The sequence below is a fragment of the Microtus pennsylvanicus genome, chromosome 10, assembly GCF_037038515.1.
Source record: "Microtus pennsylvanicus isolate mMicPen1 chromosome 10, mMicPen1.hap1, whole genome shotgun sequence".
NCBI lineage: Eukaryota > Metazoa > Chordata > Mammalia > Rodentia > Cricetidae > Microtus > Microtus pennsylvanicus.
In genome coordinates, this window is record NC_134588.1 from 98032730 (window position 1) to 98154625 (window position 121896).

General features: G+C 43.4%; 3 protein-coding genes across 4 annotated transcripts in view; 1 reads left to right on the plus strand and 2 right to left on the minus strand.

Moving 5' to 3' along the window:
* Smyd3 (SET and MYND domain containing 3) overlaps positions 1 to 8484 on the minus strand; it is a 556763-nt gene extending 548279 nt beyond the window's left edge. Inside the window, exon 1 of the mRNA XM_075989284.1 lies at positions 8224 to 8484. Within this exon, the coding sequence (XP_075845399.1) occupies positions 8224 to 8387 (164 nt within the window). The 5' untranslated portion in view covers positions 8388 to 8484. The remainder of the gene's footprint in view (positions 1 to 8223) is intronic.
* A 10509-nt stretch (positions 8485 to 18993) lies between these two features.
* Tfb2m (transcription factor B2, mitochondrial) lies at positions 18994 to 39672 on the minus strand. The gene is made up of 8 exons (XM_075989288.1): positions 39219 to 39672; positions 38275 to 38363; positions 36320 to 36470; positions 30786 to 30934; positions 26328 to 26417; positions 24629 to 24691; positions 23431 to 23591; positions 18994 to 19417 (listed from the first exon to the last, which is right to left on the minus strand). The coding sequence occupies exons 1-8, from the start codon at positions 39529 to 39531 to the stop codon at positions 19240 to 19242; spliced, it is 1194 nt and encodes a 397-aa protein (XP_075845403.1). The 5' UTR covers positions 39532 to 39672; the 3' UTR covers positions 18994 to 19239.
* Positions 39673 to 39694: 22 nt separating this feature from the next.
* Cnst (consortin, connexin sorting protein) lies at positions 39695 to 121448 on the plus strand. Of its 2 annotated transcripts, none has more exons than XM_075989286.1 (11): positions 39695 to 40012; positions 76571 to 77000; positions 88335 to 88522; positions 95969 to 95999; positions 97478 to 97564; positions 98009 to 98123; positions 100100 to 100121; positions 100283 to 100379; positions 103036 to 103916; positions 117323 to 117458; positions 119752 to 121448. In XM_075989286.1, the coding sequence occupies exons 1-11, from the start codon at positions 39815 to 39817 to the stop codon at positions 119955 to 119957; spliced, it is 2391 nt and encodes a 796-aa protein (XP_075845401.1). In that variant the 5' UTR covers positions 39695 to 39814; the 3' UTR covers positions 119958 to 121448. The 2 variants fall into 2 exon arrangements, with proteins under 2 accessions (XP_075845401.1, XP_075845402.1); XM_075989287.1 differs by having other exon boundaries at positions 39869 to 40012; positions 88338 to 88522.
* The last annotated feature ends 448 nt before the right edge of the window (positions 121449 to 121896 follow it).

The window sequence follows — 121896 nt, forward strand, 5'->3', positions numbered from 1 at the left end:
TGCTAGGCCCATTGGATAGGCCCACCCTTAGGTGGGTGGAGTAAACAGAACAGAACGCTGGGAGGAAGAGGAAGTGAGGTCAGACTCCCGACAGCTCTCCTCTCTGGAGCAGACACAGGAGAGACGCCATGCTACCCGCTCCCAGGCAGACACACGCCATGCCCCAGCTCCGACCCAGGATGGACTTAGGCTAGAATCTTCCCGGTAAGACCGGTGCTCACAGATTGTTAGAGATGGGTTGATTGGGATATCAGAATTAGCCAGTAAGGGCTAGAGCTAAGGGCCAAGCAGTTTATAAAAGAATACAGTGTCCGTGTAATTATTTCGGGGCATAAGCTAGCCGAGCCAGGCAGGCAGCTGGGGTGTTTGGGGACGCAACCCTGCCGCTGCCCCATATTACTACAAATGGCGCCCAGACGTGTGGCTAACTGAGTCCACAGAAAACCTGAGAAGGCTTAAAAATAAGGGAGAGAGAGTTTAACACAGATTTTTGCTGTATGTTGGTGGCGTGCTGTAGAGAGATTTCCTGATTCGGCAACAGCAGCAGAAAAAACGCTGTGTCATTTCAAAGCGTGGCTTCCTGGGGCTTTGCCACCAGTGCAAACTCTGGCTTTATGTTTGTGTTCCCGCTTGGGATCGGAAGGAGAGTGCTCTGAGACCTTGACGATGACTCAGAGCTCCCTGCCTGCTCCTGGGCAAAAGGCAGAATCAGGCTTAGGCAGGTGGAAGAGCATGGCGGATTCCTGCTGCCATACAGAGACGTGTTTTCAGACTGCTTAGTGCTCTGCGTGTCAGATTTGGATGTAACTTGGATGAAAAGAATTTCTGTGCTGCACGCTCAGTCTCAGAATTAAAGTGCTGAGTGCCGCTCCTACCTGGTAGCCCCAAGAGGCTTCCTGACTCAGCTTTAGCTGCAAAACCCTGCGGCTTATTAAGAGGTCCTGCCACGAAACACTTAAATGGTGTTGACGAAAAGCTGAATGCATGCTTTTCGGTTTTCAGCCATAGCAGGAAAAAAGCTGCGCCGTTTAAAAATGCCGGCTTTCTGGGCCATCCTGCCAGGGCAAACTCTGACTGTTTGAGGCAGGAGGGCCGGCTACCGAAAGAGGACTTGAGTGTTGTCTGTTGTAGCTCGCTGGCTGGCAGGGACCTTGAAATGCCAGTTATGGCAGTAAACATGGCTACAGCCAGTACCTCAGCCATGAGGCTGAAAAGCTAAGGAATGGGCTACATCTAGCCGGCAAAGCCACGACTTTAGTCCTACTGATATTGCTTGGTAAAACAAAAAAACAAAAAAAAAACAAAAAAAAGGAAGAGAGTTGTTGTGTGTACACACCTTTAATCCCAACACTTGGGAGGCAGAGGGAGATAGACCTCTGTGACTTCAAGGTGTGGTAGCACACGCCTTTAATCCCAGTGCCTAGAAGGCAGAGACAACAGATCTCTGTGAGTTCAAGGTGTAGTGGCAAACACCTTTAATCCCAATGCCTGGGAGGCAGAGACAGGCGGATCTCTGAGAGTTCAAAGACAGCCTGGTCTACAGAATTGTTCCAGGTCAAAGATATACGCTCAAAAAGCAAAATGTTAACTTAGGAATGTCACTGCTTAGATTCTTAAGTGCCTAGTGATTTAAAGGCGCAAATCAAAAGTGCTCCTGGATAGTAAAAAATTGCAGATTCACAATAGGACAGATTCAGACCACTAAATGAGTCACACTGTTGGATGAATGTACGTAGGCTTGGGAGAGAGAAGAAAAAGAATATAGAGAATAAAGTTAATGGTTAAAAAAAAAGGTAAAGTCTTTAAAGAGACAGAGTACAGATAGTTAAGAGATTAAAAGAAATAAAGAAAAATAAGCTACGTAAAAAATGGAAAATTCACAGAGAGTCTGGATTATGTACATTGTGTTTTCTTTAAAATTTTTGACTGTAAAGGAGCTAAGTACAGACAGACATTTCATTATATGGGCTGCCAAGTGGAACCAGAACGGATATCATGAGGGTATGATTTCAGAATTTGGACCTAAGGATATGATACTTTGGAAAAGAGATTCTTCTTTTGTTTTTACAGAGGATGAGACCCTGTTCATTTCTTCTATTCCGATTTGGTATGATGGACCACGTCCTCCTGAAGGGTTGCTGTGAACATCTTCAGAAAATTGCTTTGCTCAACTGCCAACTGAGATGAAACTAGCACACAGGTTATACCATGAAAGACCTAATTAACGACGCCCCCATTCAGCAGGAAGCAGTTTGGAGAGAAAAAACTGCGCCCGTGTTCCCAAATATGGTTTATAAATGTTCTTTTACATTTAAAGGGGGATATGATATAGGTATGAATAATTTGCATTAGTATAGATTTTGCTTTATTGATAGCATTGATAATAGTAAAGCTTGTAGTCATGTTGGTTAGATTTTCTAGATATATAGAGATATATTTTAAATAGACATTCTTCATGTCTTTCAAAGATTACAGAATAGGACATTTAATGTTTTAATAACTGAGGACTTTTCATGACAATGAGACACTGCTCCTGGCAGCACCAATCTACTTCAAGAAGAAGATGGGCATCGCAGAGGATCCTTATGGAGTTTGATAGCCATTTGGGCAAGAAACTGTTCTTGCCTGGACTGTTGCATAAACTGGACAAAGAGAACCCGCAGAGAGAGGACTACTGAACTTGCCTAAGGTGAGATGATCTTTCGGGGTTCCTGATTCATGAAAGAGTCTGCAAGACATTCTTCAGGACAAGCAGATAGTGACTGCCTTTGAAATTTCCTGCTTTGTGGAAATGTCTGCTGCAAACTATGGGCCTGAAGGCTGAAGATGGATGCCCCAACGGTACAGAGGAACTTTGGGTGACTGTCCAGGCAGCAAGATGTCTCTGTCATTTCTAGAGTTTTAAAAGTTGCTTTTTTTCTTGTTTGCTTAGATAGTATTGTATCTTTCTGGAGTCTTCGATGGAGTTAAGAATAGTTAGTTATAGTTTTCCTTAGTTATGATAAAGATTATTGTAACTTTTACTTGATAACTGTTTTGTTATATGTAATTTTGCTATGTTAAGGTTAAAGCCTTCCTTTTTTTGTTTAAACAGAAAAAGGGGAAGTGATGTGGGAGTGTCATATATCAATCTGTTGATTTCATTGGCTAAGCAATAAAGAAACTGCTAGGCCCATTGGATAGGCCCACCCTTAGGTGGGTGGAGTAAACAGAACAGAACGCTGGGAGGAAGAGGAAGTGAGGTCAGACTCCCGACAGCTCTCCTCTCTGGAGCAGACACAGGAGAGACGCCATGCTACCCGCTCCCAGGCAGACACACGCCATGCCCCAGCTCCGACCCAGGATGGACTTAGGCTAGAATCTTCCCGGTAAGACCGGTGCTCACAGATTGTTAGAGATGGGTTGATTGGGATATCAGAATTAGCCAGTAAGGGCTAGAGCTAAGGGCCAAGCAGTTTATAAAAGAATACAGTGTCCGTGTAATTATTTCGGGGCATAAGCTAGCCGAGCCGGGCAGGCAGCTGGGGTGTTTGGGGACGCAACCCTGCCGCTGCCCCATATTACTACAATGTACCATGTGTGTATGTGTGCCATGTGTGTGTACCATGTGTGTGTACCATGTGTGTATGTGTGCCGTGTGTGTACCATGTGTGTATGTGTGCCATGTGTGTATGTGTGCCATGTGTATGTACCATGTGTGTGTGTACCATGTGTGTGTACCATGTGTGTTTGTGTGCCATGTGTATGTACCATGTGTGTATGTGTGCTGTGTGTGTATGTGTGCCATGTGTGTGTGCCATGTGTTTGTGTGGCATGTGTATGTACCATGTGTGTATGTGTGCTGTGTGTGTATGTGTGCCATGTGTGTGTGCCATGTGTTTGTGTGGCATGTGTATGTACCATGTGTGTATGTGTGCCATGTGTGTGTGCCATGTGTACACAGACACCTGCAGAGAGCAGAAGAGGGAATCAGATCCCCTGCAGCTGGAATCACATGTGGTTGTGAGCCACTGACACTGGGGATCAAAGCCAGGTCCTCTGGAAGAGCAGGAAGTGCCCTTACTTAGCCTCTGAACTATTTCTCCAGACCCTAAAGTGAAATTTCACATTCTGCATTTAACCAAAACAAACTGAAAGTAAACACAATTCATTCTTCCATCCATCTTTTGTATCAGCAGCAAGCTAAAACTGTGTGCCACAGCAGAGGAAAAAAACAGTATGAATGATTTCAACTCGCAGCTGCAGTGATTCACAATTTCATCTGTTTCTTTCCCGTTGCTAGGCAATCACTCTACCGCGGAGCTATAACCTCAGCCTCTTCGTTGTCTTTTCCACTCACTACAAGAAAGCCAGACACACTGGTACATGCCTATAATCCCAGCACTTGGAAGATAGACGCAAGATCAGGAGTCCAAGGTCATCCTCAGCTACATTGCTAATAGCAAGACATCCTGAGCTATAAGAAATCCTGTCTAAAAATAAAACCAAATGTACAAATAAATAGGTAAATATATACTAATCAAAGCACTAATTAAATGCAAAAAAAGCAAACAGAAAGCAAACAGGACCTTTTAACAATCATTTCTGAACATTAATGAAGTAATTATAAAATTGTTCCTTTGTTCTATTTTTATCCACTCCCCCTTAATGTTACAAAGTCCATGTTTTATTATGTAATTGTGTAATAAGTCAAATAAAAGACAGCAAGGTTTACCAGGCGTGATAGCATGCCTTTAATCCCTGCACTAGGGAGGCAGAGGCAGTCCGATCACTGTGAGTTCAAGGCCAGCCTGGTCCTCATAGTGATTTCCAGGACAGCCAGGGCTATAGAGAGAGGCACTGTTACAAAAAAACAAGAAAAAAAAAAGATTTTGCAAAATAATTCTACCAGAAACTCATGTTACAAAATAAGAGTTTATGTATTCTCTGCATTAGGGCTATGAAAACTTAACAACATATCTTCTTCTTAAGAGGTTTTACAAGTGATGGTGGGTGGATAAATAAATAAATGGCTTCCCGTACAAAGAGAGGAACACAGAAATTTATCCTACAGCGGCGGGCATTTGGTAGTGATGGCAAACCTCATTACGGATGTACCAGCATTCCACTAACTAGATTTTCAGGCTGCGATGATTCTTTAGGCAACCACAGAAATGAGCGTGTTCCCTGAAAAGCCTGCTATAACACAAATGAATTATAGTATACATATCACCTAGCAACCCAAAGTAAGCACACATCAATTGTTTTTATAAAGAATTGATGAGCAAGTATCTACTAACCAGCAGGAAGGACACATCATTTGTTTATAACACTGAATACAGGCTGCCTATCTTTTTGTTTGTTTGTTTTGTTTTGTTTTTGTTGTTGTTATTTGAGACAGGGTTTTTCTGTAGTTTTGGAGCCTGTCCTGGAACTCTGAAACTAGCTCCTGTAGACCAGGCTGGTCTGCCTCCTATCTTTTACCCAAGATCAGTATACTTTCTCAACTTTTCTGTTAGCTGAGGCACAAGCAGTGACCTACACAGCAGGCTTTCTTTGGGTCCACCAACCAGTTCCCAGATCATGACATGGAGACTTACTATTGGTTATGAATGTTAGGCCTTATCTTATGCTTGTTTCACTAACTCTTATAACTTATTTTAACCTATTTCTCTTCATCTACATTTTGCCTCAGAGTTTTTGACCTTTCTTACACACTGTATATTCTACTCTGTGTAAGGTTGGCTGGTGGCTGCCACAGGCATATCTCTCTCTCTCCTCCCTCATTCTCTTCTCTCTTCCCTCCTCCTACTTACTCCCTCTGCCCACTAGTCCCACATAGCTATTGGCCGTTCAGCTTTTTATTAGACCAGTCAAGTGCCTTAGGCCGGCCAAGCAACACATCTTTACATCTTTAACAAATGCAGCATAAATAAATGTAACACATCTTTGTCTAGATAAAGTAATATTCCATAGCAGGCCAGAGCTCAGCTAATCCAACAAAGACAGCAAATCACTAACAATAATTATTTTCCCAAAAAGCAGCAGCAGGGTCCCTTGTCCGCGGTACTAGTGAAGTATGCTGCACAATCCACTGACTGCCATGCACCAGAGGAGGCACTGCCCAGACTCTGGCCCAATCACGGCTGTGCAGCTCTGACTTGGTTTCTGCCAACCTTCAGGTCCAGGTTTCTCCCAGCCTTAAAGCGGAGCACTCCCCCATAGCATTTCAAGAAATTCTTTTGGTCGTTAAATCACCATGGTCCTCAAAAAAAAAAAAAAGACAAAATGATGTAGTTTGGTAAACCAAGAGGCACTGTTACCCATAAAAGGCTCATGACTTTATTCTGGAAAATGGGCAGTTCCTTGTAGCTTACGACTCAAGACCAGCTCTGAGAACAATGATATGCGTGTACAAAAATGTCATAGTGAAATCCAATACTGCATACAATTGAAAAATATCAATAAACTTCAAATTTTAAAAGAACATCTCATGGGCTGGAGGGATCTCAGAGGCTAGAAGCACTGGCCACTCTACCAGAGGACCCAGGTTCAATTCCCGGCACCCACACGGCAGCTCACAACTGTCTGTAACTCCAGTTTCAGGGGGTCCAACACTCTCACATAAATATATATGCAAGCAAAATATGAATTCACATAAAAAAATTTTTAAAAAATATCTCAGGTTGGAGAGATGGCTCAGCAGTTAAGAACACTGACTGCTCTTCCAGAGGACCCAGGGTCAATTCCCAACACCCACATGGAAGGTCCTAACTGTCTGTAACTCCAGTTCCAGGAGATATGACACCCTCACACAGATGTACTGTACAGATTTGCAGGCAAAACAGCGATGCACATAAAATAAAAATAAATAAGTCACTACATTTTTTTTAAAAATGCCATCTCTAGTAATTCCACTACTAATTTGTCACGTTTATGATCCAATTATTCTGTTCCACCCACTGAAGCACAGCAGTGAGTGTCTCCGAGGAGGCCTCCACTGTCTTCACCACTTGTTACAGGACTGAGGCAGCAAGCCCTCTGCTGCAGAGTGCAGTGCACCCACATTCTGAATACACTCCAAAGTGTGTAGCAGAATGAAGAGTCCCGCTTTCTCTAGTCTGTGAGAAGAGGTGCGTGCATCTGAGGCCAAGTTTAAAAGGAATGAATTGTTTTAAGTACACGGACTTCAAGCTGCCCTCCTCAACAAATCATGTCTGTGTGTGTGCCTGTGTGTGTCATTGCTATCATTACTCCAGAAAATAACAAATATTATGACCTGCTAATTTTAAAACGCAAACCAAAGTCCTCAAATGTAAACCAAACAAGAATATTGTAGAAGCCGGCAGTGATGGCCATTGGCTTTAGGAGGCTGAGGCAGGTAGCCAGCCTGGCCTACAGAGTGAGTTCAAGGACAGCCAGGTAAACACAGAGAAACGGTGGGGGAGCGGGGAGAGCCGTATTGTGGAATGAATGGTGAAGCTAGACTTCCCCACCTCTACCTACTCCAGCCACAGACGGATGGGCCTGAAGGAGTAGTGGTCACATAGAAAGTCAACCTACCTATCTGAGTCCTTACCCCCAGTGCAAAGTGGGAAGCCGGCTTGTGCTGACAAACTACAAATCCTATGGACACACATGTATGTTATACAATTCTATAAACAGTAAATCACCTTACACTGACACTATGCTTCCAGACTTGCAAAACACTGTCACATAAACTGTTGCATCTACACATAGGTGGTGCATTACGTTTGTCCTTGTAGCCATTACACGGCGAAGCACACTGCAAACCCTCCGTAACTTACGCTAAGAGGATATGTATTCTGCTCTTTTGTTACACACTGTAATTCTCATTTGACCGGCTCTTTAAGGATGTCTCATTCATCCTCCTATGCTAAGCCACACAAAACTCGGACCATCAAAGTGCACCCTAAACAGCAGGCTTTTCCCTCCTCCCGCAAGACTGATCAGGTGAGGCCTCAATTCTGAACCTGACGTGCACACCCCTGCTCGTTCCTTCCCGCTCCCACCCACCCCTGCCACTTCTGATTTCCACAACCGATGAAGCTCGTTGCACAAAGTATAGATGTTTTATTCCCCAGCAAAATTATCTACTGCCCAACGCTTCTCCTCCATCTGCACCACTGGCTCCCCGCAAATCCTGCAGCAGCCTGCGGTGCTGTACGTATCCCACAGAGACGACCCCGAGAGGTCCAGACCCACACACCCCTCCGTACGTACCCCAGGAGACAGCGATCGCAGACGACGCCACGACTCCCCTTGCATACAGTGTACGCCAAGGGATCGGAGCGGAAGAGCAGCTCCCCGGGGCGCAGTGGGGCCACTGCACGCAGCCCATTTCCCCGGTCGGCGGTCGTGAACTTTTCCACCTTCAGTGACTCCATCCTTCCACAGATCCGCACCTCAGACCCGCACCGAGTCCCTCAGCTAAGAGTCTCGTGTTTTCTGACTGCACGCCTGCGTCCTGCGCTTGCGTACACTAGGGGGCGGGGACGAAGGCGGGTAGTTCATGTGAGCATGCGCAGAAGGGCCTACTACAACCTGCCCTGGATGATGTCTTCCCGTATATTATTGTGCGATTCTTTTTCTTTTTTTCTTTTCTTTTTTCTTTTCTCTTCTTTTCTTTCTTTTTTGAGACAGAGCCTCAATGTGTGTAGCATATGCAGATCTGGAACTCACTATATTGACCAAGGAACCTCTCTATTTAGACCTAGAACTCACAAGGATCTGCCCACCTCAGCCTCCGCAGTTCTGGAATTCCAGGTGCACTCCACCACACCCTGCTTCTTGTGCTCATTTTAATGCATAGGGAAAAGTTGATAGGACAGTGGCCATCACCTGCTATTCACCACCTAGAAGAACAGTTCTCAGCGTTTGCTGTTTCCAATCACGCCATCTGTTTGTGTACGTGCTCATATTGATAAACCATTTCAGAGTAATCTTTGTTGAACCAATTGAAAATATGTTGCAATCAGGTCTTGAATTAGGAGATCCTTCATCTCCACCTCTTCAGCACTGGGATTATGGGTATAAAACTACCCAGTAATAGTGAGAACACAAGGCGTACCTAGAAATGTCAGCATGTTCGACCGGGTCTGAGGTATGAATTTAGCTGTTAATGATACCACACCTAGATTTTGTTTTTGTTTTTAGAAACAGTGTTTCTCTGCAGCTTTGGAGCCTGTCCTGGACCAGGCTGGCCTTGAACTCACAGACACACCTGCCTCTGCCTCTGCCTCTGCCTCTGCTGGGATTAAAGGCCTGCTCCACTACCGCCGGGCTTTTTTTTTAAGTAATGTGAGCTCTACACATTTTTTATGAATTAGGTCACACTCTCCCCAGAGGAAATCCAAGGAGGAAAAGCAGTCAGGTGGCCCTGGGGACTCAGCAAAGTAGCCTAAGGCAGTATCACAGGTAGGCTGGTCCTTGGACAGTTCCACCTCTTCTTTGTAGGAGCAGATAACACTGCCTTCTTCTGAGTGGCTGCCACAGCTGAACTCACCAATGAATTTTTTTTAAGACAGGCTCACTCTATTAAATTGCCAGGGTTGTCCTAGAACTACCCGCGTAGACCAGGCTGGCCTTGAACTCACAGAGAGCCACCTGCCACTGCCTGAGGGTTGAAACTACAAGTGTGACAATCTTTTTTTTTTTTTTTTTTTGGTGCAGTGACTCGGATGCGAACCATAGGTGTGACAATCTTGCCTACCCACCAAGGGATCTTGTACACAGTTCTCCAGGCCTCCTGGCAATCCTGCAAACCCACAACCTGAAGACTAGCCTCAGTAACAGAGAAATCCTGTTCGAATTTTTTTCTTTTGGTGATTTCTTACTTTACACCGAATACTCTGTTAGTTTGTTTCTGACCACATCTCACTGTGTCATCCTGGCTGACCTGGAACTCTCTGTGTGTAGCAGGCTGACTTGAGTCACAGATATCTGTCTCCCCCAGCCCCTGCCTTATCCAAGGCATGTGCCAGAAATACTCACTTTTTTAGAAAGTAAGTTTTATTATCGAGTTAGTGTGTGTCTGTGATGGGTGTCCATAAGTGTGAGTAGGTGCATGCCAAGGTATGTGTGTAGAAGTTAGAAGACAATGCTTTAGAGAGGTCTCCTTCGATGTTTACGCCCTGAACCATGTCCCCAGCCCTTAACTTTCCCACTTACACATGTACCCACTGTTTTGTGATCTGCTTTGTGATCTGGATTGCTTCGTTTTGTTTTGCTTGGGCTGGGACTAGAACCCAGGACTCCATGTGTCCTAAGCACATTTGTTATAAGGACAGTCTCACTGTACCAAAGAAACAAAAGGACTCAAGTGGATCCTTCTCCATCAGAGTTCACAGCACAGCACTCTCAGTCTCTGGAGCAAAGAGTAGAAGCAAACCAAATGTCCATTTACAGGGGCATGGAGAGAGAAAATGTGGATGTGAACATGCAGGAATATTGTTCTGCCTTTAAAAGGAATTAAACTGTGAGCTGGAAGGGTAGGTAACTCAGCAGGAAACGTACTTACGACCCATTCTGGCTGCCTTCCTTCCATCCCCGAGACCCACAGAGTAGAAAGAGAGAACCGACTTGCACAAACTGGTCCTGTGGCCACCTTACACAGTCTCTCGCACAAAAATAAATGTAACAAAAATGTAAGTGGTGAGATCCTAACATATGTGACATTAAAGAGAAACCCTGAAAACAGGATGCAAGGTAAAATACATGAGCTGCAAAGGACAAGTATTAGGAATCAGAACAAACAAAGGCAGAGACCTAATACAGTAAACAATAGCACTCAGGGTGGGAGCTGGGATGGAGGGAGGGAGGGAGGGATGGAGGGTCATCAAATCAGCAAGTGCGGGTGGATTTCCATTCAAAACAATGAAAAAGTTAGGGGAACACAGTGGGACTGGATGTACAATGAACTGTTCGTACTTAATTGTTGGGCTCACTAAGGTCCTTGTACCCACAGATCAATAGGAAAACCAGGAATGTTGAGCACAGAAGGGCTTCTTCTTCTCAATAGAGGAGATGAAATACCCGTTTTTCCTGCCCAGAAGACTGCGAGTGGATTCCTGTTTATTTGTTTACTTTTTGTTTTTTCTACACAGGGTTTCTCTGTGTAACCTTGGTTATCCTGGACCTTGCTCTATAGACCAGGCTGGCCTCAGACTCAGAGATCTGCCTGCCTCTGCCTCCCTAGTGCTGGGACTAAAGGCATGCAACACCACACCCAGAAATAGAGTTAATTTCTTATGTCTATTTTGTCTTCTTTATTATTTTGTGTACATATGCGAGCTATGTCTGCATGAGTTCAGGTCGGAGGACAACTTTTAGGAATCAGTTGTTTCCTTCCTCTGTGGCATCCGGGTACCAGTCGCAGGCTTTGGTTTTGTAAGGCAAACCCCTTTAAGAGGAGTCATCTGATGGCCCCAAAATATGAGATAGTTGAGCTCTGGGAAGATGGTAATAAAGTACCTGCAAGGCAAGCCTGAGGCCTTGAGTTCAGATCCCCCGTATCCAGACAAAAAGAACCAGGCAGTTAATCAGGCCTGTAATCCCAGTTTTGGGGAGGCAGAGAAGGAGAATTCCCACCCCACCCCCAAGAAGGTGGGAAGTGATTGAGGAAGATATCCACATTGACCTCTAACCTATATACAAACACAAACACACTCAAACACACATGAGCCTGTGTGCCCAAGTGTACACAAGTGTACACACCCACATGAACACGTCCATACACAACACAGAAAATAATCACAAAATTGAATGCCCTCTTGCTCCCTTTCCAGCATTCTCACTCAGTTGCTCTTAATGATCTGATGAAAATCATTGGCGCATGGAATAAACCTCAGTTCCCCATAAACCCTAATTGTAAGTTTAATACACTATGTTATTAGCGAGAGGTAAATTAAATAGTAGCTATAAATGTTTATAGAATCAGCCAGTGATCAGAGTAATAAACTGAGTGAACAATTAACCAAGAATTACCGAATTATTTCAAAACTTTTTGATATACTTTCTCAAATTTTTCAATAATGTAATGTATATTTACCACAAATGAAACACAAAGTTCTTCATTTTTCTAATAATCTTAAGGTCCAGTTTTATACCTTGAAGGTCATCAGTCATAGATGTCACTTCAACGGCATGCTCATTTCAGTAATTATTCTTTTCTTTTTACTCACTATTTTAAAAAAATCTCCAAATTCAACACAATGCACATCAAAATCCCAGCAAAATTTTTCTTTTTTTGGTTTTTTCGAGACAGGGTTTCTCTGTGGCTTTGGAGCCTGTCCTGGAACTAGCTCTGTAGACCAGGATGGTCTCGAACTCACAAAGATCCCCCTGCCTCTGCCTCCCGAGTGCTGGGATTAAAGGCGTGCGCCACCACCGCCCGGGAAAAATAAAATCTAAAAGAGTTGTTTATGTGGTGGTTTAAGTAACAATGGCCCCCATAGACTCACATAATTGAATGGTTAGTCTTCAGGAATAGTATTACTTGAGAAGGATTAAGAGGTGTGGCCAGAGTGGAAGATGTGTGTCACTGGATGCAGGCTTTGAAGTTTCAGAAGCCCAAGCCAGGCCCATTGCCTTTCTGCTGCCTGTGATTCTGGATGTAGAACTCTCAGCTACCTCTCCAGTACCTTCTCTGCCTGCATGCTGCCACGCTCCCTACCATGACGAGAATGCACTAAACCTCGAAACTGTAAGCAAGCCTCGTGGAAATGCTTTCTTTTACGAGAGCTGTCATGGTCATGGTGTCTCTTCATAGCAACAGAACATTGACTAAGACATGGTAAAATATGGTTCCCAAAGCTCAGCTTCATGGTGATTAAGAATTGATAGTTGCTATGTAGACTTGCTGTATAGATCAGACTGGCCTAGAGCTCACAGAGACCCACCTGCCGCTGCCTCACAAGTGCTGGAGTAGAGAAGTGTGCTACCATGTGTTTCAAGGCCCCCATCATTAGTTCTTGATCAACACCAGTGCTAAGATTTGGGCAACCACAATTTTTCAGTGGTTAGTGATGTCATAGGTTGCTATCACAGGGTATAACCGAGTTAAGAAAGCTCAGGCAAGCCTCATGCTGATCAAGAGCAGATTAAAGAAACAGACACTAGGAAGATTAATATGGAAGTGATAAAATTGTGTAAATCATATAGGTATATTGTCATGGCTGGGCTGGGTGCTACACCCTTTTAATCCAAGCATTTGAAAGGATGAGACAGGTGGAGTTCTGTGAACTTTAAGGCAGCTTGGTTCTAGGCCAGCCAGGACTACCATAGTAAGATCAGACTCAAAAACAAAAGAAAAAGTGAGTCCCTCATCCGTGGCCCTATCATGCTTATCATAAGTATTCTCAAGACTCCCCGTCCTGGGTCAGCCTGGACCCCTGGCACTGTACCAAGTATAAAGGAGAAGAGCAAGCAGCCAAGGGTATTAAAACAGTGCACTCTTGAGAACAGCTAGAGGGCAAAGATTTTCCAAAAGACGTAACTGTTGTTCAACATGATCTAAAAATGTCAGCAATAAGAACCAGAGACCAGAAAGCTTGTCTGTGTAGAGAACCCTCAGCCTGGAAATCTCTCAACCATGAAAACTCCTGTACACTATTCCAGGAGGGCTTCCCTCATCATCATTGTAACACCCGATTCTGTGTTACACCCTCGGTGCAGCCACTGTACCACGTGCGAGTCGGGCAAGGGCCTGGAGATTGAAAGAACACACAAAGAGACCTGGGTCATTCGTAAGGAGATCAGCTGAATGCCATTTATTCAAACTTGGGGAAATCCTTAAGTACCTAACTGCTGCACAAGGATTTCCGCCCAGGCAGGTGGCAAATTACCATACCAACAATGGAGTCAATGCCCTACAGCTAATCACCAGGCAGGGCAGGGGGAGCACAGGAACAAACAGAATGCTTTAGTTAGCTGACCAGAAACTGTCCTCAAGATGCACCCCAGGAACAAGGGTAGACCCTGGCCCTACACATCACAATAGATATCACAAATGCCTGATCTGATTCTGTTACTTTTGTTTGCTCTCCTGATCAGGATACTCCAATTTGAAGATGTTTTACTATTTGCTATTGCCCTTTTTTTTTTTCCAGGCAGGGTTTCTCTGTGTTGTCCCAGATGCCCTACAACTTGCTCTGTAGTAGACCAGGTTGGCCTCAAACTCGGAGATCCACCTGCCTATGCTTCCCAAGTGCTGAGATTAAAGGTTTGTGCCACCACTGTTTGGTTGCTATTTGTTCTTCTGCTTACTAGATGCTCAATCAACTCAGTCACTCCAAATCAAAAGTATAGCTATTGTAGACCATTCCCTGTAGAGAATGGATGGATGAAGACAGAGTTAAGACATTTGAAGGGAAATCAAGGTTTAAAACATGTGGCTAGGGAGAAGACTATATAATACAGGAGAATTGTATAAGGATACAGAGCACTCAGGGGCTGGAGAGATGGCTCAGCAGTTGAGAGCACTGACTGCTCTTCCAGAGGACCGGGGTTCAGTTCCCAGCACCCACATGGCAGCTCACAACTGTCTGAGGATGCAGTTCCACAAGATCTGACACCTTCACATCAATGTGCATAAAACGAAGCTAAATAAATCGTTAAAAATAAAAAGGATACAGAGCACTCAGCATTTCTAAAGACATTCAACTGTAAACCAATGACAGGGCGGAAAACCAGGGGAAAATGGTTTGAACAAATGCTGCTAAGATGTAGAGTTTACTTATTGGTTATTTAGGTATCATAAATGTTGTTTTTTAAACTAAATCTCAACCTTATTATTTTTACCATTAAAGACTTGGAAGTCAAGACACTGAGGTGAAAACCTACTAGTTCAGAAAGACACAGGAGCAAACAGCTGACCTTCCTACTTTGCTGGCATCTCAGAGAGCTTCCCTTTCACCATCCCAAACCAAAAAGCCCACCAGACTTGAAGTCCCTCCGTATTATTTCCTGTGGGTCTCTCTACCCTTATTTCTGACTTCCTCCCACTCTGTTTTTTTTTCTGTCAAGTGGTTCCTGGCTCCACCTCTTAACCTAAGGTTGACTTTTATACTGATATTTTATTAATGTTTTAATAAATAAAGCTTGCTTGAATATCAGAGGGGTAAAGCTAAACCACTAGAGGTTAGGCAGTGGTGGCACACACCTTTAATCCCAGGATTTGGGAGAAAGAGGCAGATGGGTCTCTGTGAGTTCAAGGACACCCTGGGCTATACAAGATCACTGCAGAAACAAACCCAGGTGGTGATGACTCACATCTTTAATTCCAGTTCTAGGAAGTCATACACCTTTAATCCTAGCATTAGAGGGAATATAAAATGGGAGGAGAGGCCCAGGCTGCTTAGTCTTCTTAGTCTGTTTAATCTACAGTCGCCCAGTCTTGATAGAGGTAAGACTTCTCTAGTGGCTTGACTACTTTGCTTCTCTGATTTTTGGGTTGAGCCCCAATATCTGACCCTGGGTTTTTATTATTCTTGCTAGATTTTATTAAACACAATCTTGGGTTTCACAGTGTGATCAAATATCCCACAACATTCCCCCTCACCTTTTTGTCTAAATAAAAGGAAAGATTTGAACTCTAACATAGTAAAACTATATACAATAAGAATAATTATCAAACAAGAATTACATTCACAATGTCTAGTCCATTTATCTTTGACAACTTTGGATAAAGACTTCTATTGTTTATCCCATCTTGGTGAGTCCAAAGTTTTATACCTAAATCACTTTCTATAATAACATGTCTTACCATCCAAAAATATCATTTTAGACCTTAAAACATTTTCTTAGACAACTTAAGCTTTTATGTTTTTCTTTCTTTCTTTCTTTTTTTTTTTTTTTTTTTTTTTTTTTGGTTTTTTCGAGACAGGGTGTCTCTGTGGCTTTGGAGCCTGTCCTGGAACTAGCTCTGTAGACCAGGCTGGTCTCGAACTCACAGAGATCCGCCTGTCTCTGCCTCCCAAGTGCTGGGGTTACAGGCGTGCGCCACCACCGCCCGGCTATGTTTTTCAACCTTTATAAACTTTACATCTCTTTTGTGAGGTCCTCTTTTTAATTTGGTAACAAAGAAAAGTACAAAACTATAACTATCTAGTCTTCAGTCTCATCAAAGACTCAAGAAGGACATAGTTCCTGATAAAATAGGAAGTGCAGAGCATACTACTTCCAAAACTATGGAAATGATAGATACAACTGACTACCTAGACAGTCAACAAAGGTTCCTCTACAATGTTGGAATATCCCAATTTGTCCTTTAAGCCCAGAATATCTTAGACTTTTTTGTGAAGTAGGAGTTTTGAAGGACTGGCCTACCCTGCCTCGACAAAGTTCACAAGTCAATTTCCCTTGTATCCTGCTTGTTCAATTTTTACAGCATACTGTCAAAAGTTGAGGCAACGGCAGTTTCTTGCCCAATGGCTAATTGTCCTTATTGTATATAGATGGTAATAGATGTTATAGATGGTTGTGAGCCACCATGTGATTGCTGGGAATTCTGGAAGAGCAGTCAGTGCTCTTAACCACTGAGCCATCTCTTCATGTTTTTAATGTCTTCAAATTTCTTTAAGTTGTTTGGGATATCATAGTTCTAAGGCAAACAGATAACAAACCCGCCCTAATTTTATTCTCTTGCTGTGATAAAATAGACCAAAAAAATGCAACTTAGAATATAAGGGTTTATTTCCATTTCAAATGCCCGGTTACAGTCCATCATTGACTTACATAACATCCATAGTCAAGAGCAGAGAAATGAACACACACCTTCTCCCCTAAGTTCAGCTTGATTTCTCCACTGTTACACAGCTTAAGACCTCTTCCCTAGGGACTGGTGCTACCCAGTGCCTTGTGTCTGGAGTCCCCTTTAGGCATGCCCATCCACAGGCAAACCAAATGTAGACAATCCTTCATTGAGCCTTTCTTCTCAGGTGACTCTACAATGTGTCAATTTGACATTAAACCTAACCACCATACAGCCCATAGATAAAGGTAAAACCAAGAACTGAAGCTTAATGTGTAGGGAAAATGAAGCGTCAAAGTCACCATAGCATCTGAGCTGCTCAGGGACTGCCTCTAAGGCCAGTCCTTCAAAATTCCTGCTTTACAAGAAAAGTTCTGTCAGATATTCTAGGCCTATAAGTTGAAGATGGATGTCCCAACATTAAGGAGGAATCTTGGGTAGACTATGTAGGCAGTCAGCTGTCTCAGTCATTTCTATAGTTTTAGTGGTTTGCTCTGTACTTCCTGTTTACTCAGATATTATATACTTCTTGAGTGTCTGATGAAATTAAGGACTAGATATTTAATAGTTAAGGATTTGCTTGTTACCAAATTCAGAAATGAAACTCACAAAAGTAGTGTAAAGTATATAAGGTTGAGAGACAAAAAAGCTCAAATTGTTTATGTAAGAAAATGTTTGAGGTCTAAAAATAGTTTGGAGTTGGGGCTGGAGAGATGTCTCAGCGGTTAAGAGCACTGCCTGCTCTTCCAGAGGTCCTGAGTTCAATTCCCAGCAACCACATGGTGGCTCACAACCATCTGTAATGAGGTCTGGCGCCCTCCTCTGGCGTGGGAGCATACACAGAGGCAGAATGTTGTATACATAATAAATAAATCTTTAAAAAAAAAAAAGTTTGGAGTTGGTAAGACAAGTTAGGGTAGAAAGTGAATTAGGTACCAAACTTTGAACTCACCAATATGTGATATATAATGGAATATTTTCTCTGATTTGCCAAGTACAAATGAACTGAACATTGTGAATGTAATTCTTACCTGATAATTGTTCTTAATGTATATGGTTTTTCTGTCCTAAGAGCTAAAATCTTTCCTTTTTATTTAGACAAAAGGGAGAAATGTTATGTGATATTGTGACCACTTCAGATGTTCCCGAGACTGGCAATAAAGTTTGCTTTGAATCAGAGTGCAGGGTTAGCTAGCTACTAGCTGACCAAAATTAACCATAGAGGTTTTGGAGTATTGAGGACAGATAGACACAGGAAGTAGACAGGTGGGGCTTAGAGAAGGACTTGGTCCTTTTTGGACTGAGGAATGAGAGAGAGGCGGGAAGAGAGAGGTGTTGTCACTGGTTGTTTTTCTGCGGCTCCTCTGATTATTCAGGTTTTTACCCTGATGCCTGACTCCTGAGTTTTTATTGATAAAGATCAGATAAACACTCCATCTGTTCCTGACCCCCACCACCCCCCAGACAGGTCTCCAACTCTTGTCTGCTGAACCCTTCCATCTTAGCCACCACTGCAACTCTAGGGGTAGCTCCTCAAATTTCAGTTACAGACAGAATTACTCACTGATAGCACACTGACTAGATATGATAGAACTAAGGTAAATAAGTTTGGGGTCAATTTAATATTTCACTTATGCATTTAGAGTAAAAAAATTATATCATGTAAAACCTTTTTATTTCTAAAAAAGTTTAAACAATTACATTGTATAGTACCTGATAATCCATTACAACAGATAGAAAGATAAACTCATCCTTTTCTTGAAACAAGTTAATACTGTTTTGTTTGACAGGGTCTCTTATTAGCCAAAGGGGTCTCACATTCATCCTTACTTAACACTGGCACTGAACTGATGGGTCTGCTACCTTCCAAGTTCCAGGACCACCATGCCTGGTCAAATCAGCTCCTTTCCTAAGCTTTACAGCACAGAAACTGGAAAAAATGCAAGCAATTGGCAGTGGTAAAAATTGCAATATTTAAAGATGTTTGGCCAAAAGACTTTTTAAAGAGAGGAAATTAAATTACAACTTGGAATACCCTGTACCTACTTAGTTTATAGTTCAGTAAATAGATTTTTTTTTCAAATTTCCTGTGCTAGGAAGCAAAACCAGAGCCTTGGACATATTAAGTATGTGTTCTACCATTGATCTATAGCAGAGAGTAATATAAAACCAGAACCTTGGACACATTAGGTATGTGTTCTACCACTGATCTACTGCAGATAGTAATATTTTTAAAAAAACAATTTTATCTGATCAAACTGAGAACTTTATATTTTATTCAGTTTTGAATAAAACCACAGCCACTGTCTTTTCCAGTGTGTCAAAAGGTATCAACTTCAGAAGAAAGTAACAGCCCCATTTGTGCCAGATGAGGATAATTTCTCTTCTGTTGAAAGGGTGTTAACTTCTTGAAATTCAGTTTTCATTTGTCTCATAATTTCCAAATAAATAGATAAGCAGCTCCAGTTCATGGCTTGTAGACTGTTTGCCTAGGCCCGAATGTCCTCCAAGCTTTCACTGTAGATCCATTTAAAGATAGTGTCCTCAGAACGCTCTATAGTTTCAAACAGTCTTTTGAAGTCTTGAGGAAACATTTGAAGAATTGTCGCTCCAGGGTTTAGTCTCACCTGCCTCAGTACATCAATTGGCTCAACTGTGCTCAATGAACTGAAAACAAGCAATCAAACAAACAAACAAGTAAACATGATTAATCCCTTTTCACAACAGTTAAGTCTAAGAGAGTTGCCTCCTAAATTCAATTAAGATGACTAGCCTATATAATTAAATTTACTTCAGAATATATATATATATATATGTATGTATGTATGTATGTATATACACACATGTAATATATGTAAATCCTCTGTGCTGGGGTGACTCTGAACTCCTAATAGGTCAACCAGTTTATAATAAATGTAGACCTCTGTGTGGTCCTTTGGGACTGAACGGCTGTGGGACAGGGCAGGACAGAAACCTCTGTTAACAAATGGCGCCAATGTGGACAACTAAATCCACTTAAAACCTGAGAGAATTTGAGAAGGAATTCTAGACACAAAAAGAGTTAAGCACGGCTTCTCGGTAGCATTTTCTCAGGTGGGTTGTTTGCTAGAGGCACGCATGTCTCATTTAAGAGAAGCTTCCTGACTCAGCTTTAGCTGCAAAAACCTTGCAGCCCCTTTAAGAAGCTCTGCTACAAAACACTTCAATGGTGTTGATGAATAACCAATAGCAGGCTTCCTGGTGGTGGAAGGGAAGCGCCAGAGTTATGGCAATAAACATGGCTCCAGCCAGTACCTCTGCCATGAGGCTAGACTCTCAGAAAGCTAAGGAATGGGGTGGATCTAGCCCATCAAAGTCATGGCTTTAATCCCAGCTAATTTAATTTGCTAAATCACTTAGCAAATTAAAGACTCATGTGGTCAGAAAAAGAGAGATATACAGTAAAGATAGATTCAGACAAAAGAAACCTCTAAATGGTTTACAGTGTGTTTAAAAATATATGTAGGCTTGGAAAAGAAAAAAGGATAAGGTCCTTAAAATAAAAAAGAGAGTAGTTGGGTGTGATAGCACACACCTTTAATCCCAACATTTAAGAGGCAGAGGCAGGCAGGCTGGTCTCTATGAGTTCAAGGGCAACCTGGTCTACAGAGTAAGTGCCAGGATAGCCAAAGATACACAGAGAAACCTAGTCTGAAAAAAAAAAAGTTTAAAATAAGCCACATAAAGATGTAAACTACACAGAGAGACTGGATAATGTATGTTAATTGTGTTGTCTTTGAATGGTTTGATGGCTGAGGAAGGAACAACAGCTGCTAAAAGACATTTGATTACAAATGCTGCTGGATTAATAGAACATATATATTTTGGAAATGCTTTGACTTCAAACTTTAAGTCAAAGATATGTTACTTTAGAGAAGAGGTTTTTTGTTTCTACAGGAAATGAGAGGCTGTGAATTCATTCTTGGCTAAGAAAAATCAGGTTCCCTGAGAAATCTCCAATAGGAGTGGATGGTCCAGATGTCTGAGTTCTACATCCAGAACAGACTCAAAACGCTGAGATGATCAAGCCTCACAGGATACTCCAGTCAGGACTTGATCATAATCCCAAATTTTCATTTAGAGCCCCATAAGATTATCAGCACCCCCAATAAGCAGGAAGTAGCCTAAAAAAACCACACTCCAAAAAATGGACTATGGATATTTTTCTTTGTTTAGAGTGTTGGTTACAAGTTGTTATGGATAATGGTCAGGAAGAAAGCTAAATATGGGAGATTAGATTCAGAATTGTTTTGAAAAAAAAAGGGGGGGAGTGCTGTAGAACAATGATCTTGTACTTTATAAAGATTTGTCACTTGTATTTTAATAAAATGCTGATTGCCCAGTAGCCAGGTAGGAAATATAGGTGGGGCAACCAGGCAGGAAGTATAGGCAGAGCAACGAGAACAGGAGAATTCTGGGAAGAGGAAAGCTCAGCCTGCAGTCGTCATCCAGATGCATAGGAAGCAAGATGAGAAAGCTTCACTGATAAAGGTACCAAGCCAGGTAGTTGACACAGACAAGAATTATGGGATAATATATGTTGTAAGAGTTAATAAGAAGCCTGAGCTAATTAATGTAGACTTCTGTGTGTTTCTTTGGGACTTAACAGCTGGAGGATCTGGGTGGGACAGAAACCTCTCAACTCTCAGGTATTGGGATTATAGGTATGTACTACCATACTTGGCTTGGATGAGAAATATTTTATATAAAATGTTAAGCCACAGCCAGGCAATGGTGGTGCACACCTTTAATCCCAGCACTCGGGAGGCAGAGGCAGGCGGATCTCTGTGAGTTCAAGACCAGCCTGGTCTACAAAGGGAGTTCCAGGACAGGCTCCAAAGCTACAGAGAAACCCTGTCTCGAAAAAACCAAAAAAAAAAAAAAAAAAAAATGTTAAGCCAAAATCTTAGCACTCAGGAGACTGGATAATTGTTCCTAAAATTTCAGAGCTAGACACCGATTTAAGTTTAATGTAGTGTAATCAAACCTCACAAAAATTCTAATTTACATATTATCTTTTTATTTTTTTGATAGGATCTCACCACATAGCCCTGGCTGGCATGGAAACTCACTGTGTAGATAAGACTAACCTCAAATTCACAGAGATCTACCTGCCTCTACTTCCCAAGTGCTGGGATTAAAAGTGTGCAACAACCTATGTGTGAGGCTTTTTAAAGATGGTTTCACTCTATATCTCAGTCTGATCTGCAATTTACAACACAGGCCTTGAACTCATGTGAGTGATTCTCCTGCCCCTGTGAGTTGAGATTACGGGCTTACTGTTTATGTGAAAATAGTGTGGTGTATACATCTATATACCTATAATCCCAGTGCTTGGGAAGTAAAGGCTGGAGGGTCAGAAGTTCAGTCATCTCTGACTGTACAGAAAGTTAGGCTAGCCTGGGCTATATAAAACTGAATCTCTAAATAACTAAACAAATAAATTAACTAAAAATAAACATTTCTAGCTAACAGTCTCATTAAGGCTATATGGTAAATGACTATTAATTAAAATAACTATTTTAACACTTTTTCCATCTTCTGACAACACTTTAAGAACTGCTAGTTACAAGGCGAATGGATAACACATCACACTGACTGGAGAGATGGCTCTGTGGTTAAGAGTGTGTGATGCTCTTCTTGGGGACCTGAGCTCAGTTCTCAGCACCTCTGTCAGGCAGCTCTTGTGACTCCAGCTCCAGGGATACAAATGCTGTTCTGGTCTCCAAAGGACATAGGAATAGCACAAGTGTGCACAGACATAAAAACAAAATAAACATACACTGAACAATGATGTGGGATACCTCTCTGTATGTTGTAGATATGTCTTATTACCATTGGTTAATAAAGAAGCTGCTTCAGCCTTTGGCAGGGCAGAATATAGCTAGGCGGAAAGTCCAAGCAGAGAGACAGGGTGAAAGAAGGCAGAGTCGGGGAGATGCCAACAGTCACCAGAGGAATAACATGCCAGACCATGACTAGTAAACTATGTATGGGGCATGTGGCAATATACAGATGATTAGAAATGGGCTAATTTATATGTAGAGCTAGTCAGTAAGAAGCCTGAATCATCTGCCAAACAAGTGGTCAGAGGGAGGTGTAGAAAACATAATGCAAGGGGCTGGAGAGATGGCTCAGTGGTTAAGAGCATTGCCTGCTCTTCCAAAGGTTCTGAGTTCAATTCCCAGCAACCACATGGTGGCTCACAACCATCTGTAGTGAGGTCTGGTGCCCTCTTCTGGCCTGCAGACATACATACAGATAGACTATTGTATACATAATAAATAAATAAATAAATATTTAAAAAAGAAAAAAGAAAACATAATGCACAACAGGGAAACGGGTATCTTTACTCACTGCTTTTTAAAATCTTATCTTATGGGTAGGTGTGTGCGTGTCGTGTGTGTGGCACCCACAGAGGCAAAGCAGGGGGTGTTGGAGCCCCTGGAACTGGAATTACAGTCATTTGTGAACTGTTTCTCAATCATCTCTCCAGTCTAGAAGAAAGTATTTTTAACAGGCAAATGAACATGGGCACATCTTACTCTAAATCAAGATGTGAAAAACCACCATATAACACAGGAGAAAGTAAACATTAAATCACTACCTTTACAGTTTGTCTTCATTGAATTTCTACTTACCTTAAATGTTGTATTATTGGGGCACTGCGCTTCCCAAAGCAGTGCTTTACCATGTGGAAAAATATATCATAATTCAACGGACTTAAGTGTTCTGTAAATAAACCTTTACGAGGAGTCATTTGAATAAAATACAGATTTTGTTTCATTGATTTTAATGATTCCTAGACAGAAAAGAAATAACTTCGTTAGTCATAAACTATTGCAGGGTAAGCACTGACCTTTACTCCTCCAAGCCACTTGCACATCCCCAGTGTCTCTGGGTTTTCTTACTGAAGGCCTGACACTTTATAACCTGGGTCATGTCAGAGTTCTGAGCAGAAAGTAACCTAGAAGGACGAGCTTTTTATTCTGTATATGACTTGTTTACATTTGCCACCAGAGGTGATGTGAGGGTCCTTCTCCAATGCTCAGCCATGAAGCAAACCCAATGTGTGTCTAGCAAACCACTCACCACCTCCTGGACTGCAAGCTCAGACTGAGTCCTTTATCTAAAACAGACAGCTAAAGTGTATTGCTGTGGAATAATCCTCTCATACACTGTAAAGATTTGTCACTCAAATTGGTTTAATAAAATGCTGAGTGGCCAGTAGCCAGGCAGGAAGTATAGGCAGGGTGACCAAAGTAAGGATGAAGGGAAAGAGAAGGGCAGAGAGACACTGGCCAGAAGCCGAGAAAGATGGGCATGCTGTGATGAGAAAAGGTACTGTCACATGACAGAGCATAAAGAGTAATAAAACTTAAAGTGTAAGAGCTAGTTAATAATAAGCCTAAGCTATTGGTTGAGCATTTATAAGTATATTAAGTCTCTGTGTGATAATTTGGAAGCAGCGGCTGGATATTTGGGACCAAGTGGTTCCAAGACAGGAAACTTCAGCCTACAGTGTACTGGAGTTGTAGTTATAGTAAAAATCAGAGCCCAGACACAACATCAACATGAATCAAGTCGCTGCTATGTTCAAGGAAAACCACTAGCAGATACAAGAATACAAATGTATTATTGACTAGCCTTTTCCTTATCTTTTTCTAAACATACACTTATTTACTGTGTGTGCAAAGATAAGCATGCATAACTTTATTACTGAAAAACTTAATACAGAAAAGATAATCCTTTTTTGTGGGGTAGACGTTTCTCTAGCCTCTGAAGACAATCTTAAAGAAAATAAATGTGATACATGGGAATAGCATCATTTGTTCTTACCTTAAGCTTTGTCTTCTCTAAGTGCCCATTTTCAGTATATATACTAAACGACGACCAAGGTTCCTGGAGGAAGAAAAACAGACAAGATATTTCTTTCTTTCCGTAGATCTATGTGGTACGTGTGCACATGGGCATGTGTGTGGAGGGTGGAAGCTGTTTTCAGGTCTTTTCCTCTATCATTCTCTCCACATTAGTTTTGAGTAAGGGTCTCTCACAGAACCTGGATCTTTGGATTCTGTAGGTCTAGCTGGCTAGCAAGCCCCAAGGATCCTCCTGTCTCTGCCTCCCCAAGCCCTTGGGCTCTTTTTTCCATGGGTACTGGGAATTGAACTCAGGTTCTCATGCTTGTACTGTAAGCACTTTACCAACTGAGCCATCTCTTCTACCCCAGGGCATCCTTTCGCTTACATAGATTTCAAATGAGGCCGAAGGCTCCTCAATTCTGTTAGTTCTCTTTAGTCAAACACCACAAGTTATTACTACCTCCCCAAAAAAACCCAAACAAACAAAAAAACTGAAAAAAAAAACCCCACATACCTATGCAAATCTGGGTATGGTGGTGTACAATATAATCCTAGTATTTAGGAGGTAGAGGTAGCTTGGGCTATGAGATCCAGTCAACCCCACCCTGTTAACAAAACCAGATAAAAAAACCAAACCATATCTAGGGGCTAGGGCTGTAACTCTGTATTTGAGCACTTGTCTCTATGTTCAAATCCAAAACCCCCACACAAATAAAAGAATAAATCAGTTCAAATCCTATCTGGTATTGCTAAATAAGTATTAACAATGACTATTTGAACTACAATATCCAAACAGCATATTTTGTGTAACAGGTAAGAGACTGGGTAAAGCTACATATGATGGTATACATCTATAATCCTAGCACTTAAGATACTGAGACAGGAGGATGGAAAGTCTGAGGTGAGCCTGGGTTATATAATGAAACCCTGTCTCATAAAACAAGGCAACGTGATATTCACTATATTAAGGAAAAAAAAAAAAACAGAAGACCAAAATACGTCCTGTATGTCCTACAGAACTACAGTATTGATTCCCAAAATTTCCTTTTCACAGAGCATGTCTCAAACAAGTCTCATTCTCTTGTGTTTGTTTGTTTGTTTTCTTGGGGCAAGGCTGTGTAGTCCTGGCTATCCTGGGATTAGCCCTGTAGATCAGGCCGACCTCTGTCTCCCCAATGTGAAATTAAAGGTGTGCATTATCACCACCCAGTAAGTTTCCTACTTTTATCATGAGCTAGTCATATTACTTGTTTTTTTTTTCTTTTTTTTCCTGAGATAGGGTTTCTATGAGTCATCCTAGTTGTACTGGAACTAGCTCTGTAGACCAGGCGGGCCCCGAACTCACAGTGATCCGCCTGCCCCTGCCTCCCGAGTGCTGGGATTAAAGGCGTGCAGCACCACTACCTGATTGTCGTATTACCTTTATGATTAGAGAAAAAAGGTGCCAAAGAAGTATCAACATTACTTTCCTTTCAATAACTGGTGGTAGTATATGATTTTAATCCCAGAATTCAGGATGCAGAGGCAGGAGGATCTCTGTGAACTCACACCAGGTAGATTTAGTTTTATCTCAAAATAAAACTAAACTAAATATGTTGAAAAATAATAAAATTAAGTTTTTTAATAAATTAGCCTCTGAGTTATAAAGTTGTCCCAGCATCGGAGAATTTACTCACCATGTGAATAAACTTAATATCACAAGCCACTTGCCAAAGCACACTCAATACCTGGTATAAATCTGGCCTTTTAGGAGTTGCTATCAGTTTCTAGTGAAGAAAAAGAAAAAAGACAAAATTATGTTACATAGACTCATAATCAATATCAAATGTCAGATCTTAACTTTAACATCTTAATAGCATCTAGAAATTTAAATTAAAAGATGAGAATTGATCAGGTGTGGTTGCATACACCTCTGAACTTAGTTCTCAGGAGACAGAGGCAGGAGGATCTCTGTGAGTTCTAGGACAGACAGGACTACATACAGAGTCCCTGTCTCAACAAACCAGACAGATGAGAACTAAGCACAAAACATTAAACTTAAGGATGTTCAATCAAGAGTTTTCTTTTTTTGAAAACATATGGTATCAACATACAAAATTGACTGTATACGGGCTAGGCTGGTTAAGAGCACTTGCTGCTCTTTCTGAGGACTGGAATTTGGTCCTGGCACAGTCAAAATGCCACTCAGAACTCAAACTGTGAGCTATTAAATTGTGCTTCAAGAATTGTTGAGCCTGTAACTCTAGCTCCAACACCTTCTAGCCTCTGCCAAGTACACGCACACATGGCATAAATACATGCATCTAAATAAAAATGTAAACAAAACAAAACCACAGGCCAAAACGATGGCTCAGCAGTTAAGAGCACTTGATGATCTTCCAGTGGACTCAGGTTCAATTCTCAGCACCCACATGACATGTTACAACTGTCTGTAATTCCACACCCTCATCTGACCCCTCAAGCACTACATACATATGGTACACAGACATTCATTCCGGCAACAATCATACACATGAAATAAAAATAAAATCTCAAAATAATTACTACATATGAAATTGCTTTTAATAACGTGACTTTCAGGGGGAAATCTTATTTAAAAAAAGCAAAAGTAAAAAATGTATAATGACCAGACATGGTAGCAAACACCTTGTAACTGCAGCACTAACGAAACTAAGGTAGGGTTCCTTTGAGTTCAGGGCTGGCCTGGGCTACAGAGTGAGTTCAATATCCAGCCCATATTACAGAGCAAGATTGTTTCAAAACCTACAAACATAAGTAGGAACCCACCAACACAGTTCCTACACTATGGATCTAACAACAACACAACATAACAGCATGTACTATGGAGAAAGATAGGTATGTTAGAATTACGCGCATCAAGAATTGTTATGGCTGGGGATGGTAAGATGGCTTACTGGGTAAAGGTGCTGGTCACCAAGCCTGAAGGCCTGAGGACCTGAATCCAATCCCTGGGACCGACATGGTAGAAGGAGGAAATGACACTTCCAAGTTTTCTCCTGACTCCCACATGGCTAACAATGATGTGCACGCATGTGAGTGAATATGAGTGTACACACGCGCACACACACACAAAATGACTTTTTAATAAAAAATAATTCTTAATCGTATTTTTGAGATGGGGTTTCTCTGTGTGGCCCTGGCTGTCCTGGAACTCACTCTGTAGACCAGGCTGACCTCTGTCTCCTGAGGATTTATGGGGCATGCCACCACCATCCCAGCAAAGCTGACTCTTGCTGGACATTAAGGATAATGTCATTGTTATTATTGTTATTATTCTTATTATTAATGGAAGGTATCACTGAGAAAGGATCTCACAGAAAAGTCCATGTTAAAGAAGCTGAAAGCAAGACAAAATTTTGGGTCTCACATAGCTCAGGCTGGTCTGAAACGATTGGGGATAACCTTGATCCTGAACCTTCTTCCACTACCCCCAAGTGCCTCCCAAATAGTTGGACCACACACACTGTGGTCAACTTACAACCTGAAGAACATTCTTACATACCTTGCTCTCATTTTTGGTTTATATACTGTATATGAATTATGTATTATGTATGCATGCATGCACGTACGTATGTATGAAGGGTCAGGTTTGACTGCTCTCATTCTACATGGTTAGCCAAGATATACTATCTGGGTGAGGAGACATTCCCTCATTTCTTACACCGCATTCCTACCTAGGGATCCATTATGGACAAATGGACACTGTCAATTATACTGGAGCAAAGCTCACGCACAGGAAGCACTGTGATCCCTTAGCAGATCCTAACAGCACGACTCAGGACTGCAGGACAGCTCCTCACTCAAAAGGAAAAGGCAGAGAGGCTGCTGTCTGTGCACTCCCGAAGAGCAGACTAAAAGTTACACCGGAGCCACCGTCTTGAGCTCCGTGCCAAGGTGAACCCATGCTGCTTATCTGCTTCTCCCGGAAATCAGGAGCAGCCGAAGTTCCCAAACAAGCCAGGGACCACCTGCCAGCATAATGACGTCCTTCTGTATTAATCATTATAAAGGTCATCTGAAAGAACACAGTGGTAACCAATTTGCTATCTTTCTATTGCTCTGCATCTCTATTTCTGTTTTAGAAATATTAATTGTGAAATGATTATCTTGTTTTGGTTTAGCTTTCTTCAGTTCTCCACTGTCTATAAAATCAACTTCCTCTGCTGTTTTCATTGGGACGTGAATTTCATTTTTAATGGAAAGAAGTGTTGATGTACCCTCCTATCAAAGATAACGTCAGTCAAGGTGATGAAAAACCAAAGAGGACAAAAGATGTTCACAGACTCTGCTTCTGGGAAGATATGCAATGATTGGTAAGTAAATAAAAAAGATGTTCAACCTAACTAGCCATTAGGAAAACGCTAACATAATGAAACTCGACTTCATCCAACTATGAGAGGGTATCAAAAATACAAAGAAAAGGTCAGCGGGACGACGCGGCTGGGTAAGCTTGCTGACTTGTGTTCGATCCCTGGACACCTTTGACTCCCATACATATGGTGTGGCATATATGCATTCATGCTTACACACTAATAAGAAACACAAAATTAGCTGGCTGTGGGTGACGCACACCTTTAATCTCCGCACTTGTGAGGCAGAAGCAGGTAGATCTCTGTGAGTGCAAGCACAGCAAGTTCAGGACAGCCAGGGCTATTACACCGAAAACCCTTTCTTGAAAAACAACAACAAAAAAGCCCTACAAATCAAAACAAACAAAAAGAACCTCAAAAAATTAAATAAGAAACAAACACAAGTATGATAATGGAAAAATTCTGAATACTTGTATCCTACTGTTGGAAAAGTAAAATGTATCTACAAAGAAGGTAGCATGGCGCTTCCTTAAAAAGTTACATGTAGAATTACCACATGACCTAGCAATCCTAGTTCTACTTATATGAACTAAATCACTGAAAGCAAGGGCTGGGGAGATAGCTCGGGTGGTACAGTGCTTGCCACAAAAGCATGAGAACCTGAGGATGACCCTCAGCACCCACAGAAAAGCCAGGCACAGCAGCAGTTCACGCCTGTATCTTATCAGGAGGTGGAGACAGAAGGATCTCGGGGCTTACTGGCCGACTAGTCTAGACAAATGGAAAACAGTCCTAGTGAGGGCCCCTTCTCAAATAAGTAGATCAATGAATAAATAAAATAGAATAAAGAAAGAAAAAAGTTTATATCCACCTGCACACCACCCTGTCACAACCTGAAAGCAAGGACTTGTGTATGTGGCAGTTGTTTTTTTTTTTTTTTTAATGTGGCAGTTTCCCCTCCAGCCCCCCTCCAACCTCCCCCCTTTCCCCCCCCAGGGACAGGGTTTCTCTATGTAACAGCCCTGGCTGTTCTGGAACTCACTTTGTAGACCAGGCTGGCCTCGACGTCACAGATATCCGCCTGCCTCTTCCTCCTGAGTGCTGGTTTTAAAGGTGTACACCACTACTGCCCGGCTTCTGCGGAAGCTTTATTCATAATATTTGAGAGGTGGAAGCAGCTAAGTGTTCTTTTACGAATGAATAGATACAAGTTACTGAGTTCATACAGCTGAATAATATTCAGCTAAAAAAGAAAAAAAGGAAACTTCAACACACTATAACACAGATGAACTTGAAGATATTATGTTAAGTGAGATAAAGCGGCCACAAAAGGACAAATATAGGCTGACTCAAGCCAAGCTCACAGACGGTGCCAGGAGAACGGTTACTAGAGCCTGAGGAAATGGAAGCATGGGGAGCTAAGTGTTCATTGGAAAATCTAAAAATTTTTGGATAGGCTGGAGAGATGGCTCAGTGGTTAAGAGCACTGGTTGCTCTTCCAGAGGTCCTGATTCAATTCCCAGAAACTACATGGTGGCTAAGAACCATCTGTAATGGGATCTGATGTCTAGAAAGACAGAACACTCATACACAGAAATAAAAAATTTTAGAGCTAGACAGTAAGTACTGGATGTGTAATATAAATATATTTAATGCCACTGAACTAACTGTACATTGTAAAACAATTGAAACTCTCAAATGTCAGGGACCCCAAATAAAAATTCAGCTGAAGTTCCTCGGAAGACCACAGCATTCTCTACAGTACACTCTCACAGCAACACAAGTTACCTGTTCACAACCCACCTGAAATTCTTTTTCCGTAACAAACAGATTCAGCTCTATTCGTCCGTATCTGAATATAGAGTCACAGGAATACAGATCGAACAGAGTTTTCCAAAGTATTCGTCTTTCGTATTTATTAGGTAGGATTCCAAATATTTTTATAGGAACACCTGTTAGGGATACAAGCACAGATGTGCATAAGTTTCTTAAAACTTTTTCCTATGGTCACATTTTACTGATGGTAACTATTTCAGTTAAGGATCCAAGATGGTAGATGCCATGTGGGTATGACACGCTAGAATCACCAGGGAGATAACACAGCAGCTGGGTGACACTGGAAGACGAGGTGGGCAACTCCCCCGCAAATGTCTAGTTTAGAAATGAAGTAAAATGAGAAACTGTGCGGGGCTAGGGAGAGGGCTCAGAGAGAGGTTTACCGTGCAGGTGTGAGAGCCTAATTCCAGTCTACCTAAACAGGTTCCAGGTTCAGTGAGAAACCTGGGGCGATGGAGGAGGACACTCAACATCAAACTCTGGCTTCCACATGCATGCACATTACATGTGCACAAACAAGAATATGTACACATACATAAAGAGGAAAAAAAATGAAAAACAGCATTAGCTAGTTATAAGTCAACCCGACACAAGCTGGAATCATCAGAGAGGAGGGAGTCTCAATTGAGAAAACACCTTCATAAGACCAGGTTGTAGACAGGCCTATAGAGAATATTTTTAAAATAGTGATTGATGGGGGAAAGGCCCAGTCATTGTGGGTGGTACCATTCCTGGGTTCATGGTCCTCTATAAAAAAGCAGGAACAAGTCATGAGGAGAAGCCAGCAAGCAGCACCCCTCCATGGCCTCTGCACCAGCTCCTGCCTCCAGGCTCCTGTCCCAATTTCCTTCCATAAAAAACAGTGATGTGTAAATGTAAGCAAAACAAACCCTTTCCTCCCCAAGTTGCTTTGGTCATAAAGTTTCAGCACAACAATAAAAACCCTAACTAAGACAGCTGCCTATGGCAATGACAGGAGGAGGAGATGCTAGGATGGAGTAGCAAACCCCACCATTTTCAAGATTCTAGGAGCTGGAGAGATGGCTCAGCAGTTAAGAGCACTTAGTGCTTTTCTACAGGACTCCAAGTTGGTTCCCGGCACCCACCTTGGGTGTCTCACGGTGATCTATAATTCCAGCTCCAGTAGATCTGATGCCTTTTTCTGGCTTTTGAGGGCACCCATATGTACGTGCACATACTTACATACAAGCACATTAAATGAATAAACAAAACCCTCCCGCTGAGCTACCAGCTTAGTCCTGTCTCTAATTTGCCCCAATTTTCCCCCAGAAAGAGTCATGGAACTAGAGTGGGGGAAGAAATCTGAATTAGAGCCATGCAGTATTCAGTGAGATGGTTACCTGGTTGAGAGTCTTTATGAGAACACAGACGCTTTTGTCGGGCGGCACACCCTAGACACCTGGAAGTGCAGCCCAGGAGCGGGATAAGCATTTGAAACTGGACTCCTGAAGGCCTACCTTAGGCGTGACGTTATGTATGAGCAGACCTGTGAAGGATGCCCAGCGGAATGAGCTCTGTGACCTCATGTGGAAGGATACCCTGGACAGCGACAGGTGTCCAAGTGCAGGGCAATAATCAGGTGAGACTGCAGGCAGTTTCTCTATCCCCAACCAGCTCTTTCCCTTCACGCTCATCTGTTTAACACTCAACCACGATTTAGCAGGCTAATTTTGTCCTTCTACCCTGCTCTCCACTCTTCTTTATTTCCACAGGTTTGTACAAAGCACACGGGATATAAACTGGCTTGTGGGGTCCCTGTGTCTCAGCCTCCGAACAGCTGGGACTCGTTTAATCTTTTAGGTTGTTTGATAATTTGTCTATTTTTAATATTTATTTTCATTATTTCAAAGTTATGCACAGATGTATGTTTCTGCACACATGTTGGGTACAGGTGCACAAGGATTCTCCTAGAGCTGTTAGTACAGACAGCTGTGAGCTGCCCACGTGAATGCTAGGAACCGAACTCGAGGCCTCAGGAGGAGCAGCAAGTGCTGTTAACCACCCATCTCTCTAGCCACTGGATTTCTTTACCTCTACTTAGTCTAACCTTAGCTAAAATTACTTTACTGAAATCCTGCAGTTCCTATTTTTACCCTTTTATTTCCCCCTCTTCTTTTCTCAACAACTCAATACTAATCACCAATCTTTACCTTTTCATACATACTCACTGTGATTAATATCTTAATACAGACAGCATCAGTGTTCCTGTACTTACTAAAATGATTGGCACTTAAAAGGAATTGTGTATTTGACTCTATTATACGTTCACAGTGGGCCTACCCTTTGACAGTGATTATCTCTGCAGATACTGTTCTACTTTTAGGGGTACACTAGGGATTGCAAGTATATCCAAAGAAATCAAAAGAGGATACTAACAAATTCCTGCACAAATTCCAAGAGAACACAATGGCTTAATGAAATAAGGTTAAGTAAGGATATAAATTGAAATTCAGTAAGTAGATAGAAATACTTTAAGTCAAATAAAAATCTCCATGGGAAGCCTGACTGGTAGAACAGACCATGTGAAGATGCACTGTCTGGGCTCAAGACAAAGGAGAAAAATTGGAATATTCAGAAAAATGATACAAATAAATTAACTGGAAGGTATCAACAGAACATGTGAGATCTGCAGAAACTATAAAAAGGACCAAATCTACAAATCATGTGCATAAAAGAATGATTCATGCTAAAGGCACAGAAAATATTTTAATTAAAATCATAGCAGAATCTAGGGAAAGACATGCCCATTCAATTAATAATGCATTTAGAGCACCAAACAGACCAGATCAGAGAAGAACTTTTCCACTTCATGTCAGTCAAAATGCTCAGCTGGGTGGTGGTCATGCTTTTAATCTGGGAAGCAAAGGCAGGCTGATCTCTGAGTTCAAGGCCAGCCTGGTCTGCGTAGTGGGTTCTAGGACAGCCAGGGCTACACAGAGAATCTCTGTCTCAAGAAACCAAAACCAAACCAAACAAACAAAAAACCCACTCACTATAGAGAACAAAGGAAGCTTTTGAAAGCTGCAAGAGAGAAATGGCAGACTGCACGTAAATGAAGCCAGCAGAGTAACAGCAGATGTCTCAACAGAAACTAAGACAGGAGGGCTTGGGATGACATTTCAGTCTCTAAAAGATGACAACTGTGAACCCAGAATATTGCACCCAACAAAGCTTTGTCAACACCAAAAGAGATAGAAAAGCATTACATGATAAGAGCAGACTAAAGGAATCATAGCCACTAAGCCAGCCAGTCCTACAGAAGATGCTTGAAAGAATTCTTCAGACTGAAAGAGAAAGATAAAACATCTAGGAGGCGAAAGGAAAGAATAAATACACTAGAAACAGCAGTTAAGCAAAGGAGAGAAAGAAAACACCACAAGATCAATAAAATAGCAGGGATAGATACTTTTCAATAATAAAACTAAGTGTTAGTAGCCTAAATTCCCCAATCAAAAGGTATAGATCAGTAAACTGCATTTAAAAATAGGACCTAAGTCAGGTGTGGTGAGCATACCTTTAATCCCAGCATCAAGACAGAGGCAAATGGATCTTTATGAGTTTGAGGCTTAGTTCAGACCAGTCAAGGCACATAGTGAGACCCTTTCTAAACAAGAAAGCAAGCAAGCAAATAAACAAACCAAAATGCCTCCTCAAGAAACCAAAAAGCGGGGGCTGGAGAGATGGCTCAGCGGTTAAGAGCATTGCCTGCTCTTCCAAAGGTCCTGAGTTCAATTCCCAGCTACCACGTTGTGGCACACAACCATCTGTAATGAGGTCTGGTGCCCTCTTCTGGACTGCAGGCATACATGTAGAGAGAATATTGTATACATAATAAATAAATAAATATTAAGAAACCAAAAAGCAACAACAAAAACAGGATCTCATTATTTGTTGCTTCTAAGAACCAGACCTCAGATCAAAGACAGAGAGATGCAAACCTAGGGTGAAAGAATGGAGAAGGTGCTCCAAGCAAATGCTCCTGTTCTGACAGACAGAACAGACTTCAAACACAAACAAGTTGGAAGAGATTAAAGGTCACTTTGTACTGATTAATGGAACAATCCATTAAGAAGGCATCATAATTTATTATTAATGCATTCAAACTAACTACAATGCACAAGGCCATTTTTTTTTCAGTCATAAAAACAAAAGTTATGAGCTGGGCAATAGTGGCACACGCCTTTAATCCCAGCACTCGGGAGGAGGAGGCAGGCTGATCTCTGTGAGTTTGAGGCCAGCCTGGTCTACAAAACCTAGTTCCGGGGCAGCTAGGAATGTTACGCAGAGAAACCCTGTCTCAAAAAAACAAAAAATAAAACAAAAACAACATAAAAAAAAAAAGCAAAGTCATGTCATTTGCAAGGAAATGGAAGAAACTGGAGATTATCATATTAAACAAATTAAGCCAGCCCCAGAAGACAAATATCTTGTTTTCCTCATATGTAGTTATTAGATTTTACATAGGAACATAAAAATCATGTATACATACTATGATCTGAAAATAGAAGCAAAGCTATAAGAGAATGAAGTATAGTAGCATAACAGGTGAGAGGGGGAATATGGGGAGGGGCTGCAGAGATGGCTCAGAGGTTCAAGCTGCTCTTGTAGGACATTAATCAATTCCTTGCACCCACATGGTGGCTGACAACTGTTTATAACTGTCTAAAATTCCAGTTCCGAGGATTCAAGCCCTTTTCTGGCTTCCATGGGCACTACATGAATATGGTGTATAAACAAACATACAGGCAGAACATGTATACATACAAAATAAATCTTTAAAAGAATTTTAAATAAAAAGGTATGTGGTGGTTTGGGAATAGCACTATTAGGAAGTATGGCCTTTTTGGAGTATGTGTGGTCTTGGAAGTGTGTCAGTGCAGAGGTGGCTTTGAGGTTTCATATATGCTTAAGCCACACCCAGTGAGACAGTTCATTTTCTGTTGCCTTTGGATCTACATGTAGAATTTTCCAGCAGCATGTCTGCCTGAACAATGCCATAACTCCCAGCCACCATGACCCCATCATGATATGATGATAATGGACTAAATCTCTGAAACTGTAAGCTGCCACCTCAATAAATGTTTTCCTTTATAAGAGTTCCCACGGTTGTCATGGTGTCTCTCCACAGCAATACAAACCCTAAGACAAGGTGATATGAAAGGAAATTTATATGAATGACACTTATTTAAACATATATTTACAAGAAAATTATTGTGCAATACAGTCTCATGTACAATGAATATATACAAATAGAACTCAGTAACTAAGCCTCCCCCTTAGTACATAACTTATCCTGTACAGAAATAAAATGGTTATTCACAAGCAGAAAAAAGGAACGGCACACTTAGTGTAACACCACTTGCTTATTAACAATCTAAATCTCTCTCTATATTGCATGTACATCCAGTAAACAAATGAGCCACACTGGCAAAGAAATAGCTGTTTATAAAGAATTAGCTTTAGTGAATGACAAAAATTACCTGCTGTCCAAGGAGCCGCTTTTATTCCCAAATCCTGAAAAATGACCTGTGAGCTGTATTCTGGTTTTATTATTTCCTGATGTCTAGGATCCATCTTAAAGAAGTCACAGTGAACCACTTGCAGCTCTCCTTCCATACACTTCCTTAAGGACTGAAGAGACGAGGAGGGGACATTAGAAGTTCTAACATGTACACCATGCTACAAGTCAAAGCTCTACCCCAAAAAATAAGAAAAAAAAATTCAAAAATTAGCTGAGCACAATGGGGCATATCTGCAATCTCATCACTCAGGAAACTGAGACAGGAGAATGACAAACTCTAGAAGGGCCTGGGTTACAGAATAAGTTTAAGACCAGACTACATAATATAGTGAGATCTGGTCTTAAAATCCAAGGGCTGGTATGTATAAAGCTCAATGACAGAGCCTACACCAAACATGCACCTCAAATAAGAAATCCAACGATCCTATGTGAAGGTACAAATATTCTTAATGTACCACGAATTTAACAGAGGACCTAAAAATCAACTGCTGCAGAAAAAAACGACCAAAGGGCAACAGCTTTGAAACAAAAGTAACCTTCCCTTGGACCTGTGGAGATCAGAAGTACAGTACTTACGTAGCACACATAAGGCCCTGGATTCAACCACAAGTTCATTAAAAAACAAAACCAAGCCAGGCATGGTGGCCCAGATCTTTAGCCCCAGCACTCAAAAGATAGAGGCAGGTGGGTATGGTGAGCCTGGTTTACACAGGGAGTTCCAGGACAGTTAGAACACACAGAGAAACCTTGTCTCAAAGAAAAAAAAAAAAACCTGAAATTAAAAAAAAAAATTTCAACAACAATTTTTCCTTTCTTTTTGTTAATTGCATTAGCTATTTATAAAGCTGTCTCCTTTGGAGGGTGTGGGAAATGAATGTTAAAACTGGGCTTCCCTAGGTAGCGTTGGCTGGGCTGGAACTCACTATGTAGATGAGACTGGTCTCTTTGGGTGATTCTTCTACCTCTGCCCCCACATAACAGGTACTTGCACTTGGGAGGCAGAAGGAAAGAGGCGGTCTGTGAAGCTGAGGCCAACCTGGGCTACCATAGCCTAAAAAAAAAATCTTAGTAGCCCTGTCCGGTCTGAAATTCCCAATGTGGGCTAGGATAGCCTTGGAATCTGGTGCCTCTGCCACTGCGCCAGACTTGTGGGATTAAAGGCACGCGGCACCTAGCCTGCCAGGCTGGCTTTCATCACTGGGGTTTGTATCAGACTTTGTGTGCGAGGCCAAATAATTGTTCTACCTCTGAGCATAACCACACCAAAGGCCAAAAACAACTCATTACTCAAAAGTTCATTTTTTAAAAAATTCTGTCTTTGGCTATCGTAGCTATTTCCACAATTTTTTTTTGTCACACAGAACTTCATAGTCAACCAGTCATTCTCCATGCTGTCAGGAAACTGGCACAGACAGGTGATCTATCTATCACAAGGTAGGTCAGAGACTAGCTTTACAGGCAGCTCTCACAGGGACAGCTAACAATCATCACAGGCTGCGGTTTGCCTGGCCAGGAGGGGGTCCTAGTTTCCGGGACTATCCTTGGGGAATAGGAGTTCTGGTTCGATTTGAAGGGGAAAAAGAAAGAAGTAAAGAAATAGGGAGGTAGAGACACCTTCTTTCTGAAGCTACGTCTGCAGGCTTCCAACTGTCTTTTATTTCAAAATACTCAGCATGTCAATGTGTCAAACTGCGAGGTATCATTTTCTGGGCCCCAATAGGAACTAGAAAACTAGCAAGCTCTTAGTTACTCAACAAGCGCTGAAGACACAATGGGTCCTATTCTTTGGAGATACCAGTCATGGTCCCTAAAAGTCCATAAGAAGAAACTGTGCTTAATTTCACTTCTTTAACCCACTCAAAGTTAGTGGAGAGAACAACAAATTACTTTAGGAACTACATTTAGAAAATATACCTTTAAATGTGGAATAAAAGACTTTTCACTTTCAAAGGCAACCACTCTAGCACCGGCTCTAAGTAATGCCTCAGTCAGGACTCCAGGACCTGGAATATTAACAGAAAAGTTTTATTTGCAAAATAAACAACATACGTAGTCTCTCTCACTATGTGGACCAGGCTGGCCTCAAATTCATAGAGATGGGCCTGGCACTGCCAAACTAATGCTAAAATTAAAGGTGTGTACCATCAAGCCCATCTTAATATTTTTCCTTTTTTTGTTTTTATTTTGTTTAGTTTTGTTTTATTTTGTTTTTTGAGATAGGGTCTCTCTTTATGTAGCCCTGACTGTCCTGGAACTAGCTATGTCGATCAGGCTGGACTTGAACTCAGAGATCAGCTTGCCTCTGCAGGGATTAAGGGTTTGTGTTACCATGCCCGGCCACAGTCTCTTCCAAAGCAGGGTTTTACACAAGTTTTAAATCTCACAACACTCCCAGATATGATTCTTTTTACACATGTAAAAAGATGATTAGGCACAACATCCCAACAGGTAAGTAGCAGAGCACTGCCGGCTGTCAGTGACAGCAAAACTTAACACTCCTCAAAAATCCCACTATTCCTTTGAAGAAAAACCAGTATATGAGATTGCGGCTTACTTCTGACTCATGGACTATCTGAATGTTTCGTCATAAAAACTACTGTCTAGTCTAAACGGAACCGACTTTCTGTAAGAAGTGGTGCTTAAAAAAAGAAAAAGTACAATTAGGGGCCAATGAGAACGCTCAGAGGGCAAGGGCACCTGGCGTCCAGCCTGACAGCCTCATTTCCATCATTGAGGCCCACAATGGTGTAAGGAGAGAAGTGACTCTCGCTAGGTTTTCTGAACTAAAACACAATAAATAAACATAACTTAGAAAATCAGGGGTGTAAAGGTTAAGAGCAAACTTCTGCTCATCTCACCTGAGTTGCACTCTAGTATAAGTTGACGGGATGGTTTTTGGAACCCCAGCAGGTGTCGTGCCAGGTTCCTGGCCAATTTCTTACTTGCTACGTGACGCGTAGGCTCGGCTCGACCCTTGAATGCATAAAAGGGTGACTCCTCTAAATCAGGATCAAATAACGGCTGCAGGTAGAACTCAGAGAAGCCACGACAGTTCCTCGCTTGCCAGTCCTTCCGAGTCGCAGCTCCAGACCCCAGAATGCATGAGCGACCGGGACCAGCCAGCACTGACAGCGCCAGCCGCGGAGGCAGCCCCATCGCCGCGCCCCACATCCTCCTCTATCGTCCGCCACAACCACCAGTTAGGGCAGCTTCTGCTTAGAACAAGGAGCACGCCATCCCACGTGCAACATCACACCGGCACACCAGGCCGGGCGGAAGAAAACACTACACACAGCGCATGCGAACGCCGGAGCATCAACCCTTTCTTCACTCGCTTCCGCTTCCGCCCAGGCCCCGCCCCCAGACGCCTGTGAGTGGACTATCCGGGTGTGTCCGAGTTGAAACTCTATGGTCGCCCCGCACTCGGCGCTGCCTCTCTAGCCTCTCGCACTCTATGCTCCTCGGTCCAGCGGCCAGCCGGGAGGGGCGCGCGGGGGGAGGCGGGGCGGGGTGGCTGGAGGTGTCCGAGCCTCCAGAGCCGCGGGAGACCAGAGGCAGCTGTGTGACAGCTCGTCGGCCGCCATGTCAGCCAGCGGGGCTGGAAACAGACCCGGCTCCCGGCGGTAGTCCTTGCGTTGCCTCGGATGCCCAGGTGAGACGAGCAGCCGGGCTGCAGGGGATCTGCCGGCTCGCGGCGGCCGCGGTGCTGGGGACAGTCGCTCGTTCCTCCCCGGGCGCTGTCCTCCCGGGAGTTGCAGAGGGTCCCTTCGAATCCGCCCCCTCTCGGCTCTCCCGTTTCCCCCGCTTTTCTGCGGGTACGCTGTTGTCGCGCATCGCGCCAATTTCTCCGCGCGCGCTCGCCTCCCCGGGGATCCTGCGGCTTCTACTCCGCGTCGGTGTCTCCCAGCTCGGTGGCCCGGCGCCTATGCTCGCTTTCCTCCGGGTGTTTTTTATTTGCCCCCATACCTTGTTTCCCCACCACCGCCACCTCTTCGGTCGCTAGGAACCGCCTAGTTGTCTCCCTTCTTGTCCTCTCTCTGGGCCAAGAATTACCTTTTCTTTTTAATATGCATGTTTGCAAGACTTAAATAAGGCTGAACAAAAAATAAGATTCGAAAGCTTAAAATTCTGTCCTACGTTTCAAAGGATTAAAGCCTTAGGGAGCGTCTTTATTCGTCTGTGTAAACTTAGTTAAGCACATTGTACTGTAGAATGCAATTTAAAAGGCCGATTGCAAAGACTAAAAATAGGATGCTCTAATGGGAATTTTGGCAGTCTTTGGGGCAGTGTTAAAAGATCCGATTCTTTGAGAGTGATTTCAGTGTTTGGGGCTCGGACTCGGAGCTTTACCCATTATCCTTTCCAGCAAGGCAGGAAGCTGCGGCCAATCAACTCCCTAGTTTAAAATATGTACAATCCTTTCTGCTTACTCTGTGGCAGCATCATTGAGCTTGGCATTTAAATGCACAAGGAAAGAGTTACTGAGGAATGTGTCACCTGCCAAGTAGCCCGAAGATTATCCTTAGCTGATGAAACTCAAGGACATAAAGAATTGACACCTGAAGATGGCCTTTTTTGAATAAGTTAGTACACTGTAAGGAGCTATTAACTGTAGTGGAAATCCCGAGGATTCATTCACTAATGTTAATTTTGCTAAGTTTGTTTGTTTGTTTAATATAGTCAGGCATGGTGATGTAAGTTTCTAATCCTAGCGTTAAGGAGGCTGAGGCTCCACGAGTTTAAGGACCACCTGAGATGTGTTCTGGTTTCAAGGTTAGCTTAGGATACAGTCAGACCATATCTCAGGAAAGGAGAAAAAGAAAGATGATCACCCCCACCCCAACTGAGCATTTTCATAAACTCAGAAGTAGTTTAGTAACCCTCCCAAAGCAATATTTAACAATTGAATATAGCAAAATGATTTTTAAAGGTCTATTTATTTATTATGTATACAGTGTTCTGCCTGCAGGCCAGAAGAGGGCACCAGATCTCATTATAGATGGTTGTGAGCCACACTATGGTTGCTGGGAATTGAACTCAGGACCTCTGGAAGAGTAGTCAGTGCTCTTAACCTCTGAGCCATCTCTCCAGCCCCAGGAAAATGTGTTTTTTTTTTATATGAGAGTAAGGACAAAATTCACTTACAAAATTTATCCTTGAGTTTTGTGCGTTTAAAATAACCAAAGATATATAGTGTAGCTCAGTGGTAGATCAATTGCTTAGCATGTTTTAGGCCCTGAATTCCGTACCTGACACCACAAAAGGTAAATATACTTAAAAAATGTACATTTTTGAAAATCTCATAATTTTGGACCACAGCCTAATCAGTCCTAAAGAATGTAGGGCAGTGTTTATTTTGCTTTTGAGCAGTTGATGGAAGAGAAGTTATTTTTATTTACCTTTTCCTCTTCTCCTCTTCTTTGTTAGGGGCCAAACCCTGGGCCTAGCACAAGCTAGGCAAATGATCTGCCTCCAAGCTACCTCCCTAGTACCTTGTTTTTGTTTGTGTGTCCATGCGTGTGTGATGTCAGATGACTTCCTCAGTTGCTGTCCAGTTTACATTCCTGAGACATGTTCTGTCCCTGAACCTCTTTCCCTAAGAGCCTCTGTTAGGCTGGCTGGGCAGAGAGCTCCAACGATTTGCCCTCCTCCATCTCGTAAACACTGAGATTATAGATTTGTATCTTTGGGGATCAAGAAACAGGTTTTCATGCTTGCAGATACTTTGCTGATTAAGCCCTCACCCTTGGTTTTTTGAAAGATTGACTGTGGTTTAAGCCATCATCCTCCTGCCTGGCATGTGTCATGTGCTCAGTTGTTTCCATTTTCATGGTGTTAATGGTTTACTTGTTTGTGTTTGCAAGTGCTTCACTAATATAGAAACCAGCCCCATCCCTGGGACCCAGATACTAAAAACGAAACAGTCATTTCACTTTTAAAATGATTTTGGGGGGTTGGGGGTTTGAGGCAGGGCCTCTCTGTGTAGCATTGGCTGTCCTGGGCTCTATAGACCAGTCTGACCTCAAACTCAGAGATCTGCCTGTGAGTGCTCAGATTAAAGACTCTCACCACCATCGCCCAGCTTAAAATGAATCTTATACTCAACATTTAGACTTTCATTTTTAGACAAACTTAGCTAAGGAATTTGTAGTCAGATTCTTGACAGTTGCAGGTTTTGTGTCCTGTGCTATTTTTGCCCCCCTTGAAGTAATTTTTTTTCTAATAGTGCTTTCTCGTTACTTTGTGGCTGTCTTTAAATTGTTTTTCTTATTAAGTTACCATAATCAAATTGCTTGAGAAAGGAAACTACTGGTTTTTTGCTTGGAACTTTTAAATGAGAACTGAAATTGGGAAATACTGAATGACAGTTCTGGTTTGTGTCGGAATCAAGGCTGGAGCTGCACCATTCAAAAGAAATGGGAGATTTTTTTTTTTTTTTTCGAGACAGGGTTTCTCCAGGAGATAACTTTAAAACGTTTCTAGCAGTCCCGTTTACCAGGTGAATAGCCTTAGTGGCTTTAGTCCTCTGCGTGTCATAGCTGCCAAGACTCCCTGCTAGATCTGCAGTTCTGATGTGGTCGCCCTCATAGCCCATCTCGATTGAGACTGACCCCGGTGCAAATGGCCAGGAGTCACCTGTAGCCGATACTGCTCTCCCTCTTTGGTTGGCACATAGCCATAAGTTTGGTGTTTGCTGCTTAAAATGCCTTTCTACCCTGGGAGTCTGAGTCTTTCGGGATTTATAGAAAGGCCCTTATTTGTTTATTTATTTACTTATTTATTCTCTTTCTAAGTGCTTCCATTCTTAAATTGAGAAGGTTCTGTGCTGACCCTGAACTCTTGCTTCTCTAGTGAGCATTGGTGTCCAGGACTTGTTTGGGGAGTATCCTCAGATGAATAGAGTGCTCAGTCATTTCCTGGGGTGTCATTGTGACAGGTCTTTCTATCCATATGTCAACAGAGTGTCAGGGCTGTGTGAGTCTTTGCCTACTAAATCTCTTGGCATTGAGTAGGGAGAACGTGGGGCCTCATGAGACGCTTGACCTTTGTCGCGAAACAGGTAGGGTACCTGCTGTTTGTTGTTGTGTTATTTCCTGGACTGCTTTCAAGTATGGCTAATGGTTTGGGAGATGTGGTTCTCTGTAGCCTGGTGTTTCTTATCAAGGGCAAGGTAATTTTTCAGGCAAAATTTAGAAGGAAAGAGGGTATGGTATTTTGGCTTTGAAATGGGGGTAATGTGAGTTTATGTTTGTTAAAGGGAAATGTGGCTTCATATAAAGCTGCTGGTGCATCATCTAGGTGCCTACAGGAGCTGCTTTGCAGCAGGTGCGTTAATTCAAGTGAAACCAACCGTGGTTTAGAGCTGAAGTCATCAGGCTTAGAGCTGACCTCTGTGGGGATCCTGTCTTGGTCCGGTCTTGACTACCTTGTTCCAATACATTTCCTAATTAAGACTCCTTATAACTTAATGCAAGAAACATATATGAGCAGGGCGGTGGTGGCGCACACCTTTAATCCCAACACTCAGGAGGCAGAAGCAGGCAGATCTCTGTGAGTTCGAGGCCAGCCTGGTCTATGAAGTGAATTCCAGGACAGCCAAGGCTACAAGAGAAACCCTGTCTCGAAAGACCAAAAAGAAAAAAAAAATTCTGCTTCCCTGATCAGTAAACAGACTTTCTATCTAAAATCCAGTCTTTATAGACCAGCTCACTGTAAGGCAGCCTGTGGAAAGTTTACAGGAGAAAATACAGAACTGGAAAAAGTTTTTTGTGAAAGAGGTGCACACATTCTGATAGTGTTTTCATTTGCATTTGAAAATAGAAATTGATTGTTTATTGGTGTCTATTGGTTTGATAAAAAAGAATACCATATAGAACCACAAAGAGAAAATTGATATAGGCAAAAGGATACAAAGTATCGAATCTGCAGGTCGACCCGGTAGACTGAGCTAGTGCACAGCATAAGAGTGGCAGGGCGGAATAGTGTAAGCCTTGTGCTGAGTGAGTACATTGTAGCCATGCCTGGGTGCACGGGGATACTGATATGATGATTGTGTTTATTTGTTGCATTCTAATAACCACTAATACCACGTATCTTATGTAATACATATGTATCTTATACAATCATACTATACAGCTAAAATATACAATGTAATAAAGCTTGTTTTTTTAGGCAGGAGGATGGTAAGTTGGAAGTCTGCCTGAGCAAATTAGGCAACATAAGGAGAACCTGTCTCTAAAATCTAGCCAAAAATCTAAAAGAAGAAAATTAAAAACAAAAAAAAAATATTTTTTTTTCTTAAAGAAAACCAAGCTGGGTGAAGTTGTATACTCCAGTAGTCCCAGCTATGGCAGAGGCTGAGAAAGGGGGCTCACAAGCACAAACACAGAGTACTGGGAGGGGTGTCAGCCTAGACAGCATAGCTAGATCCCCTCTGAAAAAGAAGAAAAATTAAAACACATTGTTTCCTGCAAGTTAGCCCTTGTAAATTCATTTTAGTTATTTGAGGAAGAAAACTGATAGCCTGGCAATTTTTCAGTTTCTTTAAAAAGCCCCTTTAATGCTTGAAGAGCTTCCAAAAAGAGATGTTCTGCCTGAGAAGGTCCAATGTCTTTAAACAGCTATGCTGCTTTCTCTGCCATTGGGCCTTTAAGGTTTACATTGATACTGACTTTCCATTGTGATCGTCCCCATGGGAAAAACAGGTGTACTTTCAACAGGGGACACTTTTGTTTTTTAAGCAATTGGAGTATTTTTTAAAAAAAAAATATAGTATATTTCAAAGTTCTTAAGTTTTATGGCAGCTGAAGATTTCTGAAGTGTTGTAGGCATGATTTTGAAATTGCCATATTTGGAGGTAGAGACCTTGTCTGGTGGCCCCGCTGCACCAGGCTATCTTAGGACTTCCTGTTTTTTGTCATCACTGGCCATTTGGAATGGAAAGATAGTGTGTATCTATCAAAATAATGGCAATTCTGCATTTTCTCTATTGCACTGTCGAGTAAGAATTCTGAAACAGTAGCAAATTAGCAGTCTTAATTGACATTTGGGCATTGGCATTGGCATTTTGACAGTACCTATGATTGTAAGAATTAACACCATAGTCCCTAAGATGATATAACACTTTTAAGAAAGAGGCAGAGGCAGTGGATTTCTGTGAGCCCAAGGCTAGCGTCCTCTAAGTAAGTTTTTTTTTTTTTTTATGAGAATACCTACATTGTTCTCGCTGAAAAACTACCACCTGAGAGATCACTATGTCCTTTTTTATATTTAGCTGTGTTTGGAAAACTCAGCGTTATTAGGTGGTGGCATTCAAATTTGAATGAAAGCATAATAACCTCTTCATTTACTTGTAGATTTTGAAGTTAATGATTCCCTTTAAATATGTGTACCTTGCCGGGCGGTGGTGGCTCACGCCTTTACTCCCAGCACTCGGGAGGCAGAGGCAGGTGCTCTCTAAGATCTCACTTAGTTCAAGGCCAGCTACGCAGAGAGGACCTGTCTCAAAAACAAAATAAAATAAAAAATGTGCTCCTTGTGATTCAACAGAACATTATTTTCTGGGTATTTAAGGGTATTGAGTATATGTTTTCCTGGGTGTTTTAGAATTTTTAAATATCCTATACTTTAAGGCAGTTTGGCTCTGGTGTTTCTCGAGTTATATGCATGCCTAGTCCTTCCTAGTCTCTGTCTTTTGCAGGTGCAGTTCGTATTACTGTAAATTTAATATGATTTCAGGGTGAACCAAAAGTCATTGTTAAAGATTTTTCAATCAGGACTTACTTTTTAAAAACGGGTTTTATTCACTAAAGCTTAATGTAATTAATTTTTACCTTCTGAATGTACAAAGATTTTAGGGTTTGTTCCCTAAAATCATCGAATATGGAAAAGGTCTATTTAATCCAAGTATAAAGTCCATAGCTTCTAAGGATTCGAGAAAATATTCCACATTATTCCTTGCATACTCAGACTAGGTAAAAGGAGGAAGTGACAACTTGTTCTTAAAGCCTGTAATCTAGAATTTGGGAGGATCAAGTTGGCAGCAGCATCCTTTTATGCCACACAGTGAGTAATTTGTTGCGTTCTGTTTTGAGTGCTGAGAATTGAACACGGGAATTTTAAAAAACACTTTTAAAATTGCATTTATTTGTGTGCATGTGCGCAAGTGCGCAGGCCAGGGGACATACGTGCAACAGAGACACATATGGAGGTCAAAGGACACATATGGAGGTCAAAGGACACATATGGAGGTCAAAGGACAACCTGTGAGAGTTGGTTCTTTGCTTCTGGTTCTTTCTGGGCTGTGTGGGTCCAGGGGCCTTGAACTCAGGTTGTCAGGGTTGGTGACAGGTGCCTTTACCCCCTGAACTTCTCACTGGCCCAACCAGGAATTTATATAGTCTAGGCAGGAGCTCTACCACTGAGCTATATCCCTAGTGTCCTAGATGTTTTGTTCCAACTATTTTTAGGTTTGTTGTGGGTTTTTGTTTTTTTTTACTGTGTCAGAGATATACCTAAAACATTAGGTAAACACTGTCCAAAATAGAAACAACGTCATGTGTCTTCCCTACTTTAGTCATGTACTAAACATTTGAATCAGAAGAGGATGGGAGGTTTTTCTTCTTAATATTGCATTGAACCCCAATTTCAGGGTATTTAATTCATCATGGAAACCAGTCTTTTCTTAGCAAGAACAATCTGTTACAGAGTAACCTCTAAGCTGAAGAAGCATTTACTTCATAAGGCTGATTACTGTTCCTGCAGGTTCCCTCTTGGCTGACAGGAGTTTGTTTATTTTGATTCTTACAGCCCCAGCTAGGCTGTGGAGAGCTTTGCTTCTGTTCAAGGCTCATGGTCACTGACAGCCTCAGAAGGTTCGCCTAGGTAGAGAGCCAAAGTCCTGCTTCAGGGGCCCTCATCGAGGCTGAAGCAGCATCTATTCCAGGAATGTCTGCTTTCGAACCCAGGGCTCTGCCGTGCACGCACAATGCTTCCCTTAAGGCTCAGTGCCAGGGAAGCCTTGTTGGGAAGTTCCCAGTGGGCCTTGGCTTTCGGAGTGTGTGAGACCAGCTCTTGAAAAGAGAGCCTCAAGCCCACTGTGGCACGTTCTCTCTCCTGACCGGTGCCTGTTGTGCCTGCCAAGAGCACTCTGGCTTGTGTAAACTTTAAAAATCGTATTCACCTTGTTCCTCTCCTCAATTATAAAAAAGTAATTTTCCAAAGAGAAAAAAAGGTAATCGAATTTTAATGCAGGGAAAACCTGAGTATTGAGACAACTTATTTCTTGTCCCAGAAAGTTAAATAAAAGCTTATTTACCAGCCAGGGTCTGTTGATGTATTCATTGTATTTCCGTCTGTACTGATAGTGTAGTCAATTCGTCAGGAAGAGGGACACACTCCAGGGGACATGAGAGGACAATTCCAGCCCACCTATGCCAACAACACATCTTTTTGAGGGGAAAGTGAAAAGGTATCATCTTCCAGCAGTCCTTGGAAAAGAAAAGGCACTGGGAAGTGTTCTCCAGTATCATTTTTACTATTGGTTTTCCCTTTACTTAGAATGTGTATCTCAGGACAACCTGTTTTATTATTTTTCCCCAAAGCTCCTATCCAAATACAGTATTTGGGATAACTCGTCTTTTAAAAAGTGCCTTTTGTGGTTGTTGTTTTGTTTTGTTTGTTTTGAGACAGGGTTCACTGTGTAACCCTGGCTGGCCTGGAACCAGTTATATAGACCAGGCTGGCCTGTCTCTGGCCTCCTAAGTGCTGGATTAAAGGGAACTCCACCATGCCTGACTGTCTTATGTCCTTTATACTTTAAGAAATTTGTTTTAAACATCAGTTTTTGTCTTCTGTGTGTTTTGTAGTCAAGAGTCATTCTCGTGGATGAGTTTTCATGGAAAGTTTAGTTATTCATTGGTGTAGGATTAGGGTAAAGGATTTATATTCAAGAGCTTCCCAGTGTGCAGATGGAGCTGGAACTAGGTTTGCTTACAAGCATGCTCTGTAATGAAATGAAGGAGGTGCAAAAGCGGATCAGGCAGAAAGATTATTCTAGAATAGCAGATGTGGAGGCATTCCTCTGAGATGAGAGGAAATACTGGCTGCCGAGTAGCTTCCATTAGTTTTTTTCTGTGGTCCATTTGAGGCTAACTGTGAGTGGGGGTAGGCAGGCCTGGAGGGGAAGGTTCAGAGCAGCTCTGCGGTGGGCTTTGGCTCTGACTGCTGTATTAGAGAGCATATCTAACCAACACTGGGGATGCAGCTGAAGCTGGGTCGATGCTCTGCTGGTTCATACAGTCGCCATTTTCCTTAGCAGTGTGTGGACCAGCTGTAAGAGATACGGAGCTATTGGTAGTGGAATGTTGCAGATACTGAGATTTATTTGAGTGTGTCCAAGAGAATGTTTTGATGCTCAGTAAAAATTAGAAGGTGGGATGACATGAACTAAACTGAGCAGCAGACAGTAACATGTCGTTATGGATTTTTGAGACATGAAGAACTGTTTGTTCCACAAGTATGTGGAGCCACTGTTTTTATTGTGTGAGACAGAAAGGTAGTGTTTCCTGAAGATTAATCTGCCTCTGGTATGCGGGAGAGATTGAAAGGGATATGCGAGATGCTGAGAGCCTTTAATTAAAAGTAGAATTATCCTGGACGCTGTAATTTCTTAGCTCCCGAAACGATAGCACTAAGTTTCTGCTCCTTATTTGGAAGACTACGAGATAAGCTGATGAGCTCTCCACTTAGGATTTATAATACAGTTAAAATTGTGTTTGCCATATGAAGTATTATACTTTACCCTAGATAAATTTTAAGTAACCCTAATCCATGCAAGAGAACATATTATGCTGTACATACATTACTAAATCCGCCACTTTGGTGAATAACTTCGAAATGCGTAGGCTCATGAGAGATTCTGGGCCTGGTGAACTTGATGGCTGGTGTTGGTGCTGTAGGTAAGCAGACTGTCACTAAGTACGCTGGGATCATGGTGCAGACGCAACACAGAGCACTTTGTGTAAGTCTCTACCAGAACATTTGGTGAAAAATCAAGTCCCTCAGATATAGACCATGGCTATATCGCGGCCAGTGACAAGGCTCGACAGGCCAAGAGGCTTGCCACCAAGCCATGAAGACCTGAGTTCCATCCTGGGGACCAACGTGGAGGGAGCAAATTGATTCCCAAGGTTGTCCTCTGATCACCATGTGTGGTACTTGTGCATACACAAACACTCACTCACACACACACATTCACATTCACACAAGAGTAATTTTTTAAAAAGTAATTTGTTTCTTTTAAAACAATGATTTTTATATAAATTTGAGGTAATTTTTGTTGTTGATGTTGTTTTTCAAGACAGCCTTAGCTGTCCTGCAATTTGCTATGTATACCACATTGGCATTGAACTCACAGAGATCCACCTGCCTCTGCCTCCCAAGTGCAGATTAAAGGATTAAAGGCGTGCATCACCACGCTCAGTTTAACTTAATTTTTTTTAAGAAAGGAAATGTATATGGAACCTTTTTGGTTATTATAATTTATAATACAATAAGTAGTATATAGAATTCGATTTCTTTTAGCGGATTGTTATTATAAGACTATGTCTCACCATGTTGCCTGACTGGCCTGGAGCTTGCTGTTTAGACCAGGCTGGCCTTAAACTCACAAATTTCCTCCTGCCTCTGTCTCCTGCATGCCAGTTTAGCAAAAACTAGATGCTACTGTGTGTGTGTGTGTGTGTGTGTGTGTGTGTGTGTGTGTGTGTGTGTGTGTAGGAACAGTACCATGGTGTGCATATGAAGTTAAGGTCAGAGGACAAGTTTGTAAAGTCCTTTCTGTCCTTTTTGACCTTTATGTGGGTTCTGGGGTGGAACTCAGGACACGAGGCTTGTGCCTCATGCTTTCATCTGCTGAGCCATCACCAGACTGATCCTCAAATGCTACCTTTTCATTTTAGACTCCTCAAAACAGAGGGGAAAGTTTTGAAACAATTCAGGTGTGTTTGTTTCTGTGATCAGTTCACCTCTACCCTGGACATCTTCACTGGGGCTCTTGAGAACTGGCACTGTAGAATTTCCCCGTTCTGTAGGTTACGACAATTATATTGTGATTCTTTAAAATAGACTCCGATGGCCTAGAAGAGGTTCAGCAGTTCAGAGCGCAGGCTGCTGAGCCAGGTGTGGTGATATACACCTTTAATCTCAGGGCTCAGAGGTTAAAAGTATGTATTGCTCTTGCAGAGGACCCAAGTTTGGTTCCTAGCACCCACATCAGACGGCTCACACTTGCAGTTCACACCTCAGTCAGAGGATCCCACGCCTCTGGCCTCTGTGCACATAACCACACACAGACGTGTAGATGATGGTGATGATGGTGATGAGACCTTTGGGGTTTGAGAGGCAGATGGACTACTTATTAATGGGAAAGAGAATTCGTAGGAAATAGAAAGATGGGATCCAAGAGGTTTTGAACAGACATAGGGAGTATGTTGAGTGACGTGTTCCTCAGTTCTCCCAGGGGACCTGGACTGGAGTAGAAGGAATGGAACATGCATTGAGAGGCAAGCCTGGTCTTCCCGTAGTTTTCCGTCTAGCCAAGCTGATGTGTGTGCAGTTCCCCGGACAGCTCATTGTCTCTCTCTGTATTACTCACCATAGTCTAAGAAACAACCAGGATGTTTAATCAGTTGATAGAAGGATACATAAAGTGTGGTTGTGTCCTTACAGTGAAATATTGGGAAGAAAAGGAAATGGTGTGTTCATATTCTGGTTGCTTTATTTGTCAATTTGCTATGGTATAATAGTTACATTAGGAGTTATATGCATAAAGTATGGCACAACATAGATATACCTTGGCAACACTGTAATAGCTGAAAATAGCCAATCACAAAAGACTATGTATTCCATGAGTCCACTTATTTACTTACTTATTTTTATTTATTTATTTATTTATTTTTGGTGTTTTGAGACAAGGCTCTTTTATGTAGCCCTGGCTGTCCTGGAGCTCCCTATGTAGACCAGGCTGGTCTTGAACTCACCAAGATCCACCTGCCTCTGCCTCCCAAGTGCTAGAATTAAGGACATGCATTACTACACCTGTTCTAATTTTATTTATACGAAATGTCTGGAATAGGTAAATCTATGGGGACAGGCAGATTTGTTTTGTTTGTTTTGTTTAGGCAGGATCTCACACTATAGCTCCTACTGCCCTTGAACCCGTGTCTGCCCTTTGCCTTGCTGTGGAGATTAGTAAGGTTTGAGTGGGTATGGAAGGCTGTGGGGGACACAAGGGAGTAGGAAGTGACCGGTAGCTGGATGTGAAGTGAGATGAAAATGTCCTAGAATGGATTGTTATAGTTACCCCATTTCAGATATTTAAGCTGTATGATGAGAATTGTATCTTAATGACACTGTCATTGAGACAGTCAGTTGGAAAAAATACATTTATTATAGAGAATGGTAAAATCTAGAAAAGTACAAAAAGAAAAAAGTGAGATTAAAAAAATCCTTTATTTTTATTTCAGTGAAATCTGAGAGAAAATAACTTAAGCTTATTCAAGTTCAAGATTCCTAAAACTGCATTCTGATGAGGCATTTCAGTGATGAAGTCTACACATGTGCTTATAAATTTTACCAGCATGTGGTAAAATTAATAAACCATGTCTTTGACATAGCACCATAGCTTCTTTTGAGATTTCTTCATGGTCCTCAGAGGAGAAGGTAGGAGAAGAGTCATGTCCCGCGTTTCCTGTCCAGTACCCTGGAGCTGAAAGAGAGCTGACCGCACCGTGATCCAGGCTCAGTTTGTGAACTGTACTGACTCTACAGACTGCCCCAAGTTGACTTGATTTCATTGATGTGGTTCTGATTGCTTTATTTGTCCATTTGTTATGGCTTAATAGTTGTATTAAGAGTCATATGCATAAATAAGGACAGTTTTTACATCTTTCAAGTGGAATTATAAATGGTGTCAGTGCTTAAAGGAGCGTGGCAAGCATTTCCAGTAGAGCTATAGAAGAGATGCTTCAGGATCTCTAAGGAGCACTGAGATTTTACTGCCTGAGGAATTAAAGTTCACAGGGAGCAAGTGTCTTGCCCAAGCTGTTCAAACACAGTTCTTAACAGAGTGTGAAGCAGAATACAGCCCTCAGTATTTGGAGGCCACCATTCTTTTCTTTCCTGGCATGGTGTTGCTAGCATGGTGTCGCAGGCCTGTAATCAAGCTCCGTGAAGGCTCATGCAGGACAATCGAGTTCAGAGCCAGCCTGGACGACATTTGTTTTGTTTTTGTTCGTTGAATTTCCCCACGCCTTCTGCTTATTCCCAGCCCTTACTATAGCCTTTGCTGATGGTGTTTGTACCTGTTTGTCTCTTGAACTAGGATATTCTAGGACACTAGCTGCATGTGTCTCAACTCTGTTATCCTTTCCCCTATTAGTCTTCCTTCCCCACCTCACTCTATAGTGGACCTGGTAGAGCATACTCAGTAGGCACTCAAGGGATGTTTGCTAAAGTACATTAATTGTCGTGGAATATTATTTCAAACTGTGTTACATTTGTTTAATGATGCAAAGATGTGTTGCTTTCTTTTATGCTACATTTGGTTAACTCTGAAGCTGTGTTACTTTGCCTGTCTGAAACACCTGATTGGCTTAATAAAGAGCTAAATGACCAATAGCAAGGCAGGAGAAAAGATAGGTGGGGCTGACAGGCAGAGAGAATAAATAGAAGGGGGAAAAGAGAGAGAAAAGATCGAGGAGTGGATGGGGGTAGCACACACTTTTATTCCCAGCACTTGGGAGGAAGAGACAGGTGGATCTCTGTGAGTTCAAGGCCACCCTGGTCTACAATAACTAGTTCCAGTATAGCTAGGACTGTTACACAGGGAAATCCTATCTTGAAAAACCAAAAGGAAGGAAGGAAGGAAGGAAGGAAGGAAGGAAGGAAGGAAGGAAGGAAGGAAGGAAGGACGGACGAACTGAGTAGTAGTGGTGTGTGCCTTTAATACCAGCACTTGGGAGGCAGAGGTAGGCTGATCTCTGTGAGTTTGAGGCCCCAGCCTGGTATACAGAGTGAGGACAGGCTTCAAAGCTACACAGAGAAACCCTGTCTCAAAAAAAAAAAAAAAAAAAAAAAAAGCAAAACAAAAAAACAACAAAGATTGAGGAGCAAGAAAAGGAGGAGAGAAGGTTGTCTCTCAACTATACAGCAATACAGCAAGCCACGAAGAAATGAAGAAAGGTATACAGAAATAGAGAAAGATAAAAAGCCCAGAAGCAAAGGATAGACAGGATAATTTAAGTTAGGAAAAGCTGGCTAGAAACAAGCCAAGCTAAGGCTGGGCATTTATAACTAAGAATAAGCCTCCTTGTGATATACTTGGGAGCTGGGTGGCAGGCCCCCAAAAGAGTAGAGTTAAAACAACCAACAATAGTTAATTTTGCCGTTAGCATCAATCCATGGAAACTTGGTCTTTAAAATTTATGGGAGCGCCAACATGGAAACATTTGGCAGCCTCGTTCCAACATGCTTTACTTTGAAAAGTTTCAATGATTGAGTTAGGTTTTTCTGTTTGTAGGATTCATCCCCCCCCTTCTATTTTGATGGAATACTGCCAAGTTATATAACTTTTAAGAAGATTTTTCTTTTAAATTTTATTTGTTCATATATTTTGTGTTTATGGGTACTTTATCTGGGTGTACATCTACGCACCAGAAGAAGACATCAGACAGTCGTGAGCTGCCATGTGGGTGCTGGGAACTGAACTTAGGACCTTTGGAAGGGCAGCGAGTGCTCTTAACCACTGAACCATCTCTCCAACCCCTTAGGAAGATTATTTTTTAAGGTAGCTATTTTGAATCATAATAAGGAAATGAAAAATGCTAGAAAATCATTCAGGAGAAAATGCTTTTGTGGTTATTTTTTAAGGTAACTATTTTGAATCATAATAAGGAAATGAAAACTGCTAGAAAATCATTCAGGAGAAAATGCTTTTGTGGTGAGAAAATCTTCAAATCGGTTCTTTCTCTTTTCCTGGGGTGTGTGTGTGTGTGTGTGTGTGTGTGTGTGTGTGTGACTGAGAATAGAACCTGGGACTTTGCACATCCTAGGCCAAGTTACCTACCATTAAGCTATTTGTTCCTGGCTGTATTTTTTCTTTAACAGGGTCATGCAATGTTTGTAGCCCACCCCTACTTTGAACTCCTGACCCTCCCGAGTGCTGGAATTATAGGCATGTGCCGCCACACCCACCAACTCCTTTATTTTATTCCTCCCCCTCCCTCTCTGCCTCTCTTCCTCCTTTTCCCTTCCTTCTCACTCTCAATTTCTATTTTCGGTTAATTTGGTTTGAGACTAGAACTCAGAGTTTTCCCCCTGCCTCTGCCTCCCATGTGCTGAGGTTATATACTGCACCATTATACCAGCTTGGGTCTGGTCTTGAGCTAATTTTAGATTAAAAATTCTTCAGAAATCAATAATACTGATACTCTTTGTTTTCCCAGTCCCCTGTTTTATGCCTTGTGTTCAAATTCTCCAAGACTGGCTCCATTTTTACCTGGTATCACAAGTTGTCACTTTATTTTACTTGTTTGCCTTTAAAATGTCAGGAGCATCCTACTAATAACACTTATTTTACTAACCTTATTTGGTGTCACTAGCGTGGTCATTCTGTGTGGAACCACTGGCTTACAGTCTGTCCCTTTGCTTTCTGTCACGGTGTGGAATTGCCTAGGTTGCTTTTGTATGTCGTGGAAAAACAGTCAAGAATGGGACAAGGTGAGTGCTTCTAGTAAAACTGGAGGAGAAACAAATTAAGAAGCTTAGGTTAAAGTTGACCCTGCCCTAATTCCATTCCTTTATTTTAGAATGTAACTTGAAGCAGTCCCTTATTTGTAAGCTTATTCGTTCATCACGCATAGCACAGATGTTTGTAATTACAAACTCAGAATTTTCCCACATTGTGGTGTCAGGAAGCAGAGTGGGCTGCTATAGAGAAAAAGAAAAGAAAGAAAGCAGGGTGGGTCCACTAATTTAATTCATCTTAAAAGGAACTAATTCATATGTTCTTTTGTGAATTTGCTGCCTTGTCCAGATCATATTTAATCTTTCAGGAACGTAAGTACCCTATTCTCAAGCTTCCCTTGTCTCTCTGTTTCTCACCAGATAATATTTGTGGGTTTGTTAAATAAGTTTAAAGTGTCATCTTATGCAATATTTTTAGTTTTTGCATCTGTGTCCTTAGGTAAGAGGCAGTGAAAGTGAAATTTTACTGTTATAGCTCAATCGGACAAACATATATTTAGTACTTTTTATGCGCCCTGGGCTGTATTGTGGTGAGGATTGCAAAAGGCATGTTTCTGTTGCCATAAAAGCTTCAGTTCCAGTTAGGCAACAATAGCCACACATGCATGAAAGAACTTGAAAGAAACCCTACAGCAAGAAAAGAGCAAAAGTGAGGTAGTGCATCCTGCAGCCTGCAATACACTGCTCATTCCGTTTAAAAATAGCTATCTGGAGATACTTCCATGGGGACTCAGTATCAGCTGCGTCTCATGTTATGGCCAGACTTTGCTAGGGTCTATATTGTCAGTTTCCCTTCCTGCTTCCCCTAACTTGCCCAAACTCTTAATCATAGCTCACAGTCTACCTTGTTGGTTCTGGAACCTTCAACATATGGCTCACAGTCTACCTTGTTGGTTCTGGAACCTTCAACATATGGCTCACAGTCTACCTTGATTCTGGAACCTTCAACATATGGCTCACAGTCTACCTTGGTTATGGAGTCTTTGCATTCAGAGACTGGATTACAGGCTGCGGAGCTCTCTGCTGTGTTTAAGTCCTGATTCTCAGACCAACGTGGCCATGAACGAGTAACCTAACCTGTTACTGCCTCAGTTTCCTCATCTAGGGCATGGAAACGTTCATAACAGTTACCTACTTGGATTACTGTGAAAATAAATGATTTACGATGAGCATCGTACCGAGTAAGCACCTTAAAAATTTTGGGTGTTATTCTCTTCACTCTGATGTTGTGGTTACCCTTCACTGTGAGTTCTCAAAGAGGAATCCTAGTTTTAAATTAAATAGGAATGTGTAATGTATCTTGAAAATGCCAAGCATCTTTTGAATTACAGTAGAAAATTAACAATTTCACAAATGGCCAATCAGATATTTTAATACTGTAATGCATTATAAAATATAACTAAGACTGTCATGTTTCTGCTGGTTGAAAAAAAATCTACTGGGGTGTCTGGGAAGTTGGCTCAGTGGTAAAGGACTTGTCACACAAGTGCAGGGACCTGATATGTGATCCCAAGAACCTACATGAAGCCAGACATGGTGATGCATATCTGTAGTCCCAGAATGTCTGCCGTGAAATGGGAGGGACATGAAGCCAGACAGTACACAGCCATAACCCCAGAACTTCTGCAGAGACATAGGAGGAAACAGGGAGAAATCCTGAAAGCTCATTGGCCAGGGAGTTTGGCGATTCCAGTGGAGGACAAGAGGCCCTGTCTCAAGATAGAAGGTAAAGACTGACACCCACGGTTGACCTCTGACCTCACCCGTACACATACCATGGTGTGCATGCTTGTGTGCACTTACACACACCCTTTCCCATCCCTTCCCCCCAAATAAAGTAACTGGTCTCAGGGTTTCTCACTAAAAGAGAAAGTGTGTTCATTCTGCATCCATTTCTCGTTGCTGATATGGATGGAGCACAAGAACTCAGAAGGAGTGGCCATTTACGGGGGTCAATACTTACATCTGGGTCGATCCCAGATCTGAGGTTTACTTGCTTGCTTGCTAGATAAGCCTGAGCAGATTACTTTTTTTTTGTCTGTTTCCTTATCTCTAAGATGGGAAAGATAATAGAGTTCCTATGCAAATGGAGTAAAACATGCCCAGAATGTTAGCCTATCCCGAACACTCATTAAATGTTCAACAACTGTTACATGTTTCGACAGTTATTTCAGAGACTAGCATGTGGGGTATTTATCCAGTGGCCTGAGTTTAACTGGCCTGTGGAGTGAAAAGGACTCCCTGTATCTGAAGCAAGGGACCCAAGTAGAGCATTGGAACGGAATATGTCACACAGCACTAGGGCATCTCTGTTTTGAAAGTGATGGGATGGGTGGCAGTGTAGGAACCAACCCTTAGAAGGGGCAGAGAGCTTTCCTTTTGAAGACAGTCTGCCGTGAGCTCTTGTAACCACTTGTTACCGTGGCTCCATTCTGAGCCGGATACAAAGTAGTCCTGGCTGGTAACAAGGTGAGATGCCTTGTAAGAGCAAAGCACTCAGAAAGAGTGGTCCTTAATCAGCCTGTGCAAGGTCCCACAGGTAGCGCTACACGCTATAGAGGGGCTCACAATAAGAAAGTACAGAGTGCCAGGCAGTAGTGGTGGCACAGGCCTTTAATCCCAGCACTCAGGAGGCAGAGGCAGGCAGATCTCTGTGAGTTCAAGGCCAGCCTGGTCTACAGAGCAAGTTCCAGGATAGGCTCCAAAAGCTACAGAGAAACCCCGCCCCCTCCAAAAAAAGTACAGAGCAAGAGCTGGCAAAAGCAACTTAAAAGTGAGCCTATTGGGGCAGGGAATGGCATATTCAGGGGGGTTGGAGAGAGCTCAGTAGTTAAGAGCATTTCATGGTCTTCCAGAGGACTTGGGTTTAATTCCCAGCATCCACATGGCAACTCACAACCGCCCTTTCCTGGCCTCCTTGGGCAAGAGGAACACAAATGGTGCACAGAAATACAAAATATCTATATACATAATCTTTTTTTTTTAAGGAAAAAAAAGATTTCAGCAAAGCTATAAGGAGAAATTACAAAAGACCTGTTAAGCATGGAGATCTTAGGATAAGAGAATGTAACAGGACATGGTGAAGGAAAGCAATGAGAATGGGGGAGAGATTCGCAGAAATACTTGATATTTTTAGGATTGGAGTCCTGAGTGTGTGAATATGGTGAACTGCTGCTTAGAATGCACAGCAGGAAATGTCTTTGGTCAGGCATTGGGCCTTCCCAGGAAAGCAGAATTTTATAAATGCCCTGACAGCCGGGCCTGCTTACAAGGGTGTGATTAATCTTTTGTCTTTATGGGCTGCCTTATCCATTTCCCACGTGTTACCTGATTCCGTTCTTCTAACAAAGAAACAGAGACTCAGAGATCTGAGCTCCTGTGATTTAAGACTTCACAGCTGGCAGGCCAGGGCTCCTGTAGGTGACAAGAGGGAATGACTCCAAAAACAGAAGCTGGCCTCCTACTGACCCATCTTCTCTCTAGTACTGGTTTCTTGCTTTGAAATGCCTCTTCCAGGATCTGTGGATTATGGAGTGAGTGTTTCTCTCTCCCCTCCCCTTGTTTTTAAGAGAGTCTCACTCTATAGCTAGCCCTGACTGGCCTGGAACTTGTTATGTAGACTAGGTGCCTAGCCACCTGCCTCTGCCTCCCATGCACTGGGATTAAAGATCTGCAACAGCATGTTTGACTTCTGACTCACATTCTTATTTATTCTTTATTGGAGGGAGATGAGACAGCGTTTTTTGTTTTGTTTTGTTTTTTTCTGTGTAGCCTTGGCTGTCCAGGAACTCACTCTGTAGACCAGGCTGGCCTCGAACTCACAGAGATTCACCTGCCTCTCCTCCCAAGTGCTGGAATTAAAGATGTGTGCCACCATGTCTAACTAGGACTTAACCTTCTTTTTATTTTTTTTGGTTTTTCGAGACAGGGTTTCTCTGCAGCTTTGGAGCCTGTCCTGGCACTAGCTCTTGTAGACCAGGCTGGCCTCGAACTCACAGAGATCCGCCTGCCTCTGCCTCCCGAGTGCTGGGATTAAAGGCGTGCGCCACCACCGCCCGGCAGGACTTAACCTTCTTGAGAATGGTTATAAACTGTGCCTGTCCTGGAGCTAGCTCTTGTAGACCAGGCTGACCTCGAACTCACAGAGATCTGCCTGCCTCTGCCTCCCGAGTGCTGGTTTTAAAGGCGTGCACCACCACCACCCAGCAAAAATTTATATTTTTTAAACTTATATCATGCCCCTTCCCTTTTTTCCTCCAACCCCTCTCATGATCTCAGAGCTGACCACCTGGCATTGGTTAACCAACTGGGAGTGTCTTTCTTGGGAAGACCATTTCTCCTGCTCTCAGCGTTGCCAGGTTGCCCGTTGCTCCTTGTCTAGTGTTGAAGTCCTGTGAGCTTTACCCCTAATGTGTTAGCATGTCCATTGGTACCATCCAGGTCTTGTTTAGGCAGGCATGCGGATGAGTCTTGATGGGTATAGCCTCTATCATGTTTCTAGTGAAAGACCGGATAAATTCAGACCCCTCTAGCAGAAAGAGTAGAGCCAAAAAAATCTAGCAGGGAGAGAAGAACCAAAAATCTAGGTTAGCCGGTTCAGTGACTCTGTTTCAGGAACTAGCTGACCATAAAGTTAGATTATAATCTTGAGAATAACCTTGAGAAACAGGGAGTTACCCCCTTGTGATTATCACTAGTATTTTCGGAATTTTCCAATGACACCCTTTGGGTTATTGGGTTATGGTTTCTTCCCTTAAATACCCCTTCTCCCAGCTACTCGGGGTCGAACTGTACCTCTGTGTGGGAAATGAGTTTCAGCCCCAGTGCACTGGTTCCTGTCCTGTCAATAAACCTCATGTGATTGCAGCAAGGATGGTCTCTCGTGAGTTCCTGGGGGGGTCATGTTATCCCAAGAGTTGAGCAAGAGTCTCCCCAATCAGTGGGGGGTCTTTCACTAGGAGATGCAATCTTATAGCAGACTTATGTTCCTTTTGATCTTACCGTCCTTCCAGTCCCTCTTTTGTAATGTTCCCCAAGCTGTGGGTGCAGAAGTGTCTAGTAGATGTGTCCTTTGGGACTGGACACTGCATTTTGATTGGTTTTGGCTTTCTGTAATGATCTCTGTTGCAAAGAGAAAATTTCTTTGATGAGGACTGAGAGCTACATTTGTCTGTTTTGGCTTTCTGTAATGATCTCTGTTGCAAAGAGAAAATTTCTTTGATGAGGACTGAGAGCTACATTTGTCTGTGGGTATAAGGATAAATATTTAGAATATAGTTAGGGATAATGCTGGGTTAGTAAAGTAGTTAATGTAGGTTTTCCTCCAAGATCCATGACTTCACTGACCCTAGGTACTTGGCTAGATTTTCAGTAGCAAACATGGTTTTCCTCTTGTTGAACAGGCCATAAGACTGATGAAATCACTGTCGGTTACCAACAAGGTATGCATGCCACTGTTGATCCCTAGGGTTATTGTGCCATGCTGGTCATTATTGTGGTTCCGAGGCTTTGTAGCTGGGTAGGACTATTGGTTGTTTCCCTCCCTTGGAAGCTTGCATGGGGTCTTCTGGTACCATGACAATTAGTGCTCAGAAAGGAAGGAGACTTTCAGGTTAAATCCAGCTCAGACCTCTAGGGTAGATTTCATCCTTGACATATGTGTTGTTTACTTCCTTGCTGCCATGATAAAATACCTAAAAGAAGTAACTTTAAATTATGTGTTATTACCATTTGTATATATATATATATATGGTATATACATGTGATATTACCATTTATGTGTATATGGTATATACATGTGATATTACCATTTGTGTTGTATATAGTGTGTACATGTGACATTACCATTTGTGTATATATGGTATATACATGTGATATTACCATTTGTGTGTATATGGTGTATACATGTGGAAGGGGACCATATCTTTCTGTTGATGTGCTAAAACACACTGACAAAAAGCACTAAGAGGACAAATGGCTTATTTGGCTTATAATTCCAGGTTACAGTCTATCATTGTACAGAAGTCAAGACAAGAACTGAAGTCACTAGTCACAGCCACAGTCAAGAGTTGAGAGAGAGCCGGGTAGTGGTGGCACATGCCTTTAATCTCAGCACTTCCTGCTCTTCAGAGGACATGAGTTTGGTTCCCCGCACCCACACAGGGTGACTCACAACCACCCATAATTCCAGCTCCAGGGAATACGACACCCTTTTCTGCTTCCTGCACACATGTAGCACACATTCACACAGATGCATAAGTACATATAAATAAAAATAGTGCTAATGAATTCCTTTTCATGCTGTAGGCCTGTATCAGTTTAGAGTCTCACAGCCTGCTCCTTCCCCCTCAGCATCCTGCTCCGCAGGGCAGCAGTTAATGCTGTGCATCCCCTGCTTGCTCAGCTTTGTAGCTTGCTGGGTTGTCCCTTCTCTTGCTTCTCTCCCTAGGGTATTGGTACAAGTGCTGTGGGAGAAATGCCCACCTCAGCTGCAGGTAATGCAACGTTCACACATTGTCTCTGTCTCTGCCACGTTAGCATTCTCTGGCCAGACCAGAGATGGACAAGAAGGAAAGTTCGGGATCCTCGTGGCCATCTTAGAGAAGGCAGGGATGGGTACATCTGGCTGGTGCTGTTTCTTGCCAGGTGGCGTGGTGAACAGATGGGATTTCATCTGTTTCTTAGTAAAAGGCTGTGGAGGTCCAGAAATGGATGTCACCCTGGGATGCTGACTCCTCATGAATGTCAATCCCTTCATTAATAATTGACGTCTCCCCTATGTTGTCGTGACTGTTCTGTGGCTCTGGATCTTCCATTCACTGCTCTCTTTGGCATTATGCTCTGCCCGTGTTTTCTGACTGAAATCTTTCATGCCATTGGCTTCTGTTCTTATTTTCCCTCACCTGCCCTGAAGCCCAGGCTGGCTTTGAATTCTTCCTGAGTGTGTCATACCTGGCTCTTATTTCTTTTCCTTTGTGTGACAAGATCAGGTAAAGGCATGTGCCACTAAATCTGAACATCGAAGTCCCTCCTGGGGACCCACGTGGTGAAAGGGGAGAACTGAACTGACGTTCTCAAGCCGTCTCTGACCTCCACAGCTGCTGACCCCTTCACACACACGCTAAATGTAATGAGGAAAAAATAAAATTCGAAAAGCTTTAAAAATCCAGTAGACTTAAAATCTTTGCACGTTGCTACTGTCTCGCACAAGTAGCCTTCTCTGGCGCCTAGGGAGCGTGCCTGCCCTTCACCAAATCTTCTCAAAGATTTGTATGGGAGAAGGAAGTTTAGGGCAGAGCTTGAAGGTAAAGCTTATAATTTATTTCCTATTGAAGCAGAAACCTCATTCAGTTTTAGAGTGCAGTGTGAGCTGTTAAGGGTTGGCCTATCTCATCCTCACAGTACTCACAGTAAGTATGGTTTGTTCTTTTTTTTTTTTTTTTTTTTTTTTTGGTTTTTCGAGACAGGGTTTCTCTGTGGCTTTGGAGCCTGTCCTGGAACTAGCTCTGTAGACCAGGCTGGTCTCGAACTCACAGAGATCCGCCTACCTCTGCCTCCTGAGTGCTGGGATTAAAGGCGTGCGCCACCATCGCCCGGCTGGCTTGTTCTTAAGAGTCGGTTACAGTTGAGTGCGTTATTAACTGGGAGCTCAGTCAGATCACTCAACTTCCGGGATCAGAGTTCAGCTGCCACGTGGAGACTTACTTTGTTTTGTTTGTGTCCTCATAGTCTTTAATGCTGGCTGGATATGAGCTTTTGGGTACTAAGAGCACTAGGTGTAACACCTGGGTTGTGTTCACAGTTCACAGCAGGCGGCCTCCTGGATTTGGACCAGGATCTAGGTGTTCCCATTCCAAGGCCAACATTGTGTCATTGTTTTTCAAGATAAGGCAGACAATAGGATGCCAGAAGTTAGTGTGCAAACTTGCCTGTGAGCAACTCTTTGAAAGCAGATACTTGGTTAGACAGTGATACTTGGTTTAGGCCAGCAGGAGAAAAAGAGAAATGACAGTGATTTTTGTGAACAAAATTAAAACAAAGTTAGGAATCTTAGACCTGAAGGAATGAGTTAACATCAGAGCTCCGGAGGGCCGTGTTTCTGAAGTCTAAGTCAGCTGTTGTTCTCCTTAGGCTCAGTGTTGTATCCTTGAAGGAATGAGATGACATCAGAGCCCTTTAGAGCCGCAGTTCTGAAGTCTCTAGGTCAGCTGTTGTTCTCCCATAGGTCCATTGTGGTATCTGTGTTAGGCAAACTCAGTAACAACAATGGAGGAAATGAGTACTGACCGGTCATTCCTAGGTGGCTGAGAAGGTTTTATAGTGGATGTGAGGGAGAATTTAGCAGGAGGCATTGGGAAGGGTCCAGACTGAATTTGACCAGCAGATAAGGCCGTGAGAGAGGTGGGACAAGGGAGAGCTAGGGAGAAAGAGGAGAGGGGAAGAGGAGACGGAGAGCTGGGAACCAAGAGAAGAACCAGGAGGGCAAGTAGCCAAAATGGCAGAGTTATATAGGAATGAGAAGCCTGGGGAGGGAAGGGAAGCTCAGCCGTAGGGGGTGGAGTGAGAAGAGCCGGGAGGAGCCACAGGTATCCAGTGAGCCTTGGCCTGGATTTCTCTGAGCCCAGACAAACAAAAAGTTTTAAAATGTAAGAGTCTCTAAACAGTACAATCATAAAAGATTGGTAACATTTGTGCGATTCCTACAGATTAAAAAGAAATGTAGTCATCTCCTTTTGGGTGCAGGGTGCTGGAGAGCAAACACACCCAAGGCCTTAGGCAGAGAAGCGTATGCTGTAGCAGTGAACGGTGTCCACCCGTCCTCCTCTGTTAAACACGGATGAAACAGAGGCGAGATTTTAGAAATGGCATCCAGTTGTCCACGTGAAGAAGCAGGAAAAAGAAATGACTGAAGTTTTGCAGAATGCAGTATAAATGGAAGTTGGTGTTAAGATAGACTGACGACACTCTTTATCGATAGTTTCTCCTGTAGAAGGTTAGGGTGCAGATCTCTGTTAGCTACACTTTTGCACTTTAATTGCACTGCGGTTTGACTTAGTTGGTTTAAAGACAGTGTATACCATGGAGCATAACGGACACTCTGGGTCTATGCAGAATTCATCTCTAGACAGTGCGTATAGAAAGCAGAATGGAGCCTGTGGATTTACGGTAGTATTCCTCTAAGAGGGCTGTGGCAGTAGCCGCTACTTTTCCAGTTTCCCACGTTGGTTGTTTTATGCTTTCCAGGAAATTCCCAAGGCCCTCTCCTGACAGAGTACCCCATTTCTTCAGTATACACATCTTCTGTGAGTCTGTTTCTGGTTTTGTTTTCTTCCTGCTTTTGTTTTTGATATACAGCTTTAATGAATGAGGAAGTAACAAAAAGAAGACACCGCAATTCTGAGGATGACATTCTGAAAATAAACAAGTAGTAGAAATTAGTTTTAAAGGCATATAGCATCTGTTTCTATCAATAAGTATTTACATTGTCATGTTAGACTAATTATGATCGTCCACACCAGGAAATGCCGGTAGCATAGTTTGTATTATCAAGAATGAATTAGCATGGAATGAGTCACCATGAACCGTGACTGTGACACTCTCAAGGCAATGTCACAGAGCAGCATGGACCAATGAAATACAGCACAAGCCACACATGTAATAATTGTTTCTAGAGACTGCACTGTGAAAAGCCCCTCCCTTTTTTGGTACGTGTTGGAGTGAAACACAGAGTCTTGTAGCCCAGGTTAGTCTCGAACTCACAGTAGTCCTTGTGCCTCAGCCTCTAGCGCTGAGTTTACAGGTGTACACCTCTGTGGTGGGTTGAAAAAAAATGGCCTCAACGGGAGTGGCACTGTTAGGAGGTGTGGCCTTATTAGAGGAAGTGCGTCACTGTGGGGGTGGGTTTGAGATCTGTTTTGCTCATTGTGCCAGGCAGTCGACTTCCTGTTGCCTGTTAGATGTGAGAACTCTCAGCTCCAGCACCATGTCTGCATGTGTGCAGCCATGCTCCCCGCTCTGATGATAATTGCCTGAACCTCTGAACTGTACGCCACCCCAATTAAATGTTTTCTTTATAAAAGTTGCCATAGTCATGGTGTCTTTTCACAGCCATAAAAACCATACTAAGACAACCACCAAGCTTAATAATAAGCTTTTTAAAACTTACATTTATTTAGTGTGTGGGTAGTTGCTCCTAAGCTTGGCAGCAAGTGCTGTGACCCGTTGAGCGATCTCACTGGCCTTGTTTTTGAGAACTGTTGTACTGGCGCTGACCTCAGGCTGTGACCCTAGTGCAGACTCTACTCCCTGGGGTTGGAATTATAGGTGTATGCCTCCATGCCCAGTGCTTATCTGCATTTTTGTTTTTTTTTGTTGCTATTGTTGTTTAATTTTATTTATGGATGTATTTTCTATATGAGTGCTTGATCTACATGTGTGCTTACATGCCAGAAGAAGACATCAGACCCCATAATAGATGGTTGTGAGCCACTATGTGGTTGCTGGGAATTGAACTTAGGACCTCTGGGAGAGCAGTCAGTGGCTCTTAACCTCTGAGACATCTCTCCAGCCCTTGATCTGTATTTTGAAAATTCATACAATTTTCAGGTGTAAAAGGTTCAAATTCAATGTTCCACATATACTTGGCGCTTTCTGCTACTGAATTGATTTCCATTTTAATTTAGTTAAATAAAGTGAAAATGTCAGTTCCTGAATATCCTGTCACTCATACCACTTGACATGTATCACACCACCTCACTCATCACATATTATCCAGTACTACTTATGTCTTGCTTTTGATCTGGTAGTGTCATGTGACTGGTGTTGCCATTGTTTGGACATGCGTAGGCAACATCCCGTGAACCAACAAGCAAACTGTGTGAATTCACAGTTTCTCAGGAGCCATATGTGGTTACTGGCAGGGTTGAGATTATAAGTGAAGGAGCCCTGAGGGTAAAATTTAAGCTACATTTTAAGGAGAGGGGACTGATAAGCATTAGTATGTAGAACTTACGAAGACTACATTTTTTCATTCATTTAAAAAATTAACGTACATTAAATAGATTTCATTATGACATTTTTATGCATTGTTCTTATTGATGGTTCTTTTCCAGTCCCCTCCCCTGTATCCTCTCTCTTTTTCCCATTGGTCCCTTGCTCTCATGTCAAGTATATACTGTTATCCCTACCACCACCTTAGCATCTCTCATAGACAGACCTTTTTCTAGTTTCAGGACCACACACAACCACATACACAGGCATTAATACTGAGATGTTGGCCCCATGGGTAAAATGCTGAGGACCCGAGTTGGAATCCCCAGAACGTCTGTAAGAAGCTGAGCATGGTAGCACACACACTTGTAATCCAGCAAAGGGGAGATGGGAACAGGTGGATCCCCTGGGACTTGCTGGCTATCTAGTCTAGACAAACCAATGAGCTTAGGTTCAGTGAGAGAACTCTCTTAAAAAATAAGTGGAGGGCTGGAGAGATGGCTCAGTGGTTAAGAGCATTGCCTGCTCTTCCAAAGGTCCTGAGTTCAATTCCCGGCAACCACATGGTGGCTCACAACCATCTGTAAAGAGGTCTGATTCCCTCTTCTGGCCTGCAGACATGCACACAGACAGAATATTGCATACTAAATAAATAAATAAATAAAAAAAAATAAGTGGAAAGCCTCTGAGGAAAAGTCCCAGCGTCAACTCCTGGCCTTCACATTCTATATGTGCACCTACACACGCATTGAAATCTAGGATCCTGGTATGAGAGAAAACAGGCAGTACTTGTTTTCTTTTTTCACTTAACATACTTTCTAGTTTCATCCACTTTTCTGCAAATGTCATGTTCTCGTTCTTTTTTGAAAAATTCCTCTGGGTGTGTGTGCCACATTTTTTCTCGTCCATTCATCTGTTGATGGAATGAGGTGCTGGTTCCATTTCTTAGCTGTTATGAGTAGTGTAGCAGTAAGCACGAGCGTGCAAAATATCCCTGTGGTAGAGCTTAGAGTCCTTGAAGGATATACCCAGGAGACGTATAGTTAGGTCATTTGATACTTCTATTTTTAAATGGGTTTTTGTTGTCTTATTTAAGACAGGGTGTCATATAGCCTAGGCTGACCCTTATGCCTTTCCCTACCGAATGCTGGGGTCTTAGGTAAATGCCATAATACCTAGTTTGTTTTTAGTTTTTTGAGAAACCACATCCTAATTTCCATAGTGGCTTCACCCTGTAGGTAGACTTTTCTGTCCTGCCAGCCCACTCACAAGTAACTGCAGAGACTTAATATTAATTACAAATGGTCGACCAATAGCTCAGACTTATTACTAACTAGCTCTTATGACTTAAATTAACCCATTTCCACTAATGTAGGTATTGCTACGTGGCTCATGGCTTTACCCGTCCTCCAGCATGTCATGCTCCCTCTGCTTCTCCTTGTGACTCCTGACCCCACCCTTCTTTTTCCCAGTGTCCTGAGTCTGTTTCTCCTACATAACCTTTGCTGTCCAGCTATTGGCCAGTCAGCTTCTTTATTAAACCAATCACAGCGACATATATTTATAGTATAAAGGAATATTCCACAGCACCCAATTCTAGTCCTACTAACAATGAGTCAAAGTTATGAGAATTTCATTTTAAGAGGCATTATCTAAGTTTCCTATGTCCTACATTCTTTTAGAAACCAGTCTTCTGATGTCTCAGTCAGCCCTCAGGCTGAGATACTGTTCACTTGTAGGAACTTCCTGCTGACACAGTGCTTCAGTGAACACTCATTACTAAAATGTGAAATTGTGTTTTGTTTTGTCTTGGTTTTTTTTTTTTTTGAGACAGGTTTTCTCTGTGTCGCCTTGGCTGTCCTGGAACTCGCTCAGTGCTGGCCTCTAAGATCTACCTGCCTCTGCCTCCCAAATCCTAGGATTAAATGTGTGGACCACCATTGCCCAGCGTGAAATTGAAATTTTGTCCTGCATTTGAAGACTATTTGAGATAAGCTGAGTATGGTAGAACATGCTGTAATTTCAGCCTTCAGACTAAAGATCTTGAGTTTGAGACTAGCCTGAGCTACAGAGCGTATTCCAGGCCATCCCAGGCTACATACTAAGACCTTGTCTCAAACAAAACAAAACAAAACCCCAAGAAAGAAAACAAGCCTGAGCAGAAGCTAAATGAAACGGTATGAAATGCAGTGCAGAGCATGTCAGAGTGCTCCACGCGTGTGGCTTGAGACTTTCGGGTACAGGCGTGTGCTGGCGTGCTCCACGCATATGGCTTGAGACTTTCGGGTACAGGCGTGTGCTGGCGTGCTCCACGCATGTGGCTTGAGACTTTCGGGTACAGGCATGTGCTGGAGTCTCTGATGAGAGGGTGGTAGACTGACCATATGAGTGACCATTGTGGAATAGCGTGGAGGAGGAGCGTTTCTTCTTGAGCTGGTGAGGGATGAGCAGATCTGGACTTGAGGGTCATAGGGCAGCTCCTTGGCTCACTGTCTCCAACTCTTGACTTGCCTGTAAAATGACAAATTCAGACTTAGAAGCCAGCCTTTATTTTATTTATTTATTTGTTTATTTATGACTTTTTTATTTTTTGAGACAGTATTTCTCTGTGTACTAGAACTTACTCTGTAGAACAGACCATCTGGAACTCACAGAGATCAGCCTGCCTCTGCCTCCCGAATGCTGGAATTAAAGATGTGTGCCACCACCGCCCAGCCAACCCTTTTCTTATGATGAAACTTGGTGTGTGGAAGTTAGAGTATTTCAGTCTGATTTGAATGGATTAAAGTATGGCATTTGCAGTCTCCTTAAGTGTTTCTCTAAGGGAGTCACCAGCATGCACTTAACTGTGCGTTGTTCCTCACTTTCATAACACCTAATGTTTAATATCACTACATCTAGTCAAATGTAAAAACGAATTAAAATTTTATATGCGATTAAGTTTGCGCTTTTAACAAAGTAAAGTTTTCCTTCTTAGACAGTTAATTTAGAATGTTTGTTTGATATTTCTTCCTTAAGGTTTTCTGGCTTTCGTGTTTTGTATAGGACTTCCTTGAATATATTTGCTTGAAAGTCTTCAGCTGGAGAGTCAACGTGTCAGATGACTCACGCCGTGTACATATTTGGAATGCTATTCTGCCACAAGAGTCTGGAAACGGGCAGACTTACTGTCATGCTTTTAAAAGGCAAAATATGCTAGTGTCGGTGTGGTAGCTGTGATTCAGCGTTACTGCCGCTTTGGAGAGAATTGTTGTAGGCATAGGGGCTCTCATAGAACAGCCCTGTGTGTGGGTAAAGTAAGTTTGAACGCACATTCACTGTCCTGGTGGCCCCACGTCAATCGCAGTGTTAACCCAGGTTTTTTGTTTTGCTTTTGTGGTTGTTACACTTTTATTTTTCAAGTAGAAAAAGACAAGATCTCCTGAGTAAATTGTGAGTTTGGGGATCGTGGCAGGGGGTATAAAGGGAGGGGAATGAAGAAAAATATATAGCTCAATAAAAATAAAAAAAAAAGAAATTAGAGAAAAGATAAAGTAAACAAAAAAGTGAAAATATTTACACACCTATTTTAAGTCCACAGTTTAGCACTTTTATTTTTATAGCTTTAAAAGTTATAGCACAAAATCTTTAAGGATGGGGGGGGGGGTATTTCATTCAAAACAAAGCCTGATATATACATTTCCTCTGTACTTTATTTTTTTTTTATTTTTTATTTTTTTTGGTTTTTCGAGACAGGATTTCTCTGTGGTTTTGGAGCCTGTCCTGGAACTAGCTCTTGTAGACCAGGCTGGTCTCAAACTCACAAAGATCCGCCTGCCTCTGCCTCCCAAGTGCTGGGATTAAAGGCGTGCGCCATCACCGCCCGGCTGTACTTTATTTTAAATACATTAATTTTAAAATGATGCTCATCTAATTTTTCTCATTTAGTAGTAAAATACTAGTGTAACTTCTCATCAAAATAAAGTTTACCACAAATGTAAATGAATTTTTCCAATTGAAAATGGCCCTTCAGCTACCGTTAAATGAAAAAATTTTAATGTAACTTAAAGGCAAAAGAATTGGTAGTTGTCATTATAAGCAAAATCCCAAGACCCAGAGCAGTTGACACTGCTCCTTAAAACACAAGCTTTGAAAGAACCAGAGATGTTTTACTGAAGTTTTGTTTAATTCCAAAACTGGCAGAGTTTGCTAATGATTAGAATTCCACTAACAGCTTAGCCCATTGTTCAAATTAAAGCATTCCAATTGCAAGGCAGTAAGAATTCAGACAGGTGCCAGGTGGTGGTGGTGCATGTCTTTAATACCAGCACTCGGGAGGCAGAGACAGGCTGGTCTCTATGAGTTTGAGGGCAGCCTGGTCTACAGAGCGAGTTCCAGGACAGCTAGGACAGTTATATAAAGAAACCTTGTCTTGGAAACTACCCCTCTCCCCCCCAAAACAGAAGAATTAAAACAAGTGCCAAGCACTGTGTATTTGGTCCCTTTACCTTTCAGAACAGGGTTAGGCTGCAGATGGCAATCAGTGTCTGACTTTTCCTTTCGTAAGAAAATAGTAAAACCTTAATCCATGTGTCTGATAGCCATAGGAGCCAGAGCCAGACACTGACAAACGGCTCAGGAGTAGACTTAGTGAACATTCAAAAAGCTTACGTGTAAAAACACATGCAGAAATGGTGCAGAATGATACTCGGGGAGGACTCTGGTGCAGGGCGATACTCGGGGAGGACTCTGGTGCAGGGCGATACTCGGGGAGGACTCTGGTGCAGGGAGATACTCGGGGAGGACTCTGGTGCAGGGAGATACTCGGGGAGGACTCTGGTGCAGGGCGATACTCGGGGAGGACTCTGGTGCAGGATGATACTCGGGGAGGACTCTGGTGCAGGGCGATACTCGGGGAGGACTCTGGTGCAGGGCGATACTCGGGGAGGACTCTGGTGCAGGGCGATACTCGGGGAGGACTCTGGTGCAGGGCGATACTCGGGGAGGACTCTGGTGCAGGGCGATACTCGGGGAGGACTCTGGTGCAGGGCGATACTCGGGGAGGACTCTGGTGCAGGGCGATACTCGGGGAGGACTCTGGTGCAGGATGATACTCGGGGAGGACTCTGGTGCAGGGCGATACTCGGGGAGGACTCTGGTGCAGGGCGATACTCGGGGAGGACTCTGGTGCAGGGCGATACTCGGGGAGGACTCTGACTGGCACAGTGCTGGAGAGGAGCGCCTTATATGGGACTTTGAGGACAGAAAAATCAGCCAGGCAAACTGGAGTTAAGTGGCTTTTGAGCCAGGCCATGATGGATTATTAGGTGTCTCACAAAAATAAAATTAGAAAAATAAAACCTTAGAAAGAGCAAGAGACCTAGTTAGGAAAACAGTTTGAAGGCTTTTCTTTTAAAATTAGTTAAACTAATTGTGTGGCCACGAAAGAGTAGGAGGGATGTTGTGAGGCCCAAGGAAAGGAATGCTGCTGTTTCTGGGAGTGGCTATTTCATTTAGATGGTGTGGACTTCCCCCAAGACCACCCTGAAAGGCTCTCGATAGAAGGAAGAGGAAACCATTCATTCAGTGATGTAGCATTTTCCATAGAGGAGAAAAGCACCTCAAAAAAACTTGAACTTGGTCATTGGACGCATGTCTCTGTCTTGGGGTGGGTGGCGGGTAGGGACACTGGAGTGAAATGTCTTTTTAGTTTCATTGTCCTCAGAACACTATGGTTAAGAGTCTCTTCTTCAACTGTGTAACAGGACTTGAAGTGACCATCTGCTGGGTGATGGTGAAAATTGAGTCTGTTGTAGGAATTCTTCTAAGTTGGAGCCTGGTGTGTAGCAAAGCTTCAAATACATATCAACTTGTACTTACCAAGGAGTCGTTTGTTTTTGAGACAGGGTCTCATGTAGCTGGGCTGATCCTCCTACCTCTGTCTTTCTCATGTTGGGATTACCAGTGTGTGCATCATGCCCAGCTCACCCGGGATTCTTGTGTGTATGTGTTTGTGTGCTCATGCATGCTTGTGGAGGCCAGACCTCAGACTGTTCCTTAGGAGCTGTGTACCTTTACATCTAGACATACATGTACTTGCTGGAGGGACTAGGTTAGCTGGCCAGTGGGCCTGGATGATCTGCTTGCTTCTGCCTCCCAGCCTCCCACAGTGGGAATTAGAAATACTTGCAACCACACGTGACTTTTTTTTTCTTTCTTTATTTTTGGTTATTAGTTTGAAACAAGGATTCACTATGTAGCCCTGGCTGGCCTTATACTCAGAGATCTGCCAGCGTCTGCCTCCCCAGTGCTGCGATTAAAGGTGTATGCCACCATACCTAACAGTATTCCTGGCTTTTAAATTTTGGGTTCTAGGAATCAATTCATGTCCTCGTGTTTGGAAGGCAAGCATTTTACCCACTGAACTCTCTCCCCGGCCCTTACCAAGTAGTTCCAATCACTAGCTTCTAAATACCTTAGTCATCTGAAACAGATCATTCAGAAGAGATGTGTAAGGACTAGGGAGACTGAATGAGAGTGGATCCTCCATTATAAATTGATACCTCAATATTCTATAGTGAAGCCAGTTAGCATTGTTTGTCGTCCAAAGCCTGGTCATTTCTAGAATGTTTGGAAAGCTGTTTCTGTATATACAGTAAGGCTGAGCATCCCTTGAGTCAACCACCAGTGTGTGATGCTCATGAGTCCGCTTGGGAAGTGACATTTACTAAACATCTGCTGTGTGGACCAAGGACCCTCTGAAGTGACTTACCTGTCCTGTTACCTAAACATCACAAATGACCTTTTGTCAGGTGTCATAGATAACATGCCAGAAGGCTGAGCATTAGCATCACGAGTTCAAGGCCAGCCAGGACTACATAGCCTGGACAACATGGCAATATCATGTCTCAGATGAAAATTCTAGAACATTAGGAGCGGAACGATGAGTGGATAAAAGTGCTTCAGCCAAACCTGACGACCGGAGCTCACTGCCCAGGACCCACATGGTAGAAGGAGAGAGCCAGCGCCTACAAGTTATTCTCTGACCTTCATATATGTGTTGTGGCACACAAAGCTCATATAGAGAAATAGGCAGTCAGGTGTGTATGCATGTGCACACACAGAGACACTGTGTGTAACGTGAAAAATGGCTGGGAGCATGTAGCTTATTAGTGATACATTCACCTATAAGAGTCCTGGGTTTAATCCCTGGCATCACCAAGCACAGGAGAAATCGCAACCCTTTGAGACAGGTTCTCTACAATCCTACAGTCATACAGATGAGAAAAGGGAGTGTGGTTGCTAGGTAACTCACCTACTGTTTCCCACATGACTTATAAAATGTCAAGGATGCAGTTTGAACCTAGGTGTGCCTCTGTCCTCAGTCATTGTATTGAACTTCATAGGACCTGAACCAGGAAGAGAGTTTCAGGTCCAACTCTGCTCTGTTCCAGGATTATGACCTTAGTATTTTATTTCTCCATTTCAAACACAAGGTGAATACTTCTGGTGGAGCCTTGCTTTGAAGATCAGAGGTCAGACATGTGAAGTGGCTGCCACAGTAAGGGCTCCCTCAGCTGCTCTGTTTCTTCTGTCTTAGGTCCCCTTAGTGTGTGGCCAGCCTCTGGGTCTCATACAGTTAGAAGATAAAATCCTGTACTCAGACTGTAAACTTGCTACAGTACCTGCTGATGGTCTTAACTAGAAAGCAGCTCAGGCTACTTAAAGTAGAACTAGAAGTTCAGGTATAGAGGTGCACGCCTTTAATCCCAGCACTTAGGAGGCAGAGGCAATCGGCTCTCTGTGAGTTCCAGGACAGCCAAGGCTATGCAGAGAAATCCTGTTAAAAAAAACCAAAAAAACAAAACAAAACAAAAAAAAACCCAGTAGAAGTAGATTCAGTAGAGACCTGCTGTGCATGTTTTAGGGAAAATGAAACCAGCCAGATTTAGACATTTTTATGTTTTCTAAGAATGCCCTTATATATGAAATAATACATCTTAGTCACGAAATATGTTGCAAATATCAAATACATTTGTATAGGATTAATATTGTAGACTTTTGTGTGCATATATGTGATATATATGTTTATGTGGATGATATATCTGTGTATATATATTTTTGAGATGGGTTTTGCAAATCCAGTCTGGCCTCTGACTTGCTCCATAGCTGAGAAGGACAGTAAATTTCTGATTTGCCTCCCTCTGTCTCCCAAGTACTGGGATGATTGGGATGTGCTGCTCTGTCCAATCTGTAGGTCTAGGGATCCAAACAGGGCTTCTCATCTTCTGGGCAAGCACTGTACCAATTGCACTACATCCTCAGCCCTTGTTTATGTTTCGTTGTAGTTGCTTTGGTTTCGTTTGGTTTTTTGTTTTTAGGGGGTTTTTTTGTTGTTGTTGTTAGTTTTATTTTTTTATAAACTGTGTTTCTTTGTGAAGTCTTGGCCGTCCTGGAACTGTCTTTGTAGACCAAGCTGACCTCAAACTCAGAGACCCACTTGCCTCTCCCTCCCAAATGCTGGGATTGAAGGTATGTGCCACCACTGCCTGACTTTGCTTATGTATTTTAAAGAGAATTGTACTTTATTTGCAAACTTTTTGTTTGTTTTTCTTTTAGATTCTATTTATCTATATACTTATTTATTTTGTTTTTTTTCGAGACAGGGTTTCTCTGTGTCACAGTCCTGGCTGTCTTTGAACTCGCTTTGTGGACCAGGCTGACCTCAAACTCACAGAGATCCACCTGCCCCTGCCTCCCAAGTGCTAGGATTAAAGCTGTGCACCACCAACCGGCTCTGTTGTGATTGCTTCTATCTTATGTATGTGTTGCCTGCATGGGTGTGCATTATAGCTGTGCCTGGTGCCTGCATGGGTGTGCATCCTAGCTGTGCCTGGTGCCTGCCTGCACGGGTGTGCATCCTAGCTGTGCCTGGTGCCTGCCTGCACGGGTGTGCATCCTAGCTGTGCCTGGTGCCTGCCTGCATGGGTGTGCATCCTAGCTGTGCCTGGTGCCTGCCTGCACGGGTGTGCATCCTAGCTGTGCCTGGTGCCTGCCTGCACGGGTGTGCATCCTAGCTGTGCCTGGTGCCTGCCTGCATGGGTGTGCATCCTAGCTGTGCCTGGTGCCTGCACGGGTGTGCATCCTAGCTGTGCCTGGTGCCTGCCTGCATGGGTGTGCATCCTAGCTGTGCCTGGTGCCTGCACGGGTGTGCATCCTAGCTGTGCCTGGTGCCTGCATGGGTGTGCATCATAGGTGTGCCTGGTGCCTGCAAAGGCCCGGAGAGAGCACTGGATCTCCTAGAACTGGGGATACAGATATCTGTGAGCTTCCGTGTGGGTGCCAGGGATTGAATCTGGGTCCTCTGCAAGAGCAGTGAGTGCTCTTAACCCCGGAAGTATCTCTCCAGCATCTATTTATGTATTTTTTAATGAGTAAGAATTTCTGCTTATCTATTTGAAGATTTTTTTAAGGTACTATTACCTAAAGGGTGGGGGATTTTTTTTCTTTCAGAATTGTTGGAATAGTTGGCTCAAACCCAGAAATAATGCTAAGCAAGCATAAGTAATCTGGCTGGCATACTTTCCCTCAAAATGTACCTTTGAATGGTAAGATAAAGGATGGCTGATGACTAACTGGCTTTTGATCTTTTGTCATCTCTTTGGCTTGTGTTTCGAGGCCTGTTCTCATGTTCAGGCTGACCTCAGATCCCTAGGGTCAAACCGTTCTCCTGCCTCAACCTCCCAAGTCCTTGGGACCGTTCACCATGTCCCTAAAGCTGCACATTAAATAGCCTGGAGTTAATTATTATTGTCCTCTCTTTTGAAAACGTGGTCGTTTAAAATGATTTTGTTGGAAATTGTAAGGTTCGCCTCAGAGGGCCCAGTGCTTGTTCTTGGAAAGTAAAAGAAAGTGTAATGAACCAGCTGAGAAAATACCTGTGGTGAATCTTCCCCCATGTGCCCTTCTAGAAAATAAATAAATAAACAATATGGCTTGCCTTGTTTTCATTTGTAAATGTTGCTGCTGTTTAGCCAAAGACTTGCACCCGCTGGCTCCTACTTTCCTGGCCCATGTCCAGGGATAGCGTGAGTGATTGGTGTTAGCAGACAACCTGCATAGCCAGGAATTTCTTTCCTCAAGTCAGCAGCCCCAGCCATGCACGGTGAGAACCAACTAGAGCACCTAGGAAGCACAGCGTGCAGGCAGCCTTTATACTCTGGTTTAGTGGGACATCCTATGCATGAGCGGCTGGGAGAGCCAGTGTACTGACATGCAGAGCTGGTGAGACGTGGATGAGGCTGCAGGTGTAGAGGGAAGAACGGAGCTCATTCCTCCCCTGACATCAGTGAAATGAAAAGAAGCAGGGAAACTAAACCGCGCGTGTCCCCAGAGGCCACAGAACGAAGTAGCCTTTATTCTTTTGTCTTTGTAGGCATGGAAGGACTTTGATGAAACTTTAAACAGTTCCACAAAAGATGCGCTAATGGATGACAGCGACACTCCTGCATCCAGTCTTCAGATAGGACCGCAAGATGGATGCCATCCGGGTGGCAGCGTGGAAAGGAGAGTGACACCCCTGCCTTCTGTCGCAGATGAAAATGAGAATCAGCTTGACGGGGACGGGCCTGCGGCTCTGACCGGCAGTGGCAGCGCAATGGGAAGAGCCACGGTGTTTGACCAGGACAGTCTCAACAATAACGAAAGCTGCCTGTCCGGCTGTGAGGTAGCCCCCGGTGAGACTGCAGAACACAGTCCGTATGAAGGGCCCAAAGATGACCAGTCTTCCTTGGCACAGGACAAACACACACCTGGGAAAAGAAGTCCAAGAGCCAAAAGAGGCACTCCTAAGAACGTACCTCCAGGTAAGGCCTTCAGGGTATCTTACTGTCCTTTAGCAAAGTCAATACTTCTGCTTGCTCTTCTTCTCTCAGCCTTGTTTGCAGCAGCATCTGTAGGTCCCTCTGTGCGCGTCTTTACAAGGTCACAGTCTGTAGCCGAATCTTGGCGATTTAGTCTACTTCCCTTATAAAGCCCATGGTTGTCTGCTGCCCTAAAACTTTCCTTCTCCGTCCCCGTGGCCTTGGTCTCTGGCCTGTGATGTTCTGTGCTAGTCTAACTTCAGATGGCCTCTTTCTGCCTCACCCTGTAGGTGAGCAGTATCCATGAACCTATACCAACGCGTGTCTTGTACCAGTGTTGAGTGAGGCACCTGGTTTTGATATCTGCATATCTTTGGTAACAAAGTAATTCAAATTTTTCTTCAGAATATAGTTTGGCAGGTAAGAGTCCAGCTGTGGAGTTTCTTGTCTGACTCACCAGGTACTCGTGGGAAACCACTGGTGGTTTGGGGGCCTATTATTATTTGCTTGTTTGTTTGTTTGTTTGGTTGGTTGGGTTTTTGTTGTTTGGTTGTTGTTGTTTTGTTTTGTCAGGAACATGACAGTGCTGGCATGTTATCGGTTGGAAGTCCTTACTGGAACCCACTGTACCCAGGCCAGCAGTGTTTGCAAGAACTAAGCAAGTGTCTCCTCCTCCCTTCTGCTCTCTTTTCCTTTGGCTGCTAAGAAATGTAGTTACTCCATATCCTGGGTTTCATTTGTAGTTTTAAAAGTTAGAGTAAACTATAAATCTGTGGGGCAGAGCTCCATAGATTTGAGCTCTAGATGGGGTGGCTCGGTAGATGAAGTCCTTGCTGAACAAACACAAGAGCCAGCATCCAGATTGCTTTATTTTTCATTGTTTTCTTTTTTAAATTTTTATTTTTTTATTTTATGTGCACTGTTTTTTTTTTGCCTGCATGTATGTTGTATGAGCATGTCGAATCCCCTGGAACTGGAGTTACAGATAGTTGTGAGCTGCCATATCGGTGCTGGGAATTGAACTCAGGTCCTCTGGAAGAGCTGCCATTGCTCTTAACCACTGAGCCATCTCTCTAGCCCCCAGCGTTCAGCTTCTTGGCACCCACATAATATTGTGCTGGTCTGGAGGGCTGCATGCACCCCTGTGTTATTAGGTAGGTAGAGAAAGGATTCCTGGGCAAGCTGGCTGTACAGACCAGCTGTTGGCAAGCTCTGGGTTCAGTGAGAGACCCTGCCTCGGTAGATAAAGTAGAGACTGATTGAGGAAAGCACCCAGCCTTAACTTCTGGCCTGTCAACCTCTGTATGCACAGAGCTGCACATATATACCTGTACACACATGTGCCTGTTAATTGTTCCGTATTTAATAAAATAACTCATATTTGGCTCTAGTAAAGATAACTCATAACTTGACTGTTCATGTTCCTTTGTTTTTTCCGTGTTAACTTAAAACATATAATTTTGGTTAGGGAGTATGAATATATTTTTTGCAAAAGATCTGATGGTAAACATATGATATACACAGTGCTGTATGCATTAAATTGATTTATTGTGTAAATAAAAGTCAAGGCATACTGACTCTGTCTCCAGTCTGAGAGACAGAGTGCTGCCTTTAAGAACCGAAGCCTCTCTGGGGATGGTGGCTCATACCTCTAATCCCAGCGTTTGGGAGCTAGAAGTAGAGCTGCCAACCTTGGTTACACAATGAGTTCCCCACCAGATGACTGTAGAGCTAGCCAGAAGCCTCAATAAACCCCATACCTGTTGGCAGTCATTTCCTTAGGGCCATCCCACTTGTAGGCAATTGCTAATTTAATTATTTTTTCTCTATAGCTTTGTCCTCTCTGCACATACTGTTCTCAGTGGACTCACACAGGAGATGCTCTTTCTTGCTGGCTTCTTTCATATGACACATTTCCCTGGTTCACTCAGGTTGTAATATATATTTACACCCCTTCCTTTTTATGGCCAAAGTGCTCCATTGCATGGATGAACAGAGCGCATTTCTCAGACATTCATGCCTGCACTGGTGGGCATGCTGGTTGTCACACTTTTGTCTACTGTGATGCCTCTATGACCATGTTTTTATTTCTCTCTGATCAATGGGAGGTGGTTCTGCATGACAGGTAGCGTTCTGTTTGAGTGGCGAACTGTTCTCCAATGTGGCTCCACCAGTTTATATTTCCACAAAACAGGGGAGAGATGCAGTTTCTGTCCCTTCGCCAACATTTGTTAACGTCTGGTTTCTTTATAATAGCAAGTTGTTAAGACGGAGATATAATTAACAAGCCACACAGTTTGCCTTTTAAAGCATACGGCAGTGGTTTAATTCTAGCCACAGAACTGTGCAGCCGTCATCAGTATTGGACCCTGTAAAAGAAACTATACACCCATTAGCAGTCACTCCCCATTTCTCCTGTTCCTCAGCCCCTGGCGATCAATGGCTCATAAATTTCGTATGACTTAGCAGACAAGTTCAGATTAAGTGTCTAAAGATTGCCATAACAACATTTGGTGTTTACTCAGCCCTCGTCACCATGGTATCTACACATTAGGCAAAACAGTCCAGGAAACAGCCAGAAGCAGAGGTAGAGACTGAGGAAGGAAGCCTCTTCTAAATGGAGATGCCACGTGCAGCACCTTATCTTGCTTTACTTTTGCCCTTCACTAAGTATCAGCTGGTCCAAGACAAGAAGGGCTGGAAGCTGGGGGAGACAAAACCTGGAAAGGATCCGCAGCCTGGAGTCAGGCCGGTAGAGTTAGGAGAGCTGTGGGTTTGAAGCTGTGCTCTGCCTGGTGCTACCTCTGTGATCTGAGGTGGGAACTCAGTTCCTTGTCTCTGCTTATCTTCGAGGAAGCTGACACTGCACATCCTGCAGTGTTGTCCTCGGAACAATAGTCTGTGCAGCGAGCAGCCAGAAGGCAAGTGCTTGCTGTGTCACAGAACGTTCTTTGAGTGATATCTCTTAGGGAGTTCACGATTAAGAAATAAATCTGACTGTGAGTCTGCCTTAGCTCTTTTGTCTGTGCTTCTCTTAAGTCCTGGAGTTTCTCTCTCTCTCTCTCTCTCTCTCTCTCTCTCTCTCTCTCTCTCTCTCTTTGTGGTGGTGGTACTGAGAATTGAACCTGGGACCTTGTCCTATGTTTAGTGTTCGGTAGAAGGTACACACTAGCATGTTACTGATGTCTAAAATAACATCTGGTGATGCCATAAGATATGGACTCCCAGTTGCATCTTCTGTGTCTGACTTTGGCTAGAGAAGAACTTTTCTAACTGGCCACCAAAGCCATGTGTCTACTCAAGTCACATGTGGGTTCTGGGGATCCACATTCTGGTCCTCATGCTTGTCTTGTGTGACAACCATTTTATTCATCATCAGCCTTGTCTCAGAAAGAGGAAGAAAGGAAGAAAGAAGGAAGGAAAGAGAAAGAGAAAGGAAGGAAGAAAAGGAAGGAGAGAAAGAAAGAAGAAAGAATGAGAAGTCTGCCCTTGCCATCTGGGCTAAAGTGAGGCTGTCAGCTACAATGTTCTTCCAGCTTCTCGCCCAGTGTGTTGCCGTCTTCCTCCATCTTTCCAGCCAGCAATGGCTTGTAGAGGCCTTGCACATGCTGCTTAAACTCTTCTGCCCACGTCTTAGGTTATTTAAGGGCCCCCATGGTCCCACAGGTCCCACAAGGTGATCCAGAGCAACCTCCCTGTTCAGAGACAACTGATGAGCAGCCTTACATCCACCTGCTGCTTCCGTTCTGTGTAACATGAGGGAGTGTACAGATTCATGGAATCGGGACATAATCATTTTGGGGAGACTTTATTCTGCAACCCCTGAAAATGTTTTAACTAAGGCACAATGATAAGGCTTTACATAGCAACAAAGTCTTGTACTTTGTAAATATTGTCATTACATTAATTTATAGAACCACAGAGGACTGCTTAGTCAGCAGGCGTTTGTTAAGTTTTGCATTCTGCGCGCTCTTCAGCTGCTGCTGAACCTGCCTTTCAGTTTCTTATGTTTGGGTGAAGAGCTAAGTAACAAACAGGGGCTAACACTGCGCCTTTACTGCTCCACCCCGACTGAGAAGAGAGTGGGCGTGGTCATCCACACCTGTGTCAATCTCAGCAGCTGTGACTTAGCTTAGGAAGGACAACACTGCTAGGTAGTAACGCTGTTGAAGTCTATATTTGAACAGATGGATTGTAAGCCATGTAAATTACATTTCAGTAAAACTATTTTAGAAAAGAATATGGAGGCAGTGTGTGGGTGGGTTAGTGATCTGGAGAAACAGGATATAGCCCACAGCCCCACAAATGTAAAGATTCCTGCTAAAGGACAGTCCGATGTAACACATTTCCTCTAGACTGTGTAGAGTTCTGTTACATGTGTTTCTCTTTGCTTTTCTTCAGACTTAACTCCCGGCTTTCTAAATCTTCCGTTCTCATTTGATTTTGTTATTTCAAAGATAATCCTTTGTCAGGAGCTTTCAGAGGATTATAGACTAAGACAGAGAATCATTTTAAGAGATTTTTCGGTTTGTTTCCTTGGGGAATTAGTCTCTCTCCCTTCTTCTACAAAGAATTGCTCATCTAGGAAGTTCATTTACCTTTGAAAGTTCACTTATTACAGGTGCAGACAGTGCCCATATGGAAATCAGAGGGCCTCGTGGCTCAGTCTCTCCTTCCACCTTTATGTGGGGATTGAACTCAAGTCTCCAGGCCTGCTCACGAGTGCCTTTACTTACATCCTCCTGATTATATACTTCCGTATAAGGTCATTAAATTTAAGCATCTTGTTCACCTTTACGTATCCTAGAGAACCTCGAAACATTTTGTATTTGGCGGCTGTTGAGTTTAGTTTTCTTGGAATGGACTTGATAACATGGTGGAACTTAGCCATTTTGATATTAACCAAGTCACGTGCCAGATTTGAAAAGCTCTGTTTTAATTTCACATGAAACTTTGGTACCTGAGTTGTTTGTGGACAAGGACTTAAAGAACTTAGTAATTTAAGGCTTAGGAATTTGCATAACTAGTTGCATGCTTGGGCAAAGCAAGCCCCTTGCATATTTGTAGGTTTAATAAGACCTGTTGGAGTATTGAACAGCTAATCAAACGTCTAAGAGGAAAATTAGAGATTCCCAACATTGGTGCTAATTGGCATGTTCTACATAATTTAGACTCTAATTCCTGGCAATATTTGTGTGTACTAATTGTGCCATGAATACGGAATGAAAACTGCCTGCAGCAAGCTCTAGAAAGTGACAAAACTGGAGGGAAGCCTAGAGAGCAGGGGGAGGGGGGATGGTAGTACAGCTGTGTGGGGAGGGGCACCTGCTTTAAACCCCACCCCCCACCCCCCACCCCCGCAGGGTTAAGGACTTAGAGACCTGGCCATGAGAGCGCTCTTATCCGCAAGCATTTGCTAAGTGCTAAATCCCCTTCGAGTCTTCATAATGTTCATTTTGTGAAATGCTTTTTCAAATCCACTAAGCACTGAGTTCAGGATGATGTGTCCGATGTAAGGAGCCCTGTATTTGAAAGGAAAAAAATATCTTTTAAGTTCAAGATTAGCCTAGCTGAAGGAAGTATACTAAGGTAGACCCAGGCTGCAGCGCAGTGTGACCTGCTGAAGATTTTAATTAGAGCCCTTTCTCTTTAAGTGCTCTGCAAAGCAAACAAGCCATAAAAAGGCTTGAACTTTTGCTCAGGAAAAGGGCCCTTTGCAACAGCTACCAGCGAAGAATGAGAGGGTTCTTTTGGAGCCATCCAGTGTCTGCTGGGATGGCAGCTTATAAACAGAATTTAGAAGATGAGAGATGTGTCCTTTAAAACAGTCCTAAGTGTGGACAGTCATGTCTAGATTGTCACCTAAAGCTGGCACAGTGGTTCATGCCTGCAATCCCAGCACTTAGGAGAAGCAGGCAAAGGGGTCCCTCATGAGTTTAAGGCCTTCCTGGGTTACGTGGTGAGTCCCAGACCAGCTGTAGCTCCCTGGTGAGATCCTGTTTCAAAACGAAGAGTAACAAAAGATGCTACCTAAAATAAGGCCTGGTGACAGCTCCGGTGCCTGGGAACACCACATGTGTCATCTCCTTTATTCTTTATCATTAATTACTTTATTATCGTGTTAATAGGATAGCATGACCTCAGCCCAACCTCTTCACCACAACCCTGCTGGTGCCTGGTTCCCTGTGACAGCACAGGCTGTGGCCTGAGGGCATGGGAGGAGACCCAGCCTTGGAGCAGGTGGTAATTATGCCCTAATTACATATACATCCCTTTGACCCCGGGTCAGGCCGGAAGACTGTTTGGATTATCTTCCTAGTGCTGAGACTACTTCAGTGTGTTTAGACAGTGACTACAGTATTTCGACGGAGAGCACTCTCCTCTGTTTTCACGTCCATTAGAAGTTAGACCTCATGTTTATGCTTCCACCTGGTCGGTCTGCAAGATCATGGCCAAGATGGAAACAGCATTTCTGAGGGCCGCAGTGTGAAGAGTAAATTCCACAGTGGCTCAGAGAATCATAGCACAATCATGGAACTGGGAGTATTCTTTTTCTTTTACTATTTTTATTGCTGCAAACATAAATTTTCTCTGCTAACCACTCATTGCCTAAATGGTTCTGTTCATTCAGTGGCATTAATTATATTCTTAATGCGCTTAGTCTTCACTACTGCCTATTTCTAAACTCATCACCCAAACAGCGTGGATGTGCAATAGCGCTAATTCCCTTGTCTCTTTCGCAGTCTCCCTTGGAGTGCTTTCTTGTTTTTTCCCTTCGTGTGTTGTTCATAACTTCCTTAAATTTTTGAGCATTTTGGAGATTGTTAACTTAAATTCTTTGGTAGGTCTGACGTGTAGTCTTCCTCCGGGATGTTCTCCGCCATTTGATGTCTCTCCTTATGCAGGCCATTCTGCGCTGTTTCTTTGTACACTCTGAGATTTTGGTTACTGAAAGGGCCTGGTGAGCCCTGTGATGGCAGTGACTCTGGGAAGCAGAAGGTGGCACTTCGTAGTTTGGTTAGCTGGGGCTCCACTTCAGGGCTGTACAGCTTGGCTCTAGGCTCTCCTCTCACAAGCTGTCTGTGGTTCTGCCTCAGCTTTCACTCCCTGCTCCATGCAGAGCCTAGTTCATTGAGGTAAGCCAAGGTCTCCTCAGTCTCCCTACGCATTTATCTTTCCCAACACCTGGGGGTGGCTTTGTAGTTTGCCAGTTACACAAGCACTCTCAAACGCCCTGGTTTCTGGGGGGTGGGGGTAGCTTTATTCCTGGCTTTTCCTCTATGGCTTCAGATGTCATTTTGTGACCATTTGACTTTCTGATCGCCTGACAATATTTTCAACAATACTTGCCACTTTCCTGCTCTGGAAGGGTTCCTAATGAGGTAAACAAAGACAGTCCTTCAGATAACAAAGACAGGTTAGATAAAAGGGAGAGCGGACTGCCTCTTCTACTGTTTTGCTTTTGAAACCCTAATTCTCGGAATCCCACCACCACCGTCTACCCTGTCGTTGCTGGCTTCCTTGAGGTCTCGTTTGTCCGTGATAATGTTTTACACTCATGGGTTTTTGCCATAATCCAGTCACACTGTTCCCCCAGCCTGGAGCCAAACAGCCGCATCTGGGCTGTGTTCACAGATGGCAGATTACAGAAGGGGCATGGTACCATGGTGCAATCTGGGCATTTGAATACAAAAGCTGTGAGAGGATATCAGGGGGTTCTGCGGGGTGCCTCTTGACACCATTAGGCTGAGGCTCTAAGCTGGATGAGACACAGAACTAAATAAACTCAGTTAAGATAAGCTGCCCAATCTCTGCTCCAAAGTTGTTACAAATAATTTTTTTTAAATCGACTACAGTGGTTTCTTAGAATTCTGCTAAAATCAAGTATGAAAGCTCCATGAAACGTTAACAGACAAATGTTGAACTGTAGTCTCTGTGTCAGAGCTTAATAAAGTTGACAGGTGTTAAGTTAAATTAGGGCTTATGAATCTGCCTGTCAGCTGCAAAATGTATAAATAGCATCACCGAGTTGCTTGGTAGGTATTTAACTAAAACACACGTGGTTTTGCAGAGGAAGGTAAACAGAGATTCTCGTCTTTCGGCGTCTGGATCCATGTACAGCAGCAGAGAGGTTTATTTATACTGAATGGGACGTTATACTGAAGGGGAAATTGCAGTGGCAGGTTGTGTTTTGATTTTCTTGCTTAACTAGAAATGTGTTTTCACCAGAAAATTTTTATGTACCACAAAGAAATTTAGTGGTAATTCACGAAGCATAATTAATCTAAAAGCAAAGCATGTATAAGACTCCTAGGGCATCATTAAAAGTAGCAATATCAAAATTACCTTGAAAGACACACGGATAACCGCAAGCTTCCATATTGCAGTGTGAAAGCTCAGTAGCTATTATAGTCAGTTAGTACAGTAGAGGCTCATGTTGTGTTAGTCCGTAAGTCTGCGACTGTGCCAGTGCTTCTCTCTGTAACTGTTTCCCTGATAAAACAAGCTCTTGAAGGATTATTCAGCGCTGAGAAGAAATGAGATCTGAAGCTACGGGAAAATGCGAAGGAAACTTGAGTCCTGGCTAAGCAGAAGAAGCCAAGCTGGAAGGCAGTCACATATTGTATACAGGGAGTCCACTTGTGTTTAGACTGACGGTGTTGAACATTGAACAACCGGTTTAACTCTTCCGTGTGACTCTTTATGTGTCTGGTTTTGTTTGTTATTCTTGTATTTTGCTTTTTGGGGGAACATCTCTCATGTAGCCCAGTGTGGATTTAAATTTCCTATGTAGTCAAGGATGACCTTGAACTGCCCCTCCTGCCTCCTCCAAATGCTAGGGCCACTGGAGAGTGCCACCCTGTCTGACTTCCAGCATGGTTGTCACCATTTCTATTATTCGCTGCAACATTAGGGGTGTTATATTCGCCTTTAGTAGCCTTTGCCTGCAAATATTTTCTTAAAAAAAAAAAAAAAGAAAGAAAAGAAGGAGCCAGTCTCAGAGGTAACCCCGGCTGTTAAATAACCATGTGAGTGGAGCACAGCTCACGTTGTCCGCAGTTCTTACCAGCTCATTTAGTGCTCACATCATCTTAGAAGGTAGATGCTGTCTCCCCTGCACTGCAGAGAAATCAAGACAAAGCTAGGGAATCAGAGTTTAAGTAACTTGGCAGAAGTACAGGAATCAAGGGTTGTAAGCAGCCTACCTGGCTTCCAAGCATCCATTTTGGCAACAGATAGTTTGATCTCCCACCCCCATCAGTTTTTCAAGACAGAGTTTCTCTGTGTAACAGCCCTAGCTGTCCTGGAACTCACAGAGATCCCCCTGCCTGTGCCTCCTCCTCTGCTGATATTATTAAAGGCATGCGCCACCGTGCCTGGCAGATAGTTTTCTAATATGAATTCTTTGTCCTGTTGATGGCATGAAGCCAGTAAGGGCATATTTTAAGTATAACTCCATGTCGTTAGAATATTAATGTCTCCTTTATATGCCCTCAGATAAAGTATGTCCTTGTTTAGTAGGATGATTCTATAAGCCATGGTAGACCTCTGTTGAAAACTTTTGGCAGAACTAAAACCAAAAACCCACTATGTGGAAATGCCGTGGAACTAACTCTTCCTGCAAAAGTCTGTTTCTCTGCTGGGAAACCTCCCATGTTTGATGTAAGGGAACTGGAGAGCACTTCACTGGGTTGGAGAAGGATAGCCTCATTTTCGGGTTTTAAAACAATTGTTCACACTTGTCTGAACAATGGCATTTAAATTCTCCTCCTTCCTCCTTTTTTTTCTGTGCAAAGGATGGAGTCCTAGGCCTTACACCATTAAACAACACCCACTGCCTTATATTTCTTTCTTTTAAACAAATGTTATTGTTTTTCTTTTGCATGATTGTGTATTTGTTGAGGTCCATTACCTATGTCAGTATCTTCCTCAATTGCTGTCCACCTTATTATTTTATATTATATATAGGGAGAGAGAGATTTTGAGACTGAGTTTCTTTCTGTGCAGGTTTTTCTTTAATCGGGCCATAGACAAGACTGTGGGATATTTTCTAAATTAGTGATTGATGTGGGAGGGTCCAACCTATTGTGGGTGCTGCCACCCCTCGACTGGTGGTCCCAGGTTCTATAAGGAAGCAGGCTGAGCAAGTCACGAAGAGCAAACCAGTAAGCAGCACCCCTCTGTAGTCTTTACATCAACTCCTGCCTTTAGGTTCCTGCCTGATTTCCTTCATGGATGAACTGTGACATGGAAGCATAAGCCAAATAAGCCTTTCCCCCGCAACTTGCTTTTGATCATGGTATTCCATCACAGCAATGGTAACCCTAACTACGACAGTCTCTCGTTGAACCCAAGGCTGGTTGGCTAGATTGGGAGGCCAGCAAGCCTCAGGTATTTTCCTATATCTAGTGCTCCAGTATGATTGTTCTTTTGAGACAGATTCTGCTGTAGCCCAGTCTGGCTTCAAACTCCTTGTGTAGCTCAAGACGGCATGGATCCTCAGACCTTGCAACTTCTACTTGCCAACTGATGGGATTACAGATGTGTGCCACCGAGCCTAGCACTCCATGCGTTTCTTAATCCTCAGAATCTCTGTGGATCTTGACTGTTTTAGTTGTTCAGATCTAGGAGAGAGCGGAGAACTTATCTCCATTTACAGTGAGTAATATTCTAATCTAAGGTCACCTGAAAAATAATGTAGTATCGGGGCCCTGGCTCCTTCCTTGTCTAAAGCTCTTTGCCCTATGGGCTCTGTCTGAGTAGGGAACATTGTCTCAAGGGGTAAAATAGAGGTGTGGGTTATACAGCTCTGAAGTTCACGATTGTGTGTGTGTCCATATTGAGGCTGGAGGACAATATTAAATGTTAGCTCTCCGATACCATCACTTTTTTTTTCTTAAACAGTCTCTTACTAGGTTGAACCTCATCAAGGGGTCCGCTGGCTGGCCAGCAAGCCTTCAGGAGTCCACCTGTCTCTCCAGCAGGGGGATTACCAGCGTGTACTACCATGCCCGAATTTTTTTTTATGTGACTTCTGGGCCTTGACTTGGGTTTTCATACTTGTAAAGCAAATCCTTGACTAACCGAGCTCCCTGTCTCCTCCGCCCCTTCTCACTGATACTCAGTTCTAGTTCTGCGGAAATGGCTCCATCGGGGCTCCTAGCAACGACAAAGCACAAATCGCTCACTGGAGGAGGACAGTCGTTTATGGTTTCTGGTTTTTTTCCCCCATGTGGTTAGTTTACTTGAACGTTTTCTCATCCGTGGGAGTGATAGTTTAAAAACATTCCTCCATGACAGGGTCTAGCCTGATGCAGTCATTTCCTTCCTGTCCAGTAGGAGCTGCTGTACCTTTAATGCAGACAGTGAGTGCAGAGCTGCAGGCTGAAGCTGAGGAGGCTGCCGGAGTGAACGCGAATGAACCCCCAAAAGCTCCAGCACCAGCACTGCAGCCGCTCTTCTCTCTGATCCGAGGCGAGGTGGAGCAGATGGACTCCAGAGCACTGCCCCTCTTCCTCCACCAGGTAAGACCACGCCCTGTGTTCACAGCCTCACCAGCGCTGCCGCCGGTGTCTGGAGGCATCTAAAATCCGCTTCTCCGTGACTGACCCCTCCACCCACTGTTGACCCTAAACGCATGGCCAGTAGAAAGTCTGGCCTCTTCTGGGAGGTGGACACACTGTGACCTGGATGATTTGTCGATTGGACAGTAGCCAACGCCTTTATTCGGTGACTCAGCTAAGGCTAAGGAGGAATCAATATGGCAAGAGTTTAGTAAGCTCCAACAGGATGCCAAGAGGCCTGCTAGCCACTGAAGGAACAAAGATTTCCTAAGGCATGTTCCAAGGAGAGCCATGGTGAAATGGGAGAAATAAGTACGTAGACACAAGTGTGGGGTTTTGTGCTGTAGAGTGGACAAGTCTAAGGTTCAGCAGTTAACTTGGCCCAGTCAGCAACAGAGAAAAGAACGCAGCTCCTGAAGGGAGGTTCAGGGTGAGCGGGTGCTGGAACGGCTAAAAGCACTGGCTACTCTCCCAGAGGACTTGGTTCAATTCCCAGTATCCACAGGGCAGCTCACAACTGTCTGAAACTCCAGTTCTAGGGAATCCCAACACCCTCTGGCCCCTGCAGGCATCAAACACACACGAGGTGTACAGACATAAATCAAACACACACAAGGTGTACAGACATAAATCATGCAGGCAAAACCCCCACATGTGTCAATTTTAAAGAGTTTTACAAGAAAAATGAGCAGTCACAGTCGAAGGACTAGGCTGTGAAGACAGGGCTGGGATGTCACAGCTGGAAAGAGGCAGGCGAGATGCGAACTAGAAGCCGTTGTCACTGACAATGCCTTTGCTGGGGGCTGTTGCTGTTGTTGTTGTTGTCTTGCACTGGAGTGGGGTGTTGCTGTTCTTGTTGTCTTGTGAGGCTGGGGATAACTGTAGGCACTCAGCTACCTAGTGACACTGCAATACCCAGAGTGCAACTTTACTTCTGGAAACAGAATCTTCTGAAGATTGGGAGGTGGGATGTGTTGAGTGGGGAGAATGTGGAGAGAAGAGGCCTTCAGGACAGCAGTGGAAAGCCTTCTCACAAATGAGGTCACTTGGGAAAAATTTAAATATTTGTGATTTGCCTTTTATTTGCAGTTAAAATGAAAATAATTGGTACTTGGGACTAGAGAAAGATTTTTGTTTGTTTTCCTTTTTTTTTTTTTGAGATGGTGTTTCTTGTGTCCTAGCTGTGTAGCTCAAGATGCCTTGAATTTCTGATCCCCCTCCTCCTCCCCTCAAGTGACGTGATTCCCATCATGAACCAACATGCGCGGTTTATGTGGTGTGAGGGACCAAGTCCAGGGCTGAGCAAGCACTCAGTGCGAGGGATCAAGTCCAGGACTGACTGAGCCAGCACTCTGCCAAACTGAGCTACAGCCTTAGCCTTAGCTTTTCCTCTCGTTTACTTCTGTTTCAACTGTTGCAGTGAGCAGTCATAATATTTTTAAGTAAAATATGTTTTGTCCCAAGGCACCAAGTTGTATGTTTTTATTGTCTGCTGTATGACTGTAAGGAAGCATGGCCTGCACCTGGCCTCTAAAGCGTTACTGACTTGCCATCATTGAAGATCACCTCACCCAGGCAGCCCTCCCTTGGCGCCCAGCCTTTGTTACATTTGCATAGTGGACTGAGTTTGTAAGAAGTGTTCACAGCTGTTTGATCCTCACTGCCAATTGCTCTCATCGCGTTCCTCAACACTAGTACTAGAATTTGCTATCAGATTGGATGCATTCGTGTTTAAAATAACCTGAAGAAGTTTGAATATGGGCTGCATTTAAATACCATTGTAGTAAAGCATCATTTTAAAAAGCTTTTTTTTAAGTGTGTGTGTGTGTGCAAGCACGCGCACGTTCTTAGAGACCAGAAGAAGGTGTTGGATCCCCTGAAGCTGGAGTTGCAGAACATTGTGATCCGTCCATCATGTGTGCCAGTACTTGAAGCCACCCTTCACCTCAGAGCCTCTCTCAAGCCCCAAGCCTCATTTTTTCCTAAGGATGATTAGGTTCTGGGTTATATAGGAGTGATAGACGCACAAGTGTAAAGATATTTGAAACAAGGCCTGCGGCTCCGGAAGTAGTTTGCTGGGAGAGAAAGTGAATGTGACAGCGTGACAGTCATTGCCAGATCAGGGGTGAAAGTATGTGGCTGTTGGTTTTCCTGTGGTCTGAACTCCGCTGAAGAAGTTCAGTAAAATGTCGGGGAAAGAATATTTAAGATAAAAATGGAAATAGCAAGGCAGACATCTTTTTATGGAGTTTCTATCCTTAAGCCACGGTTGCATTAGAATTAAGAAGGTTCTTTTCAATGGCAGGTGACCTTGGGCAGGGGCAAATCAGTCCGGAAAGAAAAGCCCCATTTGAGTCTGAAAGACAATAATAATATTGACTGGACCTAAAGATTATCCGCTTCCATTTCACTGAAAAACACTGCCCCTTTCCCAGAAACTCACAGTGTCCTAGCCCTCTAACTGCCGTTCCTCTACGTCCCACAGTCTGCATGCTCAAGGGGAGCTCAGTGAGCAGAGAGGCTTTTGCTGAGCTGTGTGGCTTTGGCTTCTTTATCATGAGAAAGTTGGTGGAAGATGAGTTGCGTTACTGAGGATGAGCATGCGGTGCAGTGTTTGGTAGGTACACAGTAAAAGCCTAGAACTACTCTGCCACACAGCTCTGTCCTCACTGTCACCCAGTGCAGAGACTGCTTGTGAAGTCCCTGCCGAGTAGCTGCAAAGGATGCTGATGCATTAGATCCACAGGAATCAGCTGAGGTCATCACCTCTGTGCAGAATGCAGAAGAGCCTGTCACTTCCCAGGAGACACAGCTGGAGACGGGTGGAAGTGCTTTCATTCATTTTAACAATTCCCAGTCCATCACCTTTTGCCTTTCGCCTACATTCATCAGTTGTAAACATTTTGACAAATGTTTGTAGTTTTCTCATTATGGTTTGTACATGTTCAAATACTTTTTTCCATTTAAATATTTCAAATTAATTTTATTATGGCATATATGTGTATGAGGGAATGTGAAGGGCATGCCACCATATACATATGGAGGTCTGGGGACAACCCCATGGTCAACCTCTCACCTGCATGGGTTCCAGGGATCAAATTCAGACTGTCAGGCTTACACAGCAGGCAGAGCCTGTTGACCTGCAGAGCCCTCCCACGGGCCCTTCCTCTGTAATAGCAAGTGTTGTGTCCCTTCATCGAATCCCACCTGAACTTTCTCACTGTGCAAACCTCCCTGCATTAACTCTAGTGTTGTTTAGACTTTCCCCTTCTACCTGGAAGTTACCGTGATTTAGATAAAGCACAGCTTAGACCCTGTCACTTCACTGCTCAGGGCCTTCCAGTGACATCTCATCTCATTCATATAAAAGTCAAGCAAAACCCTCACCATGACTTTCTGTGATCTGTGCCTGTTACCTCTCCACCCTTGATTCCTACCAAACTGTCTCAGTGTCTTCTGGGAGCTCTGGCCTCCTAACAGCTCTCAGACTGAGAATATTCCTGTTTCAAGGCCTGACATCTGATATCTCTACCTGTAGGTTGAGAACTGCTGGTCTAGGTGAAGGGAAATTTGAAGGTGATGGCTGCATGCCAGGAGGGCAGTTGTACTGCTCCCAGCAGATCAGATCTTGGGACAGACTCTCTGGTCATTGCTTTGTTTCTGCTGAACCTGAATGTATCGAAAGGCGATCTAGACCTTTTGTACTCTTGGAGTATTTAAAGATATTTAAGTTTAACAGCTACTTTATTGTTCTGTGTACTGGTAGGTCTCTAGAAAATAGAGATAGGGATCTACAAATGAAATCCTTTATTTATTTATTTTTTACTAGAAACTTAGAGGACTTTGTAGATGCTGTTCTGAAGGTGTAAAGCAGTCTGTCTCGATGGCTCAGCACACAAAGGTACTTGTCAGCAAACATGAGCCAGTTCTCAGAATTCTGATGGTGGAAGAGAGAAACCAGCTCCTGTGAACCGTGCTCTGATCGCCACACCTGTACACATACAGAATAACTAATGTAAAAGCAATGTAGTGTAATGTAAAACAATACTTGTGTGGAATATTTTACATATCACAAGTTATGCTAAACTTTATCAATAGTTTAGCGCTTACTGGTCTTAGTTATAAATACCTTATCATCAAGGTCCTAAAAAAAATCTCTTAGGTTTTTTTTCAGATATAAAAATATAATTTATATGTGGACACATATAAATGTGCAATGGATCTGCTTCTTAAAATTCTACTTCTCAACCAAAATCCATATACTATATAAACAGTGGTGAGAACTCCTAAAAAGTAGTTGTCCTTGTGCATTGCAGGGCCCAGAGCTGAGATAACCACCACAGAGTAAAGTTATCTTTTATTACTTATTTTCCCGTGCTGTGTGTTGACGCGGGGCCTTGACCGTGCCAGGCGAGTGCTCTCCCACAAGCTCCCTTCCCGGCCCGTACAGTTGCTTGAACACAGAGCATGCATTACTTCTTTAAGACGTTCTTGCTGCATTTCTCTACGGCGTCAGCACTGCTGTCACCCCGTTTCTCAGAGCCCTGCGAGGCGGTTTTGAAATCCGCAGCGGAGGTTGCTGTTTATTAGAGGAAAGGCAAATTTGGAGTTTATGTAACACAATTACTAAAGTGCCAGCACCAAACAGAATCATTAACATCTTATTCATGGGAAGACAAGGAGTTGATGCGTTTCACTCTGCAGCTGCAAGTACGGCAGCTGCAGAGGGTAAGCCTGGGGACCGGCCTAGCGTAGAGCACAGCGCTCCACCCGTGAAGAGGGCGTCAGAACACGCCATTTCCCCGCAGAGAGCCGAGGCCGTCGTGCCCCAGAATTGTCCTGCTCTCTGAAGTTGGATATACGGAATTAAATGTTGCTTCTAAAGTTTAAAATGACATTTTACTCACTTTTGTACATTCTTGAGTCTGAGATAAAGACACTTGCTAGATGATACTCTGTTGGATTCGGGAACAGTTAGTGGAAAATTGATGCCACAGCACATGGATGATTGCAAGACCAGGCCAGATGTAGGAAGGTAACAAGTGTGAGACAGAGGATCAAAAATATAGTGGAGACATTTTAGGAGTTCAGAGATTTTTAATCAAAAACTTAACTAATTAATTAATTTAATTAACTGTGTTTGTTTGTGACAGGGCTTTCTGTCCAGGCTGGTTCTAAACTCATGGGATTAGGCTGTTGTTTTGCCCTATCCTCAGTATCTGAGCTTAAGGTGCATGCCTGGTTCAGTTTTATTTTGTTTTGTTTTGAAGATCCTTTAGAAGGAAACTAGTATATGAGAACCCTTTTCAGGCATCAGCTTCCGGGACTAATGTCTCTAGTGTTTGGTGTAAGTGTGGCATTGCGCAAGTCCAACTGTTGACATTTCATTTGCCCTCGTTCTCTCTCCCTTTTGTTGTGCTGGGAATTGAACCCAGGTTCCCCCACACAGTAGGCAAGCACACTGTCACTGAGCTACATACCCAAGCTATGTTTACGGTGCTAGGAACTAGATTCAGAGCCTGGAGCATGCTGGGCAAGCACTATCACCGAGTTAGCTTGGCCTTTTCAAAAACAGCAATACAGCACTGGGTCTGTGATTAGCACTCAGGAAGTAGAAGCCAAAAGATCAGCAGTTCAGCGTCATCCTTGGCTCCATAATGAATTCCAGGCTAGCCTGTGCTACAAGAGATCTTGTCTCAAAAAATAAACAGGACTGAAGTGATGGTTCAGATGGGAAAGCGGCTGCTGTGTAAGCCTGGAGATGTGTAAAAACACAAGGCCAGAGCTAACCCCAGAGCTAACTGGCCAGTCCATCTAGCCAATTGGTGAGCCCCAAGTCCAGTGAGGCACCTTGAGTCAAAAAATAATAAGGGATCTGGCCATGCATGGTGGCACATGCCTTTAATCCCAGCACTTGGGAAGCAGAGGCAAGTGGCTCTCTGTGAGGTTGAGGCTAACCTGGGCTACCTGAGACCCAGTCTCATAAATAATACCAATAATAAACGTGGAGAGCAATTGCAGAAGACAGCTGTCTTAGTCAGGGTTTCTACTGCTGTGAAGAGACACCATGACCACAGCAACTCTTATAAAGGAAAACATTTCACTGGAGTGGCTCACTCAACAGTTCAGAGGTTTAGTTCATTATCATCATGGCAGGATATGGCAGCATACAGGCAGAGATGGTGCTGGAGAAAGAGCTGAGAGTTCTTACATCTTGACCTGCAGGAAACAGGAAGTGGTCTCAGACACTGGGCATGACCTGAGCATATATGAAGCCTCAAAGCCCACCCCCACAATGACAGACTTCTTCCAACAAGGCCATACCTACTCCAACATACCCACACCTCCTAATACCGCCACTCTCTATGAACTTATGGGGGCCAAATACATTCAAACCACCATAGTACCCCATGTCAAACTCTAGTGCATGCACCTGTGTGCACACACACAAACATGCTCACCGAAAGAAATGATTAAGAAATAAAAACATCACAACACATGTGCCTCTCGCAGCAATAGTGCTACTTACAACCCACCACTTGAGAGGCAGGAGCAAGAGGATCAGGAGCTATGGTCCTCCTCAGCTGCATGTGGCGTTCAAGACCAGCCTGGGCTACGTACAGACATCAAAACCAGTGTCCCATGAGGTTCTGAGCTGGTAGTTTTTAAACTAGAAATGAAATGAATGGTGGAAGGGCTTGTGTGTAATCTTATTTATTTGTGTGTGCGTGTCTGTGTGTGTGTGTTCATGTAGAGGTCAGAGGACAGCTTAGGGCAGTTGTTCTCTCCTCCTGTGTGGATGGCATGGATTGAACTCAGGTTGTCAGCCTTGGTGCACATCTTTCCCTACTGAGCCATCTCATCTCCTTGACCCCGTTTCTAACTTTTAATTTATAATAAACAATAATCGCCAGGCGGTGGTGGCGCACGTCTTTAATCACAGCACTCAGGAAGCTGAGGCAGGTGGATCTCTATGAGATCGAGGCCAGCCTGGTTCTACAGAGTGAGTTCCAGGACAGACTTTGAAGCTACACAGAGAAACCCTGTCTCAAAAAGCCAAAATAAATAAACAAACAAGCAGAATAATCTCTTTAACTTTTTCACCCCTGTTGTATCTATGTAAATCTTTAGCTTTCCGCTCATCCTTAAGAAACTCGAGGGACTAGGTGATGCTTGTTCCGACTGGAGCTAGACTAGCAGGACTTGGTGGCAAGGACTGAGGAATGCCTGTGCACAGTTGCTGACGGGGACCTAAGGATTGTGTCCTGCGCCTACAGAGTCCTCTCAACTGTGAATGTGGCGAAAGTGTTTTTGTTAGTAATCTATTCAAAGCAACCTTTCAAAATCTTGCTGGCTCCCAAGTTTGTCCTTTCACCCAAATATTAATTTCTTCTTTTGTCTTTATAGGTAGCTGAGACCTATTTCCAGGAAGAGGACTGTATCCTTTCTTAACTACAGACAGAAATTTATAGAATGCTTGAGGAACCCATCTTTATATTTTATTTTTTTTAAGCTGAAAGTCTATGCAACAAAATGTGGAGACCATATGATTTTGGTGGGTTTTGGCAGTTGCGTGTGCCCACGTAACCGCCTCAAAGAGCAAAGTGTAGGAAATAGGTCACTCCAAAAAATCCCCTAAAGCCTCCTCAATTTGGCTTTCATCAAGGAGGCCTAATTTTTACCAACATTAAACATTATGTTCAAGAGAAAGGGGAAAACACACACACTGCTGAAGGCGAAACGTTTAAAAGTCTGTTAGATTCCCTCGCTCAAGCACGCAAGTCAAACCTGCGCATAATGGAGCATCCTGGGACAGCAGCTCCTCTGACTGCTCGGGGCGGCAGTGGTGCCGAGCTGCGCAGCAGCAGCAGCAGCAGCAGCACTCAGAGAAAGGCGTCATTCGGTGGCTTTGTTGTTTGGAGAGCATCATGTCAAGATGCTTTTGCATCCTTGGGCAATTTAAATTTATCCTTTAATGGTTCCTCCCTGACAGAAATGTTTCATGATGCACGGCTGTGTGTAGCTGCCAAGGAAAGATTAGGTCTTCACTAGAAACCAACAAATACTGTTTCCAAGTAGATCCCACGGAAGCTTTTGAATAGGAAGCATTCAGTCCTGGGCAGCAGAGGAGTGGTTCTGCTTCTCCTGGCCCCAGGGATTATTAAGGTGACTGGAGGGAGAGCTGAACTCTCAGTGTTCATGGGAAGGACACAAAGCTAAACCTTCCGATCGTCTTTTCCTTTTTTCTGGGTCAACATTTAGAACACCGCCCAGAGGAAGCTGGGCATTTGGACAGTGTTTCTCAAACCTTCTAAGATGCAAGTTTGTGTGGCACAGATGGGAGGCCAAAATGTCATAAGAAGATCAACCAAAAAAAAAAAAAAAATTATGTTATAATTAGGAAAGTCACTGGGGTAAATTAATTTTTTGTGAAAGCCCCATGCCATGTTTCCATTATTTAGCATTTGATACTTTTTGGCTCAGTGGAGAAAAATGTCCAATGAAAGTAAGTAAAGAATCATGAAACCAGAGAGAAACCCTGACCTGAAGGATCTCCTAGTCAGGGAGTCATTTAAGGAGAGAAATGAAGGAAACACACAGACTCCGGGATCCCCTGTGGTCCTCTATCCAGTTAGATGGCTTTGGTGATGCTGCCAATGCCTTGCCAGGCAGGCAGTCCTCGAGTGAAACCTTTCGAGTCTGCTGCTTGTGGAGCCCAAGTACCTCTGCATCGTGTGTGTTAACATAAAATGTACTCACCCAAAGCCAGGAACCCTCCCGTCAGGTGTGCCTAAGTTTAGAAATATTTCGAGCCTTCTCGTTGTTTTGGCCAGAGGAGCACATTTCTTGGCTTCTCTAGGACATTCCTTTGCAGATATAGTCTCGATTTCTATTTTCCTCAGTTTTTCTATTCAGACGAAAAAGCAATGAAATTCATTCAGCTTGAACGACTGTACCATGAGCAGCTGCTCGCCAATCTTTCTGCCATTCAGGAACAGTGGGGTGAGTACAAACTGACCTGGAACTCGGAACTCAAAGCCATCTAACAACCCGCTATCTAGAAAGTGAGCGTAGTGTCCTGGTTCGCATGTTAAAAGAAGTTACACAGTCAAGTGTCTGTTGCAAAGCACAGGCCGGGGATGCGCTTCACGTCTGAGAGCTCGCCTAGCGGGTGCAAGGCCGGGGGTTTCCCCTGCAGCTTGAGAGGGAAGGCAGACGGTGTTCTCCCCATGCCTTGCTCTCCATAGCTCTGTTCTCATTTTTCTGCATTCGCTCCTGGCTAGTTTTGTTTGTAGAATGTTTACTGTTCTGTGAAGAACTCGTTTAGCTCCTTCTAACTTCATTAACCTTGGGGTTGCTTGGGAAGGTAGCAGTACATTAATTATTCTAGTGAAGCCTAAATACATTTTTGTAAGAGCCAGGGATTAACAAGTATTTTAAATTTAGAAACAAAATGGAGAGCTGTCCAGCCACATGCAGTGACGCCTCTGAGGAATTCGGAAAAGGGATTCAATGGTGAAGATTTTGAACAGCTTGCTAAAATTTGCACAACCCATCAAGAGTAAGTATGTCATAATTTATTTAAAGTAAGTTGGAGACTATTGAAGATATGCATTATCTTAAGTATTGAAATGTATGATCCATTTCTTTGTTTTCTTGCTGTTTTCAACTTAAGAAACTGAACTGAACTGAGTATAATGAAATTTTAAGGATTCTTTCTCGGCTCTTCTTTCTTACCAACCTCACTGGGTTTCCATGGGCTCAGACACATTGTTACTTTTGATACTGTTTAATTAGGAGATCAGCAAGCCAAATTATCTAAGTTGCGCATTAGGACTTTTGTTCCATTTGTCTTTTAATCATTATTTATTACTTTAATTTTATTAAATATATATATTTATTTCTGTATATTGATTATTGCTATTTTGGCAGTTTTCCAGTGTCTGTTTGTGATAAGAAGAGCTGTACCCTTCCTAAGAGCAGTTCTAAAAAGCTCAGTATTTCATATTTAACCTAACTGAAGGAAAACTTCATTACTGGGTACTTTCCAACTTCTTGACTTGTGTCAAGGAGATAGGTTTTCAAAACTAAATTATCCTAATAATAAAGCTTGTTATTTTTTGTTCTGCTTATCTTTGCTGTGAATTGCTCATTGGGTCACTCAGCTTTGAAGGGGAAGGGAGCATGGGGTTTAAATAGCACCCATTTCCGGACTTGGATCCTGAGTCCACTGTACAAAGGATAAAGGGCGGTCTGTTTTGCCGGTAACTTTGTCTCCTCTTCAGAATAATGGGCAGTAAACTAAAGCTCCGTGTGTTGATAACGAAACAGTCCTGAGTAATTGCTGCTTAGCCGTGCAGAAGAGAGGGCATTTGCTTGGGGATCTGGATTCCCTGGAGACCAACCTTGGAAGAGCAATAGAGGTTCCAATGGAAGTGTCCGGTCCACTCTCCGAAGATGGTTTCCCTGTGCTAGGCAATTTGAACCTTTGCAAACAACCTTTTCAGGGATTCTGAATTGTAACTCATTTTCTTAGGAAGTTCCTATGTTAGCTTTCTACTTTATATTTTCATTTTTATAACCTATTTAAAAGATTAGAAGCCTTTAAAGTAAAGATAACTTATTTACTTTCAATATACTCAATGCAGACACCACCTACTGCCCTCCTGAAGGAACTCACGGTTTGTTAGTGTGTCCTAACTGTTTGAAGTATTTACTTGAACATGCCATGTGCATGGTATCTTTAGAACATTGTACCCCAAATTATGCCTCATATTTCTAGTTCACTGTATGAGCCTGGTAAATGTTTCCCTACCACCGTCTATGACTAGCACTAACAGAATCCAAAATACAAACATTCTAACCTCTCAGAAGGTCTCTTCTTTGAGTTACCAAGTCGAGTCGACCTTTCTTTCCCACTCCCCTCTCCTGTGATCACAGCTGAGTTCTGTAACTGTGGCTTTACATGCTCTATGATTTCATACAAACGTGCAGAATACAGTTATTGTTATAGATCCTTCAGTCCATCATTGTCTCTGGGTTACATTTTATCACATGCAGTATCAGTTTACTGTTATACTGTTACACCAGTTTATCGTATGACCGTGTGGCAGCTTACACACCCATTTCACTTACTTGCAGACATTTGAGCCGTTTCTTGTTCTAAGTATTATGATAATAATATAGCCAGGATTTATTTTATCCAGGCCTTTATTGGCATACTGTTAGAAAAAACCCTCACACTTGAAAGTTGTCTGTCCACAAGTCATTCCAACATAACTGTGTTCTGTCATAATCTGTTTTAAACTGAACTTGTAAAACATTTATGGGTGCAAGAAGCACGTGTAACTTGTTTGGGGTCTTTCAGCAGTGATCGGCTGTCCTGTGAGCCACGGGAGCCGGTGGCACTGTTTGCACCCTGGGAATGTTCCGCGCTAATATTAGAATGCAGAGAGGCTCTATTTTTTATATCCATTTCCGTGACATTTGTTTGGAAGCATGCTGTACTTTTAAAACTATGTTTTTCTTTTTCCACAGCCCTCTCTTGTCCAAGCATAAGGTAAGAGGTGTTCTTCTGGCCGTGGGGCATGTCAGCATCTTACATCTGGGCCGGGCCATTCTAGAGAAACCTTTCCTCAGCACACTTGCAGTTTTCTGTTTTAATGCAACAGTTTCTCAAAAAAGCTGTGATTATGTTTTTCCTTTTTAAAAACATTTTAGATAGCACCTGTGGAAAAGTCCCTGGGGAGAAAATGCCTTACCCGGCCGGCAGTGTCTGAAGAGCCAAAGGGAAGAGGAGCAACAGCCAAAGAACCAGGTCCGCTGCAGATTATACTGGAGAGGAATAGACAGGAGTCCGCTTACCCGCGGCATTTTAAAATATTAGATCTGAATTGTTGTGGTGAGAGTTTTTTTGTATTTAGATTTTTGTATATATACTTATAAAAAGTATAAACTCCACATTTTATATGTATTTCCATTTTTAGATAACTGGAAGTAATAGAATATAAAATTTTTTAAAAAGCAAAATAATTTCTGTGTTGTCAGTAAGGAAAACAGAATATAAAAAGATTATACAAAAATAGTTATGGCTTACAAAAATACAAAAATGAAATGGCTTTGGTATATTTAGATATTCTTTCTTGCTAAAGGAAAAAAAACAACCATTACTAAATGGACTAGTCAGGTACCGACCTTTTCTATAAATCTAGATAATGAGAAGTTCTATCTGGATAATTTATAGCACTAACATACACTGTATGTATGTATGTGTGTGTTTGTGTGCTATGTGTGTACCGTGTGTGTGTTTCTTAATCATTAAGATGTGTTTTATATCAATTTGTGCCTCAGTACAAAAGACTTGGGAAACTTCTAAATGCATTTATGAAGTTTGAGGAATAACTAATGTTTTCAGGGTATTTTTTATTCTGATGGATGATTTTATTGTGATTTTACATTTTGAGCTTTATGATCCTGGGCCTGAGAGCCCTGATCTGAAAAGAGATGGCAGAGTTTTGAGTGAGTGCCCTGATGATGTGGATGGGGCTGTTGGCGTCCATCAGCGCTCTCCTCCGTGAAGCTCTTGTCAAGCCATCCTGAAATCTCCATCCGCTTTCTCTCCTGACACAAAGTAGGCACATTGCTGTGTGTCAGTCCCACAGGCTCTGTTCTTTGTGTCTCTTTTCTGGTCATTTGTATATCAGAAACAGGGTAAAATAAGCTTTGTTACAACTTCATAGACATGGAGTAGACATCTCCCCAGAACTGAGCGGTGCAGGAGTTCAGAGTCATCCTCCTTGGTTACCCGGTGAGTTTCAGCCTGGCCTGGGCTGTATAAGGACCCTGTTACACCAAGCGTAGGGATGGCTTGTGTAGTACAGATGGGGAAACTGAGGCACCCCGTTTACAGCCATTTGTTTGGGGCCCTGATTCTTAGGTAGAGCCTGGATCTTCTGACTCCTAACTGAATACCTCATGCTTCGACTGTGTAAACTGTAGGGATTATCACTGCTTCAGCAATCCAAACATAAGCTAATATCCATCCTATGAGGGGTGGACCGAATCCTGGACAAGGAAGAGCACTGTCGGTGCTGTGGGCGACTTCCCCTGCCTCTTACGTTATATTTTGTCATTGTTGTTTATCACCCCCTCGTATATGTGATGATCCCCAGCCTTGTGGCTCACCAGGACTTAGGGAGTGTGCTCCCAGTCTCATTGAGTCTCTGAATCCTATAGATGTGTTTTGAAGGCTGTCTCTGAACCTTTGAGTACTGGGAATTTATGGCTGAGCTTGACCCTTTTCCCCAGCTGTGGCCTTCCTTGTTGTGACCCCAACCCCACACCCGCCCTCTGATAGGGTGATACCAGGAAGCTCGGGCAAAGCATACAACCCCTGGGAACCAGCTGCCCGCCTGCTTTGTTGCAGTCAAACCGTCAGAGTGGGAGAGAGCAGAGATGTAGAACTCCCCAGAGACGGCCAGTTCTTCTCAGTCTTCTTTGATATTTGAAGTTGGGGGCGGGGAGAACCCAGAACTCCTAGTTCCACTCTGCATTGAGAGCTGAAGATGCCAGCCCAGTTCAGGCTTCTTTGGCATCTGAGACAGTACTTAAAAAATGCCTGACTGTAACAGGGACTCAACTTGGATTGTCAGTTGATAATTGAAATCCCAATAAACTTAAAAAAAAGCAATAAAATTACTAATTTATCTTGCATTTCTGACCCTTATTTGTGGGATTATATGCCTTCCTGAAATATTTAACAAGGCGAGAAGGCTTCTCTGTTCACAGTGGGCAACATCCACTCGTTATTCACATAAAGGGCTTTAGCTGTCTTAAGGTTTTTTAAAAAAGTATTTTAAGTTGATTTTATTCTAGTAATAAGGCTGAAGTTCAAACCTGTTTCTACTTCGTGTCAGAATGTGTCCTTTTTATGTCCCCTTTGTGACCATGTAGTAAGCAGTTGTCTTTGAAAGCACGTTTCTAAGGGTACTCTGTTCAGATTGCAAATTTGATCTGAGCAAACTCTTGTTCCTCCTGATTAGATGTAGTTCTACTTACATATTATATTATTATTAAGGTGTCCTAAAAATATGTACTCGATATGCTATACCTTAAATAGAAGGAAAAAAAACCTTTCTAACTTCAGTATACAAAAAGACCAGTAAGTGTATTCATTTAAATGAAAAAGACCAAAAAATTCAGAATGTAAACATCTTCATTTGTAATTAAGACTGACTCATTTATTTATTTTAACACTCTTTTGAAGAATCTTTATTTTTTTATTGCACTAATGCTATTTATTAAATACTGAGCATGCATGTTCTACCTAAGGCCATTGCAATGCAACAGGCAACATTTCTGTCTGAGAGGGTGAGATAATTTTTGTTACACATGTACTCATCTGAACCTTCTCTACCTTGATATGCAAAGCATTGTTTGGAATTCAAATGCAGCTCATTTTTCTTCATCTTCAGAAACTGAAGCCGGTCCTGCCATGGAACCTAGTGGAGGCCAGCATGAAGAGCAGCCCCAGGAGAGCAGCCCCGGCTGTCATCAAATGGATTGGCAGGCGGCTTCCCCCGACCTTCCAGTGACTGCGGGGAAGGACCACACGGAGGGGGAGGAGGAGCCGCTCCGCAGCAACAATGCCTCCCTGGAGCTCCACACCCCGTCTCCAAAGACTGCCAGGAGCAGGTCAGGGCCAGATGCTGCTGAGAATGGCTCTGAGGGTGACTGCGGCTTGCAGGCACCTCCCACGGAGGACCACCCTGACGTGGCCGAAGAACCTAAGGTGTCTCCTCCTAGTGAGTCAGTGACAGAGCCGCAGCTCTTCGCTAGCGGTGACGCTTTACCTCCTGTGTTGATTTCAGAGAGTGAATATTCACAGGCACACCGAAAAGAACTCTGCCTGCCAGTTCAGGGTGTATTTGAAGCACTGCTCAGGGAGCAGCTGCAGAGCGGTGAATTAGATGAATCCCGTCGCCCAGCCGTTGACGGGAAATCACCACAGAGTCAGACTGACTTGGAGCCTGGCTCTGAGAATGCACTTTGTGGCGACAGTGAAGCGTCTGACGTATGTGTACCCCGTCCAGAAGTGTGTATGACCCCAGAAGAAGGGCGGGATAAGGAAGACCAAGTCAGTAAGGAAACGGAAGACTATCTGCACAGCCTCCTGGAAGGATGCTTAAAAGACGCGGAAGAGTCCCTCTCCTATGAAGATACCCAGGACGACGACTCTGACCTCCTCCAAGACCTCTCTCCTGAAGAAGCATCCTACAGTCTCCAGGAGAGCCTGCCTCCTGATGAGAGCTCGCTCTCCCTTGATGATCTGGCCAAGAAGATAGAGATCGCAGAGGTAAGGCAGGAAGGAATAGCAGCTAGAGGAAGATGAATTCTCACAAGTGCAAAATGTTGCTTTGTTTTTATGAATTTTTTTTCTGGTTTTAAGCTAGCAAAAGCATTAGTTGTTAAGTTATGCATGTTGAATCCGATGGCTTTCCGTCACTGGGAGTGTTTACAGCTCAGGAACCGTGCCACCCGCCTCTACACAGAGGCAGGGAAGAACGCCATTCTTCCACTTCAACCTTGTGGATTCAGTGTAGCATTCTCGGGGCTCAGATGAAGACCAGACTGGTCACACTTGAGGAAATCTTTCTCCTCAGCACCACAGAAAATGAAAGCTGGTGTGTGTGCTCACTGCTCCTTCGGTGTATTCGCATCCATCTTAGATGATTAGAAACCGGCTTCACAGAATAGAGCTGCAAAGTAATGGCACTGGGAGGTACTGGGTGGACTTGTGAGCTAGTAAGTAGAAAGAAAAATTAAAGAAAAAGGACTGTCGTCCTTTGTTTAATAAGAGAATTTTAAAAGTCCTGGGAAGAAAAGATGAACACAAAAGGTAAGTCTCTCGGAAGACAAAGATAAAAAGCCACTGCAGGTGTCCTGCCCTAGGGGAGGGAGACGGGTGGGAAGAGCGGACTCATGGTGGGCGGATCCAGGGCGGGTCCTCAGGCTCCTCAGCCCCCTGGGCCTTTGCTCTGGTTCTCTGAAGCTTCTTCTGCTGGGAAAATGAGGAGGCTTTTTCTGTTCTTTTTCTCCCTTGAAGTTGGCCCTTGTCCTCACTCACACCTGTAAATCCTGCCTTGGGCGGGCTGTGGCAGGAGAGACACCGTGAGTTTGAGGCCAGCCTTGGCTGCAGAGGAAGCTGTTGTCTCAACCCCTAAAATGCTCATGTATACCCACTGTATTCTAACAACATTATCTTCGAAAAAGGTGACTTCAGGAAGAAAGTAGAAAAATAAAAGTAGATAACAAATTATATATTAATTTAATTGAAGAATGGAACTCTACGACAAGCTTCCTGAGACCTTTGTTCTATTATTGTTTAGTTAATTTCTTAAAATCTATGGGTTTTCCTTTTTAATTTTTTATAAAATTAGATTTTTTTTTAAAAGAAGGGAAACCTTAAACTCAGTAGTTATTCTCCTGTTTACTTTTACCAGGCTATTTGATTGTCAGATGGTTCCCACAAAACTACGATTTTTGTGTCTTAATTTTCTCCTATCAGAATCATTCAGCACTGCCCAGTGAATACTGAGTATCTATCCAAGGCCTTGAATGGTACAGTTAGGTAGTAGGCGGCAGGGACAGTTCTCAGCATTTGAACATAAGGCACTGAACTGTATATATAAAAAGGGATACAATGGTACTTCTATGTTCTGTATCCTAGTACAATTTTCAAAGTGTTTTCTGAGGAACAACAGAACTGGTGGTGAAACACTAGACCAGAGTTCTGCCCTGGGGACAGCTCTGTTGGGGGGGGGGGTCATCAAGCTGTGATGTCACAGTCGAATGGGGTGTCCCTTCCTCGGATGGCGGCAGTGTCTCTTTGCCCATGCAACCATGGCTAGGAAACTGTAGAGTTGAAAGTTGTCTCTGAGAAGTTACTGTTAAGAAAAAAATAACAAGAAAAGGGTGGCTCCGCCAGCGGTGCAAAGAAATCCAATTAGGTCAGATCATACCAAATCAAAATGCCCTTTGTTTTATTAGATACGGCATTCTCGGGTGTCTGAGGGCATGGCATGGTGGGGACACAGGACAGCGGAGAGCCCATGCAAACCTGGAACCATGTGTTTCTCTTCTGGGAGACCACTTAAATACCCTGTGGGAGTGGCATGCTGGGATTTGGAGTCCAGACCAAAGCAACTCCCAGGCCAGGGGGACTGGGATGGATGCCAGGGGCTGGAGGCTATGCTCCAGACTTAATAGTTAGTACATAATGGTCTCCTTTTAAAAAATGTATTGGTCTGTTAAGTTTTGCTGTATAAGAATGCCTAGAGCTATATTCCGTTAATAAATACAACATACTCTATGGTTGAGCCGGTAAACATACTTTCCGCATACATATTCCAGTATCTGTTCTAACTGTGTATTTTAATAAAATCTGCCTGTCTGCGAGAGTCTTAAGCTAAAAGAAATCACTAGTATTTTACTGTTTTTTAATACCATAAAAGTGAGGCTTTAGGTTAAGTAAAACATACAGGTTGGCCATAGGTTTCCTTGTAAGTGTAATTATTTCCACACACAGACACATGTATGTTGTAGAAGACCACTTGTTTGTTCCTGGCTGCTCAGCCCCACACAGAAACTGTATTAATTAAATCACTGCTTGGCCTATTAGCTCTAGTTTCTTATTGGCTAGTTCTTACATCTTAATTTAACCCATATCTAGTAACCTGTGTATCACCATGTGGCTGTGGCTTACCGGCAAGGTTTAGCATGTCTGTTCCTGGCAGTGGCTATATGACATCTCACTGACTCCGCCTTCTTTCTCCCAGAATTCAGTTTCACTTACCCTGCCTAGCTCTACTCTTTTGCCCTATCACAGGCCAAGACAGTTTCTTTATTTACCAATGGCATTCACAGCATACAGAGGGGAATCCCACAGCACATGCATTATTTGTCTCTGTTTTGAGACAGAGCCTCATGTAGCCCAGGCTGGCTTCCAACATTTGAGGTAGCCTTAAACTCTTGATTCTCCTGCCTCACTCTCCCTCAAGTGCTGGGATTACTGTAATTAAAAATTACCACACATTTTTGGTCTGTTTATCTGTTTGTGTTGGGGTCAGATCACAGAGTCTTGCATATGGTAGGCAACACTCTATTGCCAACAACACACACCCTGGCCCATAATTTTTAACAATTAAATTCTAAAACCTTAGTTTTTACTTAAGTACAAAAGTAACTTTAGGGCCTAGAGAGATGGCTCAGAGGTTAAGAGCCCTGGCTGCTCTTCTAGAGGTCCTGAGTTCAACTCCTAGCTACCACATGGTGGTTCACAGCTATCTGTAATGAGATCTGGTGTCCTGTTGTGCAGGAAAATGCAGACAGAACACTGTATACACAATAAGTAGATTTAAATAAATAAAGTAAAGTAAAAACACAAAAGTAACTTTAAACTAGTTTTTGCTTTGTGCTCACAGCAAACTTGTACAGAGTCATCTGCCTGGCACTGTTGGGTGCTGTGGAGTCTAAAGAGAATCTTGAGTTTGTAGGGGCCTCCTGCTGCTGCTGCTGACTAAGCTGACTGTGGGGTTCCCTGCTCTGCCGTCACAGTTCTGTCACAGCTGCATTGACTGGTAGTTTTCCAGCTCTGGGAGCAGCTCACCTGCCTGTCTCCATGTTGCTGCCTGTCACTGTTGGTCCCTCCTCTCCTCCTGGCATCTGCCCTCGGTCCCCTGCTGCTTGGCGCTCTTAGCAACCTCAGAGGCCCTGGTGTCCTCTCTTCCCGGCTGTTTTCTTTTTTCTCACTCTGCGTTGCTCGGTTTTGTCACTAATCGGCAGCCACTTCTTATGCTGTTCTAGACTAAGACTCATCCTATAAGATGAAATAATGTTCACCTCAGAGAGAAGGAAAAATGTCTCCAGAATTTTGGTTTCTGAGCATAGATGCATGTGTAAATGAGGCTTTCTAGACTTGGTAACCCAGAAATAATTTTTCAAATAATAGTTTAATATCTGAAGCATTGCTGGTTTTTTTTCTTATTAAAAATTACATGACCCATTGTCACCCAGTGCTGTCTCCACTGTTTTAAAGAAAAAATTAGACACACATCTCTATTCCATAGATTGTTGGGTTTTTATTTTCATTTTGATTGCTCCTCGTTTATTTATTGTGTGTGAGTTTGGGTGTACATGTGCCACGGGTCTGAGGACAACTTGTAGGAGCCTGTTCTCTCCTTCTATCCCATGGAACCTGGGGGTTAGCTAGGCTGTAAGGTTTGATAGCACACACTTTTACCTACTGACCTAACTCTGGCCCAGAGTTTTGCTTTTCTGGGAGAGTCTCAATGTGTGACTTAAGCTGCTGTTCTTTAGCCTGCAATCCTCCTGCCCCTCCTAGTACTGACTTTATGAGTGGGTGACACCATGCCTGGTTGATTTTATAGATTTTGTAAGAGAAAAAGCTAGTACTTTGTAGTGTCAGGCACAAGTTAGGGCCACTCATTCATTCCCACATGCAATAACTTTTATGATTGGCGTCCATTGAATTCTACAGTGATATAAATGTGATGATTGAGACCACAGGTGAAGCTGGGCACTCAGAAACAGGCTATGAATTTGAGGCCACCGGAGCTGCATAGTGAGACCCTGCCTCAAAACTAACTGAAATAAATCTTTTGAATTAACCATTGGGACTAGAGAGATACCTTTGTTGTTGTTGTTATTGTCTGGTTTTTCAAGACAGGTGCAGCTTTGGAGCCTGTCCTGGCACTCGCTTTGTAGACCAGGCTGGCCTCGAACTCTCAGAGATCTGCTTGCCTCTGCATCCCAAGTGCTGGGATTAAAGGCATGCGCCACCACTGCAGGCACGTGGGGAGATATCTTAGTGGATAAGACCTTTAGCCCTAGTGCTGAGCCTGAGGGCATGAGGCTAAAATTTGGCAAGTCCCAAGTTCAGTGATAGATCTTGCTTCAAGCTGTCCTGATCTATCTTCTGCATGTGTGCCTGTGTGCACATACAGACACAGACACACACGCACACAATTTTAAAATTATAATTTTTAAAAAGGTTAGCTGCTGTGGGAATCCTTTACAAATAAAGATGGGAGGCCCATGCTAAGCAGCAGTGTTGGGGGAGGGGATCGTGGAAATGGCTGTTCTGTGTCTTAGGTAAAGAAGAGTCTTAGAAACAGTAGCCATGGCAGTTTTGCTCAGAGTGGGTCTTCCAAGGGAAGCGGGGGTATAGCTTGCTCACTGAAGAACACAAGGGTGGGAAAGGTTGACCCCTGATTCATGTAGCTCTCTAACTAGTCCCTAGGGAAAACCCTGAGATTGCCCATTTTTTTATTTGTGCCAGATGGTGTCGTTTTTTGCCTCTTGTTTTTAGACTGCTTTTTACATTTCTAGTTAGTTAATGCTTCTTGATTGATGTGTTTCTTTTACCAAGTTCCTTTCCTGTTTTAATTACATTGCAAATTTCCATATTTACTGTTCTCCCTGGACATTTGCATTAGCTATTTTATAAGCTTCTTCTCCTTGTTTTATCCCTTCTCCACTCCCGTGATCTCACATGAGCACTGTGTAGACCTGGAGTGATCTCACCTTAGCACTGTGTAGACCTGGAGTCTCAAGCTGACACTCAAAAGGGCCAACCAAGTCATAAAAATGAATGAAACAACTTGACTGTAGGGCAGTTGAGATGTTCCTATACCTGTCAAAGTTTCCATCTTTTTAAAACTTTCTGGTATGGCTGGAGAAATGGCTCAGTGGTTAAGAGCCCTTGTTCTCCCAAGAACCCAGGATTGATTTTTAGCACCTGCATAGAGGCTTGAAAACATCTGTAACTCTAGTTCCAGGGAATTCGGCCCCCTCCTCTGAACTCCTCAGATACTGGGTACACACAGCTGCATATACATACATGCAGGCAAAACACTCAAAAAATAAACTGAAAGTAAACACAGTATAATAAAATGCAAAACCTCTAGTTGGCCTAGGCATAGTGCCATAAACCTTTAATCCCAACTCGGAAGGTAGAGGCAGGCAGATATCTGTGAGTTCAAGGACATTTAGAACTACTTAATGAAACCCTGCCTCGGAAGGAAGGGAAGGAGGGAGGAAAGAAAAGAGGGAAGGAAGAAGGGAAGGAGTGAGGAGAAATGAAAGAAAACATTATGCTCTTAAGTCAAAGACAGAGCCCAGCTCTCTAACAGGGCCTGTTAACTTAAACTTCTGCCCTAAAATATCTTTGTGCCACCAGCCTCTTCCCAGGACTCCCTATAGCTTCATGGAAAAGGCTGTGCTATGCAGCCTGAAATTCAGAATTCTTGGTGGTCTGGCCCATCTGCTTTTCTGTATCCTCTCCCTCCTACCTGCTGTCCTGTGTTTCCGGCTGCAACCAGACTGTCCCCTCGCCGCATCCAGACATGCTTTGCACTTCCTGACATCTGCTCTTGCTGTCTGTGCTAAGTCTGTGTTGCTTTGCGGTGATGAGCCTTCTTCTTCCCAAGCCTCAACATCTAGATCACGCTCTTCAGTATGTAACATTGCTGTTCCCTTGGAACTACCTCTCTGAACTTCTGATGATGGCGGGGTGGGGCAGCATTCCTCCTAAGGCCTTGTCCACTGTGATCTTCCCTAGTTACCCATAGAACACAGGCATACTTTCCTCTGTACCAAACTACCAGGCCCTGAAAGATAAGGCTCCTGTTGGCAACGTCTCTGTATCTGTGTCTAGCCTCTAACTCTATGCTGGGCGTATTCATTTTCTCTCCAGCATGCTTCTTAGGCACCTCCTACTTGATAGAGATCAGGGGACAGCAGTAAACAGAAATCACGTCCCTGTCTTCATGAAGCTTGCTTTCTAGATGGAGAGATTATTGCAGCCAAATTCACATAAGAATAAACAGTGTAGTTTCAAGTATTAGTAAAGGGGCCAGCAAGATGCTCAGCTGGTAAAGGCATCTGCCGCCAACCCTAATCACTCGATCTAGTAAACCCACATAGTGGGAAAGGAGAACTGATTCCCTCAAGCTGTCCTTTGACCTTCCATGTGTGCTGTGACTTGCATACACCACACACACACACACACACACACACACACACACACACACACACACAGAGAGAGAGAGAGAGAGAGAGAGAGAGAGAGAGAGAGAGAGAGAGAGAGAGAGAGAGTGTAAATAATGTAAAACGCAATGTTAAAATCTGTGGAATCCTCCCAGCAGAGTGGGGGGCTGTAAATACTGAAAGTGGCAGCTCTTCAAACAGTCTTCTGGAGACGCGAAAGGAGGATGCTGCCCAGCACGCACACATTCCCTTTCCCATCTTGTGCTTACTAAATCATCTGTTCTGCAAGCAGGAGCGAGTTACAAGAGCAAGTGCGTGCAGCACCACCTGATCTAGGTGTTTAGATGCATCAGAAAGTTCCTGGTCTTGCTTTTAACAATATGCTTTTTCCAAATTAAGCGCTTAGAAATTCAGCATGGTGTGCGTCCCCAGCGATCTGTTTTCCCACTTGGCACATCCTGTTGCAGTGTTCCCAGATTTAGTCTTGCGAGGCCTGAGGAAGCCACGGGGTCTTCTGTGAAATGACTTTCCTACATCAACTGTCACCACCAGGTTCAGCAATGACCTGTTCTGTCAATTAGCTGTGACAGTAGCGGTGACATTGATCTGCTGCTCCCATGACAAGAATAGGCATCAGTTTAAGCATCTCTTGACGGGGGAATATAAAAGATAAGAATTTCAGGTAGAAGATATAAACAACTTCTGGGAAGCCAGAGCCTTGTAAATCTTATTTGAAAACTCCATTTATTTCACTCTAATGGTCACAAATACATGCAAAATAAAATCCCGATAGTACAGATCAGGTCTCCATATTTAGCCCTGAGTTTGTTCTCGACTCTGCCTGTGGTCACACTCCTGGGCTCTTTACATTTGGCTTTTCCTCTGATGACGTCTGAAACTGTCGTGAGAACGGAACAGAGCTTAGTGTGGAGTTGTCTGTTAAAGCACACGTTCGTCCATAGTGAAATTGCTAGCATTTAAGAAACCCACAATATAGCCGGACAGTGGTGGCACACACCTTTAACCTCAGCACTTAGGAGGCAGAGGCAGGTGGATCTCTGTGAGTTCAAGGCCAGCCTGGTCTACATAGTGAGTTCCAGGCCAGCCAGAACTGTTACACAAAGAAACCCTGTCTTAAAAAACAAAAACAAACAAACAAAAGTTACACACAATATACGAATGTGGCTTGTGGGTGTTTATTGTCAAGTGAGTTGGAAGTCAAGCGTGTGTTCTTGTTTAAAACTAACAAGGCTTGAGGCTCCAGGTGAAAATAGTCTAATTTTGGCCCATTTCCTCCATAATCTGCTGAGGAGGGACTGCAGCGTGCTCTGCCCTCTTCTCCTGTTAGGAACTGCAGTTCCGGGGGTCATAGAATCACCTTGTTTTGTACCCTCTGATCGGTTTAAAGTGACTGTTGATTGTTGGGCAGGGTGAGCCGTTTATGTGCGGATGCACAGGACTGGGCCAGATGGATGTTTTCCAGCCCCGCATCTATCCGAGTGCCACCATGCTGTTTAAAGTGACTGTTGAGTGCTGGGCAGGGTGATCTGTTGATGTGCGGATGCGCAGGACTGGGCCAGATGGATGTTTTCCAGCCCTGCATCTATCCAAGTGCACCAGTTACAGTAATCATACCCAGACGTTCCGAGTGGACGGGCTGGGTGGATATTGTTTGGGTACCAAAACAATTGGCTAATTGAAACAGGGAATTTAATTTGCTCTTACTGAGGAAGCTCTCTTGGAGATTTAAATTTTCTTTACGTTTTTCTAGCTTAGAGAAGGTCCTGGTCCTGATCCCAGTACCATGAAGGAAGGAGTGAGGGCAGACTGAAATTCTCCATTTTTTTTTCTTTTGAGCCAGTGTCACTATGTAGCCCTGGCTGTCGTTGAAGGAGGACAGCCCCCACCCCCACTCTCACCCCCCACACACACACAGCTGCAGTAACTACCTCCCAGACTTGGATTAGGCACAGACCACACCCAAACACCTGTTTTCACGGTGAAATGATTTATTAAACAGGGAAGAAAAGTCAAAGTGGCTGCTTTCTGACTCTGGCAGAAAAACAGTGGCAAATGACCTTGCAGGTGTGATTTTTAAGAGACGAAAAAAGAGAGGTCTGTGTTAGAATGGGCTAGGGTGTGGTAAAGGAGAGAGAGGATGAGTGAGAGGGGGAGGGGACAAGAAAAAGGGGGCAGGGGTATTTGTCCTGACAAGGAACTGCCTCTGGATAGAGAGGAGACAAGCTTAGGAAAATGGCAGTTTATAAAAGTAGAAGGGGAAACCCCCTGTTAGGATGAGGTGTTTAAGTTTAATTGGCCATGCTAATTAGGGTAGCCAAAGGGGGCTTTTGATTGCTTGACTTTAATACTTCGATAGCTGGACCCTGGTAGTCAGTCTCAGGAGGAGGAAGTGGTCAAATAAGGGAATAGACCTTGGTGTCTAGCTTCAGGTATCTAATCTAATGGTTTGTAGCAAGACAGAGGGAATGGGGCAGAAGGGCAAGGCCTGCCAGAGCCATGCTCACAAGGCCCACGCTGCCTAGAGTTCCTTGAGTCCTGGGACTAACTATGTAGACCAGCTGGCCCTGAACTCACAGAGATCTCTTGTCTCTACCCCCCAAGGGTGCTGGGATTAAAGGTGTGCGCCACTCTTAGCCCTCTTTATCACAGCAACAACAACAGTCATGGAGTAGTTTCCAGGAGCGTCGTCGTATATAGAGACTCCGTATAGACACTTTTGGCATCATTAGGTGACACCATGAACAAGGCCATGCCCTTATTTCGGATTACTTACCCATCAGCCATGGAAGTAAGGCAAATTCTACCCAGCAAATTCAGATTAAGGCAAGTTCTTTCTTAAACTCTTGGTGTTGGACTGCCATGCTATGATAACAGAAATTCTGAGTGAGGGGTAGGAGATCCATATGAGGCAGGAATTCTGAGTGGGGTAGGTCTGATTCTGGCTGCCATGCTGTAGGAAGTAGGAATTCTGTTTCAAGCAAGTCCAAACTCTTTGTTCCAAACTATTGCAGAAAAAACAAACCCACATCCACACAGATGACACATCCTAACCTAAGTGTTATACCTCCTGCATCCAGGATTTGCCCTCCTTAGCCGGCATCTCCTGTGCTTACACCCAGTGTGCTTTGTTCCCCATGTGTGTGCTGTAGGAACCAGAAAATATGCCCAAAAGACAGAAAGGGCTGTGGCACACGCCTTTAATCCCTGCACTAGGGAGGCAAGAGGCAGGTGGATCGAATCTCTATGAGTTTGAGGCCAGCCTGGCCTACAGAGCAAGTGCCAGGACAGTTTCCAAAGCTACAGAGAAACCCTGTAAGTAGAGACTGGGCGTTCATTTCCCAGCCTCCCTGACCCAAATAATCACACAAAACTATATTAATTACAACACTGTTGGCCAATAGCTTAGGCATATTTCTAGTTAGCTTTTAATCTTAAATTAACCCATTTCTATTTATCTGTGTATTGCCACAAGGGCTGTGGCTTACCAGTAAGTTCTAGCATCTTTCTTCCTTGGCAGCTACATGGCATCTTTTTGACTGTGCCTACTCTCTCTATATATCTCTGTTACAGATTTCCCACCTGACTTTATTCTGCTAAGCCATTGGTCAAAACAGCTTTATTCATTATCCAATAAAAGCAACACATATACAGAAGGACATCCCACATCAGAAACCCTGTCTCAAATAAAAAAAAGAAAGAAAGAGAGAGAGGGAGGGAAGAAGGAAGGAAGGGAAAGAAGGAAGGAAGGAAGGAAGGAAGGAAGGAAGGAAGGAAGGAAGGAAGGAAGGAAGGAAGGAAAACCTAGACAAGATACCCGAAAGAACCTGAGAGAAGAACATTCTCCTTCACTTTGGAACAACAGAACCAGAAGTGGGGGTGGAAATGGCAGAGCTTTGCTGGTAAAGAGGGGAGGGTCTGATTCTTAGCATGGGGAGCAGGGAAGTCACAGCCGACTCTGAATCATCCCATGCCATTGCGCTTTCTCAGACTCTGCCTCTGCCCTCCTCCAAAGGAAACAAGATGGGGCCCTCAATAAGGCTTGCATCCCTTGACGGCCTCCAGAGACAAACTCTCCTGCCACACTGAGACCAGCTGTACCATTCCAGGGGGCCTTTCAGTCTGCTGTACTTCCAACATCATTTGATTATAGTTTGTTTCTTGAACTTACAAATGCAGAATTAATGTCCCAACGATACACTTGACAGTGATGCGGCTCCTGGGCTCACCCTTCTCACTGTCCCTTGTGTGTGTGTGTGTGTGTGTGTGTGTGGCAGAAGTGATGTTAGGTGTCCTCTATCCCTGTATCAGATGTGGGCTTTATTTTCCTTGAAACAGTCTCTCACTGGAAGCTGGAACGTGCTGTTTTTCAGCTAAACCGGCAGCTGGCAAGTCCACCTGTCTCCACTCCCCACCCCATACCAGTGTTGGGGTTACAGGTGCATGGGCACACCCAGCAGTTGGTTTGGGTGCTGGGGATCCAGACTTAGGCCTTCATGCTTGCTCAGCATGGTTTAACACTTCTTTTGGTTTGGTTTGGTTTGGTTTGGTTTGTTGTCGTTTTTTGAGACAGCATTTCTCTGTGTATCTAGCGGTGACCTCAAATAAATTCAGAGATCTGCCTGCCTCTGCTGGGATTAAAGGTGTGTGCCATCATCGCCCATCTTAGGGCTGCTCTTAATAGGATTTTTTTTCTAAGTTAAAACTGTACCTTAAGGGTTGGCTAATGGCTCAGCAGGTAAAGGTGCTTGCTGCCAAGCCTGAGGATCCTGAGTTCAATCTCTGGAGCCCACACAGTGGAGGGAAAGGACTAACTCCTGCAGGATACACACACATGCATGTTCTCTCTCTCTCTCTCTCTCTCTCTCTCTCTCTCTCTCTCTCTCTCTCTCTCTCTCTCTCTCTCTCGCCTGGCATGCAGTAGGGTATTATTGAAGTCCAGGAGTTTAAGACCAGCTCTGGAAAATAGCAAGACTCTCCATGAAAACAAAAACAAAGCCTTCCTATGGTTGGTAAATTTACTACTGACAAACGCAGAACAGAGAAATGTTTAATGGAAAAGATAACGAAGGTTCCATGAGGCTTGTTGCTTTTAGTTTTATATTTTTCTAGAGATAAGAAGATTGTCAGTTATACATCTTTCATTAAAACTAGTTTCTATTTTCTGTCCCGTTTTTTAAGGTTTTTGACATGCATTTACTTATTTTGTACACGTATGATGCATGGTGTGAGTGCAGACATGCCGCAGGGTGTGCCAGAGTTGTTGCACACTGAACGTCAGTTCTCTCCTTCTGGGGTGGGATCCGGGAATCAGACCCAAGTGCTCTTCCTGCTTAGCAGCCTTGCCGGCTCCCGTCCTTGCTCTTTAATAACTTAACACTGTGTGTTTGTCTCGCTCTCTAAGAAAGGCACTTGTCAAATCATTTTCCATTGTTTTGTGAAGGAATTCTTTTCTAAAGCAAAATTTAAAAAAATCTATTCCTACACATTTATAAAAAAATGATATTTATTTCTGTATTGAGAAGGGCATGCTTGTGCCCCAGATGTGTGGAGGTCAGAGGACAGCTTGAGGAAGTCGGTTCTCTATTTCCACTATATGAGCTCCAGGGACCAAACTCAGGGACATCTTCAGGCTCGGTGGCAAGCACTCTTACCTACTGAACCATCTTGCCAGCCCTGTACTTAGCATTTTAATGTCAGTAAAGTCCTTTAGTTTTCTCAGAATCAGGCTATCTGAGATATGTATTTTCTATAAAAAGAATAAATTACCAACTTATTGATTTTTTTAAGATAATGGTTTCTATAGACCCACGTTCAGAGAACCCCGGTAGAAGACTGTCTAGAGTCATTTGCCCCTAAGAGCTCTGAATTATAAAAAGAACTAATGGAATCCATAATTGTCCGAGATTGCTGCCTGGAACTGGAAATCATATTAAGAGCTTTATGCCATTGATCGGATAAATGGCATTACAGGCCACCCTAGCTTACAGCACTGAATCCACAGTGTCGAGCCCGTAGTGCCCACCCATATCATCACCTATAGCATGGAGCAAGCAGGCACCTCCTACCAGTCGGCTGGAATGTGCAAGAGTGAGCAACTACTTCCCCTCCTCCTCTTCAACTGACCCTCCTTGCCCCCCGACCCCAGCAACGCTTGTACCTTGAAAGCTTTGGCTCCAAAATGTCAAGCAGGTGCTTCTGGTATGAAATGGGAGGTAGGTAGGAAGGAGAGCGGTGGCCTGCGTGAAAACCAGAAGGCTGCATAACATGGGTAGTGTGGGTTGGAGGTGCCTGACGCAGAGTTTTCCGGTCTGTCACAGCTTCCCATTCTGCCTTAAAGCCCCCCAAAGATGTGCAGAATTGGACAATTAAATTTGCAAAAAGAGGCCGTGAAGGCAAGCTAGGTGTGATAGCATTCAGGAGCTCTGAGAAAGATCTCAAATTCAGGGCCAGCCTGGGCTATAGCAAGTTCCAAGCAGTCCTGAGCTATAGAATGAAGGAGGGGGAGAGAGAGGGAGAGGGAGAGGGAGAGGGAGAGAGAGAGAGAGAATGCCTATTGTTAAGTGTAGAGATGGAGATTACATCACTGCAATGATGTTCTATGGTTGCATGTGTAATGTATTGCCCCGAAGTCCCACCCCCTTTAACATAACTGGTTCTTCTGATGCCCAACAGGCTGTTCCTGCGGAAGGGCTGGTGTCCATACTAAAGAAGAGGAATGACACAGTAGGAGACCATCCCTCCCAAATGCAGCAGAAGCCAGCCAAACGGAGAGTGCGGTTCCAGGAAATCGATGATAACCTGGATCAAGGTGCGCACCGCCCCGGGTCTTTGAGTGCTGGACAGTCATGTGACATGTTTGCCAGCAGGGCTTGTAAGGACTGTGTGCACTAGCTCCATCTTCTAGCAGAGAAACAAAAAGAAATCAAGTTAGATCTTAAAGTTTTGAAACATTTTTTGCTGAAATAATTGAGCGAGTTGCAAAATTGACCTTGTGGTCTCTCCAGTCCAGAAATGGTCAAAGTTAAGAACTCACCTCAGGTTTTTTTCTTTAGTATTTTCCTCTTTTATTTTTTTCCTCTCTAGTGAACTTGTTTTTTATTTTGTTTTTAGGGACAAGTAAATGTCCCTCTTTTATTGTGAGGCACTCTCCTCTGAATGGAAGCTGAGTGCCTTCCAAGTCCGTCTGCTCCTCATGGTTGCGACTGAGCCTCTCAGCCCCTGGCCAGCACCGAGGCCATGCTCTCACAGTAGTGCTGCCTTGTGTGGCTGCAGAAAGAGTGACCTGAGGCAGGAGTGGGTAAGGGAAGTGGAAACCAGCTCAGAGTCTGTCAGTGTGCTTCACTATGCCCTGAGTAACGGTGTGAACGCCGAGCTGTGTTTCTAAGATAGCGGGAGAGCTGCCTGGGATTTTCAACCGTGAAACTGAAAGGCCTTGGAAATGCTTCATTTTTATCCAGGCATCTTGTTGTAACCAGCACAGCCTCCACGCCCCATCCTCCTCCCATGGTGCAGCAGGGTCTGGGACTCTCAGGCCACCTCACCCTTTACCATGTTCTCAACATCATCCTCCTTAAAATACAAAATAATAATCACTACTCTGCCACTAAGGACAATGAAAACATGTAGATAGTGTATGAATTGATCTCAACAGTCATGAGACCTTCATGTGAAGCTTACACATGTAGAGTTGCAAATCTCACCTCCTGCCTGGAGCTCCCTAAAGAGGCCCATCCTTCCATTAGTCAGCACTGTGTCCTAGAATACAATGTGGATGCTCATAGGTGATTTTTTTTATGTGCATGGGTGTTTTGCCTCATGTGTGTCTGTGCATCCCATGTGTGCAGTGCCTGAGAAGGCTAAAGGAGGGCATCAGAGCCCCTGGAACTGGAGCTACAGAGGGCTGTGAACCATCTCCTGGTGCCTGGGACTCAAAGCTGGGTCTTCTGGAAGAGCAGTCGAGTCATCACTCCAGTCCTCATAGGTGATTTTAAGTTTATGACAGCCACACAAGAAGCTTGGAAATATACAAAATGTGCTTCAACGGTATATCTCATTTAACTCAGTGTCAGAAATAGTGCAGCCTGTGCTCCGTCGGTGTGGGAAATGCTGGTGAGCATTTCACACCCTCCGTCCCACATTCTGCCCTCCAGGGCTGGAATCTACTCCGTGCACACATTGCATCTTTCCTGTACCAGTCTCTTGTCGGGTACTCAGCAGCAGCTCATGGCTTGTTCCCATCCCAGCTCATAAAGTATTTCATTTAAACAAAATAGATATCATCTCTTCATGTACCACAGGCTTCATAATAATAAAATCTGCAGGTGCTCAAGACCCTTATATAAGGCGGCATATTGTTTTCATAGGATCTGTTCATACCGCCTGTGTGCTTTGATGATGATGATGATGATGGTGATAATGATGATTGTTCATTTCACACCTGTGCCACAACTTCTGGGAGCTCCATCTCTTCTCCCACCCTTAATTCGAGGGATTGAACTCTCAGGCTACCAGGCTTGCAAGCCAAGTGCAAGACCTGCTAAGCCGTCTCACTAATCCTTCCTGCATACTTTGTTTATTCTTTTTGTTTGCTTTTTGTCTTTTTTGAGGTAGGGTTTCTCTGTAGTCCTGGCTGTCTTGGAACTCACTCTGTAGACCAGGCTGGCCTCAAACTCACAGAGCTCTGCCTGCCTCTGCCTCCCGAGTGCTCTCGAGGATTAAAGGCGAGCGCCACCACTGCCTGACTGTTTATTCTTTGTTGAAGAGTGTTGGGTCAGAGAGTTGGCTCAGCAGTTGGAGTCATCCACATTGCATATACTGTCCCATGAGTTTAAATAATTTATAAGTAATTGTTACACGGTTTTGTTTAAGGGAATACAGTAAGAAACGAGTACATACAGATGAAATTTCCTCAGAGTATTTGGCCCACAGACGCAGCACCCACAGCTATGGAGGATTGACTGTTCACGGTATGAAGAAGAAGCATGGGGGTACAGCAACTAGGTTGCCAGCGTTGACTAACAGGCTTGCAGCTACAGGAAGGCAGGTGAGGAGCCTGAGCTGACCATGGCTGTGTGACCTCTGACCCTGTTCTCTTGTTTCAGATGAGGTCGGCAGTGGCTCCTGCATCCTGCTCATCTTGCTGTGCATAGCCACAGTCTTCCTCAGCGTGGGAGGGACCGCGCTCTACTGCACTCTGGGCAACATGGAGTCACCTGTCTGTACAGACTTTGCCGACAACATGGACTTTTATTACACTAAGCTGCTGCAGGGGGTGGCAGGACTTAAACACTGGGTCTACCTCTCCTAGCATCAAGTGGGACGGACAGGCGTGCTGACAGACAGACAAAGATGCAAACTTCCCAAACAGCTTTTATTTCAGGAACCATGAAACATTCCCCCTCCCCTGCAGCGAGGACCCAAGGACGGACTTTAGGGAAACAGCCCAGAGAACTCTCTTAGAATGGTCCACAGAAGACGGCAAATACGGTGTGGGCACTGAGGACAGTGGAGGGAGCTGTGGAGTGCACGCCCCTCTCCTTGCTGCGAGCTTGTGTGGTGAAGCGCTCTGAGCAGGGTCACCCCACTCTGAGCAGGGTCACCCCACTCTGAGCAGGGTCAGGCCGAGCTCGCACTGAGGGCTAAAGACCACTCCCAGTTTACAGTCATTGCTTCCTGCCACCATGCAATAAGTTTCTTTGTAATCAGAGAGTTTCCTTATGGTTTCAATGCCATGTTTTAGTTAATCCTGGGAGCTGTGTAATTTAAGCTTTGGGCGTTACTCTAGATCCTTCTCTCCATTTGTGAAAGGGTTGTGTGGGTGTGTGTTTGTCTGAAGCAGTAGCCGCAAGTGGATATCCAGCAGAGTACAAAGATGACCTTTATTCTTTTAACTTGACTACAGTGTGCAGGCTCACATCTTTGGAGAAGGCTTACCTGTGAACTAGATAAACTGTAGGACTGTTGGCCTTGAATTAGAAACTGATAGATCTGTGGCAATGACAGGCCTGAAGGCACCGTGACAGAACTCCCAAGTCTCAGGTGAGATTTCGCTGTGGCTTCTATGCTGCCGGAAGCAATGAGTCCTGGTTCCACAGCTCAAGAGAGACTTCCTGAGCATCTATTACATTTTGGAACCTAAAACTAGGAATCCAAGTAAGGGGTAGTTCCTACTGTGTGGGTGGTCATGGAAGGCAAACCCTTACTTTGTTGAGTGAAACAGTCCACCACGTGTGACTGAGTGGCCACAGGCCATACGCTCGGGTATGTGGAATGTGTGTGTCTATCATGGACTCGTTTTGGACCCCATCATGTGGTCATGAAGCGGAAATTCAATCATACCTTCAAAAGACAACTTTAAATGTCTAGTTTTGTTTAAAATCTGTCATTAGGTGGCCTTTCCTTATTTACGGTACAGTGATCAAATGTTTCAGAAGCCTTGCTTTGACTTTTGTATATTCTAGGCAACATCTTTTCTTTTTTTTAAAAAAAATCATGAATTATAGTTTTTTAGCAAGTGATCTTTATGTTCTGTTTTCCTGTTAGAATCATTTGGAGGAAAAGAGAGACATTGCTTTGTAGTTATTACTGGCTGGCACAGTACCTACCTTTGTGTTTCCGCTTATTTATTTGGAACTTGTGAATTTAAGGGCTTTTGTATGAACTGAGCGTGTGCGTGTTGTCGAGCATGTATGTGGTCCTCCCACCGCTACCTATTTAATTAGATACTGAGTGTTTTGATTTTCTATTATTTTAGCTCCGTGTGTTTTAGGCTTATTTTTAAATTGACATTTTATTTTCACTTATGACGCCGTGTGGCTTCTTTCTTCCAATGTCACCGTAAACTGTAATATTTTCAATGGTTATAGATCAGAGTTATTTATTTAGAAGTATACAGAATACTGAAATTTAGATTCCTTTATACCGAAGGCTGATTTTATTAGAAGATTATTTTAATGTCCTATTATAAATTTTAAGACTTTGTATTCACATCATGTGTAAACCAGGTCCCATTGTCCCGGTACTGCCATCGCGGTTCTGGCGAAGCCGTGAGGGAGGTGGTCTGTGCGGACCTCGTCACGATGCACAAACATGTTTCACCCTCATGATTTCTACCAAATGCAGGGATTTGGTAATTCTTGTTTCTGCCAGTTTTATGTCAAGAGAAGTTAAAATCTCTCCCCATGCACCTCTTTCAGGTCACTCAGAGTCCTGTGTGATCTCTGGTGTTACACTGGCTCTCGGCCACC

What these genes read in the sequence shown, in the direction of transcription:
- Cnst (XM_075989286.1), top strand. Translation starts at nt 39,815, where the DNA reads ATGCTCCTCGGTCCAGCGGCCAGCCGGGAGGGGCGCGCGGGGGGAGGC. An exon ending in AGCAACAGCCAAAGAACCAG is followed by an intron (nt 100,380 to 103,035) that starts GTCCGCTGCAGA and finishes CTTCATCTTCAG; the next exon opens with AAACTGAAGCCGGTCCTGCC. An exon ending in CGATGATAACCTGGATCAAG is followed by an intron (nt 117,459 to 119,751) that starts GTGCGCACCGCC and finishes CTCTTGTTTCAG; the next exon opens with ATGAGGTCGGCAGTGGCTCC.
- Tfb2m (XM_075989288.1), bottom strand. Translation starts at nt 39,531, where the DNA reads ATGTGGGGCGCGGCGATGGGGCTGCCTCCGCGGCTGGCGCTGTCAGTG. An exon ending in TATACTAGAGTGCAACTCAG is followed by an intron (nt 38,364 to 39,218) that starts GTGAGATGAGCA and finishes TTAATATTCCAG; the next exon opens with GTCCTGGAGTCCTGACTGAG. An exon ending in CCAATAATACAACATTTAAG is followed by an intron (nt 19,418 to 23,430) that starts GTAAGTAGAAAT and finishes GCTTGTTTTCAG; the next exon opens with TTCATTGAGCACAGTTGAGC.